The 142,261-nt window shown below is 41.4% G+C and overlaps 8 protein-coding genes and 1 long non-coding RNA gene across 17 annotated transcripts; 7 read left to right on the top strand and 2 right to left on the bottom strand.

Moving 5' to 3' along the window:
* Positions 1-4,539: 4,539 nt before the first annotated feature.
* LOC114791294 (uncharacterized) lies at positions 4,540-4,973 on the top strand. The gene is made up of 3 exons (XR_003749968.1): positions 4,540-4,640; positions 4,736-4,789; positions 4,872-4,973. It is a non-coding gene; the product is annotated as an uncharacterized LOC114791294 (long non-coding RNA).
* Positions 4,974-11,942: 6,969 nt separating this feature from the next.
* LOC114790161 (colony stimulating factor 3 receptor) lies at positions 11,943-21,423 on the top strand. The gene is made up of 17 exons (XM_028979953.1): positions 11,943-12,099; positions 13,779-13,894; positions 13,999-14,073; positions 15,224-15,526; positions 15,806-15,935; positions 16,528-16,700; positions 16,790-16,953; positions 17,072-17,222; positions 17,526-17,608; positions 17,685-17,892; positions 17,972-18,160; positions 18,272-18,373; positions 18,528-18,677; positions 18,754-18,894; positions 18,992-19,091; positions 19,521-19,596; positions 19,748-21,423. Exons 3-17 carry the CDS (start codon positions 14,010-14,012, stop codon positions 20,201-20,203), a joined length of 2,490 nt encoding a protein of 829 aa, XP_028835786.1. The 5' UTR covers positions 11,943-12,099; positions 13,779-13,894; positions 13,999-14,009; the 3' UTR covers positions 20,204-21,423.
* Positions 21,424-21,855: 432 nt separating this feature from the next.
* Positions 21,856-26,034, top strand: mrps15 (mitochondrial ribosomal protein S15). Its single transcript, XM_028981071.1, has 8 exons — positions 21,856-22,119; positions 23,981-24,043; positions 24,141-24,216; positions 24,355-24,403; positions 24,622-24,706; positions 24,794-24,852; positions 25,548-25,739; positions 25,861-26,034. Exons 1-8 carry the CDS (start codon positions 21,966-21,968, stop codon positions 25,933-25,935), a joined length of 753 nt encoding a protein of 250 aa, XP_028836904.1. The 5' UTR covers positions 21,856-21,965; the 3' UTR covers positions 25,936-26,034.
* A 136-nt stretch (positions 26,035-26,170) lies between these two features.
* On the top strand, positions 26,171-27,784 carry LOC114790756 (cornifelin-like). 3 transcript variants are annotated; one of them, XM_028981073.1, is made up of 5 exons: positions 26,171-26,324; positions 26,424-26,517; positions 26,706-26,823; positions 27,128-27,264; positions 27,537-27,784. In XM_028981073.1, the coding sequence occupies exons 3-5, from the start codon at positions 26,712-26,714 to the stop codon at positions 27,636-27,638; spliced, it is 351 nt and encodes a 116-aa protein (XP_028836906.1). In that variant the 5' UTR covers positions 26,171-26,324; positions 26,424-26,517; positions 26,706-26,711; the 3' UTR covers positions 27,639-27,784. The 3 variants fall into 3 exon arrangements, with proteins under 3 accessions (XP_028836906.1, XP_028836905.1, XP_028836908.1); XM_028981072.1 differs by having other exon boundaries at positions 26,171-26,517; XM_028981075.1 differs by having other exon boundaries at positions 26,171-26,517; positions 26,673-26,823.
* On the top strand, positions 27,782-33,551 carry oscp1b (organic solute carrier partner 1b). Of its 2 annotated transcripts, XM_028981070.1 has the most exons (11): positions 27,782-28,066; positions 28,433-28,465; positions 28,776-28,930; positions 29,876-30,043; positions 30,219-30,299; positions 30,383-30,486; positions 30,895-31,023; positions 31,173-31,242; positions 31,322-31,461; positions 31,575-31,638; positions 32,011-33,551. In XM_028981070.1, the coding sequence occupies exons 1-11, from the start codon at positions 27,955-27,957 to the stop codon at positions 32,128-32,130; spliced, it is 1,176 nt and encodes a 391-aa protein (XP_028836903.1). In that variant the 5' UTR covers positions 27,782-27,954; the 3' UTR covers positions 32,131-33,551. The 2 variants fall into 2 exon arrangements, with proteins under 2 accessions (XP_028836903.1, XP_028836902.1); XM_028981069.1 differs by lacking the exon at positions 28,433-28,465 and having other exon boundaries at positions 27,785-28,066.
* Positions 33,552-37,751: 4,200 nt separating this feature from the next.
* On the top strand, positions 37,752-50,864 carry stk40 (serine/threonine kinase 40). Its single transcript, XM_028981414.1, has 11 exons — positions 37,752-37,946; positions 39,993-40,117; positions 40,329-40,414; positions 40,765-40,908; positions 41,852-42,076; positions 42,165-42,217; positions 44,827-44,942; positions 46,207-46,351; positions 46,469-46,588; positions 48,370-48,454; positions 48,585-50,864. Exons 2-11 carry the CDS (start codon positions 40,000-40,002, stop codon positions 48,801-48,803), a joined length of 1,311 nt encoding a protein of 436 aa, XP_028837247.1. The 5' UTR covers positions 37,752-37,946; positions 39,993-39,999; the 3' UTR covers positions 48,804-50,864.
* Positions 50,865-76,553: 25,689 nt separating this feature from the next.
* On the top strand, positions 76,554-88,053 carry eva1ba (eva-1 homolog Ba (C. elegans)). Of its 3 annotated transcripts, XM_028981552.1 has the most exons (6): positions 76,554-76,850; positions 77,419-77,488; positions 81,728-81,783; positions 83,784-83,906; positions 86,152-86,239; positions 86,983-88,053. In XM_028981552.1, the coding sequence occupies exons 5-6, from the start codon at positions 86,173-86,175 to the stop codon at positions 87,402-87,404; spliced, it is 489 nt and encodes a 162-aa protein (XP_028837385.1). In that variant the 5' UTR covers positions 76,554-76,850; positions 77,419-77,488; positions 81,728-81,783; positions 83,784-83,906; positions 86,152-86,172; the 3' UTR covers positions 87,405-88,053. The 3 variants fall into 3 exon arrangements, with proteins under 3 accessions (XP_028837385.1, XP_028837386.1, XP_028837384.1); XM_028981553.1 differs by lacking the exon at positions 77,419-77,488; XM_028981551.1 differs by lacking the exons at positions 77,419-77,488; positions 81,728-81,783.
* Positions 88,054-91,419: 3,366 nt separating this feature from the next.
* sh3d21 (SH3 domain containing 21) lies at positions 91,420-103,159 on the bottom strand. 2 transcript variants are annotated; one of them, XM_028982121.1, is made up of 17 exons: positions 102,996-103,159; positions 102,280-102,437; positions 102,131-102,188; positions 101,562-101,674; positions 100,571-100,661; positions 99,977-100,035; positions 99,851-99,890; positions 99,199-99,296; positions 98,236-98,334; positions 97,988-98,039; positions 96,883-96,936; positions 96,608-96,731; positions 95,133-95,328; positions 94,053-94,124; positions 93,325-93,473; positions 92,042-92,105; positions 91,420-91,937 (listed from the first exon to the last, which is right to left on the bottom strand). In XM_028982121.1, the coding sequence occupies exons 1-17, from the start codon at positions 102,997-102,999 to the stop codon at positions 91,905-91,907; spliced, it is 1,464 nt and encodes a 487-aa protein (XP_028837954.1). In that variant the 5' UTR covers positions 103,000-103,159; the 3' UTR covers positions 91,420-91,904. The 2 variants fall into 2 exon arrangements, with proteins under 2 accessions (XP_028837954.1, XP_028837955.1); XM_028982122.1 differs by having other exon boundaries at positions 99,199-99,293.
* Positions 103,160-105,163: 2,004 nt separating this feature from the next.
* On the bottom strand, positions 105,164-126,282 carry thrap3a (thyroid hormone receptor associated protein 3a). 3 transcript variants are annotated; one of them, XM_028981228.1, is made up of 11 exons: positions 125,921-126,282; positions 121,404-121,542; positions 114,919-115,785; positions 113,705-114,424; positions 113,347-113,519; positions 111,936-112,047; positions 111,529-111,613; positions 110,524-110,696; positions 109,521-109,701; positions 109,282-109,428; positions 105,164-107,803 (listed from the first exon to the last, which is right to left on the bottom strand). In XM_028981228.1, exons 2-11 carry the CDS (start codon positions 121,502-121,504, stop codon positions 107,546-107,548), a joined length of 2,817 nt encoding a protein of 938 aa, XP_028837061.1. In that variant the 5' UTR covers positions 121,505-121,542; positions 125,921-126,282; the 3' UTR covers positions 105,164-107,545. The 3 variants fall into 3 exon arrangements, with proteins under 3 accessions (XP_028837061.1, XP_028837060.1, XP_028837062.1); XM_028981227.1 differs by having other exon boundaries at positions 121,404-121,537; XM_028981229.1 differs by having other exon boundaries at positions 109,521-109,638; positions 121,404-121,537.
* Positions 126,283-142,261: the final 15,979 nt, after the last annotated feature.

The following is a 142,261-nucleotide window of genomic DNA, read 5'->3' as shown; positions in this document are numbered from 1 at the left end:
TTCTCAGCTCATTTGTTTCAAGAAAAAGACGGACCTGTGCAAATTCCAGCAAAGATCATTAGTGCTGTAGTTCTCTATTTAGTCTCGGTCTTGTCTTGGTCTCGATCATAGCGGTCTTGATAGGATGGGAAAAAATAAGCGAAACGGGTTTTATTTTTATTTCATTTCAGTCAGATGCCTCTACGTTAAAAACATTACATTGTAACATTTTCTCAACGGACCCTGCTAGCGCGTCACAGTCCACACACATTGTGCACATCGTATCATAGCGAAGTTGGCAAAGAAATGTCTGCAAAGTCATTTAACATTTAACAAATAACTTTTGCTTTACAGAGCACAAAGAGTATATTTGCAAATTGTTCTAGGAAAAAACATCCAGCTGTATGCAGTGGCACTTTTTGATGTGGGTGACATGGGCCGTCAATTTTGTCGAACCACCTTGACTGAGACAGCTGGGACAACGTCTACAATCACCAGGAATCTGGAGAGAAAGCACTATGAATAACTAACTACAAGATCGTTGATTAGCTCTGCGTTTCTTATTGTCAAACTACGAGGGAAAACTACTTTAAATCTGACAAAGAATATCATATAAGCATGTATGGTCGTTTGTTTAAGGGGATATCAATGTCATTTAATTAGATAAATTCTTGATTTTGACAATCACTGCTCAGGGATGATGATTGCACATTACGAAGCATTTCAGACAACCAGTTGACTTCTGATGAAAGTAAAACAGAGATTCCTTCATTGCTGCTGATTGAAATATACAATATGGGCTCTTCATGGCCACTGAGCCCAGGAGGTCTGTCTTCTAATGAGGATGGAGCAGCAAGAGAAGTATGAGGAAGAGCAGAGCTGAAAGGAGGAATGTTGCTCCATCTTCATGTTTTTCAATCAATGGCACCCTGTCGCTGAAATCAGTCCAATAATGAGCCATTTGAACCGAAGTCCGGTCCCTTTAGCCAGCATATTGGAGTGAAAACAACTGAATATTTTTCTACTGCGCTTCAGTAGAGGTTGTTTACTAAATGAATGCAGGGATTGAAGACAGGATGGGGGGTTGGTTTAAAAGCAAAGAGCTCGCTGATTCAATCTGCACGGTAAACACTCATAATTGGATTGTGTGCTTATGTACTTTGATGTGTTGTATTCTCTCAGGACTGCATATTGCCACATTAGGCATAATTGATTTTGATACACATTTACAGTGGTTTATAAAATTAGCTGAAAACACAACACGATTGAAGTGATTAAATTGCCTCTGGAAGGTCGGGGGTTAGACTTCATTTTGGAGCCACTTCAGCGAGGATTTGAAGTGGTTGTAGTGATGTCCATGTTTTCTCAGAAGCATGTATTTTACGGGTTACACACCCCGATTGATTGGAAATTATTTCCCAGCAGTCATAGGCTCACAAGAGTTTAGTCCACCATGACTGAGCTTGTCTAGTGCACCCGAGAAGATATATTGTCAGTGCTCTGGTTAAGTTCATCTACTAGTTCTTTTGCATTATGAATGAACAGTTACTGTGTGGCATGAATACACAGTGGGGGAAAATGGAGGACGCTAACTCTCAACTCAACAAAATGGCTATTACTAAATCAACTTGGCATGTGGGCCCACATAAAGATAAGAAAAAAAGACACACAAGCCAAGGATAGAATGACGGGGAACCAAACAAAATAGAAGTTTCTTACTCAGGTTCAGCTGTAACTTTGCAGCAGTGGACCAAAGCTGCTCAATAGAAACCTGAACCTCGGTTAGCTGGTACTGGTTCGTGAAATTCTTGACTCAGGGATGCAGGGCCAGCACCAAAATTAAATTTGCCTTAGTGACAATCATTATTGCATCAACCAAGATGATGCAGCACAAGCTGTGCTGGTCTTGGATCCACTAGTCTTCTTCCTTCAACTGCTACCACAATGGATCAACCGGTCTGGTTAACCCGCAACTGAGTAGATGCCCTTCCTGTTACATCCCAGACTTGGGATTGGCACCAAGAAATGCATTCGCTTCCTGAATTTAAAGAATTACAGTTGTAGTTACAGCAATTTAATAGTCTGATATTCGACTATTTTATAAGGTTGCAAGTGGTAAACCTAAAAATAAATTAATAAAATAAATAAATGAAAACATCTTTCAAGGTTGTGTTTATCTCTCCGTAAAAGACCTAAAAATTGCAAACACTAAAAATTGTCCACTTTTGGTTCCTGAAATAAGAAATAATTATATAAATATGCCAGTTTCCCAGCACCCTTAAAAAATAAATGACACAATTCTGTGTCTATTGCTATCGCACCAATGCATAACGGCTCTCACATTAAACTTCTTGCCTGACTCCTATGTTCTTGTTATTGTGCCTGCATTAAATGTTGAAAGTGAAGTGATTGTCAATCTGAATCACTGCAGCACAGCACACGGTGACACGGTGAAATATGTCCTCATTTAACCATCACCCTTAGTGATGAAAGGTGCCTGGGCAGCACTGTGTGGGGATGGAACCTTGATCAAGGGGACCTCAGTGGCACTTTGGTGGTTCGGGATTCGAACCTGCAACCTTCTGATTCCAGGGCTACTTCCTTACATACTTCCTGCCCCCTTATGGTTACTGATGAGATTGACTTTAATAGTAGAATTTTTTTTTACATATATTATTGTCATGTGCATGTGCACATAAAGAAATCCCTGAATGCCACTGTGTAATGATAATTTTAATAAAAATGTATCCACCCCTTCTGCTTCAGTCTACAGTGGCCATAATTACTAAATGGCTTTTCAGTGTATGACCAAATTGACAATTGATATCGTGGGCAACATCCAGTTCAAGAAACCTTGCTTCTGCTGTACTGTTACACTCTTTGAAGCTGGGGCTTGCATTTAGTGACTTCACTGACCCCACTATCAGGTGAGGATATTGGCCTGGTGAGCCTATATGTTTCCCAGCTCCATATCACCTTCAATTTGAATTCTATTACTTCTGGTGCCACTTTTCAAATAATGGAAGGCCCTATTAATTACCAAAGTATGGGTCCAGGACCAAAGGTGACTGTGCAATTACAGAATTAAATCAAGCCACCGTTTAGCTTGTCAGTGCTGACAGAAATAATTTGGGTGAATTATTAAAAGCTTCCACTGCCCTCCACTGCAATACTCTGAGGTGTCCCTTCACTAGTCACATCCAGGCACTGGCATTTCTTTCCTAATGAAATAAAACCATTAATTGTGTTATCTGAATTTCTATTGAGATTGTACTTTCTGGAAGCTTGAGGTTTTCCATGAAAACATCACTGGAACCTTCCTGTACATACCCTGACGTGATTGTGGGACTGCTGTTGAACCTGGGTATCCAGCTGCAGTTGGGGTCAGTAGGTGAGGTTATGAAACCGGCTGTGAACCTGGTGGAAGCAGGAGGGCCAGCACTGGAGACAATCCTGGAGTTTTTGCTGGGATTAAAGAACGGATGCATGTAGGTCCGGACGTCATGGCAAGAGTACTGTGGTTAAACCTGGAGATCTTGGCAAATCACCACAGCCAGTCACCCTTACTCTACAGCTCCTTGTTATTGGTGTCCACCAGTTCCCAGCATTCCTCCCTGGGGTAATCGTAGCCCTGGCTGTCATCAGGCCAGACAGACAGAACATGGGGAATGAGAGGGGGGGGCATTCAAATGCATTTTGTAGGTCAGATTTTTTAACCCAAATTTAGACAATCTATATAAAAAATAGATTAACACATTATTTATCACAGAGACGTGCTGGAATACAAGTTAAAATAGCTGTAAAGAATGCAGTAAATCACTGGATCTGCTGTTATAAAGACAAGGTGAAACATTTTTGATGAAATTGTAAGATGGGACATCGCGGAGCCATGACCTTTCTGTGCTTTTGTTGTGCATGGAGATTCAACACCTCTGTTTTTGTCGAACAGAATTGCAACATTTGGCAGCCCTCCCCCGAGCCAAAGGTGCGACGTGCCGGCCGTCGGGACCGCCTGCTCTCTTTGTCTTCCCCAGACGGGAGGCACCGGGGGCGTGACATCAGAAACAACAGGTTATGATTGGTCTGTGACAGCTTCCTGTAGGCCAGGTGTATAAAGGATTGATCATGTGTGGGGGACTGGACTTGGCTTTTCCATCGAAACCGGACTTTCCGATTTTCGAGTCTTTTCTCTCCTCCAATTTTTCTCCTGGATCAGGTGATGTCTCTGAAGCTTGGTTCCGGCTGTACTGTCTATTTCTATCTTTTCCTCATGTCTCTCATTGTGGTTTTCTCTGTAACATTGGTACCTTTTTACATACAATATTCACATTTAACTGCAATAATAATTTACTGGTATTAATATATTAGAAACTGCTCATCCTTTTAACCTCTATTGTCCCATGCCTCTTTCTGCCAGGTAACATCAAGTTGGAGTGGTTTGAACACAGTGCTTTTGTGTGTAGAGAGAGAGTTTTTTACTCCATTCTCCCCAGTTTTTTACAAAATGTAACCTTCTACTAAAATACACTTACGGTGTTTGTTACATTACACTTCAACAACCTGTGTTTCTAATAAATTCTTTCTAATGTTTTCATCAGCTGATATTGAAACGTGTCTTGTCAAACATGCTGGTTAATCTGAGCCAGTGAACAGCTTCAAAGGTGACGTGATCAATTACTTTAAGACAATCGATTATTAATGCAGAAGCAGCCACAAAATTAGCATCATTTCGTGTTTGTGTACTTTCATCCAGCAGCTGCCAAAAACCGATCACATTGCCAGCATTTCTCTGCACTGCCTGCTTCTGACGGTAGGTGAAGGTGTCTAGTAATGTGCATGTTCAAAAGCAATCCATCAACCTGTAACCATTAACGTGTCAAAATGAACTTTAGTCCATTTATCACAGGCGTCCCCATTCAGCACCAGTTTTACGTGTGGACAGTTTGCACAACAAAGTGCAGAAGTCAGCGAGCGCCTCTGCCCGCAAAAAGAAAAGCATTTTTTTCCAGCAGTGAATAAAGCTGATTCAGGGATGTGCACAACAGCAGTGAGGCTGTGCCAGACAAGCTGTGATGATTCACAAAACGAGTCCTGGTGATGCAACTAGCAGCTCATGGAGCCTGATAAACACGCTTCTGGAGTCCGTTGCTGCAACACTTGTACGTTTTCACTTTAGACCTCAGAAATACAGAATGCATGATAATATTATTGCTTTCTGATCTGTTCAGCAAGTCTAAGCTCAACAAGGAATACTAGCTGCCAAGGGTGTTTAAGCTGATCTTCCCATGTTGTTGTTTCTTATAACACGTAGGCGAAGCCTTGGGTTTAAACCAGTCCTCCATCCTCTGCCTGCTGCTTAATATTTCATTTGGGCCTGTCCAGTCTGAGATCCTTTAACTTTTTCTTATTCTGTTGTATGCTGTGAAAAAAGGATTCTCAGAAGAAATTCCTTTCTCTGGAGGTCTACTTGAACATGCACAAATATGAAGGTCTGTCAGTTCCAGCAAATGGCTGCTAATAAACAAGCTGTGTTGTGTGTACTGCACTTTGTCTTTAATATGCTTATTCTTCAGCAGACTCTTTCATTAAAATTATGCCAATTCGGCTAGGCACAGTTTGATTATTTTTGGTTGGTCTGTCATTCATTTGCTAATACCTAATTTCCACATCCTTGGTGAATCCATTTTATTTTATTTGTGTGAGCAGTTAAGTTCACTTAAGATTTTGAAGTTAAGCAAATGTTAACCTTTCACAATGCAAACTTGTTTTTTGATCCACATTAAAACAAGTAGCATAAAAACAAGTAATACATATTTTGTCATCTTTTTTAATTATTGCATATTATTAGTCAGAAAATGAACACAGGATCAGACAAATGGGATCCTATCTACACATTTGTGACACTGCGACTTCAAAACCAGGTTTTTTTGCAATTAAACACAAACTACTACAACATTTATGTCCAATTTCCTTAAATGGCTTTGGCCATTTAGGCACAACTACACAGGTTTCCATAGAAACTTCTAATTGCCAAATTGAGCCTGTAGAACCAATTAAAGCCAGGAGGGCACGTTAGCAGTGGAACGAGTGTGTGTTTGCTGCTGCAATGTTTCTTTTTCTCGCAATTTGTCTGAGGTGAGTGAGGCTTTTTCAACGTTATTCCCGTTAAGTCACATGCACTTCATCGCACTGGCCTGTGAGGAGTTTTTGTATACGTTAGTTAATACTTTTGGTTTCTTTTAAAAGCCTGCTGCCTTCTCCTTTTGTGTTTGCTGGTGGTGTGTACTGTTCTCACAAAGCAAAAGGTATGGCATGTTTCTGGCACATTTGCATGCACAATAAAATTATTTTGATTTTAATTTACTTTTTACACTTCAGCTCATGGTGGAGGTTTGGCGCCTCTTGGAATTGATTCCTGGCGGAATAATGACGTCCTGTCTAATCAACTTGCTGCCGGAGCACACTGGGAACACTCCAGTCGTGCCTTTTTTCACAAGCCCGACATTACAGGCAACTCTGGCTCGAACCGACTGGCAGATGGCTACAATTCAGGACCTAACCATCCACAGATGGTAAAATTCAGTGTGCCTGGTCATTTCAAGTACTTTGCGAGTCATGACCCAGTATCAGCCTCTGGATTTGGCGCTGTTCAGATCCAGAGGAAAGTTGGTCGCAGTTTCAACCCTTTCCGCAGAGGGAGGCACTTCATGCCACCACAACAGCAGTATGAAATGAAGGGTGTTTCAGAAAGTGTTCAAAAGAAACTCCAGAGAAGCATCCCTTTCATTGAAATAGTCCATCTCGGGCCTCCATAGCGCCCTCTAACTTGTCCACATTGTGTTGTGTAGCCCATGATTAAAAATTAAAAAAAAGTACCCAAATGAATTTAAAAAGTAACCGAAGTGTTGTCATGACTTCCCCAACTTCCTCTTAACTGCCTGTGGATTGGTTTTGCTGTGGTCCTGTCCTCTGTCTCCATCCTAATAAATATCCTACAGTGTGATTTGTCGGTGAAGGTTTAAATGCTAATAAATGTAGTGTAATGAAGCTGTTCAGTGTGTAAACATGGAACATAATAGTCTATAGGTCTGCATAAATGGACAAACACTTCAAACCTTGCAGAAAATGGATAGCATGTGTCAACACCTTTATTTATACATTCTGGTATAGTTTTAAGACTGTAAGCATGCAGGACTCCGCCCTCTCTGATGACAAAGGCTGTCATCTGTGCCTTATCAGCACTAACCGATCTGTCACCAAAGTGAAATTCATGGGCGTCTCCTTCCTTTAAAAAACTGGTTCCACTTCTCCTCAGTCCTGACTTTTAGTTTACGGGAATTAGCTTTATTCCGGTAAATAAGAACCATTTGGTTCTGTGTTTGTGCAGGTAAAAAATCTATTTATCTATCCATTTATTTATTTCTGGCCTTTGGACCCATGAAAACACTGACCTCTCATGGTTCATGTTCTCTGCTACTATGTCAGCGTGGGCGCTTGCACTTACATACGTTGGAGCATGTAAACAGACTGCTGGTGCAAGGGTACGAGTGTTTCTGGATAATTCTACACGATGCTACACTGCCCCCTACAGACACTTGGACAGAATGCAGGTTGCCACAGGTTAGAGGATTACAGAGAATTGATGTGCCTTAAAATCCACTCATCTCTTTACAGGTCCCGTTAGATAGACTGCAGTTCTTCAAAAATCAGGTACCTTGACTGAGTGGATCAACGTTTGCTTACCTGGTAAATTATGCTCTTGATTTTCTCGTGCCATAATATTGCTCAAACACCATGCAGGTGTTGTCAGACTCTGCGGATCTGCTGTACCGTAACAGTAAAGAACAAGAAGCAGACATTGTCATGGCTATTCTGGACTCTAATTATGATTAACACAATAGGATTCCCACTACACTTGATGAATTAGAAGAAGCCTGCCTTCTTTGTGCTTTCCCAGCTTTCCAGCACCACCTGAAAGGCATTCTGGGTAAACAAGAAAGTGGGTAAGGTTTGGAGGAGTGCTCCATAAATCAATCTCCTGACAAAAACAGAAAAACAGGGACTGGCAGTAAGTCTTCTACTCAAGTCCATTTGGGAGTCTGTAAGTGACAGTCCAAAGTGAAGCAATTAACTGCGGCGCTTTCTTTTGGCTTTTCTTTTTCTTGGCTATTGAGAGTGTATGGAGAGGCATGCTCATACATCATGCGTTCAAATGAAGGGGGTGTGCATGTGACAGGTTATGGGCAGGTTGTAGCTGCAACAGACACCAGCAGTTCTCCCGCATGGCGCTGCTGTGGCTTTAATGGGAGGATATTTGCCAGGGTTGCTGATAGGTTTGAGAAAGTCAGACTTTTGTCTCTGCGCTGGGCTGTCTGCGCTGCCAGGGCCGTTGTTCATCGCCGGGTATCGCTGACACGTTACTGTTGGCATTTCCTCCCAGAATTCACATGGGTGACAGCTAGTCCCATCCTTAATGCGAAATGTGTCGGAATCTCATTGCAAGTGTTGCTAAAGGGTTCAGACACCCAGGCCTTCCCGAGTCAATATTGGACTTTTATTAAGCTTTGCACCAAGTTGGGTGGAAAGAACACCATTTATATAATTTTCTTCTCCGAGTATGTATGGTATAATTTTAAAAATTGCATTGCCATCTAACATGGTGCAATCAGTCTAGGGACCAGAAAAGGTAATACAAATGCAGACAATTAACTGTTTTTGTGAAATTCCTCAGTGTTCCAGGAATGTATTGTCTTCAATATTAAAACTGAAGTGCATTGCAAAACATTGCATTGCAAACACAGAAACAAGATGGGGAAGTGGAGCGGTGTGAACAAAAAGCCTTTCACTAAGGATTCCAAAGCAGCTTTACATTTGTCTTAATGTTGTGGCATTGTGTGTTAAATTTCACACTGGAAATAAGTCTAAATAGCCCCCTGCCTCAGAGTGGCTCTAGGCATTGCATCACTAGTCTGCTGCAAGATATTATTTAGTTTTCTCTAATAAAAAAAAGGTTACTCCTTCATTGCTATGTCTGCATGGGTTTCATCAGAAAGTGTTTGGATATCTGTGGATTGCCATGCTATTGAGCACACCAGTTCATTGTCACCTGCGTTTGGGGGCATGCCTTGTCCATTAAACCCACCGCAGTTTTCATTACACTGCGGTAACACTCCTGCTGTCTCCTGCACACAATCCCATGGGACCTGCGGTGGTTAATAAGAGTGTATCCCCCTCTCTCTCACACACACACACACATACACACCAGACTTTTCTCTTCCTCCTATCCTCCCTCGCTCTCACCTGCCTTCCAGCACGCTAGGCTGGCAGTGCCACGGGCCTGTGGTAAGGGGGAAATCAATAGTCAATTCCATTTTGCAGACCGCGTGTGACAGCTACTACATAAAAGTGGATTGGATGCTTGTAAGGAGCAGGAGCGTGAGCCTTGGCTTGTCTGAGCGCCCTCCCCTCCCCTCATCTCCCCCTTCCTCTCTCTCGCCTTTCCCCACTGTGTCCCGCGTGCATCGGACACGTGACCGTAGCACAGTTTTGTGCTGGATAATAAAAAGAACATTGTGGCATTGCCATTGTCACACCTGTATTGATTGCTGCTAACAGACTTGACATTTTTGAGCATAAAAACATATTACGTAAACAATTTCCATCTTTCCTATCCTCAGGGATAATGTTATAGACATAATGCAACCACTAAGTAATGCAACTTTATATAGCTAGCTACATGTTTGTTTACATTTGCAAATATGAAAGATTAAATTGAGGACCCACAAGTCCAACTTTGTGGAAGACCTGCTTTTTCGAAGCTAATAATCTGCTCATTAACGTTGAACTTGGGAAAAGATCAAGGAAAATATTCAACTGCCCGATAATCAGCTAATGCATTTTTAATTAGAGACCAGCTCCAATTCTGTTACTCTTTATTCTCTCTCAGCATCTCAGCTCTGATTAGCGGGTGTGTCTCATTACACTGATGCTGTTTATTTTTAGACAGTAAGGAAGGGGCCAAAGACTTTAAACGAGGGTATGCTATTTGTGGACTCATTTGTTTGAAACGAGACCCCAGACACAAAACCATTTTAGGATTTAATAAGCTAATAAACCAAAAATGTTGCCATGTCCCAAGGGGGTCAAGAAACAACTTACAATCATGTTTAAAAGCTATTTTAATTCCAAAGACAGCACAAGGGTAGCCATGAATAGTGCTTCAACCTTGTAGTGACTGCAGCTGCACTGTAGGTTGGCCCACACATATCTTCTCAGAGGATAAACCAAGGATAACATTTCCTGCTGTTACTAGCACAACAATCTTACTGTACCAAGAGTTAAATGAGCAAATCAACAAAATCAAATAATGATAAGTGAGTGGAGCATATTATTAAGGAAGATGAAATCATCTCTAAACAGATGTTTAGCCATAATAAGGCGACTTGTTAGTTAGGACATGCTAAAAAGGTTTCAATTTGCAATGGAGCACAAAGATTTGGCTATGGTGTGATAGACAGCTGTGCAGTCTGATGAGTGCAGATTGATCCTGTGCTAGAATGATGGGCACATCAGGGTAGACTCCATACACATGAGAATGCTTTTCTCTAAAATGGGTTTTTGGTTTCTCTTTGGTTTGAATGACTGAAATGTTGACATCCACATGGAGACACAGAGAACCGTCCGGACGGTGTTTTAAATCCCCCTCACACACACACCTTTGCATAGGCCCAACTGTACAAGCCTGTTGAGGTAGTGTTCTGGTTTGTGGTTGCTTCAGATCATCAGGTCTGTGTCCAGTAATAATATGTGGTGGTAAAATGAAGTCAGGCCGGTACATCAATATACTGAACAATAACACTTTTCCATCTAAGGAATTGTTTTCTTTCCTGAGAGTGTGAAGATATTTCAGGCTGTGATGGTGAAAGAGTGGTTCTGGGATCATGAGACAATCATTTTTGTCCTTGCTGTGACAATCTACTGCAACCTTAATTCACTGAGATTCTTTGGGATGTGCTGGATGTTGCTCGATTCTCCTATTTTCAGACAAAATTTCAGCAAAGAATGGTTAATGGAAACAATGCCACTGCGAATGCAAAGCTAAATGCAAAGCTTCCTTTTGTGGTAATCAATTAATATTTAGTGATTTTATGATACTAATAAAGGAAGAAAACTATGTAGAAATAGTTTAAGGATCATTTTTACATTGTATGTGACATCCAATTTACCATGTCTGGGTGTGGTGCTTCCTGATCTGGCAGCCAGTTGATCTCTTCCTCTTCTTCTTACAAATAAAAGCACAAATGGAAAATATTCTCTCCCTTCTGTCATATACCTTCTCAGAGCTGCACAGAAATTAATAAAAGCTTCTCCTGTGTTCAGTAATAAAAAAACATGTAGCACAAATATTTTTCTTGGGGTCTGAATATCCTGCTAATGCCTATGCAACAATCACCAGAGTGGACATCGGGAAAGTTTTCTTGTATTAACATAATATTTTTTCCATCCATCATTATGTTAAAAAATTGTTGAAACTAAATCTGCATTAAAATATAAACCCCTCCATGGTCTTTAATGGAAGTTGATTGCATTCAAATTCAATAATAGAGGCATTTTCATAAGCAATGAACAATGTGTTTTTGTACAAAGATTCTTTGCTGAATATTAGAGTGTGAGGTTAGTCCGGATGCTGAATTTTTATTCATTTTTATTTTATTTTATTTGCTTTTACTAGACATTCACATTCAATGTTCCGTTGTTCAGTTTTAAAGCAATTATTCAGCTTTTACTGTTTACATTCAGATTGAAGAATTTTATCTAGTTTCAGATCGGATCATTTTATTAAATTTCGATTTCGATTAAAATGCATCCAAATTCTCACATGTTTCATTGTGGTTCAGATTCTGGACCCCCACCCCGGCCCCCGCCATCTTGGACTGACCACGCATCATGTGATCTCTGTTGGTGAATGCGTAGACATGGAGATTCAGCGTTCTAATGCAAAGCAAGGAGAAGTTGGCTGCCAGCTTTAACACAAGCGTGATCAAATCTGCTCTTTCCATCCTCTCGTCTCATCTCCCCTGGAGCCGATGAAAGCGCTTCCCGGGCCTGGCGATGTTGATGGTGAGCGTTGTTCTGTGATTGCTTTTCTTTATCTCCATCAAGTCGCTTACAAAGCCTTTCACATTTTGATTGTATCAGCTTGTTGATTCAGACAAAAAAGAGAACAGCAGTGTTTGCTTTTAGCAGAGCGTATCAGTGCCAAGTCTCTTCCTTTTTTCTTGTTTTCTTACATTCACCATTTCAAACTCATTTTGGTGTTTTTTGTTTCATTAAAAGTGATTAATGTATTTACTTGTATGTTATTAACTTTTTCTTCAACCAGCTTTTCCCATTGTGTTTATTGCCGGTCTGTCCTGAAAGACTTTGGCCAGTGTTTTCATAATGCTTAATAAAGTTTCAACTGCTGTGGATCATGGCAGGCAATAAAATATATTTCTATATTTTTTGCATCTGTATGACTCCTCTCTGGCATTAAAAAAGCTCTCTTGAAGTTGCGTGGGAGATGAGTAAAGAAGTGGGGCCGGCACGTTTCCTGACAGGGCATTACTTAATCAAGGAAGACCACTGTGTTGTAACACCCTGGTTTAGAAAATGAGTGCGGTGGGGTTTACCAGAACACTGAAAAGAAAAAAGACTTTTCACGTAACTGGTTAAATGTCGCTCATGGTCAGATAACAAATATGTTTGGGTAAGTCCAACTGGGCTGGTTGTTGTTGAACGAACTGAATCTCTGGCACTAAATGTAAAAGTGTAATATTAAGCGTTTTCAGTTTAAAAAAAAAAAAAAATTCCAGTGGAAAGTTTTTGCCAATAAATAGGTACAGAATGGAAGAGGGGAGAACAAAAGTCTTTTAATGGAAAATGAGAAATCAGCTTGCTCATTTATGTTCCCTCAAACATTAAATCTGGGCGCTGGAGAAACATGCCAGGCGGTCACAAAAGTAATCACTACAAATATAATAACTGTTCTTTCTCTGGCAGGCGGCAGGCAGCACATTTAGTAGCTGCAGGCAATTAGTCTCAGAGAGAGGGAGCAGTTCTGAGGGCCGGACGCAGAAAAAAGAAAGCCTTTATGCAGTAGGCAGATAAGAGCAGAATGGAGTCACTTCAATGTGGCCATCCTCTGCATACTCACCAGCTTGCTGCGAGAAACGAAGCGCCCACTCCCGCTTTTGGGGTGACCTCGTTATACTCGGTTATAGGTAACAAGGAGACGAGTAGCTGACCGGGATTATGTGCGAGTGGCAGATTTGTACATATTCTGATGTATTAGCAGATGAGAGGTGAATGGCTATTCACACATTACACTAACAGCAGACCATTAGCGCCAGAACAAAGGGAAAATATCATGTGTCATAATGTCAGTCATTCACACAGAATTTACAGCATAAGTTTCATATTTCCATGACCATTTCAGTATTCTCTTGTGTGATCAGGCATCATGTTCAGTACAAGTAATCCACAAATCTGTTAATATATAATACTGTAAATTAAGTCATAATATAGCTTTAATGGCAATTAGTAGATGCTGCTATCTTTTTTTTATGGTGAAATTAACAGGACCGAAACCCTGGCAGTCACAGGAACTTACTCAATCTTCCTGTGTCAGTTTGCTTCCATCCACCAGGATGTAAATTTTAATGTTGTTCTCAGGACCACAATGTTCTGAGCAGACAATGTGAAGACACAATGTACTTAGTAGATGAAAAGCTTGTGAAATGTCTTTTCTGCCTGTGTAGATAAAACCTGATCAGAATGTCTACACACGTCTATCTACTTGACTCAACTTTAATATGTGATGTTCTGGGAATGAGGACCAATCCCCATATCTAGAGATTTCCTCCCCAGCTAGCTTGTAAGTATTTCTTTACGAAAGAAATGGATGTTTGTTTGTTTTTAATAATGTTTTCTAGATAGTGTTCCTTTAAGAATTCATTCATTGTATAATGTGCTTTTCAGATTTCATCACTATGGCAGTGTTCCTAATATCAATTCTTGTCGTGATGTTGTCCCACATAAATGGAGACAATACAGGTCAGAAAGGTTTTAATGTTATTCTTCGGTAATCATATTTTGCAATGTACACATCCCTGTTTAAATTTGACCACAAGAGGTTATTTCAGAACGTATCCCAACTTTTAACGTGACATACAACTTGCATGTGCACACCCTTAACCAACACCTTCAATACTTAAATCACCTTTGGAGTAACTAACAGCATTCAGTCTTGTTGAGTCCACACCTGCTATCAAACAAAGATTAACTGTCCTAGTAGGATTTTCCTAGCGTTTGCTTACTTGCCTGTTACAGCCATGGCCTGTTCACAGAGAGCTTACAAAGTATCGAAGGGATCTCATTGTTGAAAGGAATAAGATATGAGAAGGGTTTAAAAAATACACTGAGTTGAAATGTAGAACATACAGGACAAGAGTAATGTTTTGTAGAACTGGATGCCCTTCCAAAACTGATGAAAAGAAAGGGGAGAAAATAAAAGGGGGTCTGCCAGAAGATAAACAGTAATGCTGATGGAGCTGCAGGAATTTTTGGCAAGTACTGGTTGTGTGCTACATGACAAGAGTCCATATGTCTGTACTGTAGGATGAAAGACAGAAGCCTCTTCATACAGAAAAACATCCAAGCCTGGCCAAAAATGTCCAAAACAATACATCAAATCTCCCAAACTCATGTGGAAAATGTGTTCTTGTCTGAGGAGACCAAGGTTGAAATTTATAACCATAATTCACATCATCATAAGAACATCACATACACAGCCATGGTGGCACAATCATGCTTTGGGTTTGCTTTTCTGCAACTGAAACTGAATCTTTAGTCAAGTTGGAGAGAACTACCAGTCAAAAGTTTGGACGTCCCTACTCTGTGGTGGTTATGAAGACTGACATGAGTTCATGAGTATCCCAATTTTATATATATTTTTAAATGTACCTGTTATGGGTCACATTAAAATAAAAAGGGGTGTGTACACTTTTTAAATCCACTATGGGTGACCTATATTAACTTAATGTTTAAAGGTATGTTAAAGTACAGTACAGAAGACATTATAAAAAGCACTTATTGATAAAAGTTTAATGTGACTGTGAACATAATTTTAAAATTTTGTAGTGTTTCATGTAACATGAAAAGTAGAAATTGTATCTCTGATACAGTATAAATTCTGTATTTCTAGCAGTCCCATCCCTTCTCCCATGTGCTGAAGTGGAGACTCAAACTCCACACGTTCTTCTGGGGTCTTCAGCAACTGCCTCCTGCCATATTCGGGAGAACTGCCCCTTAACGAAAGGACAGGAATTTCATGTTAAATGGTATCTTAACAACCTTCCAATACTGGGCAACCTGTCAAGCAATCACAGCAGCCAGACTTATGTGGCTTTCATCAGAAGCTTCACGGATGCCCAAGGGTACCTCGAATGCCATGTCTGCCTTGAGTATGACTGTCAGGTTGTGGGAGGACTGCAGATCAGAGGAGGATGTAAGTTTTTAGCAATTGTTATCATTTTTTATATATAAAAAATAACTAATGTTAAAATATTTTGATGTCATTTTTAAATCATTGACTAAAATGATCAGACTCTGCTAGTGTATCTGCTATTTACCCTTTAGATGTGAATGCTTTTAATAAAGACTGTAAGTATTATTAAGATCAGAATTTATTTAAAGAACAATGCAAGCAGACTGCTGGAAAAGCTCACTCTTTGGTAAAGTGCATTTCAGATGTATAAGTGTAACCAATTTGTTTAATTTCCACCAGATCCACCAGAAGCACCACAGAACCTGAGCTGCCTGACAAATTTCACTCTGCCAGAAACTGTGACATGTCTGTGGTCTCCTGGACATGACACTCATCTCCCAACAAACTACACATTTCACACCAAAAGAAAGTAAAGCACATTTATCCACCTCAACCCACACATTTGTCAAGCAATTAATTGTATATGTTTTATCAATACATAAATGACACCATGCATGTAAGTGTGAGAGGGCAGTGGTGGCCTAGTGGTTAAAAAAGCGGGTTCGAATCCCGATCCGCCAAGGTGCCACAGAGGTGCCACTGAGTAAAGCACCGTCCCCACACACTGCTCCCTGGGCGCCTGTCATGGCTGCACACTGCTCAGCGAGGGTGATGGGTTAAATGCAGAAAAGCAATTTCCTTCAGGATTAATAAAGTATAACAAAAATAAATAAATTATCAGACTGTAGTTCTCTGGCATCACTCAAGCATGTGGTTTTTAAACAGCAATATTAAAAACCTATTAAACTAGCTCACACACAATAAAAAAATGAAATATTATTGACTGTCATCCACTACCAATACTGCAAACACACAACAAGTAAGGATATTTCAGCTATATCTCCGTCAAAGTCATCAGTAGATCTATGAAACATGTTTTCGTCTTTAAACTTTGTCCCCTTTGCTGAGAGCGGTGCTAGCAGAGGCACACGTGTAAGTTGCATTCCTTTTCATTCCTCCAGGCATTTGAGCTCAGTGGAAATGTCCGCCTACACAATGCCATCTGGAGTGCACAGCATCACCCTTCTACGACCAAGCTTCTATCTGTTCTCAAAGATGGAGGTCTATGTTGAGGCAGTGAACGCTTTGGGTCAGGCCACCTCACAAAGCCTTCTCTACGTCCCTGTAGAGTCAGGTAAAGCCAACAGAAGAGATCTTGTTGTTCCGCACCTGTTTGCTTGAAGAGCTTGTTAAAAGCATAAACTTTGCGGCACGCTTCCTCAGCAAAGTTTGACCCGCCGAAGATTCTTCAAATGAAGCCAAATACCTACGGCTGCTTGAAGTTCAGCTGGAGTCTCTCCAAGGATCAAGAGTGGATTTACTTAAGAGGACTAAACGTGGAGCTGCATTTGCATGCCATAAACAGCGAACACTCTGCTAAAGAAAAAGTATGACATGAACATTTAAGACTATACTGAATAAATTAATATACGTTGTGAATCAACAAACACTGTAAAATGTACATTCTCGTTTGCTGCATTCAAAATGTTCCCATTTGTTTCATAGGTCATCCTCAAAAAATTAAATGTCCACAAGGATCTGGAAACATGTGGTCTTCTCCATGGTACTGAGCACCAGGCACGGATAAGGATCAAGTATAAACAGGGCCGGTGGAGCGACTGGAGTAACTCTGCTGTGGGCACGACCCTGGAGAAAGGTACTTAAAATTTCAGGAACCATGAAGCAATGCTGCACGATCAGGGCTCAGCTGTTTCACACTTAAAAATGTTGATTAATGTTAACATTTGTTAATAAATAGTAATCATTTCTATTAAAACTCAGTTGAACAAGGACATAATGATTTTTGTAAATGGGAACAATAAAACCTTACTATATATAATACATAATAAAGGGTCAAAGGTCATACATTATCATATAGCATGTGTTGCAAGGCCTGTCTGGTGTCCACAACATTCACACTGATAATAGACAAAGTATCTGCTGTTCTGCCATTATTTAGCTCCTACTGGTCGCTTAGACACATGGCTGAAGATATTAGAAGAAGAAACTCCAAACTATTACATCATTGACATGGCTTGGAAGGTGAGAATTCTTTGCAAATCTGCATGTCATAATTTTTTCCATAATGATAATCAAAAAATCTCCCTTTTTCATGCAGCCTTCAAAGCAGTTCCGAGCAAACGGCAAGAACATCTTATACTTTGTTTTCATGGTCCACCAAGACACATCTAAGAGCAAACTCTGCATCACAAGCAAGGACCACTGTTCTTTTTACATTAACAAACATGTGCAAAGGGTCTACCTGACAGTAAAGAACGATGCTGGTGCAGCCAGACCCAAAGCTGTCCCTGTGCTTCAAACCAGAGGTAAAGTGACCGTAGAATGCTGTGTGTGTGTGTGTGTGTGTGTGTGACCTTTGTAAGCCCTTGTTTTTGTCTTGTTCAGCTCTCGGCTCAGTCTCCTCGATGAGTGTCCTTCCATACAGTGACAGGGCTCTGTTAGTACAATGGGAAGGACCAGCTTCTCCTGTTCTTACTGGCTACGTCCTGGAGTGGAGACAGCTGAGTGCAAACAGCTCATCTCTCGTGTCTTTTCATCTACTGGACGCAAATCAGTCCAGTGCTTTGGTGTCAGGTACAAGCTGTTGAAGGCTACCTTGAATTTTGAGGCTTTCTCTTTACAAAGTGGTGAGTAAATCCAGAGCACTTTTAATTTAATGAAAATTCTTCTTTTTTTTACCCTCAGATGGCATTGAGCCTTACAAGCCATATGAGATTTTACTGTATACCAAATATGGGAAAGAAATTGGGAGCCCTCACACTGATCTGGCTTATTCCAAGCAGAAAGGTTTGTGGGAATTTCAGAACAAGATATGAACTCTGGTGCAGTACTCCCCTCTAGTGGACTCATACTCACTTAGTGTCTCTTCTGTGCTTGGCTGTTTGTTTGTCTTTATGTACGGGATGTGTGGATGTGCTCGCCTTGATGTATGATTTATCAGCTCCCTCCACGGCACCTACTCTAATATTTCGGGAGATCTGGCATTCTCATGCTGAGCTTTTCTGGAATGAAATCCCACTGGAACAGAGGAATGGGATCGTCCGGAGCTACAGGATTTTCTACTGGGAAGAGCAGGATGGTAAAGTAAAAGGTACAGAAGATAAAGAGACACCTTAAACATACTGTAAACTACACCTGGCAGTTGCTACACTGTATCACTGTTGCAGTGATTGAGAGCGATCAGAAAAAGAGGCGGGTGGTCTTGAGAGATCTGAAGCCTCAGGCCGTGTACAGGGCCTTCATCATGGTCCGTACAGATGGTGGGAGTATCAACGGCTCTTTTGTAACCCTGCAGGCTGGTTCTGTGGGTGAGTTATGGGATGTAACATGAATCAAAATTAAATGAAATTAAGATTTCTTTTAAATCAATTTTTTTATTTATTCTTGTTCTTATTTCTTTTACAGATGCCTTTAGCATCATTTTAATTGCTATTCCCTCGTGTGTTGGAATAATCCTGTGTCTAATTATCATAATTTCATCATCATGGCTCACAAAACACACATGGTGAGAAAATTGCATCTATTGTTTATCAATGACACTATTTATTTCAAATAACTGTTCCCAAAGTCTACTAATACTAATTCATCAAGTTGTCATTGTCATAAAATATCCTGATAAAATCCAGTATCCAGAGGTTATTTCTGCACCCCCAGAGAGCTTTGTCTATGGCTGTTTCACAGAAGCAATACTCTACAAACATTACACATCTGTTTTTTTTTGTGTTTACTGCACATGTGTAGCTCACTGATATTTGCAGCATTAATTACATTAATTATTAATCAGCACTATTTAGTCCATAAATGTTTAAAGAGGTTTACTCTGCTTTATATACAGTTCAGTCAGACAAGGTGCCTGTTTTAAAAGAGAATTGTCTGTGACGCTGCCATCTAGTGGAAATACCTCAAATGGTTAGAATTGAACTTTATCTTGCAGGCTGAAGATCTGGCCCAAAGTTCCTGATCCAGCCAACAGCAGCATCAGGAAGTGGAAATCAGACAAATCACTGCAGGTGCTTTTCTATACGATTTTGTCTCTGTAGAATAAAGTTACATTTAAGGCAGCCTAGCAACTTAAGCATTCAGCTTCAACTTAGTTGAAACAAACATAGACAGGATCTTAAGACCAGGGTGTGTTAGTTTATTTATTTATTACTTTTAAAGGACTCCAATAAGAATGGTCAAGAGCCTGTGCTGCAGTTTCTTTCCCACTTCAGCCTTGTGGACTTGCTTGAGAAGGAGCTGGAGACAGCGTCTGATAAAACAGAGAACTGGCGGAGATACAGCAGTACGGAGGAGGACTACTTGCCAGGCGGCTCCCAGAGCTCCTACCCGTTCTCGGAGGAGGGAAGCAACGCCGTGCCCTACGCCACACTGGTGTTTTCAGGCCCCTACAGGAGCCAGTCCAGCCCTCCAGTGTACCTGCGTTCCGACTCCACCCAGCCTCTCCTGCAGGAGGAGAACCTGCAGAGCCCATCACAATATGTCAATGTGTGTGCCCAGCGAGTATTTTTCAGCACGTGCCAGGACGTCTCAGAGGAGCAGGGAGAGGGGCTGTTTTTTGAGGGCTTTCCTTTGCTGAATTCAGTAGACATCAAGGACTTTTCATGTGAGACCTAACATTTTTAACAGTGTACCAAAAAAAAGGTTTGTGGGTCAGTTAAGGTAAATGTGCTTTGGCATTTTTTCACATTTCCATTAATATCTAGACATTTTTGAAAGAACCTTCATTTAAACTTTCATCCAGCATTGCTGGACATATGCATTTGTATGCTATATTTTTGCCCATCCTTGATGAAGATGTTGACCTCACTGGTGGAGGTTGCACTCATTAGTTCTGCTTGTATTTGCCCCATTAAGCTAATTGCCTTGGCTTGATCCTTGTTTCCCGTCCTTCCATTTAAATATCATTGGATTTCATCAATATTTTATTTCAGTGTGTACATATCCAGGAGGGGTCAATCAATCCATCAATCATTTTTAATTGTACATTGGCACTGAGCACCTCACATTACAGCAGCAGCTCAAGGCCCCTACTGAGCTGCTAAAGAGAAAAGGGAACCAAGGCTCAGCCAGGGGAAGCCATCGTCCTCTGGTCAGCACTGGATTACCCTGGGTTGTTCAGGCCACAGTCCTGGGGAGGTGTGAGGTACGTCCAGGAAATGCCAGCAGTTCTGTTATATGTTGTGGAGACCCGCTGAGTTATAGGTAGTAATCTGGAGACGGCTTGAAAGGACTAAAATGGTGTAAACAGGAAATTCCGTGAAGATCAACAATGTCACATGATCAGTCCAAACTGGAAGTCTCCGGAAAGATTTGCCATCCACATGCGAGTGTGAATGATGAAAAAGGGTGTGTTAGTATTTTTTAGAACGACAATAGGTGAGGTGAAGGCTCATTTCCAATAGTACCAACTATTCCAGCATTGCTAGTGAGCATCATGTATGATGGCTGAATATTTCTTGGAAAGTTGTTCCATAGATCTGGGGCCCTACAAATTGGACAAAGAGTAAGCCTTCCCCCCTAGAACGAAGTTCACATGGTAGGTTATGAGGGACTATTAGGATTCAGGGATCAAAGGTAAAGTCTCCCCTACATGTTACCTGGTGTCCATCCACCATGAACCCTCTTATATTTTTCAATCAATCTTATGTTCTTATGCATCTGTTTTTATGTCATTTGTCTGCCTAAGATTGCATTTTAAGATTCAATTATTCTCATTCAGTTCTGTGAATTGTATGTCATTATAACTGATCATACATTTTGATGCTTCAGTAATTCTTTTGAGAAACACATGGACTACTGCACTGTTACAAAATAAAAGTCTGTTACAATGGTCAGATGTATTATGATTAATCTTGGGTAATCATTTTGGGTAATGTGTTTAAATCTAAGATCAGACTTGGCTATATGGTAGCATTGTTTATAAAATAGATATTTCACATTACATTTATTGCGAGTTAACATGACCTTTTTTAAATGAAAACAAAATGTCTACATATTACTGGAAATTAAATATACTCATTACATACTTGACTTTTGTCTAAACTTTAGACCCACATTTTCTGTCTTTATATTAACCTTGGGTAGGCTACATGCTCACAACCCAAACTGATCTGTATTATAATATAAGAACATTTTTTAAAGATGCTTTTTCTTAAAATCACATTCACATTCACTCCTAAATATGAAACATGACCCTGCAGTTAAATTGATGAAAACATTTCCACCACAAGTAGGAGAAGTTGATCGACTTTTCATGCCTTGATTTAGCTGCAGGCGCTCGAGTAGTCGAGTCTGGGGAAGATGGCGGAGAGCATGTAGCGAGAAGACCAATGCTTGACATTTCCTCACCGTTTATTCTGGAGTCACAACAGCGAAGATGTTTCTTAGAAATGCCTTTATGTCAACGTTTTTGCGAGATTTAAGTGTTAGTCTAAAGGGGATTTGCTCGGCTGTAGGACCTAAACAAGCTTCCTGCAGCGCGCTGCCGTCAAGGCTTTTGAGTGTGTTGGGCACCAGCGGCGACACTGAAGGTGACAAAGTAGCACTTTGCTATATAATAGAAGGCGATGGGACTGTTTCTGTTCTGTGTTGCAGAGTGTAACTGTAAATGAACGATTCTATATTTTACATAGAAGGTGTAGAAAAGAAACGTGTGCCTGAACGTTGTTGGTAATAGGCAGATACTTAAATGAATAGATGCACATTTTATATATTTCTGTATGCGTTGAATGATCAAAACTGAGGTTTCATTTTTTTTTTTTGTATAACACTCTAGTGTTTAAGCACTTTTTTTGTGTAAACATGTATTAATATTACACTCTGTATTAATATTAGTAACAGCAGCAATAATAAGCAAAATAATTCATATTTTTTTTGCAAGGGGATGTTGTGCATCATAAAGCGACATCCAGGTTACTGTTTCTCAAGGCCCTTCGGAATATAATCAGAATAACACACTGCTCCCCGGGCACCTGTCATGGCTGCTGATGGGTTAAAAGCAGAGGACACGTTTCGTTGTGTCACCATGTGCTGTTAAAATTCCAGGCCTCTGGACTTAAACTTGTTGCACTGGTGCACTTAACTTTTTTTTTTCTTAGTTGCCCCAGCACAAAAGTCAAATTTTCGAAGTAATGACATTTAATAATGCAGTTTTACAAGTTCACTTTTTTTCTTTTTAAATCGCAATATTGACTAGTAAATGATTAACTAACAGTTTGGTTAGCATAAAGTTGTTTATTTGAAGCACAATTCTACAAGAAAGGTAACTTACTGAAAATGTGTTGGCGCTCACTGAGCTGAAATTGAAACAAGATAAATTAAATAAAGAAAATCTATATGAAAAGTGCAAGTATTTTAAGGCCTTGAACTTGATTTATCACCTCGCCTGATGATCACTTTACTGAAAGGCAGTGGGCAGAAGGCACACTGGGCCAGGACATATATCACTGCATGTGATGTGTTTCATAAATGCACTGTCCTTTTTCACCATTTAATTTCTATCATTTTACACTGGCTTGTGATGCGTTTAAAGTGATTAGTTTTGATTAGGGTGAAAATGGAAGCTGAGGCAGTGAAATGGAGGCTTGCTTCTGGTGATTATGAAAACAAAGTCTGAGGTGGGGGGGGGACTGACCATGAAAAATGACGTTAAAGGATTCATGCGCGTGAAGCAGGTTGGCCGACAGTAATGTGTGGTGACAATAATGTCGGGCTTGGGTATAAGGCCTGATTAAAGCTGTAATCCGTGTCTACACCTGTTTTTTTTTTTTTTTTTTTGGTCCTGGCCACTCATCATTGAGAAATCAGTGGCACTCTCGAGCCCTGCCTAATATGGATCAGCAGAAACCTGGACGGTTAAGACTGTTGCCAGCTTATTTCCTCCATCTTCACACTTCCCCTTTTCTTATGGACTTGTTGCTGTGCCGTTGGCTGCCCTTTCCCTCACCTTTCAGCTAGAACCATCTGATCATTAATAAGGTTACCCCAATATCCTGTTGCAACAGCCCAATCTCTGTTTATTTATGCTTCTGTTTTTGGTGATGTTTGATGGAATGAAATACAGGATGAGAGGCAAGGACCTCATAGAATGCTGCATATGTTATGCATTATTGTTCATTCATGTATAATAATGTACGAATATAAGTTCATTTATGACAACCTCATTCGGAGAGCTATGTTTATGTATAAGAGCTGCATGGAGTAATGTGACATGTCAGGTAGCGACGTGTGTGTGGAGGATGCGTGTTTGAGAGTAGGTGTGAGGAAAGGATGTGGTTTCTGTCAGCCCTGACACTTCTCATGTTACAGATCATTAGACCTGTTTTTTTTCCTTTCCACAAGCCAACTTTGTGTGTGTTTTAATATTTTTAGTTATTTTTTGTCTCCCATTAGGTCTTAGGAAACCTGGTATCCACCCAGTAAGACATTATGCCAGAGCTGTAAGGAAAAAACAAGGTGAAAAATATGTTTATATATGAACATGTACTGGTCCTGTCACGTTAGTACTGTTATTTTTTTCAAGTGACTATTTGTCATCTTACCGTCTCTTCAGAAATCCAGAGTCAGCTGAGCGACCTGGCCCCAACGCTTCTCAAGATGGACTATGCTCCCATTCCTCTTGCTCAAACGTATGTGGTTTTACCCTGCAAAGCGTTGCTTCATTTTCCTGATTATGTAAAAATGATGACAGAGCTGTGTGTGGGATTTTTTGCAAACGCCCAGATTGTGTCATAAGCATTGATTTGTGTTATTCTGTCTGATTTCAGAGCCAACGATGTGGTCAAGAAACTTCTCACCCTAGAGCTGGCAAGCCATGTGTGTGCCAACATATTTTTCAGTTATTCTACTGTGACAGATTTCGACGTTTATGACTGTACATGATTTAGGAACATACATTTAGCGTTTATGAATATTCATTCATTTTATTTAATCTTTCTTCTTGTATAAGGTACCATGGCACTAATGAAATGATCGTAGATTGATATATTTTTCTATGCGCACTTAATGAAATGGTGGTGTTGTTTTTACGCCAGCGTGATAAACTCCTTTTGAAGGAGGAGCAGCTTATTGCCAAGGTGCAGAAGCATAAAACTGACCGCAGCTCAGTTGAAGTCCGGGGTAAGTTCCATGGCTGAAACATGTTGCACCTTTCTTAGCTGTCTGCGACGCTGCATAAATCTCTGTTGTCCTTCATTTCTGTCCCAGTGGCCATCTTAACAGCACGGATTCGCAACTATCAGGAACACCTTCAGAAGCACCCAAAGGTACCTACAGCACATGACAGAAAAAGATTTGATTCTAAAGGGGTTCTTCAGACTTGACCACCACCTGGAGGGTACAAAAAACAAAAGACTATGGACACTTAACACACTCATTGCTGGCACCCTGTGCACACAGTGGCCTGGGCAGTGGTGGCCCAGCGGGTAAGGAAACGGACCCGTAATGGGAAGGTTGCCGGTTCGAATCCTGATCCGCCAGGGTGCCACTGAGCAAAGCACCGTCCCCACACTGCTCCCTGGTCGTCTGGCATGGCTGCCCACTGCTCACCAAGGGTGATGGTTAAAAACAGAGTACGCATTTCGTTGTCTGCTGCACTGTAGTGTTTCACAATGACAATCACTTCAACCTCACAAGGCCACCATTTCTGCATGAAGTTTATTTTTCTTCTCACAAAGGACCATAGGTTGGGGCAATGATTTAAAAATGTAAATGTCACAAAGAACAAAATCAAGGTAATTCTTGATAGTGCTGTCTTAAAAAGAGCATAGTTTACTGCAATATTACACTTCCCTTTACTTCCCTGGAGCTATCCTCATATGAGATGATATTTCCATCATGGTATATATCAGTGGTTGGACTACAGTGAGCGTTCAGCACTGTACTATCTCCTGCTAGCCCACCTTTATTAAGTGGTTCATGTTCTTGCTACAAAAAAAATCTTCACGTGTCCCTGGTGCAGGACAAAGCCAACAAGAGGAGGATGCTGATGAGCATGGACCGCAGGAAGAAAAGGCTGAAGTTTCTGAGGAGAACCCACTACGAGTCATTTGAGAACGTGTGCCAGCAGCTGGGCATTACATACACGTTTCCCCCGCAGTACTACCGGCGCGCCACGCGCCGCTGGCTGGCCAAGAAGGCCCTCTGCATCAAGGTAACCGCTCGAGCACGCCACTTCCTGTTCTCTGCTGGTCTTACCATAAAGCCTTGAGTCATGATGCAGGAATCGGCGACTTTGCGAGTTGTCGTTTGTCACAGTCACTCTATCTTCACAGGTGTACAGAGAGGTGCAGAAGCAGAGGGCGGCGCAGAGGGACAAAGGCAGAGAAGCAGAAGCTCCCCCGGTGTAGCACAACACCAAATATTCTGCGCTCAAAGCTGGAACATTCTTCACAAGATCAGACCTGGTCCAAATCATGTTACTGAATAAAAACAATTACCTTAAATTACCATGTTTTATTGCTGTTGTGCTTGTGTCATTGTTCAGTGTGGAGGAATGAGGCTGATTAAAACAGATTTCACCAGCCAATCACATAAAGTTGAAGAAATGAATGTGCGTGGAGAAAATTTTAGTTAATGATGCATTTGTAGGAAGATGCACATGACTAGGTTTGAACTGGACTGTGCACTAATGTCCAATTCAGGCCAGTGTGTCATCTTTTCCGAGAATCCCTTCCTTTTTTTATTTTTTTATTTTTTTGCAGAAAATATAAGATACGGTGGTGTCATTCTCTGAAAGGCAGGTTTAATTTCCTCTGTAAGATGTCACAATGAGGCTTAAAGTGGTGTGTGGCGTGGGTGCACATCTGATGTGATCTGCGTTTGTGGTTGTGTGTAGAGTGTCATCGGAAATGTTGCAGTAGCTTTGAGCACGAGTGTCATTTCCTGTTGCCTTTGTGATTCTGTTCACAGGGATCGGAACACTCGAAGAGGTGAGACGCTTTCGTTTTTAATGGCGACTGTTTGAAGAAAGTAGCCCTGGAATGTGCATTTAAAATGTTCTTTAATTGCTGCAGCTCAGTATACATTTTTATTAGGGTCTTCAGATGTGTTCAGCTTGAGAACTTGCTGAATCTTATACATCCAGGGCAGTCTAAGGGATCTCTAACATTGTTTCCAGCTTGCCATGTCCAACCCCGTCATCACACACCAACCAGGGCCGACCTACGGTGGCACAAACGTTCAGACGGGGGACTGGAGCACTGGCTTGTGTTCCTGCTGCAGTGACTTGCTAGTCTGTGAGTAAATCTCTGTTGGCTCATCTAATGCTGTGTAGACTGATTCACTAACGTGAATAATTTGGGGCAGTGGTGGCCTAGCAGTTAAGGAAGTGGCCCCATAATCAGAAGGTTGCTGGTTCAAATCCCGATCCGCAAAGGTGCCACTGAGGTGCCACACTGGCACCTGTCATGGCTGCCCACTGCACACTCAGCGTGATGGTTAAATATAGAGGATTTCGTTGTGTCATCGTGTGCTGTGCTGCGGTGTTTCACAATGCCAATCACTTTCATTTGTCCTGTGACGTATATCTGTGTCTTTCAGGTGGTCTGGGATGCCTCTTTCCACCTGCCCTGGCCTGCTACACTGCTAACAAGTACGGCGAGAACCCCTGCCTGCCATGCATTCCAGGAGGAATGGCGGCACTGAGAACACACATGAGGATGACCTATGGCATCCAGGTAGCATCATGTTCTAATTCAAGGTGCAAGACACAGAGACGTTGTTTCAGTAGCCACTTGCTAAATGACTGAACAGGAAGCAACATGCGGCCTCCGCAGTGCACCTAAAAAGAACATCTTTTGCAGGATTTGAACATTGTACTGCACAACTATCAAAGTTCATAGTTCATAGTCTCCACAGTTTTCTGGAATAATAACTAGTCCCAACAACAGGCATGTCAGTGTTAGACTTCTGTGCATTTAAAAGGGTCTTTCTTTGTGTTTTGAATCAGGGAACACTATGCAACGATGCTTTGATGACCTTTTGCTGTGTATTCTGTGAGACGTGCCGGATGGCCAGAGAAATTCGCATCAGGAATGGAGAGACTTCATGACAAGAGAGTTTTGCATAACAACGTCATGGATTATATCTATAAATATATATATATAAATATACGTACACATTTTTGCAATTGTTCTGATTTTTTTTTTTTTAATGTATGGTACTGAATTCACATGCAGAAATAAATCCTCAGATTCAGCATGCCTGTCGCGTTCCCTTGTCATAGTCATGAGGAATCTCGCATGAGAAGTAAGGGCGACTGTGATTGGTCCGTCTTGCGCTGTTGATTCCGATTGGTGGATGTTCGTCGTGACCTGGCAACCGAGTGGAAACCTGCGGACGCTTTTATCCCCCCAACACGACGGAACATGTCGTCGCGGACGCTGCCCCTGCTGTTCATTAATCTCGGCGGAGAGATGCTTTACATCCTGGACCAGCGGCTGCGGGCCCAAAATATCCCCGCCGACAAAGCCAAGAAAGGTGATCGCCGCATAACGCTGCTAGCTAACTAGCTCACCATCGCCTTATATTCGGAACGTACGGCGGACCCGCAGTCGGAAGGTTGCGGGTTCGACTCCTGTCACGCCTGCCCACTGCTCGCGAAGGGTGATGGTTAAATACAGAGGACGCGTGTCACCGTTCACCGTGCTGCTACAATGACAATCGCTTTCACTTCATGACGTGCCAAGTTAGCGAAGTCGCGCTTTAAAAAGTAGTTTTTTCCGTAAAAGTCGTAAGTACAAGTCTGGTTCTCCCGGCCACGGCCTGTCGTTGTTCTGTATGTGGCCGCGCCATGTCACTCGCCTGCCTTCAGCTGTCACTTCTCATGTTTTAAAACCTGCGTAGTGGCGGAATGGATAGAGGAGGACAGAAAACGAGGTACTGTAACCATGCGGTGGCCATTAGCTTCCCTGCATGCCCACGATCTTCGCTTCTTCCTGCTGCACGGTATTCAAGGCCCCTGTCCTCTGCTCTGCTAATTAAAAAGGCCTTCTTGTTTGCCCAGGTAAGCTAGATGGGAGGGTGTGGGGAAGTGGAACCTGGAACTATGCTTCAGACGCAGCATCACGGCTTATTAGCACTTTATAGAACTCCGTAGTGCAACTGTCCGCCTCCATTAGCAGCCCCCTTCTCGTCTTACCGCCCTGCCGTGTCCACGGTGTTTCTTTGTTCTTTTGTGATGTGCTAGTCATGAATGACATCGTCACCACCATGTTTAACAAGAAGTTTCTGGAGGAGCTGTTCAAGCCACAGGAGCTGTACTCCAAGAAGGCCTTGAGGACGGTGTTCGACCGACTGGCCCATGCCTCAATTATGAGGCTCAATCAGGCCAGCATGGACAAGGTACAAGCTCACAAATAAAAGCCTCAACACTCAACATTTCAAGCTCTTTCTCTCCCTCTGTACCACTACTAGACTGGTATGTTCGTGGAATAAATTCACAAACACTTCACTTCAAATTGATTTAAAGGTCCCCTATTATGAAATTAGATGTCCCCAAATACTGTATCTGAAGTCTCCATTTATGAAATTCAGCCGTGGTGCAGAATTGCAGCCAATTTAATCCATTCCCACAATGAGATTTCCCCAGGACGCGCAGTTTCGATGTCTGTAGCTTTAAATGAGGAGGAGAGAGGCGGGATGAGGAGGAGAGCAGCCTATAGAAGTTGATGGGGCATTTGTGGAAATGATGTCATCACATCAATCACAATGGTGAATGGTGACCGGAAGTAGTGTCAGTGTTTTTCCAGAAAAAAAATTAACCCACTGGTTCTCCAGAGACTCGCATGACTGAAATAAATAAATACATTTGTGCTCATTGAGAAATGGGAGCACGAGGACGTCATAAGGGGACCAATTCCAGATCCGACCGTCTGAGCTGCCGCTCTCTGAATGGTGAAGCAGAATGGCCAAAGCACTCTTTACACCTGTTGCCATTTTTAGACACTGCAGGACCATAGACAGGTTAGAGGAACTCATATTAATGTTAAATAATCTCACTAAGTGATATTTTCATGTCGGGGACCTTTAAATGGTTTAGTCATTTTAATGCACATTTATCACAATAATATTCAAAATGAAGGCAGTAAAGACAACTGATTATGTAAAATGAGTGAGCTGCTAACCTGGAGAAAGCAAAAGCACTTTGCTTAAGTTTAGACATCTTGATGTGTCTAATTATAGGATCATTGTTAACATTATAAATAGCGCCCTCTAGTGTATAGTTCAGTCATCATAAGATTCAAGTCATATTCAACTTATAATTAATTTGTTTTTGAACCCATACAGCTATATGATCTGATGACGATGGCTTTCAAGTATCAAGTATTGCTCTGTCAACGACCTAAAGACATTTTGCTGGTGTCCTTCAACCACATGGATGCCATCAAGGACTTTGTGAGGGACACGCCTAATATTCTCAGCCAGGTTGATGAGACGTATCGTCAACTCATAGAGGTACAGCCTTATAGTGCTTGTCCTGCAGCGCCCAATCAGATGTGGAGAAAAATACATGAAATGAGATATTAGAAAGGTTAAGCTATCTAAGCCACAGCTAAGTGTGTTCCATTTTTAACAGGATACATTACCCACACTAATATATTTTGTGTTAAAACTATGTTTTCATCCTCAGATGTACACTCTGCTCCCTGCTGGGGAGTTTCAACTAATCAGACAGACTCTCCTCATTTTCTTTCAAGACATGCACATAAGGGTGAGTCCCTTTTCACATTTGGCACTGAAGTGATGAAGAGCACTCATAATTTGTTTCTTAAATTACTTTATTGCCTGTTTTAGGTGTCCATATTCCTAAAAGATAAAGTTCAAAATTCAAATGGCCGCTTTGTTCTCCCTACATCTGGACCTGTGCCATACGGAACACAGACTCCTGGACTGATCAGGTACTAAGACTGTTCTCTTGGAACTGCTTGAAGACCTACAGCATGGGTCATGTTTAGTTGGCTGGGTTGTCCCCTGTCTCTGTCTGACCTCCTCGTGTGCGTGAGTGGGATGCACGCGTAATGCAGTTAATTGCATTAGCTGAATGAGTTGCTGGCTGTTGGACTCGCTGTCTAAATTTATCTGGCTTTACCTTCAGCTTTAAGCGCAGCTGAAATGTGGAGCAGAGGAATGTGTGGCGAAACGTTTCATTTTGGACATCCTCCATGCATGGCATGTACTGTGGTTCCGATATATGCTCTGAATTGACCCTGTGACCTTGACCCGGTGTATGAAGACAGTCAGTGAAACCTCGAATTCCAGAATGCAAAGAAGAGAAAGAGCTTGCGTTCTCTGTGTGTATCTCTCAGGATGTTCACCTGTAATGGTGAAGAGGTGAAGAGGGTTCAGTTCAGGAATGGTGGGAACTATACCAGCGCTCTCCGTGAGGGATCCTTTGAGTTGTTCGGGGACCGAGTCATCAAGCTCGGCACAAACATGTAAGCGTCCCAAGATTGCCTGTGTTTCTCGATTATTGTCCTATGTGAGCTTTGTGCTGTTTTTAGAGTTAGAAGAGAATCCTATTTATCACATGATTGCTTGTGACCTGTAATATTAGGATGATGTTTGACCTTTTGTTCCCCCTTAGGTACAGCATAAGTCGCCCTGTGGAAACTCACATGTCAGGATCATTGAAGAATTCTGCACAGCATGCCAAGGTGAGGATCATCTAAAAAATAAAAGAACGTATTGAGATGCCACCTGAGTTGCCGTTTTAATGAATGTGCTGCTTTGTAGGTGAACACTGCACCGAACCCCCTGGCTAAAGAAGAACTTAATCTTCTTGCAAAGTTGATGGGAGGTATGGAAGTGCAAAAACCTGGCAACCCTGAGTCGGGTTTCCGAGTTAACCTTTTTGCCACAGATGAGGAAGAAGAGTGAGTTTTTAATCCTAGTTATTTCATTCTCATGAAATACTGGCTGGGTCCAGTATGTCCCAGACACCTTTGTGGCATGGTAAATGTTGTTTTTGTGTGTTTCTCCCTCACAGGGAGGCTTTGATATCAAGACCAGCAGAACTCTCGTATGAAGTTATAAATATCCAGGCAACAAAGGTATGATAGACAGCCAGGCATCAGTTCGAAATCAGTACTTAACACCATAAAGCTCCAAAACTGGCAAGACATCTGTCGAAAAAACAAGTTAACTCTACTTAATGTAAACAAAGCAGTTGAAGTTAGCATTCAACGTTTCTATTAGAAAAAGTTAACAATGCATGAAAATATGAGATAGTCTTAAATATAATCTTTTAATTACAATTTTATGATCCTGAGGCTTCACAGGTAACAAGTGCTAGAGAAACCAGACAATCTGCTTGAACCACTCACCATCAAACCATACTGCCCAAGCACATGATTGGGCTGCACTAACAAGATCATTGCTGGTGTAAACTCTGTATTCATCCACTTGTCATTTCATTGGTTCAGGACAAGCAGGCCAATGAGGAACTTGTTCGCATCATGGGGGAGTTCACAGAGTCTGAGGAGCCCACCCCCTGCTCTAGTAGCAAAGGGGATGACCTGTTGACCATGATGGATGGCCTGTGATCCAACAACAGACCTGGCTGAACTTCTGATCGGGTCCTCTGTGTTCAGCAGGTTAGGAGCCTGCAGTGTTTTTCCAAGGGACAAATGAACAATCTGCACTGGATCATGAGTTGCAAAGTCTCTTGAAGGTGTCTGATGAGCGGAGTTTGGACCGTGAAGCTCAGTAACTGCCACCACAGCCCTGATGCAATACACAGTTGCATGAACAGGGGGCAGGATGTTTGTTGCAAGGCACTGGCTGTGGCTGGATTCGTGCTTAGTACATTTCCTGTTTCACCAATGTAGATTAGATCATTTCATTAGCTCCAAGGAGCAAAACTTGCTTTCACGGTGGCTTTTAAAGCATAGGATATTGACAACATTAGTGGACAGTCAGGAAGTCTTGTCTTTGGTTATTCATTTCAGAGAGTCCTGTATAATTTTCCTCCTGTGTGTATAGGAGATTTTATGATGATCGGATTTTTGTATGACTACAAACAAATAAAGAATAAGATGGAAAGAATCTGATGTTTTCAAAACATCTGGAAAGAATAACCTTTTCTAAGAACTCCCTGTTCCTTGGTGATCCGCATTTCCCATTTCAATATTTCATTTGTGTACAGATTCAGGATTTGCCTAAAATAAGTGCAGATTCAATGAAGGGAAAGTTTAGACATTTTTCCAACTGGTTTCTTTTGAAGGAGGATTAGAAACAAAAGCAAGATTATGCGGAAGCAGAAATAGACAGGTTCCATCTTTCATTTATGAGAAGGAAATAATTATTTGATCACAATTTATCTGAATGTTTATTGTGTTTAGTTACATTTTTGGTCAGTGGTTATGTTTCTGGAGAACACCTTGCCCGAATGTTTACAACCAACAATATTAAGGTTAATATTTGAACCTTATCAAGGTTTGGATAAACGGGTAGTAATGAAATGATTATGGAATATCTATTGAGAACCAGTGCTGAACTGCTATTAATCTTCGATTGCCTTACCAATTAGTGGGGTTAACGTAATCTAGATGTCATGATGGTTCAAATGTGACCTAAACTCTCACTGTTGAAATCCTGTTTCTTGGTGCGCCCTCCAGGTCTTCCTTACCTGAGCGCTGGCTGGCACCCAGGGGGGGTTTGGCCCCTTTTATTTACATGCATGATTCAGTGTCTCTTCTAAAGAGAAACCTGCTACGGACATGATAATAAAAAAAAGACCTAAGTGCACTTGACCTTGTAATTCAGAAGCACCAATCAAATAAAGAACAAAAAAGGTGTGAGAGACATCTAATGTAACTAGATACATCTCTAGTGTGAGTTGTGTACATATATACATATATCTATTTTAAATTCATGATAGATTATTTATTGATAAATGTAGTGAGGTGTGTTTTCTGTGCATTAGAAATTCAAATGTGATTGAATTAAAATGTTTGTTTTAGCATTGTGTATGTTTTATTTATATCTATAAAATATAAATGACCATGGTTTATCATTCAGCAGGCTCATTGTCTGGTTACCTGAACAGTCACTCGGTTGTCTGGAGTCCTCGGTAGAAATGTCATGCTACTAAAAATAAAGACTGAATGAATCCATGCACAGAGGTGTTACATAGACCTGGAGAATGCCCCTCGTGTTCATGTTATATTGCTCATATACACACTGCAAGGTGAAGGGGGAAGTCACACGCAACAGTATCACAAATAGATTTGTGATAGGTGATCAATTTGAATTAAAGTTGGAACCATCTCCAGTGGTTGAGGTGGAAACTGGCTCTCTTCTTAAATTCGTTCATGCACACAGCAGCGATGAGCACTAGATGGTGCCCTCTGTTTGGATTCCCTAAAGCGCTTAGCGTCACGAATTTGATCATATGTGCTTCGCAAACATAACAATGCATCTATAAGACGTTTTGTTTGTTTAGTGTCTATAAATTTACTTTTTTTTTGTTTTTGCCCATCTGTTAAACTGTTAAAAACACCTTTTTTTCTCCTCAAGGCTGAAAAATAGCTCTCCAGGCTTTGCGATCGTGTTCTGCCTCCTACACAGACTCACAATCACCCACACAGCACAGACATTTTTGGCCGTTAAATGTTGCTTTCAGACAACCAATATTGAAAGCCATGTGTTCATCTGAGGAGTCGTGGGGCACAACTCCCACACCAGCAACGCTTTCATGCGAACTAATGCTGATGAATTTTCCCAAGTCTGCCTCCTACATTGTGTTGTCTTAGGACAAAGGTTCAACTGTGTCATCTCTGTTGAAAAAGATCTACTGCGCTGACTTGCCTTTAGCTTTCATTTGGAGGTAAATTCTGCAATATTTACACTTCATTTACTTCTTGTGTATAACCTGGCAACTGTATTTTCTCTTGCAGAAGTATATTTATAAGAGTATAGTTGTGATTTACTCATAATGAGCCAACACAACATAAAGATGCAGGCCTAAACACTGAGAGATAGGTGTGAAAAAAGGAATACACTTTTATCATCACTTCATTTAGCATGAAACAGCATTTGATAAGTGTTCCAGAATTTCTGAGATCAATGACCTCAGACAATAAGCACTGCCACTCATTTTTATTACTGCTGTGGTGCTTCCGCTAATCGCTGTCCTTACTGAACCCTCGTGAAAATAAATGAATTTTGCATGCATAGAACACTTAAATTTTTGCACTTTTTGTGCAAGAAGGTCTGAGGAGAGTGAAAGTGAAGTGATTTTCGTTGTGAAACACTGCAGCACAGCATACAGTGACACAACGAAATGTGTCCTCTGCTTTGAACCATCGCCCTCAGTGAGCAGCAACCTTCCAATTACATTTTCTTATCTGCTAGTCCAACTGTTGGTCTTGCTTTTTCAGATGAAGGCCTACAGTAGATGTGTGGTTTTTGTTGAAAATGCTTTATAAAGCCAGCAGAGCTGAATGTGCTGATTCATGTTCACATAAAATATGCCAAAATAGTGTTTACTTTGGCTTCCACGAGTCACCTTTACCTCGAATGTGCTCTGCTGGCTCACACGCTCATGGATGCGGCGTTGGGGCTTGTACAACAAACAGAAAGCAGTCAAAGAGGAAGCAGGAGAGTCCAGGCAAGCCACCCCGGGTCTGCCGAAACATGCTGAGGCATAATGCTCATAATGCTCATAATGCAAATTCAAACGCGCTCATTCCTTTATTAAAACAAGACATTGGCTCCTGGTAATTGGCTCCTAGTTTATTCCTGGTAACATTATGAGGAAGCTTTGGACCATTAAAGGTGGGTGGCAACTCATTTCTTTAATCTTAACAGTGAATATCTTTGGTATCTACACCTTTGACACAAATTAAGGAGGAGTGGTACATCCGAGTGGGACAACTGCTGTCTTAGGCTAACAACTACTCCCATCCACAGGCCTATACTGGCCATGAAATCACAAGCTAGCTTTTACTATTTCCGTGCATGGGATTGTTTATAGGATTTTTGGAAGTCCTGTCCTCTGGCATTGTCCTCTCAAGTAGAAAAAACACGATTCTGAGCTTTCAAGGAATGGCTATCCTGCATGGTCTTCTCAGTTTCAGGGATTAGGGTCCAAAATGCTGTATATCTGGTCAGCCTACACACTGGTCGTGGTCTGTGGACTGCATTTTTACCAGCACACTGCTGGTCCATGTACCTGGTCCTAACTAATGCATGGTCACATTATCCTGTTCCGGCTTCTCGTCACAGGCTCCAGGTCAGTTTTAAGATGGGCACATCCTGTCTTACATATTGCTGACTTCATCCATTTACATTCAGCCGCTTGGTCTGCCGGTGAGGTTTTCTTTTTATGGCCATGGTCACGTATCTAAGTAAAAGAGTCACAGCACCATGCTCCTAGATATTAAAACATAAATTTTTGTTATTCCCTGAACTCTTGAGCCATGTTCTTTTGGTATTTGGGTACTTGTAATAAATTTATTTTATACATATGTATATGTGCACATACCTTACTTCCAGTATTACATTTGGTCTGAAATTCAGCCTCTATAATAATAAATCATTATAGGTGAACCAAGCTGTGAACAAACTGCCATGTTTCCTGGAACAGAATGACCTGGTTAAATATGCAATTACAAGTTGTACCTGCCAAGAATCATTAAATAAGTACCGGTTTATGTGTCATGTTTTCTTTTTTTTTCCTGTTTCTGGCCTCTAGCTGTAGGCACACATACGGTGATTCACAGTTTCCACCTCACAAAGAGTGGGCTGGCCAGCGATAACCCACAGACTGAGGGATCTGTTTCATGTGGCAGGAAACCCAAACTGAGCTCTGCCATTTAAAGCTCTCTCTTTCTGACAAGCCTGTCCCACGCCTGCCCACCCTTTTTTTATGTGGAGGTGTACTAATTTTGGCACTGACTGGTGTGGCCAAAATGTCTGTGTGATGCAATATGAGCAGAATGCTGAAGGGTGCAACTGTTGACCAGATGGTCAGCAGTGCTGCAGAGCACTTTGCATCTCAACTTCTCCCACTTTGCCTTCGTAATTAAACCTCTGGTGCTCACCTATTTTCTCCCTTCATTAAACTGCGTTTAAAGCCAAGCGTGCGTGTTGCCTTGGTAGTAATAGTAAGGTGGTGGATGCGTGCTCATGGTTTCAGAGTTTGTGTGCATGTTGCCTTGGGGCAATGGTGGCCTAGTGGTTAAGGAAGTGGCCCCTGGTTCGAATCCTGATCCACCAAGGGGCCACTGAGCAAAGCACCGTCCGCACACACTGTTTCGGAGTTTGCGCGCTGTTAACTTGGTAGTAATAGTAAGGCGGAGGATGCCTGGGTAGTAACAGTAATGTGGCGGATGCATGGTCGTGTTTCGGAGTTTGCGCGCTGTTAACTTGGTAGTAATAGTAAGGCGGAGGATGCCTGGGTAGTAACAGTAATGTGGCGGATGCATGGTCCTGTTTCGGAGTTTGCGCGCTGTTAACTTGGTAGTAATAGTAAGGCGGAGGATGCCTGGGTAGTAACAGTAATGTGGCGGATGCATGGTCGTGTTTCGGAGTTTGCGTGCTGTTAACTTGGTAGTAATAGTAAGGCGGAGGATGCCTGGGTAGTAACAGTAATGTGGCGGATGCATGGTCGTGTTTCGGAGTTTGCGTGCTGTTAACTTGGTAGTAATAGTAAGGCGGAGGATGCCTGGGTAGTAACAGTAATGTGGCGGATGCATGGTCGTGTTTCGGAGTTTGCGTGCGTGTTTACTTGGTAGTAATAGTAAGGCGGAGGATGCCTGGGTAGTAACAGTAATGTGGCGGATGCATGGTCCTGTTTCGGAGTTTGCGTGCGTGTTTACTTGGTAGTAATAGTAAGGCGGAGGATGCCTGGGTAGTAACAGTAATGTGGCGGATGCATGGTCCTGTTTAGGAGTTTGCGTGCTGTTAACTTGGTAGTAATAGTAAGGCGGAGGATGCCTGGGTAGTAACAGTAATGTGGCGGATGCATGGTCCTGTTTCGGAGTTTGCGCGCTGTTAACTTGGTAGTAATAGTAAGGCGGAGGATGCCTGGGTAGTAACAGTAATGTGGCGGATGCATGGTCGTGTTTCGGAGTTTGCGTGCTGTTAACTTGGTAGTAATAGTAAGGCGGAGGATGCCTGGGCGACGCGCCGCCCGTGCGACGTGCGTCATTTCCGTTGTCAGGTGGCGCTGCTGTGGAAAGATGTGATCAGTGGCGTCGAGAGGAGGAGAAGGAGAAGGCGGCTTTCACCGACAACTTCAGGCGGCTTCTCCTGTAAAGGGACGCCTCCGTTCGCTTCGGAAAGAAGAGTACTCGAGACAGACATGGCGTACCCCTCGCGGTAGAAGACGCCCTTTTTACCCTCGGCAGCGGAGGTAAGTTGCTGTAGCTTTAGCCTGCTAGCCGCACTTTGTTTAAAGGGCTCCGCTAAAGCGGCGCGGATCTGGGTGTTTAAATAAAGGCGTATTTTAATGGCGGAGCGACTGCTGCCTTGCTGGCATTCTGCAGGCGAGCTTGTACGTTGGTCATGGACCTTGTGATAAAGTTTAAAGGCCGATGGCGGCGGTATCTTAACATCGAAAATGACCGTGCACTGATCTCGGTCGTAGGGAATGTTGTACGTCTTCCAGGCGCAGCTACGCAGCTTGCGGGGAAATAACATTTGTGCAAATTCGCGTTAATGAACGGCGGATTTTAGTCGTGTGGCGACGCGACTCCTGCTCCGCTCCTGCACACGCGTCGCCGGGCTTTTGTTTCCGCCGAATGGCCGCCGGACGATCGATCGGTCGGTTCGGAGTCGCTGTTAATGCACCCCCGTGTATTCGTGGAAGGCAGGCTGTGGATGGATCTCCGTGGTGTCCCGGCGCGGAGCTATTTTAAGAGCGCGCAGTTCGTGGTGTGTGTGTGTGTGTGTGTGTTAGATCTACAAACCGTTAAAATGCATTTACAGCAAGCCGTGTATTCACGCCTATTACATCACCTGATAGGTCGGCCCATGCTCCCCATCCTCATGCTGACGTCATTTGGAGAGGTCGCTGTTTCGGAGGTTAGATGGGAAGCCCTGCTGCCGACCACGTGACCTTGGTACGGAAAAAGCGGCCCAGCCCCCCTGTGCTTGTGAATGAAGCCGGGCTTTGTGGCTTTCCTTGGCTCGGTGAGAGTTGGTCTGCGCGCCGTTGCTGGAACAGCCAGATCTCCGTAACGAGGGGAAGAGGGAATAAAAAGAAAATCTCGGCCTGACTGGGATGTCCATTCCCCTTGCTTACTTGGCCTGTGTCAAATGATGCGTAACTGATGCCGCGGCCCTGGGGTTAATGTTCGTTTTCCCCGCACGATTGGCAGTGTACCACGCCTGCAGCATGTTTTTGGGTCTTATCTGTTAAAAGAGCCACTTTGATGGAAGATGAAACTTTCCAAGTTCTATCCTACACCTTTAAAGTGAAATTGAAGTGATTGTCAATGTGAAAGACTGCAGCACAGCACACGGTGACACAACAAAACGTGTCCTCTGCTTTTAACAGTCACCCTTGGTGAGCAGTGGGCAGCCATGACAGGCGCCCTGGGAGCAGTGTGTGGGGACGGTGCTTTCCTCATTGGCAACTTGGTGGATCGGGATTCGAACCGGCAACCTTCTGATTACGGGGCCGCTGCCTTAACCGCTAGGACATCACTGCCTAAAATGCAATGTAGTTGTTCAGCAGTTTTTTTTTTTTACCAAATTGGTGCATTGTTGTCTTTTCCTCTCCCGTGTCCCTGTCTGTGTCATCGTCCCTGTCATCTCATGTTGCTGACACGCTGCAGGCAGCGTGTGATTCACTGACGCTCTTTGCACAGGGCCTGGCTTCCTTTTTACAGGAACCAGAGACACTCATCACATGATAGGAAGCCGGTGGCAGCAAGCAAAAGAAATTGCTATTCTAACCAGGGCTAAAGGTCCACTGACTGCAAGGAAAGGGACAGGGTGCAAACATTCTTTTTATTTATTTTTTACGAAGTGTCCAGCTGAGAGGACGTTCCATTCTTGCTTCGCACAAGGATTTCTGAGGTTAAGAAAGTATAAGGAAACCTGTCTGTCTTGATGCTGGTTTTGGTCTTTGCTTCCTCTTTTGCACTGTCTCACACATGCATGTCCATAGAAACGTCTCTCCAATCGCCACAGCCAATCGGCCCTTTTCCAAGGACAATAAAGCGGCACAAATAAACCCTTAATGGCTGTCCGTTTGCAGCACCGTGGCTGCAGGGCCAGGTTTTGAATGGGCCACTTCCTCTCTGCTCCTCCTGGTAACCATGACTCAGACAGCTGCTGTCATTGTGTGGTTAGAGAACAGCAAAGTGGACATGGTGTCCCCGCCTCGTTACGCTTTAAATCAGCGCATTTTCATCACTCATCTTCTTTCATGTTTTTTATTTTTTTGCCACAGTTCCAGAATGTCTAAGCGTCGTGCATCAGAGAGGGGTGCTGGAGAATCTTCCGGAAGGGCCAGCAAGCTCCTGTGTCAGGGAATATCAGGCAGCAACGCCAAGAGAGCTGGTCCTTTTGTCCTGGGTAAGAGAAGCGACTACAGGAATGAAATGACGTCATTTGAGGATCTTGCGTAAGGCTGGGCTTTCCTGCAGCTTGCATAAAAATGCTTCCTTTCTTCAGCAAAGATTGTGAAGAATATTTCCAGAATGTGGGGGAAGCTGTTACTTTCAGCAAAGTGGCGTGTTCTAGGAATGTTTTGCTCACGCATCTGCTCGGTGTCTCTCGCTGTCAGGACCTCGGCTGGGGAACTCGCCAGTGCCCAGCATCGCACAGTGTCTGGCCAGGAAGGATGGCACTGACGATTTCTATCAGCTCAAGGTGAGCTCACTTCTCACCCCAGGCTGATTGTTTTTTTTATCGACTGGAGCTCAACCTTTGTCCTCCTATCAGCAAACGGCTTTCATGTTTATGGCACCAGCACAGCACCTTGTGCATTAAGGCTGTTAAGTAACAGCCTTAACACAGGCATGAGGGCCAGATAGGTGATAAGCCAGGTGATGGGGACACCATCCACCAACCTCTCTTCTTAATGCTCACATGTCAGTACTGTGTATACCCCCATAGTGGCCCATTTTAATATGTTGGTCAATAAAAATAAATTATACCCAATATCTTAATAAAGTGTGTGTGTGTGTGTGTGTTTTTTTTTTTTTTTTTCTTTCTTATAGATACTGACACTGGAGGAAAGGGCGGATGTGGCCGGGGAGACGCAGGAGGAGAGGCAGGGTAAAATGCTTTTGCACACGGAGTACTCACTCCTCTCTCTACTGCCCAACCAGGATGGAGTGGTGCACCACCATGGCCTTTTCCAGGTATTCACACACACGCAACATATATCCTTACCTAGTCCAGATCAGATGGAATTACTTTCAAATGATTTTAATAGCTAATAAATCGGGATTTACTGATCTTTTTTCCAAGTCAAATATCTAAAACCATCCTGATTTTTAGCGGTGCTGTACAGGTTGCACTGTTGTTAAGTTGTTCAGGTCGTTGTTCTTGCAAGCATTGTGGCTCACATCACTGCAGAAATATTCTATTGTGTTGCCAATCCAAAATGTAACAGCAATTATTCTGCTCCACCAGCTATGTGAAAATTCCAATAATCACCTTATTCAACTCTCTCATGCCCTGGATCTTTTTTTTTTTTTTTTTTTTTTTTTTTTTTTTTTTTTTTTTTTAAACCTGAGTGTTCTGCCACTGCTTGTCCATTCCACTGAAATGGGCTCCAGGTTTTTCACAGAAGCATCCTGTCACTGCAAAGCACACAGTGACTCACCGTTCCATTCCTCCTCTCTCCCCCTCCATTTATATTTTTCCATCTGTCTACCTCACCATTCGCTTGAAGTGCAAGGCCCTGGAGTATCTGTGTGGGCGCCTCATTCACAGATGCAGTATTGATCGGGCTGTTATGGGCTCAGTCAGAAAGGAACAGTTAATTATAGGCCGGATTTCAGAGCCTTTACCGGCTTACTCTCCACACACCATTCAGCTGTAAGATCTATATGGTCTGTCCTCAGATGACTCCAGGAGAAGGGTGGTTTACGCTAGTTCCTGACCACCTCATTCCTTCGCTCTCTGGCGCTCAATGGAGCTGCTCTTATTTCAGATGAGATTGCACCCGTCTGCCATCGAATTATTGTCAGCCCATTGACAGTCAAAGTGTGTTCTTTAAATGCTGTTTAGTGTCTCATCTTCGTAAAAAGAACAAACTGCATTCAAAGTTTAAAAAAAGTCTCCTCTGTGGCATGTCAGGACCGCGCATACGAGATTGTGGAGGATCTGGAGGCAAACAAGGTGCGGAAGATGAAAAAGAGGATCTGTTTGGTGCTGGACTGCCTATGCGCTCATGATTTCAGCGACAAAACGGCCGACCTCATCAATCTGCAGCACTACGTGATTAAGGAGAAGCGGCTAAGTGAGAGGGAGGCGATTATCATCTTCTACGATGTGGTGCGCGTGGTGGAGGCGTTGCACAAGGTAAGGAAATCTGCCTTTAGGTTCCATTAGTTAGGGGTTCTGCAGTCACACCTTCTAAGATGCTGCACTTCTCTGTCTCCTCCTGCAGAAGAATATTGTGCATCGAGACCTGAAGCTTGGCAACATGGTGCTAAACAAAAGGTAAGGAGACCAGGGCTGGGCCAGAACTGTGAAGTAGTGATGTTCGGGGCCACTCTATGGCTTTCAGCAGCCCAGACGCCTGTCCATGGAGGCAGTGACTCACCTTCTGTGGTTGGGTGGGAGAGAGCTATGCGGAACGTGCCTCTGCTTTGTTCATTTTTTTCTAGAAAAGCAGAGGGAGCGAGAGAGAAGTGGGAGTGAAACCACAGATGTGGGCTTCTCATGTCAGATTCTCATTGTGAAAATTTGTCTCACGATTCCATTCCGATTATTACTGCATTGATTATCGAGGCTGAACTCCTACCCTGAGCGGCGCTGTACTCTGATCAGGCTGTCAGTCACTTCCGGCACTACTTTTTATCAAGAATTTTATAGAAAATCACTAAGCAATTATGATTTAATCAATGTAGAAGCATCCACATCTGCATCGCGATGCATCCATTATGAGGTACATTTCAACATTACACTGCTGCTGAGTCCAGCACCATTCACCAACACTGTTTCCATTCGTTATAGCATGCATTTCTTGAAGTTTCCATGCAAGCTGAATTTACAGGCCTGCTAAAATTGGAGAACTGGCACTGTTCTACTAAATAAGAAATAGTGCCAACATGCCATCAAATGTTGCATGGTGTGGTTGATTTAGCATTTTCCCAGCATACCTACAATAAACACGCACATACACAACTGGATAGAGCAAATCATGACGTGCATCTGAGGTTGGAACAGTTGCCTGAAACCCATGCTACTCTCTCTGTAATGATGAAACGGACCGGGCTTGCAGGGAGGAGGAGGAGGAGGAGGAGGAGAGTCTGGAACAGTCTGTCTCAGCTGGAGTGAAGCAAGGCTGCCATAGCTCAGTAGTGACTCACACACACTCGCGTCATGCTGGTTACATTCTCTGCTGCTATCTCTCTCTGCCATCTTTCTTTTGAGCTATATTTTTTTAAATATATAAAAAAAAGTATTTTTGGGGATGCTCAGAGTGGAATTCTTAATCTTCTTTGGATGGTAATGATTGAGTGATTATCTCTCCGCCTCATATAATGGGTCTCAACTGAATTTGCCCAGTACTGTATCATGGATGACTGATAGAATTCATCCAGAAACACACAAAAAAAATTCCCTTTCAAAAAACTGTATTTGGGATTATTTAGTATTCTTCCACATTTATCATTCTTCTATCAGTCCTTCTGCTCTCAACTCTCTCTAGTCCTTTGAGCCATATGGCCTTCTCACCTAAATGATCCTCTATATAGCATTTGGTAGATTACTGCAATAAAATCTGTATTAAAACATATTTTTAATCCATTTCAACTGGAACAATGAATGTAGTTTATCTTGTAATTCCATGCTCTAACCTTGGTTCCAATGCTTGGGACCTTGAAGGTTGAACTCAGTTCCATCTCTGTTCCCATAGAAACCATCATGTGTGGTTTTTAACCAGCATGACTGGTGAAGGGTATTCCTTAACGGGAATCTTTTATTCTTGTGGTCTAACAGCTGAACCGAAACCCCCAACCCCACTCTATCCTATCAGCATGGCTATTTTAAGACCCTGTCTCACCCATCCTGAGACACTGAGGGTTTTGGCTTCCTGTAGGGTTACATGAGCAGGAAGTGGACTTGCAGAAGTGCAGTGACCAGAGAGAGAGAGTGTGAGTGGTCTTGTTCTGATCCCAAAGAGGCGATGAATAGTCTGTGCAGCCTCATTGTGGCATGTACCATTTCCCCTGCTGTCTGCCATAGTTGATCATTTGTGATATTTTGACACCCTTTTAGATCATCAGTAGTATTGACTGGGTTCCCACGGATCACAGAATTTACGTAAAGGTATTTCCAGACAGGGAAAGTCAGTTCTCAGCATTCTAGAGTCGATATATGTCCTTACATTTGCCAACTTACCAAACATTCCAGGCAAATGTACATTTCAAGATTTTTGAGGACTGACTCACCCAAAATAATACAATAAAACCTGCATCTAGAGGGTGTCAGAAATGGAGTCGAGGTTTTGGTTTGTTCCATTCAACACGCCAAACAGACGATATTCAACAAGAATTATTTAAATGTACTGCCCTTTTCTTCTCTGCACCCAAACGTTATATTGGACGTTTCTTTATACGGGAGGTTATTGAAATTCTGCTTTTTGGCCAGGGAAAGTCATGGGGAATTTGCAGGCCTGACATAGAATATTAACCCTTATTGAGCTGCCCAAGAAACCAGCTTTTCCAGAAATTGAGGAGAATATTCTGTTCTAATAATGTCTGCAGCTTCCCAAACGAAGGCTGTATACTGTTCCCTGTTGGAAGTAAAACAGGAATTACATGGGTTTTGATTGAAGGCTCCGCGGCAGATTTTCCGCTCAACGCGTGTGTGTTTGTTTTCCCTGCATGGGAGGGCATGATGAAAACTAAAGAGAGGTTTGGGGAAGCCGCGTAGCACAGGGGTTTAGTCACCGCTGTGCTTATGATAACCAGTTGACTCACTTGTTTGTCAGTGTGTGGCCTTTATTCTTCCCGGTGTGGTGTGTGTTTTTTTTCGCGATGGCCGTGTTGAGTCACAGAGTCGATCTGAAATGTTGCAAGACCTGATTTAGATTTCTTTTGCAGGACTCACCGTATCACTATCACAAATTTCTGCCTCGGCAAGCACCTGGTGAGTGAGGAAGACCTCCTTAAGGACCAGAGAGGCAGCCCAGCCTACATCAGCCCAGATGTCCTCAGCGGTGAGAACACACACCCGCCTACCCCACTCTGACTCACACACGCCTATCACAGTAAAAATCACCTTGGGCTGGGCTTTGGTGCTTCAGGGATGTGTGTGAGCGGCACAGATTCCATATTTGACCTGCGAGTGTGCTTCCCAGCAGTGCTCTGCAAGCACAGTATTTGGGGAGTGTGTTTTGCATTGCTCTGCTCTCCCTAAAAGCACTGTCCAGGCACAGAAGAAAGGGAACGTGAGGGGAGAACAATGAGCTGCCTGTCTGAGTCATCCCAGTGAGTCACACACACACACAAACAGGGAAGCACTCCGTGTTCTCCCATCCCCCCTCCTCTTACATACACAGACCAACTGCAGCAGCCTGCGCGCACGTCCAGCAGGTCATTCAGTTCTGGGTGCAGAACTCTCCAACTTGCACCCATCATCTCTGTTAATTCTCCAGAAGACTCTTTCATTATAGCAATCAGCAATGAGTAGTGAAAGCGTGCTTTTTAATTCCTGTTTGCGAGATGGAGGAAGTGTGTTGTGGTGATTCATGATGCTCTGTCTGTGTGCTGATCTCTCTCCCCACGCCCAGATCGCACCATTCATCCGCTGACCCCATTCAGCTGAAGAGTGGCATACACTCTTTCATTTGTCTTTGAGTAACTGCAGGAGCATGGCTTATTTTGGCATGTCTAAGTACCAGTACCCCCCTGTATACTGTGTGTGTTTAGCCCCTACATCTGAAGTAGATATGGAAGGGAAGTTTTCCTTTACGTTTCTTTCTATTAGTGCATTACTATGCTTTTCTAAGAATAACCCCTCTCTGGAATGCTGTTACTGTTCATTTAATCTATACCTTCACTGTGTTTTCATTTTTATTTCCTTAAAAATGACCATACAAAAAAACTTGCCCATCAATAAGTGAACATGTTCATCTTGAATTATTGATATCTTTGTAACAATTTTGAAAACAATCATAATAATATTTTAAGTGTGTTACAAGGAAGCATCAGTAGATAGTTGCCTGATTGTGAATATGCAAATGAGTCGATTGGTCTCTGAAAGTTATTTCAGACTAAAGATTAAATCAAAGGGCAAAAATAGCTGAACGAAATAAGTCTAGTAAATGTTGTTCCATTATAATCAAGTGGGAAATGTTATAAGTATTTGAATTTATTTATGAAGTTATGCTTTGGTGTATTATATTTGAAGGGTTTTTGCATTTCCTGGCTCAGGCGCATGTTTTGACTTTTCTGGGGTGACCCCTGATCTCTTTGTTCCAGGTCGGCCGTACCGCGGTAAACCCAGCGACATGTGGGCGTTGGGAGTGGTGCTCTTCACCATGCTGTATGGCCAGTTCCCCTTCTATGACAGCATACCTCAGGAGCTCTTCCGCAAGATCAAGGCTGCAGAGTACTCAATCCCAGAGTGAGTTTCACAACAGCTCCTCCATGGACTCAGAGTTTATACCGTGACCAAGTTCATACTGTGCCGCTCCAATTTTGAATCTTTCTGTCTCTCTGTGTGTGTGTGTGTGTGTGTCAGAGATGGCCGTGTGTCGGACAGTACAGTATGTTTAATCCGTAAGCTGTTGGTTCTGGACCCCCAACAGAGACTGACTGCTGCAGAGGTTCTGGAGTCACTCAGTGGCATCATTGCCTCATGGTGAGTTACAGGTGTGTGTGTGTGGGTGTGTGTGGCCTAAATATCTGCTCCCAAATGTAGGGCAACCTATTGACAAGTGGAGAGAGCAGTACTCATCTCAATTTCTGTTGAAATTTGTCATTGAAAATAAGTGCTAGGTTTATGGATTTTCAGAGTTTGTGTGTGTGAGTATTTACCAGTCTTTGCTTAACCTAAAGTTCATAACAGTAGAACAGTATGATACTACACATGATGCAATCTGCCCCAGTTTAAACACGGGGTCAGATGTCACAGTTTATTTTCCATCAGTGTTTTCGTGATCTGAAACAGTCCCCAATCAGGCTTGAGAAACGTAGTAAAGGGTTTTCACGGGCTGAGGGGCATGACATTTTACAACCCCAAATCAGGAAAAAGTTGGGACAGGGTGGCAAATGTGAGTTTAAAAAAAAAAGAAAAAAACAAGCAGACAGTATGAACACAAAATTATTTCTGGTTTATTACTTGTCAACATCATTTGAAATAAATATCCATTCTTGCCATTCAGGCTTGCAACACATTCCAAAAAAAGTTTAGGCATTGAACAAAGCAAGTGACTAAGTGTTGCCGGTGTTAGTTTGTCCCATTCTTCCTGCAAACAACGTTTTAGGTGCACAACAGTGCGGGGTCTTCGTTGATGCATTTTTTGTTTCAAAATGTGCCAAACATTCTATATAGGAGACAAACCAGGGCTGCAGGCAGGCCAGTCGAGCATCCGTACCCTCTTCTTACGCAGCCATGCCTTTTTATGCTCGCAGTTTGTTGTCTTGCTGAAATAAGCATGGAAATGATGCCGTCTTGAAGGCAGCATTTGTTCTTCCAAAACTGAGCTTTACTTCTCAGCATTGATGGAAGTGCAAGTTACCTTTGCCGAAGGCACTGACACATCCCCATACCTTGACTGACCCTGGCTTTTGGACTTGTATCTGGTAACAGTCTGGATGGTCCTTTTGCTCTTTGGTCCGCAGCACATGGCATCCATTTGTTCGTCTGACAGTAATACATGGTTCCACTGCACAATGGACCATCCCAAATGCCTCCGAGCCCAGAGAGATCAATGCCGCTTCTGGACACTATTTATGTAGGGCTTTCTTTTTGGCACAGTACAGTTTTAGCTGGCATTTTCTAACGTAACTACGTACTGTAGTGCTTGAGAATGACTTCCTGAAGTAGTCCTGAGCCCACGTGGTTATATCACTTATTGATGAACGACGCTTTTTAATGCTGTGTGAATGGCCATTCACGGCCATTCAGTTTAGGCTTGCGCCCTTGGCTTAGCACGTAATTTCTCCAGATTCCCTGATTCTTTTCACTGATTGCAATCACCTCTTAACATCACATCATTATTTAGTTATTATACATAATTACTACCCTGAATTGCCCCCATCCCAACTTTTTTTGAAATGTGCAAGAATGGATGTTTATTTAAAAAGCAAATATTGACCAAAAGAAACATGAATTATCTTGTGTCTGCAATGAAATAAAAGTTAAGAGAAATTTGTGAATTACTGCTGTAATTTTTTTAATTCACATTCTCCATCCTGTCCCAACTTTTTTCTGATTTGGGGTTGTAAACACTGAATTTGGCGCCCGTCTTTGTGAACACGGTCATCCATGTGGCAGAGTAAAAAGTATGATAAAAATGTATATAAGAGCAGATAAACCATGTGACTCACGTACAGGCATATACACACACGGGCAGCTCTTACCCATGGAACACTGCGGGTGTGGGGCTGTAATTATGATGCTTTTTCGTCCCCCTGCAGGCAGTCGGTGTCTTCTATGAGTGGACCTCTGCAGGTGGTGCCAGATATTGACGACCAGGTCAACCAGTCGGAGCATCTTGCAGAGGTGGGTGGTGCAGCGCCTGTGCTTTCAGCTGTGCGTTCACACGCTGTGTTTACAGTGCCACCGTGAGGAAATTTAGTGAAAACGCAGTTTTACTTCCGCTTTGCTTACACGCGATCTTTCCTTCTGTCAGGTGAAAGTGACGGAGGAGTCTTCTCAGTACGAGTTTGAGAACTACATGAGACAGCAGCTGTTGCTGGCAGAGGAGAAGAACACTATCCACGAAGCCAAGAACTTCTTGAGCAAGCGACAGTTCGGCAGCGTGCCCCCCGTACGTCGTCTTGGCCATGATGCCCAACCCATCAGCCCGCTGGATGCTGCCATTCTGGCCCAGCGCTTCCTGCGCAAGTAGCGCAGAAAACCCAGTTGGGGAAGACTGCCGGGCACACGCCTCCCAGCCCCAGCGCTCGCCGTGGGAAGGAGAGAAGTGCCGAGCTCAGCCGGAAGCACGGATGTTCCACGTTCCCACTTTACTCAGCAATACAGGAACAGAATCATGTAGCAGTGCGCACCTCATCTTCCTCACCCTCTTCCTCCTGGCACACCTCTCCCTTTTTAACCAAAATGATCTGGTCAATTCATGGTCCCTTCCGACCGTCTTGACTGCACCAGTCCTTAACCATAACAGCCCAAACTGATCCGGTCTGTATCCCTGGCAACTTGGACTGTTCTCCATCTATATGACTTTGAAACTACCTCTAGCATCTCAGTCTGTCTGTCTGACTTCTTTATTTTTCTTCCCTTTTTCTTTGTTCTTTTTTTAAATAAGTGAGGTATTGATTCAAGCACAGCAAAGAGCATTATCACTATGGTGCATAATTGTGACAAAAATATGCTTTTTATCAATCAGAAATAAGCTTTTCTCCTTTCCCCACCAAGAGGTAGCAGATGTTCTTTTTATTTCCCATTGAAGAGGCTCATCAGTCTGTATTAGGCTAACATCCTTCTCGAGTCATTCGTAGGGGTTTTGTAGTAGATAGGCAGCTAGCGTCTTACACACACCCGAGTAGATGAACAATGCAAAGATAAGCTGATTCTGCTAAATCATTTGCTACTTTTTCGGTCGTAACGTTCAGCTTCGGACGTCCAAAATTTATGTTCATCTGATCAGACTGCATATCTGTTATCTGTCGATAGGTCATCGTCCCTGGTGCATGGCCAGTGTAAGGCCCACGTGTTCTAATCATGGCAGTCCTGTGCTGATGGATCATGTCTGCGTTTTCCCACAGTGGTTCACCCTTTTTTTTGTGTAAGCATTTACAGATTTGGCAGTTTCCACTGATAAAGCACATTTTGCTTCAGTTTTGGGTCCTTCAACTTGCGTCTTTTTTTTTTTTCTTCCTCCATCTCCTTACAGTTTCGTACAGTGAACTGTCTTGAGTGTCCAGTCTGTGTCCTGTCAATGCAGTGATCATTCTGATGTGTAACTGTAGATAACTGGGAACGAGCTAGACATGTCCGTTTTGATGTCCCACTGAAGCTGTGTCTGTAGCCCAATGTCTTGCTATAATGTTTTTGACCCATTTGGGTGGAGTGCTGGAGGTTCTTTAAGGTTCTTCAGTCACTGGGCTGCCAAATGGCATCAGAAACCAGTGCCATGTAATAGCTGGAACGTTTGTCGGGGTTCATTCCTCTGCCTTGGTGCCACTCAGACCGCAGTACTGTAGATTATCCATGCTGAGCCTCATGAATAATGGCATAAAGCCTGCTCTTTAGTTCTCCATCCTTCTCCCCACTTGTAATTAGTTTTTATTTATTCACCCTGTATTCACAACTCCAAGGTGACATATTTTCACTTCTCTCTTATCTTGGCCATTATTATGAACTTTTTGTTGATGTAAAGCAACTGCTGTGACACACCCCCACCCCCCCATATTTGTTTCAGCTATCTTCAGTGAAGGTTTATTTTTTTCCCCAAATAAATATAATTGTAATTATTGCAGAAACATATGGGTGATTAAGCTACACTAATAACGAGACTGACTGTGCATAGCTCTATTTTTAAGTTAAGAAATATATATATTGGCACATGTAACATGCAGGTTTTGATTTAATGTGTTGATTGTGATCATGCAGTGCCACACTTCTGGCTACCATCTCATTGGCTGTCTGTGTGTAGAGCTTTAAGAAGATGTTAATCCAAGGGGAGCCGCCCTACTGCAGAACAATACCAACACAAAAGACACAAGAGTCGTGTCACCACATGGAGATCAAAAGAATTCATTTTCCCACTCCAATGTGATTGATATTATTTATTAACTTGTCCCTTTGCACAGTAAGCAGTATTGTAGTTGCTGTAAGATGGATGGTTTCACCACTGCTTGTGAGACTCTGTAGCCTGTACCGCTATCTAGCTTGGTGCAATGAATTATTTTCCTCTAATAATAAATGCTCCCTCTAGAAACGACCCTAATATCCTTGTCAGAAATGCGCTGGTTCTTGAGTCAGAATTGCGTCTGCAGCATGAAACTTGTGTATTGTTCAGCTCCATGTAGAAGGTGTAATTTGTGCATGACACTGAACGGCAATTTTTTTTTTTTTTCACAGACTATTTGAAATGAATGGACTGACTTTTTTTTTTTTTGTTTGTTTTTTTATTTCCCAGAATCAATTCACTATAGGCAGTTAGAAAAATAATGCTGCAAACTTTAATTTGTCGACTAAAACAAACACATTTTAACATCTACAATACAAGATAAATTAATATAGGTATATATTTTTTGGCCTTGTAGAGTTCCCATGTACTCTTATTTACCAAATCATAAAACTGGAAATGTGTCTTGTCAGGTGCATTATGGTGGTAAAACTTGTGTGAAGCCTGAGAGTTTGGTGTTGGTAAGCTGCTTAGGTGGTATCTGAAAATAGAAAACTTGGTAACTGTACAGAAATGAAAAAAAAATTGTATAAAAGACATATTTTTGTACTTCATCAGATCTCTACATGCATGTCAGCAATAAACTTTGATATGGAAATTCTTTGCCTGAAATCTTTCAATTGTTCTTTGGTCCAGCAGAGGTCGCTCTTCACCCTAATAAATCTGCTTCAGTTGTACGCTTCCATGAAAGTAAAGTGTAATGTTATATTCATATGCTAATACCCTTTTTATACAGTTTTTTTTTTTTTTTTTTTTTTAAATATAAGTTCCATTTAGAATCTAAATGTGTGTGTGTGTACGCACATTAAGGGAATACAGGGACAGTCCTGCTGTTAAAGCATCTCCTCTGCACTGCAGCACACCCAACCCTTTCCCAGCATGCACTGCATTAATCATAACCCATGTTCTTGTTCTCAAGCTGTAGAGGAAATAAGTACTGTTCTGTACCACATTTGGCCCGATGTAGATGATGTAGTCTGGTGTAATGCCAAGTGTAAACACAGTTGCTACCATTAGATGGATTTGATTCTATAGATGGGAGGTGGACATTTCATTTTCAGAAAGTATTAAAAAAAATCCACACCAAAATGTTTCTTTTAATCTGTGGGTAATCAGTCATTCATTTTAATGATCTAATCATAGGCACTTTTTTTGTTTACTTTTATTCCATGTTATGGAACAAGATTATTCTGTCAAGTCACATGGTGATAATGTTGTGATGTTGGAGCCAGGGTGTTTTGTGCAAAAAGCTCAAGGAGGAGAATTATAATTAAAGTGTGGCTTGGATTGTGTCGGTTGACCCTGCAATCCCTGAAGATGTGGTTCTCCACCCTGTGTTATTTCCAGGGCTTGATCACAGTCACTTAAGTCCTTCTCTATGGTGATCACACACACGCATACACACAGCTGCAATGTTCATATTCTCCAGCGGGACTAAAAATGTGTTATCTGCCAATGGCTCTGCGTCATGGATAATCATCGATGATTACTTCATCGTCTCGGAGGATTCTGTGTGCATTCTTCAGCCGATGGACTCCTTTCCAATTTCGTTCGTAAAAGTGAGAGTACTAATCCCGCAAAGGCTGAACTATTTGGTATTGTCAATTTGTTCGCTCTTTTTTGACATATGGAGTTGGTCCATCCTTTGCTGCTGTAACAGCTCCAACTCTTCAGGGGAGGCTTTCCACGAGGTTTAGGAGCTTGTTAATGTGAACTGCTGACCACTCTTCCCAAAAAAGCATTTGTGAGGTCAGATGCCAGCCACTCTAGTTCATCCCAAAGGTGATGACCTCTCGTGTTGAGGTCGGGGCTGTGTGCAGGCCAGGCAATGTCTTTATGTACCTTGCTTTGTGCTCTGGTGTGCAGTTATGTTGGAACAGGAAGCAGACCACCCCCACATTCAAGAAATTGTCCAAAATGTCTTGGTATGCTGATGCATCCTGAGTTCTTTAGGCTAAGTAGCCTAACATGCTAAGTAAAGATACTCCCACAAAAGTACAGTAACAGAGTGTACTTTCTTCCTCCCCATGTCTGCTATTCATGAACGGTTTCATGGCATATTTCTAGTTGCAATTGCCCTAACTAGTTTGTACATTTGTGGGGCAGACATCCCTGAAGGACCTGCATGGCTTCTGCATGAATACGCCGCAGTAAAGAGTCTTTGCAGCAGGCAGATTCCTGCAGTGTGTTTGTTGCTGAAGTGCCTCTTTTCTCCACTGCTTTTTTCACCAAATATCAAAGCAGCGAGAAAAATACACAAACGAAACGAATTATAAACACGTCTGAAGGGTTTATTGTTTTATATGTCAGATACCTAAATTGGTGTGCAAGTCTTTTGTGGAAAAGCCTAGTCATGCTGATCCAAGCGAGCTGGCTATCCCTTGTGATTGTGATTGAAACAAGATTGTGTTCCATAAATAGCTCTTTATGTGAATGACCTCGAAAGTCCCATTGAAGTCCCATTTTGCGGAGCTCTGTGTGGCCGATGCCATGTTCCGACACCACTGTGAAAGCTGCTGCTTTGTTGTGGCCTCGGAATATGTCGCTGACTGCAGTTATGGGAGTCCCCAGTCTCCACGCTGCTGGTCTGAGCAATGCTGTTCCGCAGACTCAAACCAAACTAGTCTACAAAGCAAAAGATGAAGCACTTTGTGTCCGAATAAAAAAAGTATACATTCCTTCTTCAATACCTTCTTCTCTAAAGTTGTTCTTGATGGCACTACATAACATTCTTAGGAAAGCATGTTCATAAATCACTCTCACTCCCACTTTATTCTGATTATTATAAGATATGCATTGAAATAAATCATGCTGTCTATGCTCCTGTTTAGATGACTACATACACAAAGAACACATACTGTATTATGGCTGTCAAAATTAACTTAAATTTGAATTTTTTTTCTAAATGATTAACTCATTATGAATTAAAATTCATTATTGAAGGCTGGCCTTTTCATCTTCATTCTTAAAAACCTGGTTTAAAATGTTCAATTTTCTTATATTGCTTGATTTTTTTGTGAAACGTAATGGATTTAATCAAGGTTCCCCGCCCCTCTAGCCCAGTGAAGCTGTGTTCCTGTCCATTTACTGGTTTTATAGACCCCTGCCTTATGGCTGGGTGTCAGTACCTGATCTGTTCAATTTGCATAATTTCTTATGCAAATGCATGTGCTTGAGCAGTCAAAAGATTTCTGGATCAGTCATTAAGGCAGAATGAGAATTAATTTTTCACAAGCGCCATGCTTCAAGCACCCGGAAGGTACTGACGTCCAGCATGGATGGTGCTGATTATGTGTAGACTCAGCCAAGAACAAGGCGCTTATTCTCAAGGGGCCCAAAAGAAACTGAACAAAAAAAGGACTTTGATATTGGAAATATTGGAAATGTGACCTGGACTAGCTCTATTATTAGTGTAAATCGACACAACGCTGCACACAGCATAGAGTACAGCACAGTACCAGTACCTTACATTGTGCTGCACATCCATATTCTCCTGCTGCAAATTGCCATTCTCATCAGTTTAGTCTTGTTTAGCTTGCTGGTTTATCAAGGCCAGTTCTCATTCTGCTGCATACAGTGACTTCCAGTGACCACAAAAATTTTGACTTGAAATGTGGGACTTCCTCCCCACATAAATAGTAGGACCACATCCAGAACACACAATTTTGGGGGGTTTCCTGGACCTTTCTTTGTAAAGAGGATGCTCTGTGTGCTATTTCCAATCTCTGACTCAAATCTGATTGGTGTTTTTCGGTCAGGATTGGTCAAATACAGACACAAATATATAGACATAATAACAACAGTATAAGATTGTTGCATTTCATGCACACTACATCAGGAAGTGTGTCTATTTTGAATGTGATGTGCAAATAAACACAGAGCATTGGCATATTTATGCTGTTTTTATTTTCAGGAACATAAGGTACAGATTAAAAGGTTATTAACTTTCTAGAGCTCCTAAAAAAAAATCAGGGGAGGCTTTTAATGGAGCTTGTATCTTTTCAAGCTTTTTAATTCAAGTCAGAATTCTGGCTCTGCTCCACACCTGGGTTCTTTGTTTTCATGGACAGTGCGAGGGAAATAATTTTTTTCTTCTGCACTGCTGAAAGGAGCATGGATTGTGGCCACAGGTACAGATTTCAGAAATAAACTGAGTTTCTGATACCAGCAATGGGCAGGTACAACCCCTGCATAGGACCTGCATTCACAGCATTCAAGTGGGCAGCTAACTTTAAGGAAAACAATTGGCTAAAATGAATCAAGTCTAAATGTTGCTGCTGATGAAACTCACCCATTACAGTTTTTTTTCCATTATATTTAATATTCTGTATTTCAGTGTTCATCCTCTGCACTCTCCGCCAGTGATTATGATGAGGTCTTTGTTGCATTAGGGGCACTATACAATAATGTCAGATTCATTGGCTCATCAATCGCAAGTAAATGCATGTTTGGGGATGAAGACACAATGCTGCTCCTAAATGCTCATTTACAGTATTTAGTCATTAAGTTATTGGTTTTCAATACAGTGAATGGTGCAACATGATATGAAACCAGTCTGAAGGCCTACCATGGCCCAACAGAGGATGTAGGGAAGTGTCTGATGATGGACTATCTGTGTGTGTGTTTGTGTGTTCCCCCTCTGATGGACTGGTTCCATGTCCTGACCTTTTGGTAGGATCAGCTCCAGTTTCCCTGTTACCATGACTTGGAAAAGCGTAAAATGGCTTCAGCGAATGAGTGGATGGAATTCTTTTCTTTTTTTTACACATCCTGCATCCCTCGTTCCTTTTGCCCATGACTGGGGGAAGTGTTATAATGTGGTGTGGAGAAGCTGTCATTCGTCACCTCGCTGCTAACAGTGAACATCTGGCTGTAGAAGGGAGTACAAACCCTTTAATGGGAGCCCTTGTCCCTGTCATCACCGCAGCGCTCCACCATTCACCCTGAGCTGCTCCAGGACTGTCCCTGTCACTACTGACTGTAAGTTGCTCGGGGAAAAGGGTGCCTGATAAATGCCATAAATGTAAATGTAATAATTAAATACCTGGCTACCATCTCACTTTCACTGGTATAATGCGCTGACAAGTGGTGATGGAAGGTGTCTAAGGGACAGTTGACTTCACTTGGGAAATAGCCCAACTGTCCCGAAGATGCTGAAAATATGGCCATTGTTTGGTTGCAGCAGAGCAATCAAAAATCTTTCTGAAAAAAAACACAGACATCCACCATTTTCAAACAGTTCCATTGCTAGAAGGACACGTTTTTTTATTCTCTCAACTCTTGACTGGCAGTATATATTCCCTGAAATAATAAACTCTTTAAATCATGAATTGTTATCCTTTGAAATGAATAAGCTGTTTTATTTGACCTCGCCTCCACTCTTGTTATGGTCCTGAGCCAATCGCTAGAATAGTATAATGTTGTTATTTCAAAATGTGCTCCTTTTTTAGATCTGCCCCTTTAAGGGTCGTTGAGAAGCCCATGCGTTATGCTACCTCTGAGAAGTTATTTTGCTAGTGCATTCTTTTGTAGACCTAGAATAGAGTTGTGCTGTTAATGAGAAATGTCCTGCGTAACTTACATCATGGAAATATGTTTCTTCACAAGCATTTCTATGTCTTCACATTTGACAGTAATGTACTGAGTTATATAAAGTATGATGGTCCGTTATCTAATGCACTTTGCTGCTGTCACTCTTACTCTGGACTTGGCTTCTCGTTCCTTTTAAAGGCTGAAAATGAGTTTCCCTTTCTGTTAAATCCCACAGAGGTTAAATGGCAGCCAAGTGAAAGTCTTGGACAAGGCATCAGCCATGTTTTGGAACCAGCTGTCCACCCTCATGAGAGAAAAAAGGGAGGCGGGAAGCTTTGCTGGCCATTTCTCCAAGAGATACCGGATCTATAATGATGGACTATCTAGGCTTGTGCATGTACATTACACATTTCACTGCAAAGATGGTCCACAGGTTTGCAAGAATTGCTCTTTATCATGACTATATATAATTTCTTAGAATGCACCAGTGTTTGCCCTTTGGTGTTTGCGTAATTTAAGGTCCCGTATAATGAAAATTTCACAGATTATCCTCTAGCCTGGCAATAGGTGTAAAGAATGCTTTGGTCATTTTGCTTTATGTTCAAAGAGCTGTAGCTCAGACGTTCTGATCTGGAATTTTCCCCTTATAACATCATAAGGGGAAAAGTTACCTCCTATTTCTCATGCTTTTTCCACCCAGAGTATTTCCCACACCTCCCCTAAAACATTGTCTCCACTGACTGTCATGGTTTCCAAAGTACAAAGCATTGCATTTGCTCTGTGATTGGATGTAAAAATGAGCACAAATCTATTTTTTTTAGTTCCGTCATGTGAGACTCATTTAATTTTAGTCAGGAAAAAACGGTGATACGACTTCCTAACTGTGGCAAACATTGTGGTTGGTGAATGGTGTTGATGACGTCATTTCTGCAAATGCCCCCTCAACTTCTATAGGCTGCGCTCATCCCGCCTGTCTCCTCCTCTTTAGCATTTAAAGTTACTGACATTGAAACTGCACATCCTGCAGAAATATTATTGTGGGACTGGATCAAAGTGGCTGTAATTCTGCACCAAGGCTGAATTTTGTAAAGAGACTTCAGATCCAGAATTAGCGGACCATTAAGGCCTTTATAAAGCAAAAAAAAACAACACATAATTAGCTCATTAAAATATATTTAGACTTGTAGTGCTATGTAAAAGACCTTTGTTATCAGCTATAAAGTGATGCTCTCTTTCTTTTGGTTTCTCTCTCTCTGATTTAAAACAGATTTTGTGATTCCTGGAGCTCCCTCTGAGAGAAGAGAAGCTTTTGGTCTGAGCAGTGGGAGTCCTGCCCTCCTGCTCAGTGTCCAGTCCCTGAAGTTAATAACGCCTGGAATCAAAAAGGCCCACTTCAGAACCTCGGCTAATCTGAAAGCCATAACAATTCTACATCATGAAAGCACAGGATGAGTGTGTTGAGCTGGACGTATCAAAAGGAAGGGGATGTGTATGTGCATGCCCACACAGGCGCAGGATCTAAAGAAACTCAAATTAAAATAATTTCATTAGAAAGCCTTTGAGGAGCTCAGATATGTACTGTAGAGTTTGTGTTTGTCATCCACCGCCATCCACTTCATACAAGAACCAAGGAGGAAAGCTGTAGAAACCAGCTCCTGCCTCTGAGGCTGTTTCTGGGGTATCTATTTTCTGTGCTCATCTTCTCCTACATGCTCATTATGGGCTAGCTCAGCTAAAACTAAATGGTCACAGGTCCTGTTTGGTTTAGCTTGAGCCAAATCGAGTGACAAACAAGATTGCAAAGTTGCAATTTTCTCCCAGTTTAAGCATCCCCACAGTGCATTGTGGTTGGAGTGGTTGCATGCACTGGTTGTTGCATAGTGTTGGGCTAGACATTGCCAGCATATGCTATTTACATAAAATAAATTCTATGTCTGATTTCACAAGCTGTACATTTCCATTTTGCCCAATTTGTAATCCAGTGGTTTGCAATAATGATTGAAAAAAAAAAAAAAACAATAACCATAAAATTGAGTTCAACACCGGTACTGCATTTCTGCAATGCAGATGATAGACAGAGATGGAGACTGTGACTCTACCTTGTCATTTGTGTATATTGTGTTCAAACGTTTAAATTTAAGGATTAAAGATTCATTTCATTTTAAGTGCTTGCATACTGAGGTAGGTAAACATTGTATGAGCTACAAGTGAAAGTTTGCAATTTATAGGAAATATTGGAAGATCTATATTTTAACCTGGCCAGTCAGAATATAGAGTGAAATCTGACACAATTTATTTTATCAGTCTTTCAAATTAAAATGGTATTATTATAAAATAATATTACCTTTCATGGCTTGAAAACCTTAAAACATGACCATAAACCACCACAATAATAGGAATCGCTACGATGCATGTCTCTTTTTGAAATTAGATCTTTTTCGGGCTCAGAAAGAAATCATGTGTCCCTGATTAAACTGGAGGTGAGCAATGTCTTTCCTTTCCTCTCTCACCTTTGCATTGTAGCTTGGCATTCTGGGTAATTTTGTGGCCAGCACCTGATGATTCAGTGTTTATGTAACCACTTCAGGCTTGTTTAAACTGTTGTCTGAAACCAGCTAATCTCTTTCATGTCTTTCAATTTAGTCCCTTAAAACAGGAAACAGCTGTTTTTATAGTAATTCCTGATGCATCGAGGTAATAAATGAGTGGGGAAACTCATTCTGCAAAAAAAACAACAACAATGCAAAGTGATTGTGAAGGATCATCTTTATGCTATTATAAAAAAAATCCATCCAAATTGCTGTTTTCAGGATGATTCACAGGATATGATTATGTGCACTACCACCAGAAAGTATTCACACGCCTTCACTGTTTCCACACTACAGAAAAGGGTCCATAATAGCATACATAGTACCATAATAGTTTTTATTCTATGAAATTTATTAAATGTTTAAATTAAACATTTACAGTTATATACAGTACCAGTCAAAAGATAGATACACCTACTCTTAGGTGATTATGGAGAATGTGATGGAGCCATCTTAAAGAGTGCAATGCAAAAAACATATTTAATATGTTTTTGTATCAGAGTTTGATACAAAGTTTTTACCATTGTGACTCCTTTGTTCACTATTATCATCATCAGAAGCGGTTAACATGAGTGAATGATAAGAAAGTGTTCAGTATAAACAGGACAACCGTCCCTGTTGTCCAACTTAAGCTGATGGAGATGCTGCCATCACAGTAAAAGCTCCCTGATTTCTAGAGATGCAAATCTTCATCTACATTTACATTTACATTTACATTTGGCAGACGACTTTATCCAGAGTGATTTACAACGTGCTTTCAAGTTACCATCGATTAAGTGATCAGTTCCTGTTCATTAGGACCCCCAACTATGAATACAACCTTTTTATTCACTCTGTTGTAGATTCTATACACAAGTTCCACAATAAGAAAGTTACAAGTTCATCTAAATATTCTCTAAAGAGTAAGGTTGTTTTTTTTAAGTACTCAGCGACTGAGCTGTTCTGACCTCAAGGGGAGGTTCATTCCACCACCGAGGGGCCAAGACGGAGAAGAGTCTAGATTAATGTCTTCCTTTTACCCTTAGCGATGGGGGGAACAGGCGAGCAGTGCTGGAGGCTCGGAGTATACGAGGTGCAGTGCAAGGTGTAATAAGGGCTGTGAGGTAGGATGGGGCTACTCCTTGTTTGGCTTTGTAGGCCAGCATCAGTATTTTGAACCTGATGCGTGCAGCTACTGGGAGCCAGTGGAGGGAACGTAGCAGTGGTTTGGTGTGAGAGAAGGTTGAAGGTTGAAGATCAGTTGTGCTGCTGCATTTTTTATGAGGTGGTATTTAGAGGTAGACCAGCTAGAAGGGAGTTGCAGTAGTCCAGTCGTGAGATTACTAAGTCTTTGGTTCGAGAGGTGACCAAGAATCAAATCTCTTCAGACACGGCCAACATTTTTTAGAATGACACAAATACTGGTTTGCTGCTTCCATTATTTTTAATGCAATTTGCATATATACTCCAGAATGTAGTGATTAGAGGAATTGCAAAGTCCCTCTTTTCCATGAAAATGAATTTAATCCAAAAAAACTATTTCCACTTTCCATTTCAGCCCTGCCACAAATGGATCTGCTGAGATCATTTCAGTGATCCTCTTCACTGAAGGCTGGAGATCATTCTGTCTTGTTGATTAGGGCAGAATAGCAAACTGGATGGTTTAAAAGGATGCTTGAAATCATTGTTCTTCCGCTGTTAGCCATGGTTACCTGACGTGCATCACCGCGTTGTATAAAAATGGCTTCACAGGCAAGGATATTGCTGCTACAAAGATTGCACCTTAATCAACCAATGGGTCGCCATCAGTCAGGATTTGGACCAGGAGTTGACTGACAGCTAGCCAGGGCGAATTGTAAATTGCAAAGGGCCAACACTGCAAATATTGACTCTTTGCATAAATTTGATGTAACTTATAAAATGCTTGTAATTGTACTCCAATACATTGGCATTTTTAACACTTTAACAATAGTAACTAAACTGAATGAATACTGTAAAAGGGCTATTCTGTAACTCTGATGAATTTTTTTAAGGAAATGTGTCTTTCATCTGGAGGTCAGGTTATGTAGTTGCAGACTGTGGTTAAATTCCTAAAAGTCTCCCCTGTTCTTGCTTCTTGCTGTTCTTGCTTTCATTTTTTATTGTAGGTGATGTGGAGAGGAGTTAAGGAGGCTGGAATAATACGGCTCAACTCAAGGAACTCTTTCAGAAGCCCAAAATATTCCTCTGATACCATCGCTTCCTGTGCTAATACAATTCAACTGCCTTCTGGAAGCCTCTCCAGAGTGCCCAGAGTGCTGCTGAGATTGACAGCCATTCTGAGGCAGTAATAAAATGAAAAATGAATGACTTATATTAACGACAGTGTGAATTATAGGTCAAGTGTTCGGTAACCACAACGGAATTGTCAACAGTAGCAGATCACTTGCAGCATTCCTCCTGGGATGAAAATGGGAGTGTCTCCCCGATCAGCGATGCTGTAAAAAAAAATCAAACGAAAGACAGACATATTTTTCATTCTTGCAGATGGCTGGGTCAGTATCCTCTTTCCCCCATCTGTAGAAATGCTTTTGTCACTTGCCAACTGTCCTTGACTGATTTTCAGGACATTAATATTTATTGTATGTATTTTTTGTGGTATCTCTGTATTTTTTGTGATATCTCAGAGGTATCTCTGTCGTTTATTACACACCCACTTACATTCAGACTCATGCAGAACAGTGATGGGAGAGGAGCTCATTTGAAGCACATGGGTTCCATCAGCATATAGACTGCACACCCTCAGGCTGATAAACCTTTAAATCCTCTAAAGTTGTGGCATTAAGTCAGTTCCCCAACTACATCAAGTCAATGAATGAATGAATTCAGTTTAATACATGACTCTAGCAACAGTGGTATAAATGCCAGGAATTCCAGTTATTTTTAATGGCGGTAACATCACACATCCAGTTCTTCTCACTCCCCCTCAGCCTTGGCGTGACTGAATGGAAGAGTCTGTCGAATCCAGTCATCCACAGCATTGTCCTCAAATGAACCAGCACACATGCCAGTCTGTAAAGTGCATGCAAGTCATAGCCGCAGAACTTGTTGTTATTCTGCGGTTTCATAAAGAAAAGGTGGACTGGGTTCATTAACAGGGTAAAAGGTATCCCCATGTTTCTGGGTGGATTGAATTTCTTGTTACAATTCCTGCAAATACATGTCATACTGATGCCTCGAGATGAATATTGTTTTGTAGGACGTTGCTGAGTGTGACTGATGCTGTTTGGCAGACAGCAGCCACAGTTTTGGGGATGGACGCTGAACTGAATTTGGAACGCTTAACTCTGGCCGGTGAAACGTGGCCAAGAGGCATCTTCCTGCACCTAGTGCATCACAGTGTTCAAGCCCCTAACAGGCTAATTTAATTCCCTGATGAAACTTGATGCATGATTTATAAGCAGCCAGGAACCATGTGTGTCCACAAGGGGTGTGACACAAGATCTATGAAATCTTGTGTGTGTCATTAACACAGGGGTCTTTGGAGGTGAACCATCTGCACCTCCATTATGTCTCTCTCTGTGTGTGTGTGTGTGTGTGTGTGTGTGTGTGTGTGTGTGTGTGTGCGTCTCATGCCTGCACCTCTTCTAACGGCAGCTGTGCAGCTGTTCTGATGGAATGCTTGTCCACCTGAGGGCTTGTATCTGCAGGAACCACATTGTTGTTTGGAGCTTGTATGTGTGTGTAGCTTATGGTTACAGATCTGACATTTTAAAATTGTTTGATGTGAGAGCGTATGTGGTTGGGATGCATTTTTCCTTTAATAGTAATTAGCATAGCCTTAGACCTTTTTATGGATCATTAACATAAGCCTAATAACAAACCACACAGTCAAATTAATTTCAGAAAGGCACAATTTAGTCACAAAATAAGCCTGGTTTAAATAAAGGGTGTATCATATATTGCTAGTTAACATACCTAACCCCAGAAAGCTTGCAATAGTAGATGAAACAGTAAAAGTAACATATCACATTTTCAATAGGCCAGATTTCTGCTGGTGACTTATGTTTACCAACGCACGACAAAGACACAACGAACAGGTCACTCAATGAGAATGAACCAAGAGGCCAAGCTGCTTCTAGCGATGAGGTGGTTAAAATGGTATGGTCCACATATAGGAGTATCCCCCATAATTCCAACCATGTGAACGAACACTAACCCATACACTACAATAACAAAAAATGTTGGGTTTTAACTAGGTGTACATCATAATTACTCATAATTCCTGCATATCTGATGAAATATTACACAAGATTTATATGAAACCTCTTATTCACACTGTAAACAGCTTGAAACCAAGGCAGACAACTGGGTTTCATTCTTCTGTGACAAATGTGATGCAGTTCCCACATGGCTCACCTTTGTGACGTTAAACAAACTTGTGATGATGCATTTTCTGTGTGTGACATGTAGGGCTGTGGTTTTGCTTTAATATAAATCGATGAATCACAAAGAGGAACGCTGGAAGACATATCTCCTTTATTATTCCACACTGTCTGTGTAAGTTAGTGATGAGTCCTTTATTGTGTGCTTCGTACAGATTCAAATTACAGAAGGCAAATGGATTTTTGATGGATTTTATAGCACAGTACACGTATTGTTGACTTTGTTGGGGTTATGCTTGGTGGAGTTTGTTATTAAGAGATAAAGTCTCTGGTTGCCGCCTGCAGACGAAACACTGAGAACTGCGTTGGATGGTCTCCATACATGCTGAGTCTTGCACCAAGACATTCCATTAGGAGGCAATTTGGTGGAGGCTGTGATGTCCACTTGACTTCTTCATGGTCCAAGTCCTCATTCACTCTCCTTTAGTAGAGGCTAGATAACCAAAAATTGCTGACTCTACGGTTTCCTGCAGAACATCACATAAAAAATGAGCTTTGAAATCTCGAAAGAGCTTTAAACATATGAACATGAACATTTTTTTAGCCGCATGGGACTGCGGGACCTCCTTTTGCTATTATTACAGTGTATATTTGGTGCATGACAGAAAGAAAGAGTGAGAAGGTGGAGAAAGGCCAGAAACAGATGTTGCTGGAGGGGAAGGCTGCTTCTTGCAAAAGGAACTCTGCTCAAATGAGCAGTTCAGTGCAAGGGCAGGCGCCCTAATCTGAATGATCTTTTATTTGCGTGTTGAAAAAGCAAACGACCCCCCTCTTTAAGGCCAATTAAAGACTGGAGGTAATCTATGGCAACTGAGTGCATCAACACAAATCACTTCCTGTGGCAGACGATAAGCTATCACTTTCTGAACTAAACCCCCACAGGACCCCTTTGATATCTCTTACAACTTTGACTCATTCAAATTAAAAAAATGGTCTGAACTGTCCCTGTTCTTCATCAGCACAAGTCTGCCTTTGGTTGCTTTCCTCTTCTGGATCCCTGCCAGAATTTTCGACTCCCTCTCGTTCAGGCTGAAGCAGCAGACATAGCCACTGGCATGACATGGCCCTCTGGATCCACACCGTTTTATTGAGTGTCTCCACAGTATCATTTATGGGACTAACATCCATGAGCAATGCGATGACCCCCGTCTGGCTGTTTTAACCAAATGAGTCAGTAGTCACCCGGCGGTTCATGTGTGTTCACGAACTGAAAAACGCACTCCTTAAAATTGTACTTGGGTGAGAATAGGATTCATTTAATAGTTAGAGCATGAATACATTTAATGAGTTTTGCATTTATAAAACATTTGCTGTATTACTATAAAAATAGTGTGTTTGTGTGTGTTAAAGACTCACAAAGAAAAACTGTTTTTTCACAGTTTCCATTTCATGCCTGCTATAGACAAAGGCTACTCCAACCAAAACAGTGTCTTATGTCCAATGCATGTTCCCTGGAAATTCTGAAATCTGTGAATATTGTTAGTAGACAGATGAGAAGGTCACGTGACAGATTTGCATTTACATTTGTGGCATTTACCAGACATCCTTATCCAGAGCGACTTACAATAAGTAGTTACAGAGGCAGTCCCTGTGGAGACATTCAGGGTTAAGTGTCTTGCTCAGGTAGTAAGTGGGGTTTGAACCTGGGACTTCGTGGTCTTCTGGTTTATAGGCATGTGTCACACCCACAAGGCTAGGCTCCACCCTTTAGACAAGATAAACAGACATTGTCTTTGCATGACCTGCTGCTGTCACCGAGCCCATCTTTTTGGTGGCTGATTAGGGTATGTGTGTGCTGGGGACTCCCAGTCAATCCAGAACTCTTCTGTACAATTCTGCAATATGTGCAATTCCTCCACACATGACCACAACACAACAAATTGTTAGGCTCCACTGTCCCTTTACAAATTAACATACCAAATAAATTGGCCCATGATGCAATCACTGTGAGGTGACTATTCATGAGAAGCGTGCAAATCTAATCACGCAAACTCTACATTCACAGGTACAGACCCGTGTCATTATCCTTACTTTTCCCCAAGGACACACCCATCCTGCTTTTTCAGTGTTCCTGTCATTAACATAATGATATACCTATCTCTTGCTGCCAAACACACACACACACACACACACACACCCAGTGAGTCCTCACATTCCATGGCATGTGTCAGAGAGTTTCCTAGCACATTTTAAATAAAGGAATGGGTAATTTCATTATAAAGTCTTTGCCACAATACACAACATCTCTGAAATCTCTCAATAATTTATGGTGATGATATTTCTATGTGGAAATCCACAATTTATTAAATGGGTTTGGGCTTTGCATGTCATTTAAATTGTGTTATTGCATGTGTTTGTTTGGTAAGTTATTTATGTTGCTGAGCCATTAATCTGCAGATATTAAATGCTATGTGCTTGTATTTTTGAAGAAACATTGTTTTCAGGTTAAAGGTTCCCTATTATGTTTTTTTTTTTTTGCTTTTGTATCAGCCATAGTGTCCCATAGTATCTGAAGTCTCTTTCTGAAATTCAGTCTTGGTGCAGAGTTACAGCCACTTTGATCCAGTCCCACAATGAGATTTCCCCAGTACATGCAGTTTCGGTGTCTGTAGTTGTAAATGCTGTAAGATGGGATGTCGCGGAGCCATGACATTTCTGTGCCTTTGTTGTGCATGGAGATTCAGCACCTTTGTTTTTGCATGTCCTTTGTCGAGCGGCATTGCAACAGTTGCCGGCCCTCCCCCGAGCCAAACATGTAGATTCCTTCTCTACAATATCAGACGAATCCGCCCTTATCTGTCAACCCAGGCCACCCAACTACTGGTTCAGTCCCTAGTAATCTCACGACTGGACTACTGCAACTGCCTTCTAGCTGGTCTACCACTATGTACCATCCGACCTCTACAACTCATACAAAATGCAGCAGCACGACTGATCTTCAACCATCCCAAATTCTCCCACACCACCCCTCTGCTACGTTCCCTCCACTGGAACGCATCAGGTTCAAAATACTGATGCTGGCCTACAAAGCCAAATATGGAGCAGCACCATCCTACCTCACAGCCCTCATTACACCCCGCACTGCACCTCGTTTACTCCGAGCCTCCAGTACTGCTTGCCTGGTCCCTCCATCTCTGAAGGTAAAAGGAAAACATTCATCTAGACTCTTCTCCGTCTTGGCCCCTCGGTGGTGGAATGAACTTCCCCTCGAGGTCAGAACAGCTCAGTCACTGAGCACCTTCAAACGACAGCTCAAGACCTTCCTCTTTAAAGAATATTTAGATTAAATTGTAATTTTCTTGTTGTCGAACTTTGTGTACAGAATCTACAACAGAGTGAATTAAATAGATGTATTCATAGTTGGGGTCCTAGTGAACCGGAATTGATCTCTTCATCGATGATAACTTGAAAGCACGTTGTAAGTCGCTCTGGATAAGGGCGTCTGCCAAATGCCATAAATGTAAATGTAATGTAAATGTGTCAGCCGTCGGGACCGCCTAATCACTTTGTCTTCCCCAGACGGGAGGCACCGGGGGCGTGACGTCAGAAACAACAGGTTCTGATTGGTCTGTGACAGCTTCCAATCACCACACAACTGCAATGCTTTGCACTTTTGAAAGTTGGGGGAGTTACTTTTTTGGGGGGAGGGGTGGGAAATTCTCTGGACGGACAAAGCAACAGAAGCGGGGGTAACCTTTCCCTTATGATGACATAAGGGATATTCCAAATTCCTGAGCTGCCATTCTCTGAAGCATAATGACCAAATGACAGAATCACCATTTCTAGCCATTGCAGAACCATAGACAGGCTAGGGGAACTTGTGTTATTGTTAAATAATCTATGAAATTTTCATAATAGGGGGCCTTTATGTGATTTTGACAGGCTAACTTAATTTAATCTCAGATTTTTACAAATATAGTCACTTGATCCCAACATTCATTCATCCTCCACAGGGCCAAAGAAGGGGTTTGTGTGTGTTTTCTGAGGGCATGGTGCTTTTGGAGAGGATCCAGGAAGCAGGCCATTAGGGCATGAAGACTGGGGCTGACCCCAGACGTCATGTTTGGCTGCTGATTGCCAGTTTACTTCCTGAAGGTCTGATGGGGTCAGAAGGTTCAAAGGGCAAAAACATGTGACCCTGCTAATATAAACATGATCATTAATCTGTCTTGTTCTGTCTTCAGCCCAGTCTGTGCTTGAGTGCAAGCTCTAGAAGCAACAGTCTCATGAGTGCAATATTAAAATACACAGAAACCAAACTGATACTTAAACCTTTATCTGCATGTGTTCAATACCAGCAAACAGCCTTTTCATTACTTTTGTGTTCAGGATTTTTAATGCAGTCATAGATCATGGCTTGATGATTGCTTAGCATGACCAGGTCCTGTATCAGTCAATAGCCATTAATGACTGAAAGTGTTAATATATCTGGGTAGGTTCTGCTAGTCAATAAAACATATTGTTAAATTAGGCGGTAAATGAGTACCATTTTGCTGCAGACAAAGAAATACAAAGATGTTTGAATGATGATGGTTGATTTAAATCTTTGCTCTAGGTGGGTCTGCTGAAAAGTGCATCCATAAGGACAGAGAATACAGTGGATTTTTAAACCTAATTTGACATACTTAGCAATTTTGGCTGTATGGTTAGTTACACTGGTATTTACTTTTATGGTGTTAAGCATGATGTACGTTTCTTAACACACAGTACACATCAAGTGTTCAGGAAAAATCCAGCAAAGAACTTGTGTAATTGTATTCAGGATGTCCAACAACTGATGGACTGATGAACGTGGACAAAACGAAAGAGATTGTTCACTTCAGAAGACAACGGAGGGACCACTCTTCACTGTGTGGAGATCATCAAGATCACAAGTTCCTCTGTGTTAATCTAGAGGAGAACCTCAATTGGAATCTCAACACCAGCTCAACAGCCAAGAAAGTCCAGCAGTGACTCTTCTTCCTGCAGAGGCTGAGGAAAGCCCTGCTCCCACCACCCATCCTCACCACCTTCTATAGAGGGACTTTTAAGAGCATTCTGACCAGCTGCATCACTGTCTGGTTTGGTAACTGCACCCTATCTGACCACAAGACCATACAGCAGATAGTGAGGACAACTGAGAAGATCATCAGAGTCTCTCTTCCCTCCATAACAGACAATTACCACACACACTGCACCAGGAAAACCACCAGCATTGTGAAGGATTCTACACACCCCTCACATGCATTCTTCACCCTCCTGCCATCTGGATAAAGGTACCGAAGCATTGGGGTAGTGGTGGCCTTGCGGTTAAGGAAGCGGCCCCATAATCAGGTTGCCGGTTCGAATCCTGAGTCACCAAGTGCAGTGCAGTGCAGTGCACCTGGTGCACCTGGTGCAGTGCACCGTCCCCACACACTGCTCCCCGGGCGTCTGTCATGGCTGCCCACTGCTCACTCAGGGTGATGGCTAAAAGCAGAGGACACATTTCGTTGTATGACCATGTGCTGTGCTGCAATGACGATCACTTCACTTTCAATTTGGGCCCTCACTGCCAGAGAGGCATCCCTGTTGCACATCAGACATCTGAACTCAGGGATTTTCCTCTTTGGACTGACATACACACTCTACATGTTTTATGTTAAGAAAATGGTAGTAGCCTAGTGGGTAACACACTCGCCTATGAACCAGAAGACCTGGGTTCGAATCCCACTTACTACCATTGTGTCCCTGAGCAAGACACTTAGCCCTAAATTGCTCCAGGGAGACTGTCCCTGTAACTACTGATTGTAAGTCGCTCTGGATAAGGGCGTCTGATAAATGTAAATGTAAAATCCGATCTATTATTGAACTGTTCCATTTGCACTATTTTTACTTTGTACCTCCATTAATCATTTCACTAGTTTTATGTGAAGCCAGTTTTATTCTACCAGAATGAATGTAACACTGTGTTTTACACACAAGTGATCAGATTTTTTTTTTTTAGAAATGCAAGGTGAGACCAGTACTGATGTAGAATTATTCTTGTAAACCAGCTATTTGCCTTTTTACAAGACTCCTTGTCAGCAGAACACCAGGTTGGAACATGTCACTGGAACAGTAAAAAGTTACTGGGGCTTACTGGGTGCTGCAGAGGGAACTATTCCCACTGATGGAGGAAAAATCAATTCCTTTGTGGCGCGAACCAGGAATAACTGTTCATTTGAAACTGGCTGGGACCGGTTTCCTGTTGGCAGTCCAGCATGTTTACATGTTAGCCAAATTGCAGCTTGGAGTACCACAAGGCACCCGCAGCGTGCCCGGGATTTCCGTCTCCGAGCAGGAACTGACTCACAGCTGTGGTGTCTAGTGGGGGGGTCGCTCTTCTCAGCACTTTGTCTCTCGCATCTCGCACACACACGCTCATTTTTAGCTACAGCAGAGTGAATCTATAGAAAAAAACGCTCCAGTGACCACTGAACGAGGAGCACAAAGACAGGCAGTGTTCGAAATTAATACTACTTAATCAGTCCTTCACCTCTTGAAGCACAAAGCTATGATGTGAAATAATGCATCCAGTGCAATTAATTGACAAAACACATGAAAAATCCTGAATATACAGACTGCTTTATTAGACAAATTGTGTAGTTGAGCAGAAAAGTAGATAGGTTGAATATTGAAATGTAATGGAGTAATATATTTTTGAGATGGGTGTGTAAAACAGCAGTGCTGTATTCATTCTTGTCTTCAGGGGGACTGTCCCTGTAACTACTGATTGTAAGGCGTTCTGTATAAGGGCGTCAGATAAATATTCGAAAGTTTTTGCTGCAGATATACTATATGTTATTTAATAACTGTATTCTAAATACTGCCTAAAATGTTCTATTAACCGTGAATGTGGTTTTTTAATAAGTTGAAGCAATAAACTTGTCTCCAAAAGTTAAAAGAGTCTCAGTATAACAAGTAAAATTTGTAATTAGGAATGAATGGTGATATTTTTCCATGAAGATTATTCTGAAAATTATTCTAGATGTTTCTAATGCAATTCCACTGTAATAAAATAAAATCATTTTATGAATTCTGTGTATGCCCTCTTGTTTCATATTTTCTCAAATGTATTGGATTACTGATAGGCATCACCGTTTCCCCGTCTTCTATTTCAACACATTTAAAGTGTTTATATGAATTGTGTATATCCATTATTTGAACTTTTCATTTGATTTGCTGTTGTTTTTATTTTTTCTGCGCTCTAACTGCACATGTGTCTTGCTTTACCAGTGGAAGGCAAAGCCTTAATACTATCGAGCCAGTTAAGGTTCCTTCATCAGTAACACATGCTTGTGAAATTCCAGGAGTCCCAAACTGAAATGTATCTCATCAGTGTCTTAAGAGATTAAAGTGTTTTTTTCTCCCGTCTTTAGCCTATAGTTTATAGTTAATTTGTAGCATGTGGTCTGTGCGAAATGTGCACATTTCTCATCATTTGTCGGTTCCTCAACTGCTGTGTTATCAGAACCTGAGGTTAGAGAGATGGGAAGCAAACAAGGGCAGGCTAGAGAGACCAAGTGAAGAAGGGGTGAAAGGACAGGGGGTCAAAGAATGTTCTCGCCGGCGACGCGGAGGAGGTTGTTTACCCAGCATGCAGTGGGCTCGAAATCATGCAATGAACACAAACACTTAGCCCCTCCACTGTGCAGACCTCAAAATATATGTCTATGTTTTTTGCTCTCTGTGCTCTGAACGACCCTGAACTTCATTCTTCCTCTCATATAACTCCCAGCATTGGTTCTTTTTTACTTAAACCATAATGCCATGACAGGAGACACACTGATAAGTGCGCTGTCCTCCTTAGGTTCCTATAAATCTGTTTATCATTAAGAAACGTCTAAAGAATATGTTAAGTAGGAAGAGTTGCTTTGTTAAAAGCATGATGTCTGTCACTACCCTTGGGCATCTTCACAAAGCATGTTAATGCCGGGGTCACAAACCAAAACACACAGACACACAAATAGACCACTTCAAACACCCATGAACGATCAACATTCAACAAAATAAAATCCTTCATAAAATGTCCGCTAAAAATGGGCCCAGAGGCTGCTGTCGCAGACATAGACATATCATAATCGGACAATAGAAGTTAAAATGGAAGCTAATTAGCCTCAAATGTAGACTCCATTCCCAAAATGCCCTGGTCCGTCTCCTCTGTATGAATAATTATTGTTTTGGCCTTGGAAACCAGTGACACTGGGCTCCATTGAACTCTGGTAATAGTCCCACCAGGCTATTATCACCATTTAGTTGCAATCGCCTCAAGGCTGCAAGAGGAAATAGTTAAGAACAAAGTTTTCTCAGCTACACACACAGACACAGGCAAACAGCAACACGTTACCATGTACAACATCCCTACTGCCTCTCTACTGAACTGTGCTGCTCTCCTTCCACACACAGCTCCCTGATAAATCACAAATCACTAAACAAACGTCCACACCCATCTAAACCCCATTCTGTTCTTTCTCTTTACAGTAGATATGTACTGCTTGCTGCGTGTTGGCATGGCGCTTTGCATTGTGACCTCAGGGCCCCAAGGCTGTGGGTTCCATTCCGGGTATGTGGGGGTTGCATGCTGTCCCTGTGTTGGCACAGGGTTCTTCAGGGTGAGTACCGCCCTGTGCCCAGTGCTATGGGATGAGCGAGTGAGTGAGTGTAGACTGTTTGTGACTTTCACTTTTATTCACTATTGCTTTAACTCTTCAGAATTGTTTTATTTATGGGGTGCTACTTTGTTGGCCTATTTGCACCAAAAGTTATTGATATTTTGCACTGCATCTACAACACAAAATATGCAGTTCTCAATGTATGACTGCACTTTGTTGGCATTGCTCTTTTATTGCTCTTTGCATTTTAAGGTCTTGAACTTTGTTGCTTTTTGGCACAGTTGAGAAGTTTTGTGTTCCATTTTGGCCATGAAGGAAGATTGTTTCATCTTACTGTGTGCTGTGTGCTCATATTTTACCATATGGCTTGTATTCACACATGCAACATAAAACCTCCTGTACAGGGACTTTGTGACCAATGTCATTTTAAATCAGACACAAAATTTTCTCAAAGCTCTATCACTTCCTCATTATTTTTATGAGAAATGTATTATATTGAGAAATTGTCTAAAATTACAAACCCAATACTACATGACACTTCAGGTTGGCTTTTCACTTTTTTACCAATGCCTGGTTGTTCTGAAGCAGATGTACTGAGGTCTTCTCAGGAGGATGTTCTTCTAACCACCTGTGATCTGAGCAAGCGTCTGATGATGTGACATTTTCTTAGAGCCCGTTATAAACAGTCTGATGGCTGTTTATACAATATATAACTTTCTGTCAAGAGACTTTCACTTTTAATCACACACACACAAAAGGCTTTATTTCTTGTTAAGCAGAAGTACTGAGTTCTCAGTCCTCTTCTGGCCCCCTGTGACGTGTTGTTTTAACATCGGAGAGGAGGTGCAGCATCAGTAAACCTGCTGGCCCACGTGAAAGTGAGATGTGGAGCCTTGTTCTGTGTACAAACTGGCGCTGCTTCATACTGCAGTGCATGCTTTCAATGTAAGTGCTGCTTATCTTTAAAGCTGTGAAGCTGTTTATAATGGGCTTTATAATGGTCACACCATCAACTTATAAAGCATTACATTGAGAAGAAGAAGAATATGCTGCAAGGAGATGTAGGTCTTGCAGACTTGTTGGAAGTGGGGAGAGGGGATCTGATTTGGGAAGTGTGCCTGGCAGCCAGGGTGCTGAACTATTTAAGCGATTCCACCCAACCCTACAGGCCTCCACCCACGTCACTCCTTCTCCAAGACTGAACCTGCTCACCCCTTCTCTCTCCTGCTTGTCCTACACTCAGAGATGGGAGGAACACTGGAGCCTTTTACTGCTCCGGGCCAGGAGCTCCGGGACTGCTGCCGACCGTGGAGGGACCACGTCAGTCGCCCTGAGCCATTTCCGGCCTCAGCTCTCCCACCTAATACCGAACAGACTTCTCTTTCTCCCAGAGAACACTGGGAATCTTCTTTCCTTCCACCACTCATCTCTCAAAGAAAGGTGGAAAGTAACGTTCTTCTCAGGCATGGGTGCTAGTGTGGATTATGGGTTCTGGGGAGGAAAATCTTCAGGTGTAGAACTTTTTCATCTCCATAATGAACTGATGATGAAAAGCCATTCCCACTGAAAGAGTATTCACATTCAGACATCTTGTGTTTCAGGGGGTTGGGGTGGGGAAACCAGACTTCACCTTCCTGGTTTAACAAATGCGTGCTTTCACCTGCAGAGATCAACCTTGGGCTTCCCTCATACTGGGAAATTTCAGTTACCACTCATTTTAGTGAGAACCTCCTCTGTTCTTTTGGTTGTTAATAATTAGACTGCCATAGGGAGTTGTGTGTACATTAACTGCTGTACCTGCTGAAGGATGCGCTCAGGTTGGCATCTGAACAGGGTGGAGGGTTTAATGAAAGGGTACATGGTGCCAAGTTTAATCCTGGCATGCCGATCTGTCTGCATACAAATGCAGAGAACTGAACGTTTTTTCTTTTTTTTCACTTCTTCCCCCTCCCTCAATTCTTTCCACGTTGCTCACGTTAGGTTTGAAATTTCAGAGTCACATGAGGTTAGGCATCAGGGGTGTGCAGAGCATGTGTTGGGGGTTTGCAGACTTCTCATGCGTTTTTGATTTATTGAAAAAAGTGGTGTTTATTTCACAAAACGGTTTGGACACAAATGACAAATGTTAGGTGAGTTTCTGCCATTTATCCAAAGCGACTTACATGAGTGCTTTAAATATCTATCATCGAAATCCCTTGTTTGGTTCACTAGGACCCAATCTGTAGATACGGTTCACATAACTTCCCAGAACCCAACCAGTACTTTTTTTTCAATATAGAAAGTGTACTGAAGAGCTCTTTTAGTCCAAATTTTTCTTTTTTTATATGCAGTGTTAGCTACATGATTCATGCCTGATGTAGTCATCCTGCTTGCTTAACAGACTAGTGACTGAACGCAAAAATCCACTCTTCTCCAGGGTAAATGACCTCAATCATGCATGTAAGTTTTTCACATGATAGGAACACCAGTACACCCATTCATGTCTGGGGAAATGTCTGATTTTGCACCTCTTGAAAATCTTATGAAAAGTGTTTGAAACTGCTATACTTTTAGGACAATAATAACTGGTTGAGAAACATTTTCTGGTCAAATGAAATAAAAAATGACAATAGTAATATGGATGTATGTACATTAGGTCAGAGAACAAAGTGTCAGAGCCCATGGCACCATGAAATCTATGAAATATCAGGACATTTAAAACTTGATCAGCAGAACAGTGATCCAAAGCAGGTGTCCAAATGAGCACTATTAGTTTATCTTTGATTAGATTTTTTTGTTGAAGGGTGATGTAAGGCCCTTCAGGGAACGTCTGGAAAAGTTCAAGGTGCCAGAGCCTGTCTAAGTGGCAGGAACATTTCTCTGCAAGGACTCAAAAGGAGGGTATCTTTTTTCAGTGTAAACATCAGTGTAAAATGTTCATCAAAATACATGAAATGTAATATGAATGTCCTTTAATGTCCTTAGCATCAGAGAGACAGTCCACCTGTAAGCAGACACGGAATTCATTCTGAGAAAGATGACTGAAGGGATTGTGCAGCCTTATTTGACTTGCACAAGTATAATCTGGCAGAATGCTGAAAAAATGGTTAACTTTTGAAGCTGTGCAGCTTTATCACCTCATCTCACCCAGCCATTAAAAAACAAGCACCGTCATGTCAGAGAACCCCTCCACTTTCTGCTAACTCAACTCTTCATCTCTTCTTCCTGCCAAAGAAACCCTACAGAAACTCTGCCAATGGATCCTTACAGAAGAAAAACTAAATGTTCTGTGAATTTTACACTACAGTTTACTTTTACTTTGCTAAAGGAGAGATGTGGTCTTCTGCTGACTGTCCCTTTGAAAGGACACTCAGGCCTAGACTGTAAATCACTGTATGAGACTGTGTCATGAGTACATTCAGGCATAACTGCTTCAATGGATGGATTGGATGGGAGCTTCCTCGATCCAAATTCTCCTCTTCCAAATTCTTGTTGACCAGGAGGGGGAATTTCTTCATCTTGTCCAGATATTCCATTAGGGTTGTGTGGGAGTTAGACATTCAATGTTAAATGTCATCTGGATATGATATATCCAACAGAGTGTTGTGAGTATTCTTTTGACATGATGTAACTGGATAATCAGACAAAAAACACCCATCTCAACTGCACACTGTCATTCTGCGACCAAATCTCCCAAACTATGACATTTCACTATTTAACTATGAAGTTACAGCAGAAGTGTTCAACATGCTTGGCTTACATCGGTGTATACATTGGTGTATTGAACCTTTACATCCCAAACCCTCTTTATTTTAAGACTATTTATTTTAAGATATTCAGTTGACAGAACTTGACTAGACCAATACAAACTAAAATGACTAAAAAGACAGCCAATCAGTCAATCTGCTGTGGTTATTTATGACAAAAATGCACGTATAGTTTGATTGTTTATTGTTTTTAAATGTCTGACCTGTACTGTAGGTTACATTCATTAAGTCACACTGCCCATATGCCCCATACTGGTGTTGGTTGCAGAGTGTGATCCAGCCTTAAGATGCAGGCATGAGACAAGTTCAGTCAGGTTCTTTTTGCCCTTGATTCACACAGGTTTAAAGAGGGTAAGTACAATACAAAAACACCTACACACATGAGACGGTATCCAGGGATGCCTTTCAACAAGGCTGTCAACCTTTCAGTTTTGTGGTTGTGTGTGTGTGTGTGTGAGTGTGTTATGCAAAGTGTGTGATTGTGCCTTTTTTAAAACTCATGTTCCTCGTTTTCAGTACATGTACAATTAGCAAAATGCTGATGATCTCTCTGCAATTATCTAAACAGTTGGTTATGAAACTGATTATACTTTATATGTGACTTCAGAAATTATGACAAGAGATGTTTATATGATTTCTCTTTTTTGTCTTATTTCGAATGGAAAATGTTAAATGTTGCCTGGAGTTGGAGTTGTTTCCTTAACAACGCAGGGAACGAACCCCCATCCTCTCGTTCTCCCTCCCTCCTCCCACATACTGTCCTTTTTTGGTAGTTCCTTGTACTGCCCCCCCCTCTCCCTTTCTCTGGGAGGGATTGTATGACCGCTTTTCCTGCTTGTGGAGCAGAGCGGGAAAGAGGAGAAGTCTGTTACTCTGCAGTTCAGAGAGGAAGTCACCACCTCTTCCCTTGACTGTGTGTTTGGTGTGTGTGTGTGTGTGTGTTTGCTCCGTCAGTCAGCCTCACACTTGCAAGTTGAGCTGAGCGAGGACAGAACAGCTGGAGTTGGGCTTCATAGCTGCAGGACGCAGGCTGATCTGAGGCAACAGGTCTTAACCTGGAGGAGAGGCAGAGAGTTAAAAACGGAGAGGAGCTCCCGACGCTGCGCTGCCTGCGGCGCCAGCCGCATCCCGGGAAGAGCAGCTGGTGAGTAATAGTACATCCTGTATGTACAAAAACATTAGCATCAATGGTAATCTATTTTTTGTTAGACTACGTTACAATATCTGCTGAATAGATAGCAGAATTTAGAATGATTTTGTTTTGTTTTCATCTGGCAGCATTAGAAATTAAGTATAAATGTAATGTAATATATATTGTAATGTATATTTTTTTATTTTTTTATTTAAGCAAATAATGTTTTTTACTTTACCAAAATATCATGATTCAACCTAGATGCTAAACTTGTATTGGGACATGTTAGAGTGTTTAGTTATCTGCATACTGATTGCTTTAGTAAGGGTGATACAGAGTGACCTTTCCCCCAGGTGTCAAAGTGCACATCTGTTTGTGCAGTCGAAGTCAGTAGCTAGAGAAGGCACAGAGACCTCCCAAATTCTGCGAAATGCAGGGTGAAAAGGAAGCCCACCTCTTCTCCTGTAGACGTGACATGGAGGTGTTCTGTTTCAGCAGGGTAATTGAGTGAGGCGAGTCTGGGTGAAGAGCAGCATCAGTACCTTTTTCAAAATCTGCTCTGCTTGTTTCTCCTCCTCAGCAGATGAGCTGGTGATTTAGATTGGAGCAATAAGGCCGGATCCTGTTCTCCTGTGGGCTGGAGACTGAACGTATGATGAAAGTCTTCCACAGCATGTTCTGGAGCTCTTCTCAATTCCTTCACAAACATCCCTCCATCCTACCATAGACTACACGCCACTCTGGACGATTTATCTCTGGGCTGTGCTTAACTTCCCCTGGGCTGGTAGTTAACATGCTCTGGAAGATCAGGGGTCAATCCAGCACTCCTCATACTTGTTCAAGCTTCAGTCTAGTCTGTGACAGACATCTTGCTGAAGGTGCCGAGGCTTATACACCCTTCCTCCCTAATGCAGTATGGTGACAGAGTCAACCGAGGCAGTGACAGGCTGATATGTGAGACGCTACTGAATCAGAGTTTTATCAGGAGTTGATGGACGAGGGGAGGTTGCTTTACGTTCTACCTTTCCAGGGAGGTTTTACGAGACGCCAAGTAGGGGGAGGTTTCCTTCCACTCCAGCATCAAGAAATAGTTCATGTGGGGCTTGCCAGAAATTTGACAAACATATTTTACCAGGAGAGATTTTCTTGCTGATGTCAGAATATAGATGTAATATTTTTAAATCCAATTTATCAAACAATTCAATGAGTGATAGAATATGATCTTTTTTTATTATTTTGATTTAGTTCAAATATCAATCCAGTTGAATTTTGATTGCCCTCTGATAGTTTGCTAATCATCCCATTCCATATGGATTAATTATCCCATCATCTGACAAAGTGATGGCAGTTCCTCAAGTGACATGGCCAGACAGGCTGTTTGGGGTTAATGGTGCCCACCCACTCATGGGAACATTGATGGGACATGTGTTTTGTGTCATAATCAGGAATGCCGCCGCATAATGGTTCCAGCATGGGACTCTGGTTATGCTGCTATCTACCCTGATCGATCCTGAGATGAGATCATGCTCGATTTAGAGATCTCTCGAATCGGGTCACTAATCTTAAAACCACAAGATTGGGCTGGACAATTCTGTGGACCTTCACAACAAAGCTGAAGAATATCATAACATTATAGTTCCTGTGGGGCATAAACTCAGATAATGGATTAACAAGATCCACAATTCCTAAAATGTTTCCAGATCTAGGATCTGTCTGGAATTCAAATATGTTATGAATCATGATACTCTTGGATTCAGTTTGGAAGAACCTCACATGATCTCCATTGCACTGGTGGAATCAGCCATTGATTTTTCAGGGTTTTAGAGCATGGACTTGTGGGAGTGTGGAGGTACAGTGTTCATTGGTGGATGGAGGGGAGGTTCAGATGGCCCAGGCTGGATGGCAAAACTCACATGAAGATTAGTTATGTGTTTTTCCCCCTGGACTGACAGAGCAAAGCTTCAGGTCTCTGTCTCCCATCAACTACACATCTGTGGTCTGTTAAACCCTCCCTCACAACCCCCACAACAGCCAGAATCCCCACCGAGTGTCCCACAGTCTCAGACATGCAAGCACACGTACAAACACGCACTCACCTTGTGATGGACTCCATGCTTCCAAAAGACACCCCCCCCCCCAATAGCTGTTCAGCTGGTGACTATGGCATCATTGTCCACATTTCATCATAGGGACCTCAGTGACCCTTGCCTCTACAAGGACATGTGGCCTGTAACCACGCTAGCAAAATGTGGCTTGAAATGTTCAGTGGTTGATGATCCAATTTTGCCTGAAGAAGTGACAAGAATGAAGCTTTGTTGTTTTGAGTCTTGAGTTTTTGCACCCAGCTGAGATCCATCTTCAGGGTCATCTCTTCCTTGGGTGAGGGGTCAGCAAAGCTGATTGTGACCACATGCCTGACCCTGGTCCAAGAGAAATATCCCCCCCAGATGGAGCAGTCCCAAGCAGGGGCAGCATCACCAGTGCTCAGCACAGCGTGGTTTTTAAGATCTTGTGTCAAAAGAGCAACAAAAGAGAAGGATGGACATTCGTTCCTTCTTCTCCAAAATGCCAGTACAGCATCCAGCCAGTACAAATCATGCCGAAAATTGCTTCTCCATGCAGCGCCTGCTCTTTTCCAGGTCCTCCCAAAAGCCCTGGACACCTAAAAAAATGTGTGTAGGTTTATCGACCTGAAAGATACCTCTATGTGATTCATCAGGTTTCTGGAGTAGAGCATCTTGAATTTCCATTAGTCTGTCAGTTGGTGCAGTTTCTGCTTCAGGTTGGTCTTCAGGTGGAAGGAGAATGTTCTAAGACACCCTCAGCAAAAGCTAAGGTAACAGGGTCTACAGCCACATAGAGCAATTTGTTCCAATTCTAATCCAAGATTAGAATTGATCTGTTGAGATGGACACAAATACCTTATTGCTTTCTCAAGCAACCTTATTATTTAGGGGCAGTGGTGGCCTTGGGGTTTAGGAAGCAGCCCCATAATCAGAAGGTTGCCGGTTCAAATCCTGAACTGCCACAGTTCCACTGAGGTGCCACTGAGCAAAGCACCGTTCCCACACACTGCTCCCTGGGCGCCTGTCATGGCTGCCCACTGCTTACCAAGGGTGATGGTTAAAAGCAGAGGACACATTTCGTTGTGTCACACTGTGCTGTGCTACAATATAGTCACTTTCACTTATTGCTCAAATAAAAAATGTTCAGACAGATCCTTCCAGTCCACCTCATTTTCCATTTCAAATGAGCTTGATCAGCAATTTTATTTAATTCCGCTTGACACTTTGATAAGATTATGAATGGAATATTAGTGTCCATTGGTTGGCTGCTGTTTAAAAAGGGGGATCCTTGATGCATATCCCTGGTGACGCAAATAGAGTATGAGGATTAAGGCTCAGAATTGGCAGAGGCACACTCGCATCTAGTTTCATCTACGCACAGCATAAACTGCATGGATTTGACATTCCCAAACATTGTTCAAGTTGAGCTTTATTGTCATTTCATCTACATACATGTTAGATGGTACATAGTGAAAATAAATAACGTTTCTTTGGAACCCGGTGCTACATGTAACATTTAAACAATTAAACAAAGTTACATACTGACATAAAGTGCACATGTGCGACACAGACAAACTGGGCTACATAAAGTGCAAACGGGACAGAGGCAGTGCAAGAGTAACATTTAACAAAAATCATGTAGACAACAATGAGACAGACAGTGCTAAACAGGTGTGTGCTACAGACCTATTCATTCCAATAGCATTTATGAGCAATGAAAACAAAAAATGTATTCAAATCTAAATTTAAACTTTATTTCAACTTTCAAGGGCCGATGCCAGGCTGACCTCAAACAGTCTGTGCACTTTGCCAGGAATTCCTGCGGCTGCAGCATCAGTTTATGTGTTAAGAATATCCCCTCAGCCCTCCGGCCCTGAGTGGGTCCTTAAAGCGAGGAAACAGCCTTGGCTGCGCTCCTTGACTCCCGCAGACTGAATAAATTCTGTTTTTGCAGTGCAATGTGAAGGATCTGACTCTGGTCGGCAGACATCTGCGCAGACCGAGCTACTGTTACACCGGCTGCTGCCACAGAAGACAGATCGCCCTGTTAAAGGCCTTCCTATCCTGACATGCGTCTTCCTCGTGGGCCTTTGAGTAAATATGCAGCGTTTGGTTTGAGGAAGGACGGTCGCCTGGGCGTTGGTGCAGACAGATGGGTTGGAGACCACATTTTGGATGAAGGAAATGGAAATGGGGGAAGGAAATGCTATTGTTGTCATCCCTTTACGGATCAGCGCTAAAATATTGCACAAATGATTGAGTGTACTGCTATTCTCAATGTTCTGGGAAAGAACAAAATTGGCTTTCTTCATGAAGCAGCGTGGGCTGGTGTAGGCCCCGAGAAGCGTTTATCTTTAGAATGGTTATTGTCTCAGCAGCGGAGCAGCCAAGGCATTAAAGTGCATGTTATTGTTGTACTAAAAATGCCATTCAAATGCTGGGCACAGAAATGCCACATTTTTATACTGCAGGGCGCATGGAACTATTATTAACCTCCTTGCAGCTGTAAACAATTCAAACATTTAACAAGCAGTAATGCCTAACTTGACAACAAATAGATTTTGTGACATGAAATCCAGGAATAGGCTTGTCTCTTTTGTTGAATAACTTATTTTTTTAATGAAAGTGGTGAAAGTTTTTGTTATTGTAATACACAGCACAGCACACAGTGACACAACAAAATTGTGTCCTATGCCTGAAAGTTGAGAAAGAAATAGATTACCCACAAACTGAATATGGACGAGATTTACTACAGTAGCTGAAAAATCCACTGGAAAACGGCACAAAGTAGAGTTTTCCCTCTTGTTCACTTCTTCCCTCCAGGTCTCACCTACTACTTATCATGACCGGAACAACAGGGAGAACAGTTATTCATAAGGGTAAATCAAATGTACTAAACCTTTCTAAAGTTTTGCCATACGTGCTTCATCTTCATCTTCTTCTACTGTATCGTGAGAAGTCAGACATAAATCATGAATTATTCTTGCATTTATTTGTACGGTTTGAGCTGGGTGTTTTCCTTAGCACAGAAAACGACCAGCCTAAGCAAGGAAGAGAAAAATGAACGGGCTTACAGCAAGCAGCAAGTCTCTGTCTTCAAAATTTTAGCGACTGCTGAGATAGATAGTTAACAGTTGCAACAGATGCTGTGAGTTGCATCCTTTTTTTTAACTACGCCAACTATATATATGTGTGTGTGTGTGTGTGTGTGTGTGTATATATATATATATATATTGCAGTTATATGACAAAAACAGTTATCCAGACTACCCCATTCCTTTCTCCATTGCCACCATGTGCCCCATTCACATTTCTGTCTGCCTCTTCATAAATGCCTGTCTAGAACCGGTCCTGGTGGAACCTTGGCAGTTTGGGTCCATTTCCTTAACCACTGGGTCATCTCTGCAAATGCAGCAACGTTATGGAATGGGACTGGTCTGGTTAATAGTGGCTTTTGGATTTTCCAATTATTTGGTGTTGTTTTTTGTAATGTTAAATTGCATGTAGCCATTTGAGATGGAAAACAGGCTTTGTCCTGTGAATCTCTGTATGTCCAGGGGGTGGGAATACCGGTGGGTCTGCAAATAATTTCCGCCCACAGTGAAAACAACACAACATGAAGAGGCAGGTTAATGAGTGTTTAGGTTGGCGTTAAACATTTCTCTCTGGTTGCTGTTACCTAGCAATTTCGGCTCTTGACTCCTGTCACGGGCAAGAATAATGCGCGTTAACAGTTATATAACAAACAGAAAGACAATAAAAAACGTAACCATCACATATTTGCTTGTGTTGTTGTGTAATAGAGCATAAAAAATCATTTTTATTGCCAAATAAACAAATACCAGTGGGCATGTAGCAAACTGACATATTTATTATGGCTGGCTCGAAAAAGTGCATTAATGCCAGCAACTAAATATACTGTGTATTTACATATATTTCCTTTATTTAGTGTTGGCAGTTTTTGTATCATCTGCATTAGTATAATAATATACAAATGCGCAAGTTATTCTATTATTTCTCGTTTTCCTCGAATTGTGAAATCTGCTGGTTAGATCTGGTATAATACAGGACACGGTGGGACTCGGCTTGTTGACACAGTCCTGCTCAAACACACAGCGAGTGACAATAATTAAAAAGGAAGGAAGCCCTCAGGATGGCTGTGTTTTAAATCCCAGTTGCCTGGTGATAAATAAATAACTCGCCGCTTGGTGGGGTGACTGTGTACGGCATTTGGGAAGCTGGGAGATGGCGGGAGCAGCAAGATCTGAATCTACAGCGAGGCTCAGCTAAACCAACTTCAGCAGCCGCCTGTCTGATGTTCTTTCCAGCCCAACAAACATCTGCTGAACTCACAGCTAGCCACTTTTTATGAGTAATGTTCCCCAAATCTGGACTATCTCTTCATCTCAGAGCAATAAAATTTGCTTTCACCAATAAAAATCAATTTTACATGATATTCATAAACACGTGGTCATGATGGGGGGGGGGGGGGGGGGGGGGGGGGGGGCACGTTTAGAATCATAAATGGACAGCTTTTCCAGGCACACGCTGGATAAAATCTTCTGCAAACATGAATGATATCCATCATCATCTGGGGTACGGATTTTTACATGAAATACAATCTATATAACATTTAAGTAAACTGTCCTCAATGCAGTGAGAGGACAGCAATCTGTAACACTGACAGGAGCGATTTGTTCACACAGGCAGCAGAAAGTTGAAAGGGGTTGAAATATTGACCAGTTCCCAGCTGCTGTGTGGTTTGTTTGCACTGCAGATGCCTTTGTGAGCACTGATCTAATGTATTCTGACGTGTTTTTTTTCTCTGTTCTCTGTGTCTGTGTGTGTGTGCATGTGTGTTTGCTTTTGTCACTAAATAGACAAATGACCAGACCAGTCTGAGTGAAACGGAGCTCAAGAGAGAAGAAAGGAAACACAGAAGTCCTTTTTTACTGCATCATGAATCGCTTGCTGCAACCCATGACCTCCTCCTGACCCGACTGGTAAGAGTTTATTATTCACAATAACAAATTTGACAGTAATGTTCTATGCTGCTGGAATTATTGCAGTAGTGTACAAATGAAATAGATGACAGTGACATGCTGGTATGTCCAACATAGTCACTCTGTGTGTTTCTACATGCTTTTGGTTTTTAGTTTAGATATTGCATACAAAAGCTACCTCTGCATTCTATATTTCATACATCCAACAGATATCTAGTAACAATCGGGTGATATGTGTTTTGTTGCAATACTACAATGTCAATGACAAAAATGAGTAGAGTACAACAGATTCATTTACTGTAATCATTGAAAACATTTCAAATGGTAAATTTTTTTGGGAAAAATATGAATTCACCATGCCTGACACTGATCTGCTGCATCGTCTGGAATTAGGGTGACCTGTCAATAGGAATGAGGAAAGGAGTGTATGGAGGCAAGTACAAAATAATGAACTGGGTAGGGGACCTGACATTGTCCCCTACAACAACAACAGTCCCATCAACAGCTCCACAGACCAGAGGTATATCATTAAGAAAGGCTACAAAGAGCTTGTATGAACCCTGTATGGTACCGCCACACCCACAACATGATGCTACCTTCAGCTACTTTCACAGTGTCTCTCTGACCTATAAAATAATGCCCTTATTCACAAACCCTGAACCCTGACTCATCCACAGAAATAAATGTGTGATGTTTTTCAGAATCCAGGGCCGTCATCCTCTGAAAAGTAGACTTACTGGTTACAATAAAACAAACTGTACAAATGCATCAAATACAGGCATAATGAAACTCAACATGCATCAACATCTTCAAACCTCAAAAAGTACATTTACAGCATTTGCCAGATGCCCTTATCCAGAGAGACTTACAATCTGTCCAGCATTCAGGACTCTTCCTCCAACTCCTTAAAAAGTCTGTATGGACCACTGCATAACGTATCATCAAGAGTTTATGTATAGTACCTTTGTATGTTGGTATAGATATGGAGTGTACAGCCAACTAGAGGCACATTAGAGACTTTTCAGTTCTCATTGACAGAAGGCCATAGTTGTTTTTCTGAGATTTGGTTGAAATATTTGAGCCACCTCAAATATTCAATGTCATGCCACCATTTGTGACATGATCTATCCAGGATTGCTCTTACATCATTGATAATCTGACTGTGACTCTGCCTTGTTTCTTGGCATTGTCATTCATCTGCACCACCAGGGTGCACAACATGAAATTTCATTCAGACACACCTTATTTGCATTCACACCATCTGGTGATGGACAAAAATTAAATAATCATAACTTTTTTAATTTCATCTATGGAGGTTTTGCTAATTAGAAGTCAACCAGGTTGATCAAGAAAGGCCAAAGTCAGCAGGAAGTGAGATGTGACAGTGGTCAGATTGTGAGAAGCAGAAGAATTGGTTCTCCAGGAAGCTCTGCAAGACCTCAGGCCTCCAGGTTCCTTCCATATGCACTTGTCTACTTGCCACTTACATTGGAACCTGGTTTCCCATCAAGGGAGGGAGCTGAGAGTAATGGCAGTTTTGACACACTGGTGTTTAATGGATACAAGAAGCCGGCCCCCCTCACAGTGGGACACATCTCTGGGGGGTAAAGAAGTGCTTCCTGGGGACTTTTCAAGGAATGTAAGTCATGACCGGGACATGACAGGGAAGACACACAATGGGAGCAAACAAGCAAACCGGAAAAAGCCTGGATTCAGATAGACGTTTGTAAGGGATGAGGCGTCTGCATGTCCCCAGACAGTCTGGAGAGTCGCGAAAGAACAAGCACAAGCTGCATCTCCCTTTAGTTTTATACATGTGTCATCTGGAATCGGTGTTTAGCCAAACTGTTCTCATGGGCCATCGGCTGTCCTGACCCAGACCTATATTAAAGACATGTTTACAGCTCAGCTATGTTTTCAGATGTGTGTTTTAGAAACAATGGTGCTTCAGCTGGACTTCTGTAGACCCCTCAGTCTCGGCACCCACAGACATATGGAAAAGTGCCTATAGAGGACCAGCGAGCATGTCGTGTGGCATTTGAGACCCTTGTAAACAGTTTAACATTATTGCTGGAAGCAGGGTGCCATATGCTTGTGTCACACACTCATGTGTGTGGCCTTTGATGGTTTACTAGGCAGGGGTTGTTGCATGGAATTGAGGCGAAGTGGTACACCATGCATGGATCACATCACAGCACTCTGTCTTTGCAATACATGTTGGTTTGATAAAAGGTTGTTTTTGTAGGGAAACTCTGGAAAATCCACAATGGATGTGAAGAGGACAGAGATGGACCTCTTAAGCAACAGCATTGCTGCTTATGCTCATATTAAAGGTCAGTATAAACTTGTGAACAGGCTTAAAGTAAAAATCTGCTTTTGGGTCCTTGTGCTCCATGAAGGTAACTATTGGTGTTATACAGACCTACAGTGGTGTTACATACAGTAGCCATATTGAATTTTCTATTGACTGCTTATCATCTAAAACTATAGTCAGTCAACATGTTTCCATGAACAGTTAGTTGAGGCACATTTACAGTTCAGCCAATGAATCGCTCTGTTTTCCCTTGTCAGAGTGAACAAGCCCAGAGCTTGTCCTTTAGTGCTCTGAATATTTCATACAGGCTTTACTCTTTATTCATTTGGGGCCAGTGGTGGCCTAGCGGGTAAGGAAGTACACCCAAACCTCCAAGGCGCCACTGAGGTCCCCCCTGCTTGATCAAAATACCGTCCCCACACACTGCTCCCTGCTTCCATTGGACTACCTAGTTTAGCATAATGGGTTAGGGTTGGAGTTAGATTAATGCAGCCTTGTAATATATGGTGGACATTCCAGGATCAGATAGTAAAAGTCTAGCGCTTGTTTCATCGTATCAGTTTAGAGTCAGTGGCTCATCTGATTCGTTTTTACTGACCATGTCCACAGCTGAAAAGCACTATCCAATCATGTGTTGTTGATAATCAGTTTACTGATGCATTAAGGATCTTTTGAGGATGTCGTTTTGTATTATTTAGTAGTATTGATTAAAAATAATAATAATAATAATTCAAATGTATTTTTCATTTCCCCTATACCCAGAAAATCCAGAAAGCTTCGGCCTGTACTTTGTGATCGGCGTGTGTTTTGGCTTGGTCTTGACACTTTGTCTGCTGGTCATCCGCATATCCTGCAAGCCTCGGGTGAACACGCCCCCCTCAACCCCAGAGAAGAAACAGCTAAAGGACTTCAGCGAGGATGAGCAGGATGAAGACAGCGAGGAAGATGACGAGGAACCTGAGGACCGCAGTGTGGAGGTACCCATCCCTCCCCCCACCACAGAAACCGTGACCAGCAGCCAGCTGGATGGGGCTCTGAGCGTGAACGTCTTCACATCAGCCGAGGAGCTGGAGCGAGCCCAGAGACTGGAAGAGCGGGAGAGGATCATCCGTGAAATCTGGAGGAATGGCCAGCCGGACATCCTTGGCACTGGGACGGGCACCATTGGACGAGTGCATTACTAATATCCATTTAATACTGATTCTCTAGTAGGAACTTGCAGACAGACTGGTAGCTTTCATAAAGTAGACACTAACTGGTGCTATTTGACAACAGAATGTGATCAAGCCAGTATTGTAGAAGGATGGAGAGGTTTCTCCAGCTCCAGCCTCAGGCTTTAGGCTTCCCATTTCACTTCCTGTTTCTTGAAGTGGCTAAATTATGCTGCCTTTCATGCTCTATAATGACTAGTGATTTTAAAGACAAGTTGAGACCAAATATCCACAAATGGATGAGCAAACATCTAATTTCCAAACGTACAACTGGTTGATTTCTGCATCCTGTATCTGCCACAGTTCTTCTCTTCTCCCAGCCCTCTATCTCTGATATTTGAACAGAACTTTTTTGAATTCTTTTTTAATATCTATCACGGTTGCACTTGAACTGAAGAAGTGAGGGTGAACAGAGGGTCCCTTGTAAACTGTGTGCTGCCCCTGGGGAGGCAACACAACGTGATGATCATATGATATTCAACGGCATCATGGGGGATGTTTTTTGTGGAACCAACTTAAAAGATCAATCACTGTTTCTTTGTGTTGTGAGAGTGTGCGTGTATGACAGTTTATTTTGTACTGAACCTTTTGTATGTTAATAAAATCATGCTGTTATCTTTAATATATGCTTGTAGGAAACAGAATTAGAAAAAAAGGTCACACGCCTTTTTAAACAAGCATGACGTAGTACTGTAAGCATGTTTTTATGAGCAGGCCAGAGTACTCATAAACATGGGAATGATCTCAGCCCACGAATATAGTGCCATCAGCAAGCTTCCTGTGAGAATAATTATATAAGAAAATACATGGTCAGGGACTGGGGAGACGGGCGGCCCTCTGTACCCCTGAAGCTGTTCCCATGGCTCGGCTTAAAATAGCAAATTCAGACTTGAAGCGGAAATAGTGTGTTTTTGGAGGCTCTTTCAGGGACCATTAAGACCAGGGGAAATTAAAAGTATTAAAACAATAAATTAATGAGAACCTTTCTGGATTTTAATGATTCTTTGTCTCAAAAAATACAGATAGACACACACACACACACACACTTTTACAGGCTTTTGATGTGAGAGCTGTTAGCTGTCATTGACTTTCTTCAATGACTGTCATTGGCTTTCTTCTGTTAGTACACATCCATGCAGATCATCTACACTAACATTAAAAAGTTTAGATTTATTTGTCCTTGTTTCTCCTAAAAAAAAAAAAGCAATTGAAATGGGTTTACAAAAGGGAATAATACTCATTGACTACCCTGAAACAGTAATGTAGTTGAACCCACAGCTGCAGATGCACCAAATACTGTACTAGTGTGAATTTGGTCACTTTAATTACTTACTTCTGCAACTGTTTAAAGCTCATCTAACATTATCCAAAAGGTTTTCTAATAATGGGTAACAGATTTGGGTTGACAGAACTGGAACTCAATTGTTGCTGATAAAGTTCCTCTCTACATTTATGCAGATATCATTAGCCAACTATTTACTGTCATTTACAGCATGAACAAGGTCTATACTGGAGTTTTCACACATTTGATGGCTGAACCAAAAATTGTATCCCATTAAAAAAAGAAATTTCTAAATCACCCTGAATGTTTGAACAGTATTGCATTTTTTTTGCACTGTGCATGAATTTTGACAGGGTGTTGTTTTCTCTCATTTAACATGGCAAGTTGTGCACTTCTAAGAAATGATGATTGCAACATTATTATCAGCCAAAATATCTGTCATCTTGTTTGCTCACTGCACACAAAAAAAAGACGTGCATCTTCCACATGGTGTGGAAATTAACCATCTGTGCCAAAGATGTGTCCTTATATCTTTGTAGTTCAGTGGTCCAAAAAACAGCAGGTTAAAAGGATGGCAATTTGACATCACTGTACATTACAAGATGGTGATATTTAAGGGTGGGAAGTGACTGCTGTTTCGCCATTCAGATTTTCTTGCTGTACTCATGAAGGTCCTCCCTGTCTGTCACTCATGCAACCCTGAAGTCCTTAGCTTGTTGGAAATAGCCTGCATCTTAACGCTGAGTTTGTCTCGAGTCAATGGCCAAGAAGTCTGATGTTCAGCTCAATAATCAATATCTGCTGCTGGCAACAAAAGAAAGTGTCTTCAGCAGGACACACTATGGAGAAAGGTTCAGATTAATTAACAAAAGGCCTGGTATTGCTGCAAATGCATGTTGCTAGACAGTAGAGTGGAGTGGAGTTGTACAGTGGTGCACTTTACGGTAAATCTTTTTTTTTCTTTAGGTGTGTTTGCTTTTCATGTCAGTTTTCTTTGCACAATGTGAGAAGGTGAATGCCCCCTTCTCACCCCCAGGTTCCCTGTTGCCCATGAGAGCGGGAGAAAGACTTCGGACAGTAACCCCTAATGTCTTTATTAACTATGAAATGTCTGTTCATACCAGCCAACTTGCCAGTGATTGCAAGCAGATGCGGAGCAAAAATCGTCCTGCACAAATGACGGGGCATATTTCATAGGTTCTGTAATCACTTTCACCTTGAGCACTTTTTTATTCTGGGTTCTGGGATTTTTCCAATTTGTCTGAATACTTTTAGAATGCACTGTGTATCTGTTACATTACAGAAAAAAGATTGATCCTTTGAATAAAGCAAAAAGAAAAATTAATGTTTATAAAAGTGCAGACTGAGGCATGGCTGCAGTCCTAAAATGGCAAAAAGAGACGTTTTATTCTCCAGCTTCATTGGCACAGGCCTGGCCGTCACTTCATCTGACACCTCTGATACCATACTCAGTTTCTGGAGTAAAATCTTTCCCATTAGTCAAACCCTGCAAACGGAGGGAAAGGTTGTTTTCTGTTCCACTGAACCAGCGTTTGTTCATTTCTATGGTGATGTCAGAACTTCCCTCCAAATCTAACATGGTAAAAAAAAAGAATTCACTTCGGGGGACAACTGAATGCATTTTCATGTTTTGCAATAAAAATAGTATAGTATAAATCCTGGGTCTAACTATCTATCCACAGTAATTTACTATGTTTCACTGAATTAGTCATGATTTATGTGAAAGTTAATGCAAGCAGAGAGAATTAATGTATTAAATTCAACACACAGTCATTCTATTCACAATCAAAGAGAACGATGTGTCGTTTTGCAGCTTCAAGGAATTTAAATTTTCCGCAGTTAGGCAGCGGGCCTCAGAGAAACTATGCATTCAGGAATGCATTTGATACTGTTTTTAAAAATAGTCTCTTCCCATGCTGGATTCAGAAGCCATCGGACCCTAATGAGTCCCAGCTGCTCCCCAGATGTGATCTTTTTCCCAGCTTCATCCGCTCCACTGCCAGAAACGTGTCCTGGGCACCGGGAACGGACACAGCAAATATTTACCTTACAGAACATGCTGCTGAGAGAGCAACTTTTCGCATAACCCAGGAGGTTAATGGCCATAACATGCCATAAAAGTATTCAACAATATGAATTCAAAGATGTAGAATCAGCACCATCAAACTGTTGAGATTCTATTAAATTGAGAAACCTGAATTAAATCCTATAATCCAAGTCATTATGTTATGTGTAGCCATTTATTTAAATAAATGCATTTTATTCCTGATGTTTTATTCCTGACAGCCTTTCCACTTTTTGCTCAAATTCCATACTGTGTCATTTTGGAAATTTTACAGTTGTTAGATGGTAAACATCATAATTCACTGTTATTTACATACCTAAGGACAATAATGATTCTATAGCATTAAGAGATCTTTGAACATCTTTAGAAGAGAAAATCTGCTGAAAACATATTTCATGTTTGTTTTATGTTGTGTGTGTTTTGACAATATAGCAATTTCTCGCATTTCTTTTTTTTTTTTAATTGTTATTCAGTTCACTTTACTGCAGTCACTAGACTGCATACTGATTTGACAGCGAGTGGAGGATCAATACCGCCCTCTGCTGTAAGTAAGTGCATGAGAAAATTTTTAAAAAGAAGAGGGAAAAAAAATACCTAAAAATCACCTTTGCTGAATGACATCAAAGCTTTGACACCAACTTTAATGAAATAAAAAAGTAATGTTTCACCACATATTTGTACATTTGCTTTAAGCTCGCATCCTTGCTGAATGATGTAATAATATATCTGATGTAATGAGTGTAAAGGAAAAAAAAAAACATTTTCCCATATAACAAATTGCATAATTTAAAGATCTTTCCACATCTATAATTCCAACAATATTTTTTTTGGTCAGATTATTACCCCTGCAAAATTCTTGATGTTACCTGTGTTATGGCAGTAAAACATACATTTGAGCACAGGATACCATGGAGTACAAAATAAAATAGCCCCATAAAATATACAGATTTAACAGTAGTACCAAACATAAATATTCAATCCACCAACATGATATTCTCTCTGCTGCGGTTTAAAATACTGTTGATTCACAGCCGTGGAATAATGTCTCTCTGTGGTGTCTGGTGAAAGTGCAGTACAATAATAGTGCAGCGGGCCCCTGTTCTTTTTAATGGTTAATCTTGAGTGATTGAACCTCTTCCTGCAAAGAGAATGAACGTGAACCCTCAAAATTCACAGCAATAGTTTTGTTCATTGACTTGGTCAATCAAGACCCAAATATGAGAGACGTCATAGCCACCTCACCTGCAACTTTGTCCGTTTAGTTCTCTCGTCTTTTAACTCGTCTTTCAGCTCCTGCATGTCTTTCCTTCAACATTGCACATGAATCACACACGTGTTAGAGACTCATGGATTATGAAGTGTTGTAATAACATCGTTTCTTCCCATGTATGGATAATATCATTAAATTGGGCTGCCGTGCATATAGTGCTACCAGAGATAATTTACGCCCCTTCACTTTTTCCACATTGTGTTACATTACATTACGTTATTCTAAAATAGATTTAAGTATAATTGTTCCTACACACAGTAGCCCATAATGACAAGGCAAAACAACTTTTTTTTAGAAAGATGTGCTAATTTCTTTCTTAATTCAGTGTTTCAGAAGTATTCACACCCAAGGCTTTATATTTTGTTGAAACACCTTTGGCTGCAATCACAGCCTCTTGGGTTTGCCTTTGGGGGATTTTCTCCCATTCTGTAGAGAGACTGCCATTTTTGGGTCATGTTGTGATGGGAGATGAATAGTCATGCTAGTCTGAGTTCAAAGACACTCTGGAGCAAGTTAAAGAATCTATCTATATTTGGTGGCCAGTTCCCCACAGCATGATGTTGCCATCAATGGTGTTAGCCAGGTCATGAGCAGTACCTGTTTTCCTCCAAATGTGATGCTTTGAATTCAGGTCAGAAAGTTCAATTTTGTTTTCATCAGACCACAGGACTTTCCTTCTAACAACCTGAGAAACTGCAAGCGACCTATCTTGTGCCTTTTACTGAGGAGTGGTTTCCGTCTGGCCACTCTACCAAAAAGGCCTGATTGATAGAGTGGATCAGCTGTGGATGGTTCTCCCATTTCCATAATGGAACATTGGAGCTTAGTGTCTATTGGGTTCTTGGTCCCCTTCCCACATTATTCAGTTTGGTCAGGTGGCCAGATCTAAGGAGGGTCTTGGTGGTTCCAAACTTCTTCCATTCCTGAGTAATAGAGACCTTTTCATGCTTTTTGGGACATTCAATGTGGCCAAAAAAGTTTATATCCTTAATCAGGTTTATGCCTTACCACAATACAATCTTGGAGGTCAACAGACAGTTTTGTGAACTTTATTGTTTTTTTTTTCTGCTCTGTTATAAACTGTCAACTGTAAGGCCTACATTCCAAAAAATAACGTTCAGCCAACTGAATTTAACACAGGTGGACTCTAGTCATGTTGAAAAAGCATCTTAAGGATGATCACTGAAAATCGTGTCATAGCAGAGGGTGTGAATAATCTATTTTATTCTATTTTTACTCTAGCTTTATTACTCACTCATGCTGGGTTTTTAACAGGTCCAGAGCCATCCTCAGTTCTCTGACCTCTGCCTGCAGGTCGGTCAGAGACGTGCCCTTCTCCTGCAAGGCTGGCTGACTCACTTTTACATCAGGTATGACTTTGTCAGCAGGGTCGGCCTTGGCTTCCTAAAATGAAATTTGTATAAAATTTATGTTACACTGGCTTATTGTTAGGGATATCATAAACTATCAGTATATTTCAATTATTATTGCAAGATGATTAGATACACGGTCGGTAGTGGTTGGCCTAGCGGATAAGGAAGTGGGCCAATAATCAAAAGGTTTCAGGTTCAAATCCCAAACCACTGAGGTCCCCTTTATCGAGGTACCATCCCAAAACACTGCTCCCTGGGCACCCGGCTGCCCACTGCTCACTAAGGACGATGGGTTGAATGCAGAGGACACATTTCGTTGTCAGCGTTTGCTGTGCTGTAGTGTGTCACAATGACAATAACTTTACTTTCAGTTTCACATTTACATGCATGTTCTTATCGATTAAATGTAATAAGGGACTATGGCTTTGGGACACCAGATGATGACATCTTTAAGCCCAGTTTTTTTTCCCCAATTGTCTAATGAATCTCAGTCCTGCTCCTAGAGGACCACCTGCCAGTAGCCAAAGGGAAAAAAAGCTGTGGAACTCTGAGGAAGCTCAAAATGCCCCCAATAAGCCTCCATCACTAATTACACTAGCTGCCTATGTACCTTTGTCACAGCTGATGGCTTTTTCTGAGAATTTTCTGTCTCTTCATTCCCCGGGTCGGTACTACCTGTTCCCTAAAGACAGATAGCAAACAAAAAAAATCAGCTATTAATATGGTGCAAACAAATTAATTTCATGTTTTTCTGTGATTAAGTATGGATTTTGACAATATCAATAACCTTGACTAACATTTTTGTGTTATTAAACCATAAAAATTTCATATTATTAGTGGAAAATGAATGTGACCTTGAAAAATTGCTAATTGGAGTCAGGTATTTGCATACCTGCAAGCTTGAGGATAAAATGAGATTGGAGGTGTGGACCAGGGCAACTTTGACTGATGAAATCCACAATTTGAACTTGATCAACACAAGAATAGGACTATTTGAGTCATGTCTCAGCAAAAAGAGCTTTTAGAGAACCAACAATCAGGAATTATTGGGGTAGACATTCACCAGTCAACACAGAAAAATTGTCTACAAATGGAGACACTTTGAGAATGGGGCTACTCTACCAAGAAGTGGGCATCCGGTCAAAATTACCCCAAGTACGTGGCTGCACGGATGAAGTTCACAGGACACAATGACACTCCACAGAGGTATTGGCAAAAATGTTTTGTGGACTGATGAGAGTAAGATTGAAGTATTTGGGAAGAACATGTAAAATTACATCTGGTGTAAAAATAAACTGTACATATCATCATAAAAACAAGTAAAGTATGGAGGAGGAAACATGGCCTGGCCAGCTTGCAATTATTAAGGTGTATTGAACAATTCTGCAGGATAACCTGAACACAAGAACCAGGTCTTATCAGAAGCGCCTGGGTGAGGTTATTACTGCCAGGCTATTAATTTAGAGGGTTCACATACATTTTCCACTAACAATTTGAGTTGATTATGGTTGTTCTCAATAAAGACATGAAACATCAGATTGTCTTCCCCATGCAATGGAAACCTGACTAGTGAGTCACTCGCTCAGTCTACCCAGGACTCTTAAACTTAAGTGGTCAAAGGTACACCTGTTACGGTCAAATTCAAGTTGTTGAAAAATTCTTGAAGTATACATCTAGTTCTGTCTCTTACATGTGATGGGGGTCTTCTCTGTGGAGGTTTGGCTCTGGTGGCTGTAGGATGACTCAGTTTTTGAGAGGAAATGTCCACACCATCAAACTCATCTGCCTCCTTCTCCTCTTTTTGCTTTTCTTTCTCTTTCACCACTTCTTTCTCCTTCTCCTTCTCCACTGGCTTTGTTGAAGTAAGACTCACATCTCCACTGGTACTACAGAAAGAAAATGAATGAACTCATGTTACTTGAGTGAAGGTGAAGGGAATGCCATTGTGAAACACTGCAGTACAGCACATGGTGACACGAAATGGATTGAACCCCGCATCCCCCTTGGTGAGCAGTGGGCAGCCATAAAAGGCGCCCAGTGCTTTGCGCAGTGGCACCTTGAAGGTTCGGAATTCCTTACCCAATAGGCCACCACTGCCTAGTTGTAAAGTTTTAAAAGTTCCTTGCAATTGTACAGTATAGCAGTTTGGGTGGGAAAACATGCATATCGCATTGCCACTATTTGCTAAAACAGCAACAGCAAAATCTACCAAATCTTTAGGTGAAATGAAACAAGATTACGAGAAACAATTAGAATACTAATAACAAAATTACTTAGGGTTATTTTTGGAAGATTAGAATTTACTTGTATGTTGCACCAATCTGAATCTTCATTTGTAATATGCCAACACTAACATTCTCACACACTTACAAAGAATGAAATAGGTGAGTCTGCTACAGTTACTAATCACTAGAACAAAGGGACAAAAGTTATGATTGTTTCCATGCTGTTTTCAGGACTTGTGTACACAAATGGAATTATTCAGCCACTGCTATAATGGTGACACCCTGTCTCCTCTGACTCATAAATGGAAGGTGCAGAAGAGCGGAAAATCCTTAAATAAAATCACAGAAAATAAAGTTTTAAGCAGGGTGTAAAGTGCTATTGAGGCATCACATGTGCTTGGAGTTGTGAAATCATGGCTACAGTATGAGTGAGGTTTGGCAGGACATTTGAAGACAATTTGATCTGACAGTAACCATGAGGCCATTAATTATTGGTGGTTCTTGCTTTCCTTGTGGCTCCTGACCCTGACCCTGACTAGAGACACTGATCTCTTTGTCTTCCTCGCCTCTGTGTCTTTGCACTGTGAACAGGAAATGGGCAGCAGCCATGTGCACTAGTCTCGCTCTGCTTTATGGTTTTTTCCATCCTTCTCTTCCCAAGAGCTGGGCATTCTGGAATTCACCTCACCACAGAAATCTGCTGGAATTAAGCTGTCATGGCAACCGGCTCCATAGCTTCGTCCTTGTCTCACGTCAAAGCAACATTTTTCTTATTTTTTCATGGCTGTAAATCCACTATGGCTACCTCATTAGCACCTAAACAAGGTTCTTATATCACCGTTTGAGCCTTTTAACAGTGCACACAGGGAATTATTTAATGAAAATCATAATTTAAATAAAAAAGCAATGGCATTTAAAAATCCATGGCTCTTTAAAGTACCCAAAAGGCTTCTGTGGCTTGTCCTTTGATGGAGGAGGTGGTGGTGCTTTACGTCCAGGAACCAGATGCGGCTTGAGTTTTCCAACCAGTTCATTTCTTATTTCTCTCACATCCACCTTCTCATCTGTAAGGCAGATATTCACATACTGTTGCAAGAATCAGCACCCTAGAAAGCATAATCCTGCACTAGGTACATGTCATTGCTAAAGAAATTATGTGGAACATGTTAAATAAAGGAGAACATCTATTTGCGATGGTTCATTTCATCTGCTTACCTTTACCATCTGTCTTTGGAGCAGCATCTGTGATCTTTTCCATTGGTGGAACCTCTGATTTGGTAGAAATAAAAAATCTTTTTAAAGATCTACCTTCTACTGAAACACTCTGATCTCTGTTCTGAGTCGCACTGTTTCAGATTGGAATCATGAGACCCCCAACACTCTTCATTTCATAACAAAGCCCCGAGGAGGCATTTCTAATGAAAAGAGAGAGAGAGAGAGAGACATACCACATTGTGGTAATTGCAACAAGAGCGTAAAGCACAGCCTCTAAATGCCCTCTGAACTTCCTCTGCTGCTGCTCACATGACCTGCTCCACGGCCGTAGACTTCCTGTTCTATTTAGGTTCTCTGTACTGCATCTGCACTGAAGGGCTTGAGGTTTGAAGTCCATCACAGTTTAAAAAAAAAAAAATCATGACCCTGGCAGCTGCATCATGGTTTCATGCTGCACTGAGCCCAGCAGAGTTGTCATTTGAATCTTTTTAAAAGAAACCGCTTCAGAGAAAGTGCAGCTGCATCTTCTTCCGACACATTTTCCTACACAGACCTGAACCGCATCCTGTCTTACAGAGGTTAGATGCCGACAAGATGAATGACGTCCTAGAACAGTGACGAGCCGTTTTGCAAAAGATTATTACAATTCCAATTTTATGTTTATAAATCCAGATGGAATTGTGACATATGCAGAAAACACATTGAATTCAAATATAATTAAATTGAATCCGGTCAAAGAATTAACTGCAATTGTTAATCATTTTCTGATGCCTATAAATTTTATGGGACCTCGTCAGATGACACAGAAATTAAAGAAACACCCCACATCAACATTCTTGCCGAACGTGTACAGGTACGACTTTAAACATTACAAATCTCACCACAGTAGAATTTAAGTTGGTTTTATAAAATCATGATTTATAAAAACTGTCTGACAGACATAGACACTGCTAGACCTGTACAGCATTTCCTGTTCTTTATGCCTTAGATCTGGTCACAGGACCTGCTGTTATTGGTCCAGCAGGTTTTTGATCATCTCACACACCTTCCAGCATTGCATTGTACTTTAAACTTCCAAATGCCACTTGCAGGCAGTTACTCTTACCAGAATGTCTCTTTGAACCCTGTCGCACTGGTGGCCTGCTCGTGTTTGCAGTCTAGGACACAGGAGGACACACAATGTGCATGTGAGCAGAAGCACTCATTCTTCCCACAGTAGAAAAAGGTAAAGTCCATGAGTGAACGTCTCAAACAAAAATAAAACTATTTAAGACACTTTACACCAACTAAAAAAAGAAAATTATAAGGAAAATAAGGAATTCCCAGTTCTCAGTGACTCTCTGTCACACTCACTTGCAGAGTGTCCTCTGGGATCACCATGACGAAATTGTCAGGGAAATTCCCTCTGCGTCCATCCACCGTTCCCTCCCACCAGCCCTCATCTTCTGTTTCCTGCAATGGACATGGAAAACACAGATAAGATACAAAAACAGTACGAGTTATAAAATTCCCTTTCATCATGACCATAATCTCATTCTAATTTGTAGATTCTAATTCTAAAACAGAACTTGCTGATTATACTGTATACTGTGTAGTAAAGATAGAATGGAAGCTATGCACTACCTAATATTTATTATTGTTGGGGCACATTTTTGCTTGAAATTTGCTTGAGCTCTGCAAGAAATATTATTTTAAAAAAATAAATATTATACAGTAATCATGACCTGACAAATGTTTGTAAAAAAATTCAAGACCCCCAAATGAGTAGTACTTTTGACTGGTAGTGTAGTTCACCAAGGACATGGTCTTAATTTGCTGTAAATGTGCATGTACACTTAGATACTTCAACATTTTGCCAAGTGTACATTTGTTTCTCAAAATTAAATTATTTAGTAGAGCTTTTGTTTCTTCTTATTTTACATTATATTATGTTTAGCACACACTAACCAGTTGGTCAACAGGCATTTGAACAAAATAAATAATTTTAAAAATATGTGGTTTTAGCACAGAGGGCAAAAAAATCAAAATCCCCCACAAGCTCATAGTTCCAGATCCCACTTGCAGCTGTAGATTTGACATGACATGGATCAAATCAGTGAACAGACAATTAAATGCTGGGCGGTAGTAGCCTAGTGGGTAACACACTCGCCTATGAATCAGAAGACCCAGGTTCAAATCCCACGTACTACCATTGTGTCCCTGAGCAAGACACTTAACCCAAAGTTGCTCCAGGGGGACTGTCCCTGGAACTACTGATTGTAAGTCACTCTGGATAAGGGTGTCTGATAAATGCTGTAAATTTAAATGCATCATTACCTTGGTGATGATGGTGACGATCTCTCCCTTTTTCAAGTTGAGCTCATCCTCAGCCATGGCTGTGTAGTCGAACATGACCTGACAGCGCACTTTACCTGCTGGAAAGAGAACGCTGATGGTGTAATGATGCTGGTTGGACCTCAGAAGAATCACAGAACCACGTGGTAATATTTTTTTAATTTTAGTTTTATGTTTTTTTTTTTTTATTGGGTTTTTTATTGGGTTATGTTAACTTCCGACAGGGATCTGACAACTTTCCAGAATCTTTGTGGCTATGACGCATATGCAATGCTGTCATCTCACTGTTTATCAGATATAGTGTCCAGGAATCAGATCAACCTCTGGTCACATTGTGACACCATATCACATTTACTGGTAAATCCAGCCACGCCCAGAATATACGGGGCAAACAGAAGGTTTCAGGAATCTTTGACTCACAGCACTTTATTACTGAGAGTTGCACAGCCAGTCTGGGTGCTCCAAACATAAACCAGGAGCCAAGGCGCACCTCCCCGGCTTTGTCCATTTTCAAGTAAATAAGCACATTCTCTGGTTTGGACCATGTCAGCAAAATGTTTATGCACTTCTATCACTAAGAGACATCTGGCCTATGGAGTGACACACACACACACAAACACAAAATTCTACATACCATTTAATGGTTTATGTCGTATGCTTGTCCTCTGCTTTACCTGTGTACAAACCGAATGCAAATGAATCAGTGAATCATTCCCCAGTTCATTCATGAATATATGAACAAGATCAACTCTTAAGATACCTCTTTATTGAACACAGCATTAGTTAGTTTGGGTCTGGTCCTCCCGTCTACTTTGCCATCTGCAGAAAATGAAAGACACCCAATTGGTAGGTGTAAATATATTAACATAATCTATTACCCTCGCAATACAGACCCTTTATTATATTAGAAAAAGCTTGTTTCTTTTCTTTCTTTATCTGCTGCAAGACTTATCTTCTGATTTAATTCTTTCCTCAGCTGAATGGTAAACTGAACAGGGTGGAGACAAAACTTATAACAATAGATTGACTGACAGAGAACCTCTCATTATAAGTTACAATGGGTAACGCTAACCCTTCACAGTGTCCCTGTCACATTCTGCACTGAGCAAGCACGTCATTCAAGACAGTCCTAAAAGGGTGTGCATGAAGAATAATGGTTATCATAGATTAACATATGTTCAATTTTTTTTAATTACCACTAAGAAGAAACATTTATGTATTTGGAACACAATATATTAAAAATACAATCACAAAACCATAAATTCCTTTTAAATCTTCTGCCCCAATGTTGAGCCCAGTGGTTGTTGCTACATGAATACTGTCTGATTGTCTTTAATAATGCATATTCATTCACCTTTAGGTGCCACAAAAATCTCCTTTACAAAGTTTGATGGAAATGCTCCTATTCTGTCGTTTTTCTTCCCCATCCACCATCCATCTTCAATCTGTCATGGAATTAAAACAGAAATCATCCTGAGAAGTGTTCACATTGTGTATTACTCAGATAAAACCACCATTTTCATTATATTCCATGGATCTTTGAGTTCAATTGAGCATTTGTAGAAATTCCCCGCAGGACATTTTTTTCAGACAAGAAATGGAGAGATTAATGAAACCCTACAAAATAACGCCTCCAGCCAGGGCTGTCACCAGCGTGGAAACATAAAACCCTAAACCTTAAACCCTAAACAGGCTGTCTGACCCTGATAAACACATATGAGATCAGCACAATGATGACTAAACTGAAACAAAAAAAAGAAGAAACAGGTCAGACCTGCGGCTGCAGGAATGTGTCCTGTACTCACAAGCTGACGTGCAGGAGAACAAGAATTTGCAGACAATACCTGAGGGCTAGGAAGGACAGGAAGGATCTAGTGGCGATAGTCAACTAAATACTAAAATCAGAAATTAGATATATACCTGTTTCAATGAAATTTTATGTTGATTTTGCAAGGCAGCACTGCAAAATCCTAGTTTATTCCCTTCATTTTTACTGAAATAAAAGTCATCTTTACATTACTTAGTAACACGAACACTAGGAAAAAACGCTTGCATGCCATAGCAGGGGCAACACAGGGTTTAGTAGCTTGAACAGTTACCAGTTCATTCAGTGATTTATGGTACAATTCTTTTGTTTTCTGTTATGTGAACACTGGACAGTTGTCCTTCATACTTGTTTGCAGTGTAAATAGTTTTTTTTACTTCAATGCTGCTTTGTTCACATACTGACAAATATGGTGCCAGCCTTACTTTTTACAATAGAGGAATGTCATTTAGCCACTTAACACCTTAGTGTCTGGTTAGAGCTCTCATAGTGTGCAGGGACGGAAGAAAAAGAATCTTACTTCACGCAAAATTTCGATGGTCTCGCCAACAACAAGTTCCAGCTCATCCTCATGTGAAGCCTTGTAGGGAAAGGCCACTTCACATTTCCTGACCTGTGCTACAGTCATTCTCGCTGGAAAAAAAATCCAGTTGAAGGTAAAAAACATCAGAGAAAGCTTGAGTGAGTCCTAATAAACAATGCAGAGGCTGAAAAAAAATGTGCCCATTTTGTATACATGCATAATGCTACAAGTTTGCAGAATACAGTGGCCAAAGTGTTCAGTATAAACTGTATGCATATGGAGTGTTTGTCTAATAGACTACAGCATCATAATTACTGTTTTGCATGAAGCGGCAAGTGACGTCATGAGAGCTGATCTGTGCCACGGCTCCCTAATTACTCCATGTCCATGTTTGTGCCAGAGCAGACAAATGTTTAATCCAAGCAAATAGTTGGACACATGAATGCAAAGCATTTTTTTTTCATTCCAGGGACGGGCTAATGTACCTAGAATGACCTAATGTATTTTAGAGTTAATTAATAGAAGAAGGTGTGTTTATGTAGCATGTATATCATACGTATGCTCACATTTCCTCATGCTTCTGGGCTCTCTGTTGCTCTCTCCCATTAAATACACCGGCACCTCCTGTGTGGATAAAAATCATGATAAAAAGGAACAGCGTGAATAAAAACAGTGGGAGTTACAGCATCGGGAGAGAGGAGAGGGGGGACCAGACCTTGACGAAGTTGGAGGGGAAAATGCCTCTCTTTCCCCCAAGCTCCCCTTGCAGCCAGCCCTCCTCGCCGGCCTTAGTGACATTTTTCACCACGTCCCCGACCCGCACCGTCAGCTCATCCGGCATGTTGCCCTCAAAGTCTATGAGCACCAGCACCTCTAAGGAAGCCGAGAAAGAAGAAGTTGATAAAATGATTATTTAATCAGAAGTATAATCAGTAGTTACAGGGACAGGCCCCCTTGAGACACTCGGGGACATGTCTTGCTCAGGGACACAATGGTAATAAGTGGGGTTTGAGCTTGTGACTTTGTGGCGGGTGTCTAACCAACTAGGCTACGACCACCCAGGTCTGAAGCATAAAGAAACTTTGATATAAGTAGAGATCTTTAAAAAGCTTCAGACTGTGGGGACATGCATGCTACAACAGGCCTCTGGTATGCAACCGGCTTACATAGCAGGTCAGATACAGCCAGATACACTCATTCAAAAAAAAGTGCATTAACCAAGGAAAACACAGACTGTCTCATGCACCAAGGCAACTCATCATTTCTGAAACAGAAACATATTACTTCATTTAATCATTTGGTTTCATCTGTTAGTCAGACACTGCCTGACAGCATGGCAAAATAAAGCAGGTTTGTACGGATTACAGGCATCGGTAAAATGCAATCGTCTGATTATGACATTCGCTACAAGACTACTCAGTGAAAAGTTACCCATGGCCTGAGAAACCTCCCTCCTTGGTGCCTGCTGAGCCAAAGATCCTCTTCAGCGCAGAGGAGAACGTAGCATGCCAAAACCAGAGGGTTGAGGGCAGGAAAACGGTGTGCCTGGTGTTGCAAAACAGTGGTGCACTGCTTCCCTGTGCTCAAACATTAACCTACTCAGCCAGTTCTGACAAGCCCTGAGCCAGGTAGGCTGGGGAAGGACGGAGGGAGGCAGGACAGGAGAAAAGGGGAGGAGTCAGAAGAAAGACAAGATCAGGTGAGACAGGTTCCGAACCAAATGAAGGAAAACAAACATGAAATGAATGTGTCGCTGTCTCAAAATAAAACAGACTACATTCCTGTTACCAACCACCTCATACAGGAATATAAAAAAAACGGATTACAGTGGCATTGAAAAGTTCATGTATCAGAGTGTTATGAGGCTTGAGATTCACAAAAATTCATTGATAAAAATGTGAAATGAAAAAAAAACACCAAGTAAATTATTAAGTGATTTTAATTAGCTCAATGGCAACCTTTTTGCATTTTGATTCATCATTCATCACTTACAGCACATTTTGTAATTTAAAGAAAGCAGCCATACATTTAACAATCTATTTGATAAAAAGGACACTTTATTTTGAAATATAAATAATACTCTGATATCCATTAACCACACTGTATGTCTGTGACTTCCTCCCAAAGCCACGCCCACTGACTCACTCCCTCGAGAGACGCATTCCAGCAGTTTGGAATTACATTCTGGATTAAATAACAGCCGCCACCACCACCACGAGTAGACAGGCCTGTAGGTGGCGTGCTAACAGGCCACCGAGAAAGTCAGTGGGCGCGGCTCAACAATTCATATTTCAAAATAAAGTGTCCATGTTTCTTAACTAAATCAACTGACTATTTATCAGTGTCTTCCATTTTCATCAACGATAAATACACCCTTTTGGCAGCTTTATTTAAATGATAAAAAGCCATTTTTGCATTCAAATTAATTAAATCACTTGATAATTTACTTGATGCTTTTTACAATGCTATTTTTCAATTTACACACATTTTCTTCAGCTCCATTTCTATCAGTGATTTTTTTTTTTTTTTGGGTGAAACTCACACCTCATCGTAAGATGAACTGATGAGATTTATTTTCCTGATTTTAACTATTAAAGAACACCATGAAAACGGGTATATATACTTACTGAAGGGGGTACTTCAGATTTGGAGATGTTTCCATGATGATGGTGTGAATATATCTACATTGTACACAGTTCCCACATCAATAATCAATCGTTTACTCAATGGTAGATCTCACCACTTTGTCTATTATCTTGGAAATTGGTGATATTAGCCAAGCGATGGTCAGACTCAGTTATGTGCCAATGCTTGTGAATAATCTTTCTAAATCCAGACCCTGTGGAAGAGTATTTGGTCCTCGTCCTTGTCTTCCTCTGCTTATCCGGGTCCGGGTCACGGGGACAGCATCCTAAGTAGAGAATCCCAGACAGCCCTCTCCCCAGCCACCTCCACCAGCTCCTCCGGCAGGACCCCAAGGCGCACCCAGGCCAGACTGGAGATATAATTTCTCCAGCGTGTCCTGGGTCGACCCGGGGGCCTCCTCAAAAAATATTTTTAATTGAACTATTTCTGTCCTTTTCAACGTAATAATTTCCTATAAGTCTCTTATTAACTCAGTTGTTCCTCCAGAATGGTAAGGACAGTTGGAAACATCACTTTCTCTTTACAAAGTTGATTACAACAACACGATGAGGCACTTGGCCCCGATTGGTTCCCTATTTAGATTTAATCTGGACTCTATACCTCTATTTTTCAAGCAGAATATTTAAAATATTAAAGAATGCTAGACTGAAGCAAACAAAAAAACTATTTTGACTGATGGTGTTTGAATTTGGAAGCCTGCTGCACATGAATAGAGTCCCTAAATATCTGCAAACAATGCTACTAATACTGTAAAGGTTGTGAGCTAAATCCCCTGGAACAGTCCTCATTATGTAACATAGACCTTGTTTGTCCAAGAAACAATGTCTGTTGTTCAGAATCAGAATCCTTATAAACTTTATACTGTGAACTGCCCTGATACAGCAAGTTAAGTGTTTTAATAAAAAGATTGTTAGGTTTAATCCAACAAACCTGTTACAAATTCACACACAATATTTGGATTAAAACAAATCATTTTAATGTATTATTTTGAGAAAACAAGATAATTGAAAAACACCCAAAACCATTTATTTGCCCAAAGCCACAGTTATCCACAGGAACCCAAATAACATTTTTGAAACTCTTAACACATCTCCAAGCAAAGAATAAGCGAAGCATTTCATAATCGTATTACACTTGACAGAAATATACAACTTTTCATCCAGTAGTAGACAGGTCTAAAAGGACTTACCAATCCAAACTTAACCAACGGAAGGCCATTTGAATTGTACAGATAGTCGTTTTTGTCAGCTGGACATGCCATGGCTTTAAAAATAATGTTATTGCTGATTAAATAAAAACAATGCTGAATAGTAAAGGAAATGGAACATATTTCTATAAATGAATACATTTTGAGAAAAGGGAAATATGTGAGTGCGAATGTCCAAACAGTGTTGGGCCCCTAGAGCCAGTTGGGGCATTGACCAGAAACCTTGTATTATAAAAACAAAAGAAATTAAAACAGGAAACAAAACTGTATACCATTACATCAGCACAGTGCAACTTAGAACCTAAAAGACACACACAATCCTATAATGCAAACAGTCTTAATTTGTGTAACAGTATTAATATCCTCTTATTAATTTCCTCTTACAGGGCCCTATTTCCAGCCATCACTACACTAAGTTGAGCAGATTGGTAGTTTCAATACAATGTAGTGTGTAATATGTAAATATGTTAATGAAGTGAAATTGTGGAAATAGCACATAGCATTACAATTACATGCATGTGGTTTGCATTTAAGATGTCATTTAATGCAACACTAGTTGAGCCTACACAAAATTCCAATTGTATTGTATTAACAAAACTAAATGAATTCATTCACTACTTGATGAATTTCGCAATATATCCGTTAGAACAAAGCATGCAGCAGGCTAACAGTTTTATTTTTCATGAATCTGATAGTGATTAAAATCATTTGAAATTCTGTCAGGGCATTTCTTATTATGACATTTCTTATTAGAAGTCTAATCAATGTCCTGGAACAACTATGAAAAGTCTAAAATGTATAGAAGATGATAATTCATTTGTAAAATAAATATAAATTAAAAAAAATGTATTTACCAATTTATATATTTTTTTTATTCTACTCATGAGTGATGTTTTTCTTATTTACTACTGATTAATGCAGTTGCTCTCACTGTCCAACATTATGGGAAAAATACATGTATTCATGGAATCTGATAGACACATTTGATCCCAATGGGGAATTGAGTCCGTGTGGAATTTGTGTGTGCCTGGTGGTCTGACATCAGACCTCATATGCATTCATACACACACTTGCAGTACCACAATGCCTAGTGAGTAGAGAACAGTGCTTAGATATCAGGGCCCTTAATCCATACCATTATGACCATTTACATACAGACCTTCTACACATTATTAAGATAAAAAGACACTGAAAGGATAAATGCAATGATTACATATTTCATTGATCATTATTTTGCATTTTTAAAAAGCCATAGAATGAAAAATGTATCTCTTTTGACTAATCCAAAGTTTCTCTACAAATATTCCAGAGGCATTGAGCACTTCAAACTGACATTTATAATGACTGAATCATTAAGATAATTTGTTACAAAGACTACACAAAGAGAACATTCAGACAGAATAACACAGAAACCCTACAGCTTACTGCAGAAAAAAGGTGACATTAGGACATGCTTTTAACGCTCAAAACCTCCAACAGGTTCCCTTCTTTTCAGCTCTATTCAGCAGTTTGGTCCCATTGACAATGAGGGATAATAACAGGATTATTGCAGAAAATTCTTAACAGCATGTGCTGCTACACCAGCTCACATCTGCTCTGTTAAAATATCACCCGTCTGCACATAATTATCCATTACATATGAACATATTATCAATGTATACCATTTTCTTCTAACCATTTGCTTTTTTGCATTGGTTCTTAAGCATTAAATACTAAATTCAACAGCTATATTAATTATCTAAGAATGAGGGTGAGTATGTGTGGAAAAAGGTAAGATTGCAACCCCTTTAAAATAAACAGTATCTTTGTATTTTATAGACCATTTTCTCTTCCCATAAATGCTGTAAATTCTTAACATCTAAGGCACACTTATCAAGGTTGCATTCCATGCTTTGTAAAAATGTGGAAAAAGCAACCTCAGTGGGGGTTTGCTGCATGGAAGTCACATGAAGTAAAATCATTGGCTTTCACCTTTAAAAGAAAGATTTGGTGGGAGCAGATGGGTGAATGACATGAAAAGCACTTTCTTCTTAATCACTCCCACCTTTAAAATAAAAGAATTACATATCACTCGAGGACAGCAGTATGGCCTCCAGGTCAGTTGGAGACACTCTTCAGACTTTAGCTCTTACTGGTCATCAGCAGCCACGAGGCCACTGCCATTGTCTTCTTTGTGGTCCTCCTCCGAGTCGTCATCCTGCAGCTCCCCCTCTTCAGCACTGCCCTGGAACTTGTCATGAGTCCATTTGGGACTGGCATTGTTGGTAGTGCCGATGACTGGGGCCTTTCGGAAGAGGAAACGTCCTCCACTGCGTACAAAGGTGCCACGCCCTCGAACTCGGGGCTCAGTAGCCTTCTTGTCCTTGTCTCCATCTCGATCATCATGCTGTTCAATATAAAGACAGACAAAATCATGTTACATTCTGAGCTCTATTTAGTCAGTCAGGTGCAGCACAAGGAGCAAACGCTCCTTGTGCTGAAGAGGGAGATTCATGTAAATATGCTCGTCAGGGGGAGTGGACATTTAAACGAAATTGGCATAAAATGAAAAGAAGCAAATCACCAACTGTGACCCAGTTATGGTGCCAGAATCTGTAATTCACTACAGCACAAATAAAGAATATTTCCTTATTACAGTGAATATAATCCAAACAGATATTTAAAATGAAAATAATTACACTTGCCTGTTGTATTTATATAAATAATATAACTGCACAATCTTCCGTTTATCGCCAGTTATTGTGTCACATGTGTTTATTATTACTTGCTTGACTGTATTAATGTGGCAATGAGATCGATTTAAACTTGACCGTGAGAGTGTAAAACCACATTACACCTTTCTCAGCAGGTCATGGACCATCTCTGCCAGCTTCTGGGTCTGGACCTTCTCATCCATATTATATGTGGGGACATTACAGCATCCAGGGCTTCTGTCACTAGGATGTCCCAGTCGGCAGCAACAGAAATCTGCATAGTTACCTTTAGCTGCGATACCAAATAAAGCGGCTGTTTCTGAATATTCACAGATTTTCTGGGTGCCACAGATAGCAGCTGGATATTATTTCAGTAAGAGCAGAATAAGGAGAATTACGTTTACTACTTTAGCGGCAGGGGGGTTCACATAAGCAAGATGGAAATCAAAAAAGTAACATAACTAATTACTCCAAGAAAAAGAGTAAATTTGGCCAAAACCAATTATATATAAATATTATTTTTATATATATTTCTATTAGTGGTTATAGTGGTTTTAGCATTTTTTTCCTTTTCTTTTCTAATCCAAAATAATTTGATTTATACATTCTGTTGCATTGGTCATCCTATTTTAGTGAACAACAAAATTTAATGATAATGTTGCCAAATTTTTGTGGGTAAACATGCTTTAGGTGGACTATCAAAAATTAGGCTGGTTTGCCTTTTTTCTTTTTGTAAACATATTAGGCTCGCATTATTTCAGCCAATTTGAAACATACCTAAAGATTGCACATATTAAAAAAGTTATTAAACTATAACATTGGTGAATCATGGATGAAAAGTATGTCAAAGTTATGTCATCAAATGGACTGCTATCTGGCTGCTTGTTGCTGCTGTTTGTTTTAGGTTGGTTAGGCTTTGGCTGGAATATCAGTTATTGGTAAATATTATAGTTTGCTTTCAGATGTAAAAATAAAGACTATGCCAACAGTAAAATATAAAAGTTCACCATGCAATTAAATGATCTTGAAATAACTGTGAATGAATGTATTAAAAAATGTGTGTGTGTGTGTGTGTTTAGTATCCCCACCTACAAAAAAAACCTAAACTAATAAATAAACAAATAGTACTCTATGCCTAAAATGCAATTTAATGACAATCAAAAATACCAACCAGGTAGTAGGTTTTGCTCTTGGGGGTGTACTCTGGGTCCCAGTCTTCATTATTTATATGTGCTGGCAGACCCACGTTAGGACCATTTCCATTAGCGCTGTTTTGATAATTTCCTCTATTCCAGCCTCTTCCTCTAATCCTGAACTGCTGCAAAGAGCCGGAGTAACAGTGGTCAGCAACAGTGGCTCGTATTTTCATAAACGTCTGCAATAAGTAGCCCGACTGGGGAGTAAACTTACAAAGTTTCCTCGACCTCTGCCTCTTTCCATGTTAACTCCATGCTCTCTAGGGCCCAGGCGGCCCTTGTTGAAGGCTTCCTGCTTGGGTTCAGCGTCCTCTTGAGGGTAGTCTCCCTCCCTGTTACAGTGGGAGGAGGAGGAGGAGGAGGAAGAGCGAGATCGCTCACACTTCTTGTTTTTCCTATTAATTACACAGTGACATGTTTAATTAATAAAGGGATCATCAGTTGAACCACATGAGTCACTGTCCAGGATGTACTGTCCAACTACAACCATTATGAAGCTGACCTACACACTTAACCCACACCCAGCTCCTCCTAATTAATAAATCAGTGAAAACCTTCAGAAAAGAAACATGTGGCTCGTAGGACCAAATCCTAAAATGTTCTTCAAAAGGATATTACCATGAACCCCGAACTTATACACTGCTACACCCAGGATTTTTTATCTGACATTTAAGACCTTGTTAAGACTACTTTGAGACCAATGTTGCACCTTTCCAGGCATATGAAGCCCTACAGAGGCGAAGGCCCAATCGATAAGGAGGATTATTATTATTATTGGATTTGCACACTCATCCTCAAATTTCATAGGTATATTCAGGTTTACATTTACGGCATTTATCAGACGCCCTTTTCCAGAGCGATTTACAATCAGTAGTTACAGGGACAGTCCCCCTGGACCAGACGTGTTCAGCCCCAGACCTGACCTGCCACGAGCCGCATTTGCAAAATGCAGCACAAAATAATATTAGCACTGTATATTTTTTTCTCAGATTATAGGCCGCATTTCTGATGCCGCCTGGTTTGTTAGAATTGGATTAATAATGTCGTATTGAAGTGTTTATTAATGTTTCTTAATAACCTATCTTAATTAACACATCTTAATTAGATGTGAAGATGTACCCTGCAATGCTTCAAACTTTGACAAACCTACAAATGAAGAATATCAGAGACGGTCCATCTAGAAATGGTCACAGGTTTGTTGTGCAGACTTGGCTTACTTTGACTTTTTGTGATGAGAAGACGCGTCGGTGGATCTCTCTCTACTGGACCCCACAGACTCGTCTCTTTCCGGGTTCCGTTTGTGATCTCTCTCACTACTCAAGTATTTTTTTCGCTGTTCAATATCCCTCCGGAGATCCACTGAGTAGCCTTTGATTTTTTTACCTTCAGCCTGGGTGTAGGAGACAAAAAAATAACAGCGTGGCCAGACTAGGGGTTAATATTAAACTGAACTCGACTAGTCAATCCTAAGCATCTTAGCCCTTGCTGGGCAGGCATACAAAAAATACCTGGTCTTCTAAACATGAACACACACGGAGTGATGGCTTCCAAAGTACAACCAGTTAGACCAGTGATTAATTTAAATGTTAATTTGTAGATACAGTTCTGTTCAGCTTAATCTTTGGGAAATAAGGCCCAATCCTGAAGTCCAAATAGCGTCTTTCCTTCTTTTCCTGCAGTCACCATTCATGTGTGGACAATCAGTTGTACTTTTTCAAACTGTTTTTCTACAGTGGCAAATCGACAGCAGAGAATCCAAGACAAAATTATTGTAAAGGAGGAAACATGCATGAGGATTTATGAGATGGGTGGAAAGAAAAATGACTTTTAGACGTTTATGCCAGTTTTATTCCCCGTCGGATTTGATCATTTCAGGTTCTGAAGAGGAATACTTACTATGCAATCTTAGCGTCCTTTGAGTGGCTTTGACACAGGGGCAAAAGGTCACTTCCATTGCTGACCCCATCATGACCTTTTTTCCACTCAGAAGCCTTAGGCAGGCTTTAACCCACAGTAAAACCAAACATCACACCAGGAAGGGTTTATTACATGACAACCTGAGTTTTTGGCTCGTTTTTAGACTTTATGCGTCTCTCTTCAGAGAAAAGGCTGGGGCTTAGAGAGACAGAAGATGGTCTAAAGATGTGCTGGCTTGCTCACTCTCGCCTTGTTTTTCTTTCATTCCTTTCCAAAATACTTCATATTTCAAAATGTTGGGTCACCTTGTAGCTGCTATCGTCGGTGTCTTTCATCTCCTCAAACAGGTAAGAGTGTTTCTTAAGAGCACTGGGAGAAACATCAATTCTCCTGGAAAAGAAATGGACAAGAGGTGAATGTCGGGCAAAATCTAAGATTCCTTCAGAGAAAATTCAAGAGACTAGAGCTCTAACAAATGAAAGTGACAACCCTAACCGTAGATCTTCCACACAATGCAGGTAAAAAAAAAAAAAAAAAAAAAAAAAAAAAGGCATGCTTGCCAAGGAACATTTAAGACAATACATGCACATGCATCCACTTGCTTCCCTTAAGGTGGAAACCAAGGTGGTCTTCATCACAAAATTGCACGAAGGTAAATACCTGAGACGTGTGATTATACAGTGGCTGAGGTTCACTCTATAGACGGCTCTACCTGTGTATTTCTGGGCTTTTCCGTGGCTTCATTATTTCCTTCTGTGCCGCTCGTCTTTGGTAAATGGCAAATCGCTCATTTAATGTCATTCCAGAGGAAGGGAAATGCTGAGCTGTGGATGAAAATGACCGTACCAGGAGAGTCAGGCCTAATGGTTCACGTGCAAGATAACACTTCAGCAAAATGTCCCTTGTGTTGTGTGGTAATCGTGTTGCTCTCTTACTGGAGATCTTCACTTATATAACTGCAGCCTTCTTTTTTTCTGGAGAAACTTGGCACTATAAAACAGCTTGTTTTGCAAAAGCAGCGTTCAACTCTCATCCTGTTTTTGCCCATCTTCAGGAGACTTTGACTGAAGGCTGCACAAAATATTTTTATGGGAAAGTCTCCTGAGCCAACACATTACAGATAACTGGCAAAGAACAACCTGGTCCCTAAAATGGAAATTTTAAGAGTAAGAGTAATGTTTTCATCATTTAAAAATAGAGTCAGTGATTTTTCTTGGTTGACTGCTGTTCACTGAGTGGTTTCACTGTCAAAGACCAACAATACTTGAAGATGCATGGTGGTTTGAATAAGATTAAAAGGAAACTGCTAAGTGGAACACAATAAAAATACTTGCTTGGGTAAGTATGTGAACAAAGCTGGCTATAAAAAAAAAATCTCTCTCTGGACCAATGAAGCCCAGGCTGACATTCTTGGCTGCTGATATCATTGATAGTTGTTGAAATATTCCCAAGAAAATACAGATTTGTTTCACGGTTTCAGAACACCAGTTTGAAAACCAATGTCTTTAGTGTTGTAGTAATAAAAACAGGTCCCCTTTATTTCAATTCCTGTGACCTGCTTCTATGTCTTCCACACGGAGATGGCGTTTCAAGGGAGCCAGAGCGGTTATTTTCTAAAACATACAACAATGGCGGATAACACGCTGGTGGCTGTGCTGCAGCACCTACAAGAAATCCTCTCTATGGTGCACATTTCTAATGAAAAGAGGAGGCTGGAAAACAACAACGTGTTTAACTAGACACCAAACAAGGAGAGTGGGGACTTACAGCGCCACTTACAGGTGGGGAGGGGGGTTAAAACAGCGTTCTTTTTTGATAAAAACAATAACTCGTTTTACAGAAAAGCCTTCTCGTGTCGACAGGACCTTACACAACCTTTGAAACATTATGTCTGTGAAGATTCTCAGTCATCCAAGTGAATTTGTCTGAAAGTTGAGTCATGGCTTGTGCCAACTTTCCTCAGATTGACAAAGACAAAGATTGACATTTCAAGGCATTCGTGGTCAAAACCAAATGAACTTTTCTGGCTATGTCATGGATGGCAGTCCAACAGGCAAGTGCATGGTGTGTATATCTGTATGTGGTGAAGGTTCTGGTGCGTATGTAACGGGGTCGAAGGACACCTTTGATGTGGTGGACGATGTCCACGATGTGCTGAGCGAAGAGCTCGGAGGGGCTGCGGCGCCGCTGCGTGGCCGTAATGTGCTCGAAGATGGAGCGAAACTCCTGCTCCTTTTTCCCAGAGTGCAGCAGGTCTCGGCTCAGCTTCCTCTCGCTCGCAAAATTGCCGGAGGTGCTGCCACACAACACACAGCACAGCGGCTCATTCACCACAGTCTTCCATTTTTGGAGGAGAATAAACTCAACACCTTTAGCCTTAGATTTGAAAGCTTTGGATAAATCAGTAGAATACAAATTAAATCCATTACTTCATATATCTTAATTGACTCACACATCATAATGATTTCTTATGATAATTACCTGTCAAATTCATCTTCAAAGGAGTCCAATCGGACACGGAATTCTGTCCCCCTTTTTGCAGAGGATTTGGGTGGGGACTTGTCCCTTGAAACAGTAAATGTCCCCCTTTCCCGATTTTCCGTGCTCCTGAGGGGAGGGGACATCTCAGTAGCTTGTCTCCTGTCCTTTGACCCTTTGTCTGGGGACATACTACGCAGCTTGCTTGCCATCTCCCTCTTAACCAGTGCAGCCGCGAGTGCAGCCGCCCGTTCCTGCTTTCGGCTGGCGAAGAGCTTCTCCTCCAGAGCCTCCAGGTCATCGTCATCATCATCATCATCACCACCACCACTGGAGGCATGGAAGTAAGCCAGCTCAAAGAGCTCCCTGGCAGAGAGCGAGGACCTTCCCTTTCGTCTGGACTTACCAGGCTTAACCTCTGCTCCCCTCAGTTTGGGGCAGGGCCGCTCCATCTCCTCCTCCTCTTTATCTTCCTCACCTCTGCCATGAAACGGAGGAGCTTTCAAGAAACGACTGCTTCCATCCTGGTCCTCACTACTGTATCTCTCCTTTAACCCCTTCCCATTGATGTCTGCAGCTTTGGTGGCAGATCCTTTGTCACAAATGCCCCCTGAGGACTTAGCATTGGCCTGCTCAGTCCCCACTGTGCTCGCACCGGTTGGGTCCTTCTCTTTACCATTCTGCCACTGGCTGACCTGTTTCATCCTCTTTTCCTCCAAGAATCTTGACAAAGAAAGAGAAGAATTTTATTTACAACGGATGAGCAAAGACCTCACTGTACTGTTGGCCACCAGAAACACCACAAAACTCAGTAGATGCAGAGATGAGAAGCAACTAGTTTCTCTCAATCAGCATAAATATGAATTAATAAGTCAAGATGTTATAAGATGGACCCATCAGTATTTTAGATGTTAGGTGTTTTATTTGTGTGTGTTGAAAATGCTGTTCATTCAACATTTATAAATTAAGAATATGTATGTGATGCCTCCACACCAATCTGTACCATTTGCATTCGAAACAAGAGCTGGAACTGAACATTAAGGCAGAATCAGTTTAGACTGCACTGATGGAAAATAAATCTCACCCAAAGTTAAATGTGCTGAATCAAGGATCGTTTCGAGAATCTAATTTGACTTGAAATGTGAGACCAAAAATCGTGCGCACCCAGTGAGAGGCAGATACGCCATGTAGAAAACACAGAAGAGATATGAGCTTACTTCATAAAGTCGCTGGGTACAGCTTCTTCTTTGTCTGCCTGGCTTTCTTTCGAAAAGACGCCTGTGCCAGTAAAGACAGACAGGGGGCTTTTCTTCCGTGGGCTTTTGGAAGAGACGTCATTACAGGAGGCAGCAGGGTCCTTTGGAGAAGCGCTGGCCTCGCCTGTTGACAGCGGCCCCTGATCCACAGAGACGGCTGACCGGACCTGAGGGCTGCTCTTCACGGGGCTGAAGCTGAGATCAGTCACTTCCTGCCAGCCTCCTGAGGATCTGTCGCCAGCCCCCGCCTCGCCAGGGGTCTCCGGTTTCGCCGCCTGCTCCTCATCTACGGCGGCTCCCCGCTCCCTGTGCGCCTCCTTCGAGGCAGAGCGATCCTTTTTCACATCCTTGGACCTGCGCTTGGCAGACCGTGGTTTGGATTTCCGTTTCAGAGACCTGCTGGAAGAGGACGAGGAGGAGCCGCGGCGGGAGCGGCGGGAGGACGAGTCATCGGAGTAGCTGTGCGAGCGTTTTTTGGGAGTGCGTGAGCGAGAGCGCCCCCTCTTGGGGCTAAAGTTGTGTGGTGGCTGCTGCTGCTGCTGCTGCTGATGATGATGATGATGCTGCTGATGCGGCTGATGCAGTTGCTGTGGATGCTGCCGGTAGTTCTGCCAGTTGTTTGGCCTAAAGTTGTTGTTGTACCCTCCACGGCCACGCTGGAACCGACCTCGGGGGAAGAAGCCCCGCCCTCGGCCACCACGGAAGAAGGGCCTCCGCGAGCCTCTGTGGAAGCCCCGGAAGTCCCGGTTGTTCTGATATTCCCGTGGATAGTTCCTCTCCCGGACGTTGGATGGAGAATGGGATCTTGAGCGAGAGCGAGACCTAGAGCTGGAAAAATAGTGAACAAAAGTGCTGAATACAAATTATTTGAAACTATTTAACATATCTTTTCAAAATGTCCAAGTCATATGATGAGCATTCAAATGAGGTTTTCTGTAAAATAAATTGCATAAAGCACACATGCAAAATCCGTAAAAAAAAGAAAAGAAAAAAAAAAAAAAAAAAAAAAAAAAAAAAAAAAAGTCATGTAGATCCTGTCCCAGCCACAAGGGGACTCTGGAACCCCACATACAACAAAACAACAGAGACCATGGACATTACTCCATTTTGAAACAGATTCTCGTCACACAATTCACAAACTTTAAGAACTTTAAAAAGTTAAACATGCACAAAAACATGGCCGCTGCTCACAAGTCAAATACAAGTCACAGAGAACAAGTCAAATACAAGCAGCACTTTGAGGTTATAATGCATTTTTTTTTGTTTTGTTTTTTTAGTTCGAGTTTCATTTATTCTAATGTTTTCACAAAAGACAAATTCCCAGAAACAAAAAGATAACAAGACCAATGAGAACGATCAAATAGCCCCAGTTACTGTGCACTTAAATGCATCAAATGCATGCTTTTCTTAGCAAAAAAAGGGAGAATACCCTTACCAAAACCAAATAAAAAAGCATCAATAAGTCCACATGTCCCTTCATAACAGCCCTAAGCGACTCACCCCATGCACTTTTTCATCGGCGTTAAGAGCAGGAGGCGGCCGTATGTGGCGCAGCACTGCTCAGCCAACACAGCAGAGATCTGTGCATCTCTTGTGCCGAGCACGGGGTATTGGAAAGAGGCAGTCAGATGGGAAACGTGTCTACTGCAACCCTTCAGAGCCGCGAGAGAGAGAGAGACAGAGAGAGAGAGAGAGAGAGACAAAGAGAGCGAGAGAGACAGAAAGAGAGAGACAAAGAGAGCGAGAGAGACAGAAAGAGAGAGACAAAGAGAGCGAGAGAGAGAAAGAAAGAAAGAGAGAACTTTGCCCACAAGCCTCATCAAAAAGCCCCACTCAAACTGCAGAGTAATGGTCGGAATTTCACACTGATACACCATCAATATATGCCTGTCAAAATTAACACTTTTCTACATTTACATTACATTTACAGCATTTATCAGACGCCCTTATCCAGAGCGACTTACAATCAGTAGTTACAGGGACAGTCTCCCTGGAGCAATTTAGGGTTAAGTGTCTTGCTCAGGGACACAATGGTAGTAAGTGGGATTCGAACCCGGGTCTTCTGGTTCATAGGCGAGTGTGTTACCCACTAGGCTACTACTACCTTTTCTGTTTTTGTTGTTGTGATTAATATATAACGGGTTAAAATAAATGACCACAATTAACACAGACGCATGTCACTGATTCATCCTCTGAGGATGCAAATTCATCCTGGCCAGAGACAATCCCTACATGAAGATAGAGATGGACAGTGAAGGAGTTTAATGGGGTGCTAGTAGCCTAGGGGGTAACATGAACCAGAAGTCCCAGGTTCAAACCCCACTTACTACCATTGTGTCCCTGAGCAAGACACTTAACCCTGAGTGTCTCCAGGGGGACTGTCCCTAGAAACTGTAAATGAAGTGAATCTGCGAAATGCCATAAATCTTAAGTATCAATTTAAGATTTTTATTTAATTAACACATTTATAATTATAATAGAGGTGGGTATAGATTAATTTTCTTAATCTTGATTAATCTCACTGGAATCTAGAATAAATTAAATTAATCTAGAGTAAGCAAAATGCATCTACATTAATCTACATTTGCTCGTAATTAGTGCTGCACGATTAATCTAATCGCAATCGTAATCGCGATGTCAGTCTGTGCGATTACATGAATGCAAAAAGCTGCGATTTAAATGATTAGTATATGGATTGGATCGGCAACATATCCGATCCATTCTCTCATCCTCAAAGTTTGCGAGCTGACTGAAGTCTCACTTCAGTCGCATGTGACGTGTTTGGTCACATGACTTTCGATTCGGAGACATATGGTTAGACGCCGCATGACGCGCTGCATCGTACGTCAACGTCGCCGACATATTGCGATAGGCTCTGTTGTGGCGTGAAGCATATACATGTCTATGGAGAGAAGTGCATAAAAATGCCTCACTCTTGTGCTGCTTGGGGCTGTACAAACCGCTGTACGGTCCAAACCAGATCCCGGGGGATTACATTTCATAGGTAAGGCTGGACAATTGTTTTGAATATATTTGGCCATTATAAAATCCCGTTTTATAAGTCTTAACCTTAGCTAAGCTAGGCTAAGATAGCGAAGCTATGCATTCCTGTGTTCAAGTCAGCCTCCAAACAAAGTTTTGGCTAAACGTAGGTATTAACTATTTAGATTGTTCTTAGCTGTTTAGTTAAATTTTCTCAAACTTTGAAGGTTTCCTAAAGAAATTCATCTCAGTTTACAAATCTTAACCTTAGCTAAGCTAGCAAAGCTATGCATCCCTGTGTTCAAGTCAGCCTCCAAACAACGTTTTGGTTAAACGTAAGAACTATAATACGGGATTTTAAAATGGCCAAATATAATCAAAACAGTTGTTTAGCCTTACCAGTTTTTGTGATTTATTTAATTTTGTAGAATATTGCATTTTGAAAGCACTGGGCATTTCAGGTTGTTATAAGTAGTTTGTATGTTTCATATACAAGCAAGTGTCCTTTATCATATCGCATATCGCAATATTGATCTCAATAATCGCAATATGTCTTTTTCCCCAAATCGTGCAGCCCTACTCGTAATACATTTGCTCATAATCTACATTTGCTTGTAATGTGCTCGAAGATGGAGCGAAACTCCTGCTACTTTTTCCCCAGAGTGCAGCAGGTCTCTGCTCAGCTTCCTCTCGTTCGCAAAATTGCCGGAGGTGCTGCCACACAACACACAGCACAGCGGCTCATTCACCACAGTCTTCCATTTTTGGAGGAGAATAAACTCAACACCTTTAGCCTTAGATTTGAAAGCTTTGGATAAATCAGTAGAATACAAATTAAATCCATTACTTCATATATCTTAATTGACTCACACATCATAATGATTTCTTATGATAATTACCTGTCAAATTCATCTTCAAAGGAGTCCAATCGGACACGGAATTCTGTCCCCCTTTTTCTAGATTCTAGATTAATCTACATTAATCTACATTTGGCTCATTTGAATTCTGCTGAAGGCATTCAGAATATGTGTGCTACCCAAATAATGACTAAAAGTAAGTCTTTAAGAACGGGTTTCTCAAGACAGGTGGCGCATTAGACCAGGGGCTCATCTCCTGTTTCCAAAATGCATCACAAACTGCTTGAGAAAGCTGTTCTACTATGATAATTGGTGATGAAAATAAATTATGTTCAATAAGATGTACTTGTGTTTACCAACTGTTTATTCAGTTAAATAGCTGCATCCATGTTACCACGTCATGTTTGATGTGGTAATTTCACAGTTCAAAGACTCGTTCTCGCCCCCTACAGTGCAATTCGGCTAGGTATACATCCGCGCTAAAATATCAAGGTGAAAGTCATCAGTGTAGCAGTTCTTCTTCTGCGTTGTGTAACTTTTTTATTTAGTTTCTTGAACCACAAATGATGAGCTGACACCCAAGAGATTTTCTGTGCAAAGTGTATTCTGTACAAAAAGCAAGGTCGCGTCAGAACATCGCGTCTTTCTGCACCTCTCTCTCTCACAACTCACGCCGTGTGTCCAAGAGAACTTAACATTAACATAAAGCATTCACAATTTACAATACTGCATTCCTGTACATTCCTGTATTTGGTTTACGGCAAACATGTCTTCTGTTCTGGTGTCCAAATATTTCAATTTTGTCCAAAGAACATTATTCCAGAAGACTTTGTCTTTGTCTACATTCGCTCTGGCAAACTTCAGTCTGGCCTTAATGTTTCTATTAGAAAGCAAAGGTTTCCTCCTTGCACACCTCCCATAAAAGTCAAACTTGTATAGTCTCTTTCTGATAGTAAAGTCATGCACTTTCACATTAGCACATTTCACATTAGCCAGAGCCTGCTGTAGTTCCCGTGATGACATTTTAGGATTTTTGATGACTTCTTTGAGCATCTTACTGTCTGCTCTGGGGGTCAATTTGCTTGGACGGCCAAACCAGGGCATGGTGGCAGTTGTTTTGAATGTCCTCCACTTGTAAAAAATTTTTTCGGAAGGTGGAATGGCTGATGTAAATTTTTAATTGTTTAGTTATATTATTTGGATCCCTTAATATCATTAATATTAAATATCCATTTGTCCAAATATATTTTAAAATATACAGGCTTTCATAGGGTGACCTAATTTTCTCACATGAATGTATAGACATTTATATCACACTACTGTAATTAAAATTATTTTTTATCTGTTTCAAATCAATGTAAAGGCCGTACTTTATCCACAATGTGTCCATACTAATCTAATCAGGAAAGCAGCAGCCATACTTTTTTATTTCAAGTGAATGGGAAACGACTGAATTTACAACAGCACTCTGCCCTCAGTTCACACGGCACAAAAAAGAAAAAGAAAAAAAAAAAAAAAAAGAGCAGAAGCTGAAAGTTACGTTGCGGCTGATGCAAATGCACACCCTACCAAACTGGAAAAATATAGCTTTTGACAGGAAACAGATACAAGTGCCGCTCAGATGTGCAGAACCCACTGCACCGCTTGTGCTCTGTCTTTTGCGCAGGTAAAGCTGCTTCATGTCAACCTGACTCCTTTGATCATTCGAAAGTTTGCAGTGATATGAAATTCAGAGGTAACTTGCAGCGAAACCTCAGGCGAGGCTGAAATGAAGACAGGGCATGTCCTACAGCTACAGGAAGTTCTTCGCACGACCCCTACACTGACTTTAAGGTGCTTCTGCCTGGTTGGCAACGCTTGTCATTACTCAGTTAGCGGGGCCTTATCTGGTTACGCTGGGTTCTGTTGTGGAGGAGCAATGTTCAGAATGTGCCGAGTGTTTATCGCTGCGCATGCAGACAAGTGAGTCAAAAATAACCAAAAGACCTTCTGCCTCCAGTAATCAACCCAGCGGTAACAAGGCTGAGACTTCCTGAGACTGTCTGCACCGGCGACTACTGAGATACATGGAAAACGTCAAAAACATGCAGTAACAATTCAGCTTGTACGGTTAGTGAGCGGTTTAGTTATTTGGTCAGGAATTATATGTCCTTTCTATAACTGGCAAGCTTTAAATTGAACCTCCTTTCAAAAACTGGATCTGGATTACACTGAACTGGGTTAAGTGAAAGTGATTATTATTATTGTGTCCTCTGCTTTTTTACAGCACATAGCTGTACAGCACAACCTCATATTTACAGCACGTAGATCCACTGTTTTTTGCCATTTTCCACATCTGGTTTAAAGAAAATTAATAGATATTATTCTGAGGTGTCCATCATAGCTGGTCATGCAGCATGAGTAAACCACATTAGTGAGTATCAGTGACATAAATGACAAAACTTTGGTCAGGTTTCTGTTACTCACATTCAAAGAAAACTTTTTGAATATGAAAACCAATGTTCATCATATCAAGTAATTTTCAAAAACTGGGACCAATATATTAACATAAGTGAAAAAACAAAATTATTACAATTTCGATAGATTCCTGCTTCATGGGGACATTACCTGTAACGTCGTTTCCTGGACCGACTTCTGGACCTGGAGAATGAACGAGATCTGGATCCAGACCCCGATCTGGACCGTGACCTGGAAGCAGACTTCTGCATTTTTGACCCCTTTGCTGGCTGTCTTTTTCAGTTCTGTCCTTAAAAAAAAAAAAAAAAAAAAAAAAAAGAAGAGATAATTCAGTTTGGATTCAATTTTCATTTTAATATAACACAGAGATCTTTAATGGATGTGATCGTTCACTGTCTCCATGCAAAAAAAATAGCAAAATAAAGACACAAAATTTATTATAGAACATAATAACGCCCGGGTCAGTTCTGGAAGCTGAGCAAAAAATGTGGCACAAAAACTGACAACATAAATGAACTGACGTTCAGTGGAGGGTACTGACATCTGTCACCCAGTCTTCTTCATGCCAGCGAGGGGCCATCAGTCAGCGCTTTTGTTAGCAGCTAACTAACCACATTTTACTACCTGAGATCTTTCATACCAAGAGGATTCCACCTCTGAAGATGAATTATGACTGAAGAGAGTTTTACAGAGAACACTTGTCATGCTCAGAAAATAACTGCATGCTTTATCAGTTCATATTTACATGCATTTGATGGAACACATTGGTAACCTGGAAACAACTCAGCTGAATAGAAATGATCTAAATTAGTAGAACTGTATAATATGAGTTATAAAAATATCCAATAACAAATTACAATTATTTCATAAGTTAAGTCATTTTAAGTCATTTTAAAAATGCCTTTGTTTTTGATAGGAAATTTCTAACGACCCTAAACCTTCAAACTGTAGTGTATGTGTATTACTTTAATTATTTTCTTGCAAACTAGACAGTCTCCCACTGGTTATAAACTAAACAATGCATTCAGTTTTTGTTCATGTAAATGGAGGACACGTTTGGAAGTCTGAGCTGGGCTTCTGAAAAGCCTCCAAAATGAATCTGCCATTCTGGAGCAGAGAAGGTCCGACTAATGCATATTCTGCAAATAAAAACATAACTAATAACTAGTTTCCTCCATTTCCCCATCAAATTACAGTCACATTTAATTGTTTCACAATGATGATTAATTATGTCAACTTTTACAGTCTAATTTCTGTCTGGCCCACTTAAAACTTCCAAGATTCTAAAAGCTCTGTTCAGGGACTGCAACTCAAAAGAATCAGTTACCTGAACTACATAATCTGCAAGCTAGTCTAATCATCTTGCCATCAAATGTTTAATAATTTATTTAGTTCTGTAAATAACATCTGTCACCACCATTTAAACTAAATTAACAAATGAACTAAATGCAAAATTCCTCATATCTTGGCCAGTGAATTAAACAAGAATTTACTTCATTTAGAATGTCCATGTTTCCCAGAATAATACAAGCAGCCCTAAGGCCCAGAAAAAAAGAGGATGCCCTACAAAAAGAGGATGTTGCCTGGGCTGGGAGGAGCGCTTTGCTGACTATTTTCAATCCCAGGCGTGATCTGGCATCAGAGAGACCATCTGAAGCCTTACAAGCTACTCTCTTTATTCACTTGGCTGGAGATAAAGCAGAAGGCATCTGTATCTGGTGTATTTGTATTTGCATGTGCCTGTCCATGGCACTGGATCCAGAATGCCAGAGTGGCACGTAAAGACATGTCCATATACTGATACTGGATCAGGGACATTGGTGGCCTAAGGAGGATAAGGAGGCGACCTGTATTTGTAATCCCAAACTGCCAACCACCGATCACTTCACTTTCACTTTCAGCATATCTATTATAAATTAACAACATTAACAACACTCCACTTTCACGTTATTCGGGTGCAATAAGAACAAAATATGTAAGGCTGTCACCAAAATAATACTCACGCAGTGCTTAAAATGTGGAGGCTGATCTTTCAATTCAAACTAAACATCTTGGGCCTTCCTTTGGCCATGTCAATTAGTGCTGGTTATATCGGAGAGGCTTTAGTGAATGAATACATGATCTGGCACAACTCTTCACATCAAACTAAGGACAATCCTCAAGCGCCTGGGAATTCATCTTCAAATGCTTTTGAGGAAACTCAAAGGTCCAGACATCTAAAACCAGCTTATCTTAAGCCACACATGTCGGCTTGATTGCGACCATATTTTTAGGTACACTGCAATGACTTTCATATAGCAGAAGTCTTTGTTGGTAATGGGATGGTTATTCATGGCAAAAATGGGGAATCCTATACCTGTCTAAACTGACTATGCAGCGAAAGGTAAAAAAAAAAAAGTTAAAACTACATACAGAACTAAAATAAATAAAATTATTTAATATATGGTTGTTGGTATCAAAGCAGGTAACACACTCGCCTATGAACCAGAAGACCCAGGTTCAAACCCCACGTACTACCATTGTGTCCCTGAGCAAGACACTTAACCCTGAGTGTCTCCAGGAGGGGACTATCCCTGTAACTACTGATTGTGGATAAGGGCATCTGATAAACGCCATAAATGTAAAATGCACTCCCGTTTCATATCTGCGCCATCTCTCATGCAAGGGTGCCTGCCAGCAGAGTAATTATCTACAGGAACTAGTTCACCCCCCTGGAGCATCGAGATCACACCAAGGGACCCATTCTTGACGCAACTGACAAAATGAGAGTCTGCTGGAAGGGGACAGGGGATCCATTTCAAAGCACAGACCCTCCCGAAATAATGAACCTAGGACAGCTGTCTCAACTAGGCTAAACACGGGCCGCAGGATAATCATTGGGATTTTCGGCATCTAAAAAAAAAACAGCGTCAAGGATTAATCTTCCACTGACTCCCCTGCATCAATCTCTCGGGGTCCTCGCGGTCCCACATGGTGGGCGGACCGGGCGCAACTGCGGCCCCTTCACCTGTTTATCTCCTTCGGACCGAACGCAGCTGGTCCAGTCACATTTGCTGTTCACTGCCAACACATACCATACCATACCACACCACGCCAGTGCCGACCGCCACTTGAGCTCAGTCACACTTTTAAGGCACTTTTAAGGCCTTAAAAGTTTTAAGCGTTCTCAACCTTTTTATTATAGTGCAAATGGCCATTAATAAGCTGTCAGGCAGGTGACCTCCTCAAGCAGGCAGGACCCGAATATGATATCATCATATCATGATGCACCCACATTTGTGGGAAAAAAAAAAAAATGTGGCAAAACTAAAGAATTTCCTTGAGAATTCAGAGTGGTCTTCAATTTACTCTTCAAAAAGGTGTGAGACATATGAAGCGCTGTGGCGAAGCCATCCTGAAATTGTGAGGACACACTTCTCCGCTTACTGTCATCGCTGCGCCGACTCCAGCTCGCAGCTTTGTAGCGGGGGGTCCGGACTATTCCGGTCTGGTGCTGGCCGAATGGTCAGTTGTAAAGCAATACAGCATCTAACATGAAATGGAATTCATCCTTATTCTTATGTTATAATGAGCCTTTTTATGGATGTGGTTGGTATTGTTTTTTAGTAGTGGTACTTTTTAATAGTAATAATTATAACTTTATCAATTGTTTTGTTGAATCTCTGGTCACAATTCATGTAATTAAAACATTAAAAAAGTAGCTACAATTCCTACATTGTACATCCTGCACCTAACAGCCAGTCTGTGTGCCGATCTGACCTGAAGGTCAGAAGAACAAGCAAATGAACCGCACCCCAAAGCTGCAGGCCCAAAAGCAGCAAACAGAGACGCGTTTAAACAAGGCGCCATTATTTGCACTGCAAACTGCAGGAAAAGAGCAGTTCGACTTTATCACTACAGACATCTCTCGCAGCTAAATATAGGCACGGATGAGATGACCGGCTGCAAAATATAATATCAGCGAGCGTCAGACCCGACACGCACCCCGTAAAAAGTTCACCCCTTGGAGGGAGCCGCCATTGCGCGCAGTTTCTCTTCTGCTATTTTATCTAGAAATTGTTTCGTTTCCCCTGTATTCTATAGAGTCGTGTTCTGCGTCCTGAAAACCCGGGATTTGCCACTTTCACAAAGTCACGAATGTCTGTGAACTGACACACACAAGTTGGCTGATAAATTGCTGAGGCTGATGAATTGTGAAAATGTGAATTAATAGACCCGCTCTTCCACTCGCTGCGCTGCAGGTTGTATGCAGCGTTTCAAAATAAATCCCCAAACCTAACCTCAACCCTAACCCTTACACTATTATCTTCGCCTTTGTACATGCGCATGATGTACACGGATTTACATGTGTAGTTTGACCCCAGGTGAAAGGCGCTATGTTAATTTATATTAAATAATTCCCTGTCGCTCCATTAGGAACTTTTATTTTGAAATGTCGCCTACCGTCAAAACCGCAGCGAGCGCCTTAAATTTGACGAGCGGCTGAATGATTTCGTATTTTGACGATTTATCGGCTGCAGCGATTGAAAAAGCAATGTGTGCGTGACGTTGTGAAAGTGGAGATTGCTGTGTTCTTGTTTAACCAGCATAGATATGTGTATGTCTGTGGAACTTCACTGAGGTCTGACGCGGAACGTAAGATGAGCCTCGCTGCGTGTATCGCTTACCTGGCTTTTGGTTTCGGTTCTGTTCTGGATACCCGGATGGGATCTTCTTACGCCTCTTCGGTGAAGTGCGATCGGAACGCACTGACGTGTCGCCGCTGCTCAGCTGTCCGTCGCTCCGGATCGATCAGATATCCACCAGGAGCAGCCTCCTCGCCACGGGCCTACGCGAGAAATACACCCAGACGCAGGAATCCAGGCCGGCTCGCCGTCGCCCGTCCCTGTCATACCACTCTTCTGTCCGCCCGTCACCTGCGCCGTCACAGAGCAAATGACCGCGGGTGCAAATGAGATTTATTCTGCGCTGCGACGCGCTGCGCGGAGCTCCGACGCGAGCCAGGCTGCGGTTGCGCGTTGGGGGGAGGGGCGGTTCCAGCACGCCCCGCCCATCAACGGAACTGGCTTCTCATTGGCTGAGGTTCCGGCCGTATGAAATTTAGATGAACAGACACATATGGTCCCTAACCTGTAGGCAGTCACCCCAGGCAGACCTCACCAAAGGCGAATAAATAAATCAAGATGATTCAAGATGAACACATCAACAGGGGACCATGTTAGTGTTCCTTCATTAGAAATGCACTGTTGATGAGAATTTCATTAAACATGTTCTATTTCCTGGCTTGTGGTTGCTGATAACGTTCTGACCTTCTCTATACCCTACCAGTATAGATACCAGCATATTACTGCAAATCCAGACACCAGGGGCTATTTTAAACAATCCCTCTGATACCACCTTCTCCATCTTTAGTGGTGTAAAGCCAGGGATCAAACTTGAGGATCCAATCCACCTGCTGGGGTCTTCTTCTTCTGTGACAGGGTGAAACACAGGAGAATCAGGGGAAATTTATAAAGAACATATTATGTACACAACCAGTCAGAGGTTTGGACACCTACTCATTTACGGATCTTGCCTTTATTGACATTATAGAACAAACTAATAACACAGGACTATGAAATAAATAACTAAGGAATGTGAGGTTATGTAGTAAACCAAGAATAGGCAGAAAGTTGAAGATTTGCATCTCTCCAAATCAGTGAGCTTTTGCTGTGATGGTAGCATTTCACACTCTTCCCTCCAACTGTCTTGAAGGTTTATACTGAACACTTTCTTATCATTCACTCATGTTCATGAGCATCTCATAAAGTGGCTTCTGATGATGACAATAGTGAACAAAGCCGCCGTGAAAGTAGAGAGTTGACTGAAAAAACGATTCAAACATACTTCACTTCCTCCTGATACAGCAAATGCTAAATATGTTTCTTGCATTGGAATCTTCAAAATGGCTTCATGTCAGTCTCCATAATAGCAACAAAGTAAGTGTGTCCAAACTTTTGACTGGTAATGTATATCTTCAATCTGTCAAGTTTATTGAAGGGTCAAGTTTATTGATGGGGGTCTGTGTAAGTAGACTTTACTAATGGCATTATATAAGCAGAAGTGATTATATTTATATTATAACATCATTGAAACATTTTGCAGACAGCACATTTCCCTCTGCCACAGTGGACACAGTGTCTTCTAAAGATATCCTATTGAGCCAGAATTTTTTTGTTCTTTACAAATTTTTTAAGCTGGTGTCACTGTGCCAAGTTCTTTTTTGTACTATTGTGGTTTCATAGTCTTACTGGCCATCTGGTAATCGTTACATCAGTTTAGAGAAAAGGCAAATTCAAGATTACAGTGGATCTCATTGTTCTCATTCATACAATGGTAGATCATTGCTTACAAAAGACAAAAATTGAACAAATTAGCATTTTAGAAATATGGACATGTTGGAGTTATGCAATCACAGAATGGTTCAGCACAAAACTTAATGTCCATACTGAAAAAAAGTAAACACTGAATAAACTTGCTGTAATTAATCTGTCACACCTAGTATTTTATTTTAAATAAACCAAAGAACCTGCTGCAGTAGCATTACAGTAAAGTAAAAAAATCTTTAGTCATTAGCCTAAATTAATGAAGGCCTCTCACCACCCCTCACATGCCCTGTTCTCCCTCCTACTGTCTGGCAGACAGTTCCGTAGTATCAGAACTGTAACTGCCACACGCTGCAATAGCTTCTTTCCACAAGCACCGCCAGAACACTGTTAAACTCAACAACACCGGATTTTTGCACATCTCAACTCATTTTGCACATTTTATCTTGTGTGTCCTGTTTGAAATGTCTAACATATCCACTTACAAGCACCCTACATGATGTTGTCCAGTTATGTCCTGTTCAACTTGTTCATTGTACAGAAAAGTTTTACTTTTCTCCTATAGAGATTAAGTTTTAGTTTTAGTTAGTATACTGTTGTTTAGTTTAGTGTGTATATACATATATATTTTTCTTTTACGATTGAACTATGGGGGGGTCTCTGTAAAATATTATTTCAATACACTGTATAATGTGTATACTGTTGTACTGACAATAAACCAGTCTTGAATCTTGAATCTTGACAGCTTAGCTTAAAAGAGGAAATTAACATTTTTTTAACTACTGTAATGAGAAAAATAAATACATTAATTAAGCAACAGCTACAATTTACTTTTTTTCAGTACATCTACACTGTAAAAAGTGAAAACTGGCTCAACTTTGAAGTAATACAAAATTGATGGGATCTGTCACACCTAATATTTTAGCATTGCCATAATGTAAATAAAACAATCAAACTGCTGCAACTGATCTAGTTACATTACGGCAATGCTACAATATTAGGTGTGACAAATCCCATCTATTTTTTAAGTTTAGCCAGTGTTTGGGGCTCTCAGCAGCGCACAGTCTGGTTGTCGACTTGGCAAAAGTTCTTGATGCAACCCACACCATTTACCAGGGACCAGCACCAAGAAATACGCTGTCACATGCATCCCCAGTGGCTGGGTTCCTTTCTAAAACCATCTTCAATCCTTTTATAGGTCTGGCTAGCATTTGTTCAAGTCCCCCAGGTTCCCATTTTCTCATTCTAGTTCAGCGACCCTTCCAAAAACCCTCTTGTTTGTAGAGGAACCTACAAGTACTCATGCAGAATTATTACCGACAAGACAGGAGATTTACAATGCTCAGACAACCACGCATAACAGCATAAATCCACACTTATTTCTGTGAAATGGCTAATTTTGGAATTTATATAGGAGCTGTGATAAATGGTTTTTCTTCCAGCTGGCTCTGATTTTTCACAGTTTATATTGTAAACCTCACCAGAGTTTTAAAGTTTGTCTGTGCACTGTTGTAGGGTGGTAGTAGCCTAGTGGGTAACACACTATGACTATGAACCAGAAGACCAGGGTTCAAATCCCACTTACTGCCATTGCTATCCCACTTACATCCCACTTACTACCCTAAATTGTAACTGATTGTAAATCGCTCTGAATAAGGGTGTCTGATAAATGCTGTAAATGTAAAATGTAAACATATAATGGGGTTGTTTTTTTCTGCCCAGTAACGGGGAGCTGCAGCCAGGATCAAGGGCCGACAACCAGAACCTGCGTCAATTCCCAGACGTAGCGTACTGTTGCCTCCTGGCACAGCACAAGCTCCCAGCACCTGTTGAACCTCCACAAAGCTGCAATATTCAGTTACAGGCCTTTCAATATGCGCTCCATCAACACAGGAGCTGCACAGAAGGAGCCAGAGGTCAGCTTCAATGGAGCGGCGAGAGAATTTTAACTGATCCGAATGAATTTAAATGCAGGTTCCACAAATGACAAGCAGCTAACAGGCTGCTAACAGCCTACAATTTCCACAAAGAAAAGTGCTGTAACAAAAAATGTCCATTACTTTTATTTTTATTCAGTTCCTTCCTTTTCCTTACAGTCAGTATTTACAGAGACAGTCCCCCTGGAGACACTCAGAGTTAAGTGTCTTGCTCAGGGACACAATGGTAGTAAGTGGGGGTTGTGGTCATTTGGTTCATAGGCGGGTGTGTTACCCACTAGGCTACTACCACCCATAGATCTACTCATGATGAAGCAGTATAATTTAAGTACACTATAATTACATTATATATTTAAGATATATATATATATATATCTCTTTAATATATATACAACATTTATCATTTTAGGAGGGATGATGTCGGCTATATTCAGCCAAGTATTCCCATCTGCGGCCAGGTTTGAGATAACAGTCAGCGTCAGCACTCAGCACCTTTCCCCTATGCCTCAGTACCAATCTGCATGACCAGCCATTGCTTAGTCCCAGAATTTGATATCTGACCCCATGTTCACTGTCCACATTTTTCCTCAGTCCTGTGGAAAAAAAACAGTTGCTGGAGGCTCCAGAGAGAACAAGCCAGTTGTTCTTAGCCTATTATCACCTTCTAGATGTCCCTACATGGCAAGCAATCTGCTGTGGCCAGTGTCAGCACTCAGAGACACTGTGGAAGGAGCCCAAGAAAGTACCATCAAGGTCTATATTGAAGCATAATTAGAAACACGTGCACCAGAACGTTCTAGAAGAACTGGCATAAATTATGGTTTGAAGCTTTATTATGAGTATGAACATTTGGGGCAGTGGTGACCTAGTGGTTAAGGAAGCGTCCCCGTAATCAGAAGGTTGCCGGTTCGAATCTCCATCTGCCAAGGTGCCATTGAGCAAAGCACCGTCCCCGCACACTGCTCCATGGGCGCCTGTCATGGTTGCGCACTGCTCACTCAGGGTGATGGGTTAAATGAAGCGGACAAATTTCACTGTGTGTGCTGTGCTGCTGTGTATCACACATGACAATCACTTCACGTTATTATTTATCCCACAGAAGAGCTACTGTTGCATAAACTGTTGAAACCATTAAAAAAAGGTGTCAAATCACACAGGGCATCACAGTTTATAGCTGCAGGCTTGTCAATGTGTCCAGAATGACCTGTGTCCACATCCAAAAGCTCCTACAATAGACACATGAGCATCAAAATGTCACCACATTCACCATGCAATGGAAGAAGGTGTCCTGGCCTTTTCACTTAGATCCTGTGGACGAATGGGTGCAAAGAAGACAGTTACCAACTACCTAAACCTTGTCACTGACCTTCTGGGAAACTGTATGCCCTGGTGTTTGATCTATGAAGACACCACCTTGCAATTTATGGACTTAAACCTTATGGAACCAGACAGAACAGGTCTGGTAGGTTTTGTTCATTGATTGGTCTGCTCTGGTGGCACAGGCTTTTAACATTGGGGTTAATCTGTGTAGCGTAGAGAGTGAGATCATTTTGGAGACTCCGTTTGGGCTGTGAATACAGCACATCCATGTCTGTTTGAGAACTAGGCATGGCTGACAAATACTATGACTTTTCCAAACATTTATTCTTTCATGACTCAGTTAAAATGCAACACCCTGAGCACCACATTATAATCTCAGCAGAAACATGAGCTGAATTCTTATCCTGCCAGCGTTCACATGACCCTGAATTCTGTGGTGAAAACCAGTAAATGCAATTTAGGTAAACAGCTGACAAAAAGCATGCATTTATTTCAACCCAATTCCTACAGCTGAGACAAGGCAGCATGGTGAATAGCAGGTTGGTCTTTTTTTTACTTCAAAATGTGCCAGCATTCATCAAATGCACAATATCCAAACTTTAACAGCTATTTACGATTAAATATTTACTTCTATGAAAGTCTTGAACATGAGACAACATTGTTTCTGTCAGGCTGAGAAAAAGTCATGTTTATAGGGTTTAAAGTGACAGCCAGCAACGACAGATTGTTTTAAAATCCTCATGGATGTCAGAGAGACGAGCTGAAGAACTTTTAAAAATGTGAGGGAGGTGTCGTAACTGAGAAACAAAGGAAACGTCTGCAAACGTCTAGGACATTGGACCCCAGTGAATATGCAGCATGTGCAGGGGTAACACACCCCCTCCTTGAGGAAACAGGCACATAATGTTCGATTTCATTTTTATACCAGGTAATATCCGAAAATGCCTCTGGCGAAAGATGCCTCTGTTCATTCGACTGTTTGCATTGAATTTAGGGGGAGCACAAGGTGAACTTGGGTAAGGAAAATAAAACAGACTCTGGGAAACAAGCTGCATTTTTTTCTCTTCTTCAAATCCTTCCTTTGCACTGGAAACACATGTTGGGAGAACACCAGGAAAGAAACTGGCTACTCTTTGTGAAACAGCTCTTAATATGACGGATAATTTATTCAGGTTTTTTTTTTACTTTTCCCATGTAGAAAACATATGCATATTTAGGATTTTATACCCAATAAAAAATCTTTTTGCATCTTACAAGACCTTGTAAGGCTATAAATGAACTGTTTTTGGGAATGTGCCATTTAGCCAACTTTCCCATATTAGTGTCATTAATTACACATTTGTGCACAGCACACCATGCCCCTCCAAGTGGGATTGTTTCCTTTGGTGTGTGTTAGTCCACAGACCCCCTACCCCCTATCGGTTTGTCCTTCCCATCTAAATGATCTAAATTACGTTTGCCAGCCAGACCTAAAAAAAACTGTCATCAAATGTGGCACAGACGCACACACACAGCCTAATTAATATATTTGATAATTTTTTGCAATAAGATTTTTTTATAAAATCTAACTCTAAATTTATTCTCAGTACATTAGTTCTTGTACATTTTTGTAAGCTAAATGTTTATTTTCCTTTATGGCAGCACAGAATGAACCGTTCGTATTGCTGTAGTTGTATAAATGAAAGAAATACATCAAGAAAAACATACATAACCGAACTAATTTATACTTCTCAAGAAGTATGTGCAGAAGAAAGTTCTCACGCATACACGCACACACACACACGTATGCACACACATGCATGCACTGAGTGAGTTGGAGTTACTGCTAATGAGCAGTAAAGTTATATACAGCGCGGGTGTTGTGTAGTGTTCAGTGTTCTGAAAAGCCTCAGAGAGGAAGCACTGATAATTAATGGCAAGCATTTGACTCCCCCACCACATTTACTCTCACTGGACATTTACAGCATGTGGTAGACATTCTGTCTTGCAGAGCAACTTACATTAGTGCTTTAAGGTCGCTAGCATTGGTTCAGTACGATCTGATCTTCAAGTACTATTCGTTTAATAACTCAGAACCTCCACCCCACCCCACCTTTTTTAATTAAACGAAAGAGCCCTTTGTACCATGTTAAGCTATGCACATATCTATATTTTTCATACATGATATGTGATTTACTTATTTTGCGAATGAGATGCATGTTATTCTGGGTTAAAGGATGGAGAGAGAACAGTGGGTCATCTTGTCCAGTTTTGGTTCTGTTGCATGTACACTTTCATTAGTTTTTTTTTGGAGGGGGGCACTTTCCACTTTGCTCACTGTGGTTATTGAATATGATTGTATTACAAGTTCATTATAATCTCTTGCATTTGAGCACTGAATTAAACTTCTATTTAAGCGCAAGATAGAATGCAAAAGTACACAATTGAGCACAAACACGTAGAACACTGAGTACACACATATTCCATTGGTAAGCACTTATTTCATTTTCTCATGACCTTCGTAGGTTGAAACAATGGTGGAATAGGTATCAAAAATATGTCAACTAACATGTCAAAGAATAACAGAATAACTTGGGTTTCATGTAAATGCACTGCCTGATAAAGGAAATAATTATATCATGAAATGATTTCTACATTCATTTTATGTAAGAAATAGGCCTCAGTACTCATGTTTCAGGAAAGAAATAGGCCTCAGTATTCATGTTAGTGACTTCTTGTGGAATATTTACACAGATTTACAAAAGAAACTCTTCATTAATCGTCATTCTTTATAATGCTTGCGATTATTTTCTCAGAAGAACATAAACCCAGTTGGTTTACATTATGACGCGAACCGAGCCCATATAGCATCAGTGTGTCTTTCATAACCTGCTAAAGTATCAGTACCTGCAACAGAATTCTTGCACTGACCCATGGGAGTTTAGGACAGAGAGGACATAGAACAACAGACCTTCCCCCGCGGGTGCTGCTTGTTTTTGGAGCGTTCTGATGAGGCCGCAGGGCTGTTGACTGCAGGATTAATTTGGTACCACAGGGCCCTGCTCCTGAGCAAATACGGCGATGGAGAAGGGTGTGTTTGTAAAAGTGGAGTGACAGCCTCTGCTCTCTGACTGCCTGCAGGCCATCATGAGGAAAACAAGACTGAGGCACAGGTGCCATAACCGAGCCGGACTCCCTGGGGAACGAGGCGGCTGAAAGGGAGAGAGCCTTTATTGGGCTGAGCAGACAGCTGTATGGGGGTAGCTCCCTGCCCATATTCCCTCTGCCAGGTTTAACGAAGTCGCCTCCAAATAGTAGCTCAAGCTGCAGTCCCGTGTGGGCAATTTGTGACCTGTTATTTCAATAAAAAACGTTACAAGCAGCCCGACTCTGCTCATTAGCTGTAAAGGGGCAGAGCCACTCTCTTCACTTGGGGCAAAACACGATCCAACGCAGTTCTTCGCACAGGTGCAGTGAAAGCGACCATCTCCCTCTCGGTTCGAGGTAAATTTAGTGGCCATGCAAATCCCGCCCGGCTCATACCGGACACCCTCCTGCCCCCGCTACTGTCAGTCAAACTTACAGGCTGTTAACAGTTTCCTGCCTATCGCGCTGTAATTTGAGCAAGTGATCGAGAGACAGGTGGGGGTCAGTGTCGAGGGTTATCTGCACTTTCAGCCATGAAATAGTTATGTGTTGTCGTTTAATGCACTCATGCATATGAAATCCATGAGTGAACTACCTCAACAAAATTAATGAAGTAGCATAGACTATTGGAACTGAAGTTGGTTCAGTAGAAGGTCAGGTAAGGCCTAAAATGTTGTTTATGTTCATGTTCAGAAAAAATATTCCTGGTTTTACCGTATTTTATTTACTCTTACATGTCAGAAGCCAAGAGGAATTTGGGGCTCTGATAAATCATGCCGGTCAGCTCACATTAATGGTGTTGTAAATTAATATGAACCATTAAAACGTTTGACAGGCTATATTTATGCCGGGGTCAGGCCTGATGAGAACTGAGGAAGAACCACTTGCCTCCAGAGGTCAAGAGCGTCCCAACAAACAGGCAGAGCAGGAGCCTCCAAAATTCCCCACTCTGTAATTAGCAAAGCTAATTACTCCTTCACATTTCAGAAACTGATTTATAGCATCATGTTTCGTGAGGTTAGAGTACATGTGTGTCAGGGTGGGCATAGTTGTGGTAACTACCCGGAAATGTAACAAATTTAGCACAAGCAATTAAGTTTAGTTTGGTTTAGTCTGCACATGGGCATGGGAAGCTGAATGTGCAAACAATATTCATGGGCGTGTCTGACACTGATGGTGGGAAAAACTGGTTTTATACCTGTGCCAAAAAAAAATTCTAAATCTTGTAATGATTTTGGCTGTGACATAATAAACAAGTCACCTTATGTGTAAAAAGCAGGGGAGCAAATTTCTACAACAATAATGTCCCTCAGCTTCTCTGGCAGAAGATGTCAGGCCCCAGAATCCCTTCCGCTGCCAAACCGACCTGTTGCATCATGGTGCTAATGTTGAACACAAGCCATGTCTAAAACGCATGAATTAATAATCTGCCACTGCTTTAATCAGTGGCCCGAAAAAAACGGCATCGTACATGCCACCCCGACAGTGCATTTTTGGGATTGCATGGGCACCGATCGGTTTTCTTTTCCCTATTTGCGGAGAGCGATGTGTACCTGTGTATAGTGGTAATACATTTTTTTTTTAATTAAGTGATTATGTTTGTGTGTGTTTATCTGGTTAAATCCAGTATGGTTCCAACAACCATTTTTACAATAAAATATGTTCATGGACAATCCTTAATTTGTTTTGTGTGTACGTGTGACACAGTGAAATGTTTGAACAAAATCTCAGCAACATTTAAAGTGTACATGAACACTGCCTGCCTTTGTATAAAACTAAGATCACCACAAAACTGTGACAAATGATCTATGCATAATTATGCATATTTTGTCCAGCAGTTTATGTAATGTTGTTTTTGTAACTGCCGTCAACTATAGACCACATTCTGGCCATCAGTTCAGCACTGCCAGGTAGATTCTGTTTGGCCAGAGCTGGAAACACAGAAACAAACAGAGGGAAGAAATTGTTTTTCTCTGGTGCTATTATGCACAGTTCGCACCACAACATTTTTGAATCTTAGTAAAAAAGAAAAACAAAATGCACAGTAGGTTCCTTTAGAGGCTGGAAGATGGTCCAAAAAAAAAGTCAGGCACAGAACACAGTTATGCTGATGGCAAAACACAAAGGTTTTGATGCCTTCAGTGAGAATCTACTAATTTAAATGGTCATGAAAATAAAGATAACACATTGAATGAGAAGGTGTGTCCAAACTTTTGGCCTGTACTGTATAAGTAAATATATATTGGTCATATTGTTCCTTTATATTCTGTCAGTTTTTGTAGTTGCTGAAATTCAAATCGAAAATTCAACCTTGGCCATGTGGATTTGCCTGTGAATAAACGTTGGAATGCCGACTGAATAAAGTAAGACAGAACAGACTTCTCCTGTAAACTAAAACACTCAAGTAGCGTAAAAACGAAACATAACAACAGAGAAGAATAAGGCAACAGCTGCTTTTAACAAGCGCTGGCTCAGACTTCCCTACAACCGATATGCCATCCACATTGAAAGTTACACTTGTACTTTTATGTTAGGAGCACACACACACACACACGCACAGTGGTTGGTTGTGTTTGATGTTCTTTGAAACAACGGAGGGACACACAAGCCACACCAGAAGGAATTTCAATGGTTACCATAATATGAGTCACTCCTGCTCAGTTTCCCAGCCACACTGGCCAGCATCACATGATCGCAGAAAAGCATGAGGACAAAATGGCAAATGTCGGCCAGCACACTCAGATTTCCCACTTTAAAACGTCCTGAGAAAAACACAAAGTCTGACTTTTTGAGTACTTAGTCCACCCTCATACATGTGCCCATTAGGAACATGCAGCGATATTCTATATATTGCTATCTAAGTATACACAGAAGATTTTATTACATGTGTGTAATAACATGTATGCATTATACCCAGTAAGAAAATTATTTAACCAGGAACAGCCAGAATCAGTGTTGCCATATTGAGAATCGATATTTGGCAAATTTTTGAAAGCTTTGGGTAATCTGCCAGCAATACCTCTTTTGCATTTTCATAACAACCTTTTGACCACTGCGCATTTTCAATTTTATAAATAGAGGCACAACATTGCTTTGTTGGCATATGATATGTTTTACTGTTTAACATGCAGGCTGAGAGAGCAGTGAAGGTGATCTAGCTGGTCAGATGAATGTTACGTGTGAATACAGATGCACAGATACAAATATTCACACTAAACTGAACATGACGCTCAGATCTGGCTTTAGCCATACTGTCCATGCCCTGGCCATCTGCCACACTTGGGGTGTAGCCATTTAGAACTGTTTTCTCTGCCCATCTGCCCTCACTATACACACTACTGTATATGCGCTGTAGAGACCGGGACTCCACGTGCCTTTAGAGCCAGAGAGGCCAGAACATACGGTGGAAGCTGAGGCTGTCTGGCGGAGCTGGAACTCCAACCTCAAACACTTACTGCCTCCAAAGCCCGGGCCACAACAATGCCGGGAATCTGGAAATCGGATATTCCTTTACAGGCATGTATTAAGTAACTTTAGTACATTTCACCCTTTCCTGTGCTGAAACACTTTGTAAATATGTTTGCATCTCTCCTCGCGTGTTGGCTGGCTGGGCTGTTTGTGAAGGGCGCTGCCCTGCCCACAGTGTATCCCTGCCCACAGTGTCACTGCCACTTGGCATCTGAAGGATATTTCACTCTCTTCGCCACCAGCAAACAATATACACTCATAACTGCAACAGACTACACACATACTACACACATCATGCTTAGTAAGAAGTAAGAAGACTGATTGTTGAATTGTTGAAAAGAAAATTGCAGCCCATTCCACACAGGAACATATTCTTCAGTCTGCTCATCCAAGGGAATCAACACCTAATTTTGTGTTAATTAGACATATTTAAAGGATTAAGTGTGACCCTGGCTTTGATCAATTTTACTGCATGGAAACTTTTTATAAAACTGTGAATAAAACTCTGTCACTTGGAAACACATGCGAAACACTAGCAGCAGACTAGCAGCCCAATAGCTTCAGGGGTTTGTGGTGATGAACAGGGACTTTAACAGTAGTATTTACCATCTGTGAGTCAGTCAGCAAGTGAGTCACCACAAAATGAAAGGTTCAGAGAATCACTGCAACGTGTCCTCCATACTAAAAATTCTGCATTACTAAGTTTATTGACCAGGATCTTCACCAGGTTTTTCATACTTGCTCAAAACTTCACAATTTTGAGGGTTTTTTTTCCATCATCCAAAGACAGGTTCACTAGGAGAATCCAAAGTGTAAGTATGTGAGTGAATGGTGTGTTTGTGTGTGTGGCCCACTCTGTGACCACTGTTTAAAAAACTGAAACCCATTTGAACAAAAGCTAGTAGATTAATTACGTTTTCAGCAAAGAACAAATGTTGCAGATCTTAGCATTTTTCAGAATAATATTTGATCTCTATGAGGTAAATGAGACTGAAATTTCAGGTACAAGCGATCTAGGCCCTAATATTCCATTTTACATTAAAAAGATGGCTTTGCTCTTTGGCCGAATAGCTGAACTCACAACCACTGAGACCAAGGCTGCTGCAATTTTTATAATGAGCTCAATGCTTCTGATCTGTTGGCTCATTTCTTGCAGAGCCAGATTCAGAGCCCATTGATTTCCCATTAACCAATCTATTTCTTTCCAAAACAAGAAAATAAACCTTTAAAGTAATAATTATAGCAAATCCATGTCAGACCACCAAATCAAAACAGTGCATGTGGAATTCATTCCCAGTCCTATTTGGTTACACTATAATCACTTCCCAGCAGTCTGGCTGTCCACAGAGCAGGGCACTATAGATTTGTGCCAGTCTGGCTGCCCTGCCACACCTCCATGCTTGTGTTTGATATAAAAACCTAAGACTTATGAAGGTGATATTTTTGTTCAGGCTCTTTTAAAAGTTGCACAAGGTGGTCATAAAGCCACAGAGCAGCTCTTCTTGTTCATAGGCGGGGCTTGGATGGCCATGTGAGGAAGATATTTTTCCATTTACCTCTCAAGAGGAAAATATTTATTCCACCATAGTTTCTGAAGCAACACACACAGGAATGAATGGATTTGTCTGAAATGTACTCACTGATGACCACAGCTGCTATGTTGAAAGCTGAAAAAAATGACTTTGTCAGCTGCCACATTTATTAATAATTGTGCTTCATGTAAATCTGTTTAAAGAAGGCGAGAAAAAGGAGTGAGCTCATGTTTTTTCTCTTTAAAAACTGTGCCAGTAAAAACTCTTGTCTTTTCAATAGGCGCGCTGTTCTACATCCCTCCAGCTCCATAATATTCGTTTCAGAGCTGTATTTGTGGCTCCTGATTTTACTCCAATGTTAAGCCAGTCTGAGCTGCTACCCGCCCCTGTAATATCTCGTCTAGCAACTCAACTGATGTCCTCTCACCTGAAGCCTCCCTCAGTCTCACACCCGTAACCAGTGGTTCAGTGGTTCATTTTTTTGGCCAGGAATGTCACAGTCTGTCACTTTTGGCCTTCAACATTCAGAAATGGTGCTTGAGTGGTGGAGTTGGTTTGTAAAGGGGGTTGGAAACAGAACACAATTGCACAAATCATTCAGGGATCAGCTATCTCTCTAATTATTTTCACATTACAATTTTTGCTCTTTACATATTAATGAACAAACCGGCTTTGTTTGTCTCAATCTAACAATGCCCTTCAGGCAAAGGAGCTGAAAGGAAAGTCATGTTTTATATTAGCCATTGCCTAGAAAATGTGTTTAATGGTGGTTTCATGACCCCTTTCTGGTTTGCAACTGAACTAAAATCATAGTTTACTGAACTAAAATCAGAAACTAAAACAAGTCAAATGAGTCCTGTATGAGTCATGGTCCTGTGGGCGTAGCATGGACCATAAATACCATTTTAACTAGCAGAGGTACATCCTACAGTCCCCCTATATTCCCAAATGATTGATTTGTTTGGTTGGCCTCCAATATTTTCAAGGTGTGACATTTGACCTAATAGGCCACACACACCTTTATTGTTCATGCGTATAAAAATAAAATCTGACCCATTAGATAAATGTGTTTTTATTTGCAAATTCTTTGAGCTGGTCAGTCATTACTGGGTGCAAAGGCTCATAAGTCTTGTAATGTTTAACCATTATCTTTTTGGATATGCATTGCCTTCAGCATGTTTACTGCTGCATGATCTTTAGAGTTTACTGTGGACAAGGTGACTGATACATACAATAACAGTGCATCATTGCACTTTACCTGTGAATTAGTTAGATGTTTATATTTAATACAGGGTAATAATTTCTTGCGACAGTGAAATCTAGGTCTTCTTGTAGCTGATGAATATCTGGATTCACTTTCATTTGGTAAGGCTGGTTGAGTAGCAATATTTTTACATTGGTCATATCAGTTAAAACTTTGAAAAACAAGTTGTGTTTTGGTGTACATTGGGTTTTTAAGCTGGTAATGCTGGTTATCAGCTACAGCTAAACTTGGGAGTACATATTTTCCATCGAATTTCACCAGTGAAAACATTAAATTAATAACAATTTAAAGACGAACTAAAATATTCTATAATGTTTGGACATTTTTATGCTATTTTTAGTTATATTCATTTATTGATTGCTGTTTCAGTCTAATTTCTGATATCTGATATTGGCATATTAGAAACTTTCTGCTGGTCCTTTTCTGAGGACTGTGATCTGTGGCAGTAAATCATACACAAAGGTATGCAGTACAGGTCTCCAGCATGGCAGGGTGCTGCAGCATGAGAATTACTCAATCTGTACATCTGTGAAGGTCTTATCATTTCTCACATTCATTCGTACATATCAGCATATCTAGCATGTCCATGTGGTCCTTCATATAGGAAAAAAAGGAGTGGGCAGTGATGGCCTTAAGTAAGTGAACCCATAATCAGAAGGTTGCGAGTTCAAATCAGGAAGGACCACATGGATATGACAATCACTTCAAACACTTCAACAAACGGTGTGTGCACCGTGTGTTGTGCTGCTGTGTATCACAAGTGACAATCACTTCACTTTCAAGGTGCCACCGATGTACAGTCTCCACACCGTTCCTGCGCACCTTTAACTAAGGGTGATGGGTTAAAGAGTGCATAGGGCACATTTCGTGGTGTCAACGTGTGTTTCACAATGACAATACCGTCACTTCACTTTTCAGTATATATACACAAACACACACACAGATGCCGTTTGTTGGGCACAGAGCTGTGCAAAGCCTAAATACAAATACAGATGATTGGACCTTGGAGGGCATTGTACACATTCACACTACACACACACTGAAGCAGCAATATTGGCAATATGGCCATTTCTTACTGTGGAACAGAGTAAAAAATCACAAAATACTCCGATTGTTCTGATTGAACATAGAAGATAAAGTCTGTCTGGAATGTTCTAGTTGAACTTTTCTTCTACCACAGACCAAACGTAGATGATTACCATGCTGGAGAGCTTGGCAGCATTCTAAAGAGTCAGCTGTGCCCTAGGCTGAGTCACCAGGCACCAAGAACCCATATCATTGCATTTGCAGATGCAGATGAACCTGGTGCAGAAAGCTCCCAGTAGAATGATCTGTTCTAGCCTGCTAAGCACCAGATGAAGAACACATGTCTGGGGCTTGCAGTGCTGGTCTCACACACGCACAGACTAAGGGGGAATAAGAGGAAAAGCCAGACTCCCAGGCTCTTCCCTTTTCCTGACTGCTTATTCTTGCAGTTTTTACCCTCTTTATGTAAGTCTTCGTTTGTGTAAATACTACACGGTGCAGAGGTCTCATTTCAGCATGCCAGTAAATGAACCTAAATGAGGCATTTGGTGTTGGTCCTGGTGCAGCGAGGTTGGACATTTCTGCATCCGCTTTGGGCTGAGTTCAGTATTTTACTTGGGCTAAAGAACCTTGAAAAAAGTGCACAGAAAAGCTTTAATGAAAAGCTTTAATAGTCTGCAGGGAGGTAATAAGCAATGGATACTTCTGAAAAAAACATTAAAACCACTGATGGGTGAAGTGAATACCATTGACTATCAGGTTTACATTTACATTTACATTTACAATTACAGTGGTACCTGTCACTGGGCAGGATGTATTATGCAGCAAGTAAACACTGTAGTAAACACTAATAAGGGCAAACTTCCAGCATGCATAGGTGTGAAAACCATAATGCTGGTCATGAAAGAAAAGTGTTAGAACTTAATGTGCATTAACCACTGCTGCTCATGGTGATACGTAGCAAGAGACT

Source organism: Denticeps clupeoides, chromosome 5 (genome assembly GCF_900700375.1).
Source record: "Denticeps clupeoides chromosome 5, fDenClu1.1, whole genome shotgun sequence".
Taxonomy (NCBI): Eukaryota; Metazoa; Chordata; class Actinopteri; order Clupeiformes; family Denticipitidae; genus Denticeps; species Denticeps clupeoides.
This window is presented reverse-complemented; position numbering and strand designations above follow the sequence as displayed.

Excerpts from the sequence above, each read along its gene's own strand:
- LOC114790756 (XM_028981073.1), top strand. The coding sequence starts at position 26,712 with ATGTCCAACCCCGTCATCACACACCAACCAGGGCCGACCTACGGTGGC. Across the intron at positions 26,824-27,127 it reads CTGCAGTGACTTGCTAGTCT|GTGGTCTGGGATGCCTCTTT; the intron begins GTGAGTAAATCT and ends TGTGTCTTTCAG. Across the intron at positions 27,265-27,536 it reads GGATGACCTATGGCATCCAG|GGAACACTATGCAACGATGC; the intron begins GTAGCATCATGT and ends GTTTTGAATCAG.
- mrps15 (XM_028981071.1), top strand. The coding sequence starts at position 21,966 with ATGTTTCTTAGAAATGCCTTTATGTCAACGTTTTTGCGAGATTTAAGT. Across the intron at positions 22,120-23,980 it reads CACCAGCGGCGACACTGAAG|GTCTTAGGAAACCTGGTATC; the intron begins GTGACAAAGTAG and ends GTCTCCCATTAG. Across the intron at positions 24,044-24,140 it reads AGCTGTAAGGAAAAAACAAG|AAATCCAGAGTCAGCTGAGC; the intron begins GTGAAAAATATG and ends CCGTCTCTTCAG.
- oscp1b (XM_028981070.1), top strand. The coding sequence starts at position 27,955 with ATGTCGTCGCGGACGCTGCCCCTGCTGTTCATTAATCTCGGCGGAGAG. Across the intron at positions 28,067-28,432 it reads CGCCGACAAAGCCAAGAAAG|TGGCGGAATGGATAGAGGAG; the intron begins GTGATCGCCGCA and ends AAACCTGCGTAG. Across the intron at positions 31,243-31,321 it reads ATTCTGCACAGCATGCCAAG|GTGAACACTGCACCGAACCC; the intron begins GTGAGGATCATC and ends GCTGCTTTGTAG.
- sh3d21 (XM_028982121.1), bottom strand. Across the intron at positions 101,675-102,130 it reads GCCCAGAAGCATGAGGAAAT|CGAGAATGACTGTAGCACAG; the intron begins GTGAGCATACGT and ends TTTTTTTTCCAG. Across the intron at positions 92,106-93,324 it reads CTGTTAAAAACCCAGCATGA|GAAAGACATGCAGGAGCTGA; the intron begins GTGAGTAATAAA and ends GCAATGTTGAAG.
- LOC114790161 (XM_028979953.1), top strand. The coding sequence starts at position 14,010 with ATGGCAGTGTTCCTAATATCAATTCTTGTCGTGATGTTGTCCCACATA. Across the intron at positions 15,527-15,805 it reads ACTGCAGATCAGAGGAGGAT|ATCCACCAGAAGCACCACAG; the intron begins GTAAGTTTTTAG and ends AATTTCCACCAG. Across the intron at positions 17,609-17,684 it reads TCATTGACATGGCTTGGAAG|CCTTCAAAGCAGTTCCGAGC; the intron begins GTGAGAATTCTT and ends TTTTTCATGCAG.
- eva1ba (XM_028981551.1), top strand. The coding sequence starts at position 86,173 with ATGGATGTGAAGAGGACAGAGATGGACCTCTTAAGCAACAGCATTGCT. Across the intron at positions 86,240-86,982 it reads TGCTTATGCTCATATTAAAG|AAAATCCAGAAAGCTTCGGC; the intron begins GTCAGTATAAAC and ends CCCTATACCCAG.
- thrap3a (XM_028981228.1), bottom strand. The coding sequence starts at position 121,504 with ATGCAGAAGTCTGCTTCCAGGTCACGGTCCAGATCGGGGTCTGGATCC. Across the intron at positions 113,520-113,704 it reads TTTGAAGATGAATTTGACAG|CACCTCCGGCAATTTTGCGA; the intron begins GTAATTATCATA and ends GTTGTGTGGCAG. Across the intron at positions 110,697-111,528 it reads CCGACGATAGCAGCTACAAG|GCTGAAGGTAAAAAAATCAA; the intron begins GTGACCCAACAT and ends TCCTACACCCAG.
- stk40 (XM_028981414.1), top strand. The coding sequence starts at position 40,000 with ATGTCTAAGCGTCGTGCATCAGAGAGGGGTGCTGGAGAATCTTCCGGA. Across the intron at positions 42,077-42,164 it reads TGGTGGAGGCGTTGCACAAG|AAGAATATTGTGCATCGAGA; the intron begins GTAAGGAAATCT and ends CTCCTCCTGCAG. Across the intron at positions 46,589-48,369 it reads AGTGGCATCATTGCCTCATG|GCAGTCGGTGTCTTCTATGA; the intron begins GTGAGTTACAGG and ends GTCCCCCTGCAG.